Source organism: Emydura macquarii, unplaced genomic scaffold, assembly GCF_026122565.2.
Source record: "Emydura macquarii macquarii isolate MOO-44397 ecotype Brisbane River unplaced genomic scaffold, CSIRO-AGI_Emac_v2 contig_1551, whole genome shotgun sequence".
NCBI classification, from domain to species: Eukaryota; Metazoa; Chordata; order Testudines; family Chelidae; genus Emydura; species Emydura macquarii.
In genome coordinates this window covers 7,724,490-7,826,432 of record NW_027131688.1, presented here as the reverse complement: position 1 = coordinate 7,826,432, position 101,943 = coordinate 7,724,490, and the positions used below count along the sequence as shown (strand labels likewise).

The following is a 101,943-nucleotide window of genomic DNA, read 5'->3' as shown; positions in this document are numbered from 1 at the left end:
TAAGGGGAACAAAGAGACTAAATTAAACTAAACTAAAACAAATAATTCACTACAAGTTAATTACTCTGCTTTAGTGTCAAATGTGATGATAGGTTTTTGTGAGGTGGACACATCCCCTAGGAACGTAACTGAGCTGAGACCAACTAATTTCACATACGTCATGTGTCTGGTTGTTGGTTACAACAATAGTAATACTATTGCAGTGTCCTATATTTGGGCCTATGACCAAGAGGTGAAAGCTTCTGTATCCTGGGCCATTATTGATCTCCTGAGCAAGCATTTCATCTCCAGTTCAATAGAGAGAGACCCAGGGGAATACAGTATCTTTCAAGATAAATGTTGATTTAATTACTCTGGTTAAGGAAAGAGGATATTAGTTATATATTAAGTGCCAGCATGCTCTGCACTGTACAAGACCCAAAGACAGTACCAGGTGCTTACACTGAGCAGCTGTAAGGTCATTGCAACAGGCCTTCCCTCCTGCTGAGTGGCAAAGGCTACTCAAGACCTTTCTTTTGGACTGGGAAAGAGCGCACTTATGGTCTTTCCTGCCTCAGAAAGCCCACATGGGGGAAGCAAGGCAGCCACTTATGCAGTGAAGACCTTGGGAGAAGAGGATGGGAAAACAAAGTTCATCAGTTTCCCCAAGAAGAAAGGTGCATACAGGGTGGATGTATGCTTGCATGAAAGGGGGGCAGTTTATTGGGGAAAAGAATGGAATCCAGACCATTTCCACAGGGGTGAAAGTACATCCTAACTGAGGTTCCCGTGAGCTTAGGCCAGTTTAAATGAACCTATGTGAGTAAAACTAAGCTGATGTTTCACCCAGGGCTCCCAACACAGCATTTGAGAACTTGGAATCACTTCCTGGAAAGGCTGAACTTGTGCACCTACTAGAGAGGGGCTCTGTCTTTTCCTGGAAAATAAAAGCAACTGCCTGAGATGAGGTGGTGAACTCGGGACCCTAAGCTTCCCTGTACCTTTTACTTATGGCACATTGGTAATTTCCTCTTGTTTTGGACTTTCCACTCCAGTTCCATTGAATGTCCCAGGAATTTTGGAATGGGGAAGATAGATTCTAGCCCTCCTCTCAATCCTTGCTCATATATCCAAGAATTCATCCTGTTTCCAAAGCCTTACACAGTGTCAAGTAGCTAATCCAAGTCATCATAGGCCAGTGCTAGAATGAAGAGGACACAATACCTCTTTATGCCAGGATTCAGCAGCTGTTGCTTCTTGTGCTTGACTTGGTTTTTACTTTCAGGAGGGGCTGGGGGAGAAATGATGGGTAATGAGGATGACAACCAGTCTTCCCTTCCACAGACTGACCATTCTACTTCCCCGCAGTGGGATATAGTCACTATTCTTTGTAGGAGGCAGATTCATTTTCACTGGCTAAACATTTACAATCCATGTGCTCTGGGGATTTGCACCAGTATAACTACATCTACGTAGTCACACCTGTACAGACATTCTGCAGTGGCAAAAAGATGGGGTTCACACGAGTGCAGCTTGAGCTGGTAACACACCAACGTAAAGTGTATCAGCATAAACTCTGATGCAGCATGTTCACATCAGGGGGTTGCAGTAGTGTCACTACATCACTGCAAATTTCCTTCAAGCAGACAGGGTCTTAGAGAGGGCCCTGAGAAAGCTGAGGTTCTGAAAGGCCTCTCTTTCCTTTTCACACCTTCACAAAAGCCGCTATGGAAACTAGCAGCCTCGTTGAAAAATTGGGGAGATCGGTGGTTTACTGTATCCGGTTTGGAAAGCTTCCTAAACCAACATCATCTCCTGAATGTGTTTGGTTCTGCCATTAGGCGCAGGAGAGTTAACTTGAGAAAAAGAAGAAAACAATCTGCCAACACTGGCTGCTACTTTAAAAAGCAAACGGACAATATTTGAAATGAATCCAAAATTTTATTTCATACAAGTACATTGATCACATGGGATGAGCATGTACACTACATCACAACTTCAAGTTTCCCTGTTTAAAAAAAACAAAAAAATCCCACTGACATTTACACTGACCCTCTCCCTGAAAACAAATCACTTCTTGTGCAGGAAGATGTGTCCACCTATCTGGCTGATATGACATAATGTACATGTGGCAACTCACCACTGCCATGAACAGTTTGTAGGAAAAAAAGAAATCACATGCTAGTACACAGGATATTTTTATTTAAAAGACCTTTAGTATAATCAAATTTAATGTTGACTATACAGAATTAATATATTTTCAATATTGAAATATTAATTTTACTTTTTACGGGGTGGGATTTTCTTGGCAAGCAAATTTCTACATTGCTAACAAAGGCAGGTCCGTGTAAATATAAATCCTGGTGTGAGATTTTCTGGTTGCGTCCCTCACTAAAAATAATTTTTAAAAATCAGAAGTAGTAACTGTAACAAAAAAAGATCTTGAATGAATGTTTTGGAGTAATTTAAAATATACTTATTCATTTCATGCAGCATTATTTTTTAAGAATTTAAGTTGTAAAATATGTAAATAATTAAAAAGTTATGACATCATGACAAGATTTGAGTACTGTTCACGGATTAGTAAGATTTAGGGCCTTGAGAAATTAGGCTATGCTTCACCGTCAGTTATACTAGATATCATTAAAAAAAGACCAGTTGCAATATATTCACACTGTTTTTATTAACACCAGTGAAAACAGCTGTAGAGTTGGTCAAATGTTTCTAAAGAAATCTAAGCTAGTCAACACACAGTATAAAGATTGAAATATAGGATCTTGTGTTTGAAAGCTAGCAAGGCAAGTCTTCCACCATTTGGCTTTTTGTTGTATTGTATACATGTCCCCAGATGCCAAGAACACAGTTTTAACAGCAGTAGAATCTCCTCAAGGTAGGTTTTGCCTTTCATGTTTTGAGTCACATACTGTCCCTGATACTGTAACCTGTCTTTAAAAGCTCCTTTACGGGTCAATTTCAGATGTCCTCAGCCTCCACCTGAAATATTAGGCTTTTATTGTGTTCAAATGGATATGTTTGTAGCCTGTGGGTTTATGATGACAAGTTTCCTAAACCAGAGGAAGCAAATCTGTCAATTTCAGGCTGCAAGTAATCAAAGCACTGGTAGCTCCTACCAGGACATTATTCTGAAGGTTTGAATTCAGCCAGATTAGCAGAGCTCATCCAATCCATTAAGGAACCACCTCTACATCTTTCTTAACTCCTCACTGTCCACCTTGGAGGTACACCTGTAACAGCAGCTAAAAAACACTACATTTACAAAGTAAGTTGCAAGTTTCCACCTTAAGCTGTGAAAGGTAAGGTGTGTCAATATGCCACCCTGTATTTTGTTGCTCTGTTTAAATGCACCCTATTTTCTTGGCTCTCATTTTGTTTCAGGATGGGATGTTAAAGCAGGAAGAAACACATGGTGAGGGATCAGAAAGGATCGGATGGCTAGTGACTAGATCACAGGAGTCTAACATATTAACAAAAATTTCAGTGGTTCATAAATCACCCATAGGCCTTCAGTATAGAGTCCTCTCACTACTATAATCAGATGCACACTTCCCATCTGCATGTTGCCACTGTTTGAGTACAGAGAGCTGTGGCCCTTCTGTTATTAAAAGCATTTTCTGAATAATCAGTGGGGGAAGGCGGATTGAAAATAGCGTACAGATTAGGTGGCAGAGGGAGTTTTGTAAACATTGTGGTTTAGAGCCAACAGATTTGGGAAAAAGATACCCACGGAGGGCAGCGTCATGGAAGCAGAGGAGAATCATGCGGGGGTGGACAAGCCTGCAGTGCCTTCCATCTAAGGCCCCCTCTGAATCAAGCTGTGCTTGGATCAACCACTTAGCATTGTGCACCAGCTGACCTGCTGTGTGCTCGTTCTGTTATGCTGATTAAGGGAAATGGTTCAGAGAAGACATGCTGCTGTGAAAAATTAACATAGATCAAGTGATATTAAAACTGAGAAAACAGGGTAAAGAGAAAAGAGGCACAGCAGTGTAGGGAGGACCAGAGAAAACTTAGTCAAAATAAATGTATATAATTTTTCTTCTTAGTTTTACCCTGTAACCTCCAGGGATCTGTGTGGCCCTAAATTCCCAGTATAAATTGTTCTGATTTCAGGAATAGGCTTCTCAATAGCTGGCAACCCTACATAACATGAGAGGTATTTCAGGCACATGTAAGGCATTGGAGTAGTTTCTCTTTGCTTTCAGGACATCCTTTGTTTTCTCTCTACAGCTTCTTCCACCAGCATGTGGATTCAAACAATAGACGTTTCTAAATGGATTGAACACAGGGAAATTTTCATGCACCATTACTTAAAAGTAGTCAAAAATATGAAGCACCGATCACAACACATGATTTACTTTTACTTGCAGAATTGAAGCTACCATATACAAATGTTAGAAATCGTGGTAAGAGTTTGCTAGAAACACAGACAGTGTTTATACTGCAGATGTGAAGTATCATTGGCTAAGCCCGTGCTAAACGGTTTAGTTTATTATCTTTTGTGGAATCCTATCCATCTCTGTGCTACTCTAATGCGAAAACAGAAGTACAAAACAGAACAAAAAAAGCACAAGACTGAACATTAAGTAATATAATAGTAATCTAGCCTGTTGTGATATTTGACAATTCAATTTAAATAAGAGTATTATTTGAAAAAAACCCAACGATAATCATTCTAATAAGGCTATACACATCCTTAGTTTTTCCCTTGCTCAGCACAAGTGTCTTTTTTAAATATTCAACAATCAAACAAGGGTTTGTTTTTTGTTGGTTTTTTTTTTTTTTTTTTGTGAGCAGAAAAAAAGTGACACAAATTTAATCTTTACATATTTTTCTATCTCAGCAACTCTGCAGACTTCAGATCTTCAGCCTCACGATGTAGGTCATCTTATTCCCCCAAAAGGTGACAGTTTCTTTAAACATGCACATCTCTGGAGGTTCCAGGCCTTTTTATTTTTTAAATTCTGTGGAGCAGAAAGTCGCCCACGGTGCTAAAAACTCTACATCAGTGTTCAGAGCGGCCCAAGTGCATGTCAAGCTCACGAAGGGCTTACAGAATTGTACAGAAGAACTTCTTCTCTCTAAAGGGGTTTTCTGAAGCTGGAACGGGGGTCAAGAGAGGGTCCTCCTTGGCGTGAGCTTCGCAGTACGCCATCAAGTCTGCTGCTGCTTTCGATACCTGAAAATAAATCCACACGTTGTATAAGCCTTGGGTGAACGACGTTGTCTGGAATGACTGTACCCCTGCTCCTCCACTTTAGAAGACACGTGTGCATGCACAAAGGAGGGAGTACTTGAACAGCAGGGATTTAAAGCATCTTATTTTGCTGAATGGGAGACTGAGAAATTGCCTCACGGTCCCACTTGTTCCTCCACTGCCAAGGGATGGACTATCCAACGAGGCATTATAGCAATCGCAACGCTGTCCCTATTCACTACCTAGCATTCACTGCATTCCTTACGTAACAGTGACCGTAGAATGTAACCGATTAGGAACCAGCAATACTCCTGAATTATAAGATGCATTTTTAAAAGGTAAACAAAACGGGCAAATTCCCCTTTGAACTGCATTCCTCTTCGATTTAGAGAACAACCCCTTTTCAAGCTGCTGTAATCACCACCAAACTTCAGTGCAGCTGGGACAACACTTTGGCACTAGTCACTCAGGGTACGTCTACACTGCAATAAGACACCACTGACTCTCCCACCTCGCCGGGTCCTAACGCCCAGGCTCCAGCCCGAACTGGATGTCTACACTGCAATTAAACAGCGTCACAGCCCCAGCCTCAGTCCGCTGGTATGGGCCAGCTCCAGGTGTCTAATTACAGTGTAGACAAAACCTTAGGGCCAAAGTGGAGATCCTCACGCAGGTTTTACTCATGCAACACTTCAGGCCCATTAACAGGAAATAGAATGTGAACTGAACTGTCACCCTTTCTGGATAGCCAGTGCCGTAATGACTGGAACCTCCAACTGTTTTTCTTCCCAGTATGGCATCTTTACATTTACACTATATTTATGCCGAATGAACAGAAGGGTATGACTCCTTTCCAAGTGTGAAGCATGGCATTACTGGGAGGGCAAGGAAGCAGGATTTGTCCCTTCAAATGCTATCAGACTATTTTCTAAATGCAGACCGCAGCTGGAGTTCCCTGCCCAGCTGGAGGCATGTAATGACTTTGCTAACCTTGTGCTATAAGGCAACAAGTCCATAGACTAACTCTGAATGTGGAAAATCCTGTGGGCTTATAAATGGACTGCTCACCCCTTTTTATCCTCACTCCGGAGGCTTCCTCATTTAGTCTAAACTTAAGAACAATCAGTGTAAATCTTTGCACAAGTTTCCTTGTAGGAGGGTTGCTTCCCAGGGCTATTTTACCCTGCAAGACTTCCAGTCGCCTCTCCTAGCTCTCAGACTCCCCACCGGTTACCTTCCCGAGTTGGAGGCAATGGGACGTCCACTGGATCTGAATAGATCAGCTGAATAGGCCTTCAACTCCTAGAACCTGAAAACCTACTGCAGGGCAACTCTCCATCCAACCCTCTACTGCTAAGAGCAGGCCAGATTTTTGCATGTGTAATCAATTCCAAAGCCCAGTTTATTTTTGTGTTTCAAGAGTCTGATGTCAAGACGAGGTCACCGTGGGCCAGCTGGGGGGCTTGGCATAGTAAAGATGATCACCTGATCAAATGGTAACTTGCAGGTCTGTTTTATTCTTCAGCTTTGTACCAAAAGCACATTTTTGCTGTAGCTTCTTTGATGTGCCATGTGTGCGTATGAGAAACAACGTCTACACAATAAACTGCATTTATATATCAAGTATACAAAATGTGGTATTGATTTCTTTTGATGCCAAGATCATTTTCATTTGCATCTCTTTCAGGCAATGCAGCCTTCTAGTTCTTTTTTCCGACCAAGAAGCCTGTCTTTTCAGGACATTGAACAGCTAACAGAAATCTATTAGCATAGACTTTAAGAGAAAAAACCTATGCGGTCTGCAAATCTATTTTTATCTCCACTTAGTTACAGGGAGATTTTGATGTTCCATCAACACCTTTTACCTGATTTGATCTTACCAAAAATTCACACTCAGTGCAGGTCACACTAGACAGCAAACAGCTTGCAATGATACTTTACAATATTTATTTACGATTAAAAAGAGGATGTGGTACACGTAAAGCTATTCAATCATCTTTATACCATGTTGAACCCTTCCAGCGGAGGGCTGTGGTTGCTATAGTAACAAATATTAGTGGAGTCGCTGACTGTATACAGTTATCTATTACAAACATGAAACTGGCTCAGTGGAAGCTTTTGAGCAGCGAGGAGACGTTACAAATGCTGAAAGTTCAGATATTGATATTTCACACGTAGGAATCAGCTACCTTTGCTTTTAGCAAAATGAAATGCTCCAAGACTCTGCTCTCAAAAGGTTCAGGTTTCGGGAGGCAACTTTCTGAGCCAACTCGAACCCAATATACAGTTCAAGTAGAATTGATCCCTTATGCCTTTCAAAACCCGCACATATTGAGGGGGACAAGATTCTTAATATATACCTATGCTGAGCATAAAAAACAGGTAAAAAACCTATCTGGATTCAAAACTGAGCTTGATAAATTTTTGGAAGGGATGCAATGATGGGACAGCCTAGTTTGGCAATTGACTGATCTTTGACTACTGGTGGTAGATATGTCAATGGCCTGTGATGGGATGTTAGATGGGGGGGTTCTGAGTTACTACAGAGAATTCTTTCTTGGGTGTCTGGCTGGTGAGTCTTGCCCACATGCTCAGTGTTTAACTGATCGCCATATTTGGGGTCGGGAAGGAATTTTCCCCCAGGGCAGATCGGCAAAGGCTCTGGGAGTTTTTTGCCTTCCTCTGTAGCATGGGGCACGGCTCACTTGCTGCTGGATTCTCTGTACCTTAAAGTCTTTAAGCCATGATGTAAGAACTTTAATAACTCAGTTATAGGTGAGGGGTCTATTACAGGAGGGGGTGGATGAGTTTCTTTGGCCTGCGTTGTGCAGGAGGTCAAACTAGATGATCATATTCTGACCTTAGAATCTATGAGTCTATGCAGTTGCATGCACCAGAATGGTGCATAAGCAACAAAAAAGGCCAGAGCTCCATAATTACCCTTTTGTGCAGAGAGCAGTTTAATTTGGCATGCACAGTTACGTGTCTGTGTCCACACATTCAATACAGGCAACCAGTTTTGAATGTTGGCCTTCAAAAATTGAATCCATCTACGATCACAGTTGTAATGATTGTTTACGGTAGCATTCATCATGTGCTAGGGGCTTTCTGGACAATCAAGAAGGGACAGCCCAATCCCTGAGGAGCTCACAGTTTAAGGACAAAACTTAGTAAACTGTGCCCCTTACTACAACTCAGATGAATATTATAGGGACTTATTATTCCAATGTAGTTACCTACGTCTTTTAATGCTGGTATATATAACCAGCCAATGCAGAGGAAGACCGCTCAGAAAGGAGCGTTCTTCTCTTTCCATTGGGGGGAAGAGGGGGAAAGACTTGAAAGGATAACTTTGCTTTTTGTTTTGTTGTGTTTCTCTAAGCAAACGTGGATAGAGCAGAGAGCGCAAGTCCATGCATTAACAACGTTATCCGAAGAACAAAGTGGCTGAAATAGTGAAACGAGATGCTCAACTGCAGTCATCTTCAAACAATACCAATTCATCTGAAAAAGAGTTTCTTCCTATTTCCTAAAAGGCCATATAGTTGGGACTGGTTTAACGGAGTGTTTCCCAAACTCTCCAGTTTCCCAGCGAACGCTCCATCACCAAATAGGAAATCAAGGAAAATGTGATAACTTCCTTCCGTTTTACAATCGGTGAACGATTACGATAATCTAGTCTGACCTCCTATATAACACCGGCCACAGATTTCATCGTTATTCCTGCATCTAGCCAGACATCATTTAGAAAAACATTCAGTCTAGATTTAAAGACTCACTGATGGAGAATTTACCACATCCCTAGCTAATCCATTCCAATGGTTAATTACCTTCACTGTTAAAAATAAAAGTACACCTTATTTCCAGTGTGAACTTGCTTACTTCAGCTTCCAGCCATTGGATCTTGCCTTTGTCTGCTAGATTAAAGAGCCCTCTAATATCAGATCTCTTCTCCCTGTGTAGGTAGTTGTTGGCCATGATCATGTCAACTTAACGTTTTCTTTAAGAAGATAAATAGACTGCGCTATTAGACTTGAGGGACAGCCGAGATCTCGAGTCTATAGCTTGTGTTTTGTAGGAAGTCAAGCGACTTGATCCCTGTTGTCCGATCTGGCCTTAAAATCTATGATTGAGTCTTAGGTGCAGAAGACTCATCATGAAACCACGAAGGACATGCTAGTTACCCAACTGCCTTCCACCATGCTTTACCTTTATTCTGTCAATGTTGGCCTCCATTTTCAGCTGTTCCACCAGCTTCCTGGCTTGTGCTATGCTGGCGGTGTTGTTGCTGGCCATCTGAGTGCCGGTTGCGCTTTTCAGATGTGCTGTGTAAACAAAGTGAATGAAGGGAATACATCAGGGAAATAATAAACTGGATTTGCTACACACACTGTCGTGCCAGGGAATCTAATAAAGGTGTCTGTGATTATTTGAGCTGTAGTTGTGCATGTTAAGTTTAATGTGGTCCCAATCCATTTTTTACATAGGGAAATGGCCTCAAAAGACGTAAATCCTGGTGCCATTGCCAGAATCATGACAATGTTCCTTGTTTGCAGCATCTATAGGGGTAGGAGTCAAAAATTCTAAGGACCCAGAGTCCGACGACCATTCCAGCATCGGGCACTGTTCTCTCATCACACCACTCTGACACCACTGAAGTTAAACCTTGATTTTCCAGTTTGCATTAAGTGAGAGGAGAACCAAGCCCACAGTTTATATCCTTACTTGGACAATGAATGGAAAGGGAATGAGGCAGGCAGGAATAGACTTAGTTTTACAGCTCTCAATATGCTGTGTCTTCAGTGCTGTAACCGTAACAATCACCTTATTGTCCCCCATTCTCCACTCCCCAGTTAAGATTAGCACAACTTTTTGCTAAGTGCAATTTAAAAATCTGCTACCCTGGTCTTTTGGCTGTTGCTATTGTTATGATGCATGTCAGTGAAAACACCACTGGCTTTACCGCAAGCTTTCTAGAGAGCAGATAATTTAATCATTCATTAGGATTCTCACTTCCAGGTGGGTCTGAGAGAAAAGTATCATCACTAATAGAGATAATTTTTCCCCTCACCTTCCCAATCAAAACAACATTATAATGTGAGCATTTCCTCCAGTCTTTGAACGAACAAATAGCACCTACTGTAAAAACCCCTTTCAGTTTCAGCTTCACATGACAGCAAATGGATGTTTTCAACAAGTTCTCTATTTGACAGCCTGAAGTATCTTTCAAGTTGTCTGTAGCAGTACCATCAGTTGTTGTAGGTTCATTATAATGGACTGAAATGCCAATATTTACTACAAAATAATTAGGAAATATACATCCATACATTTACGTCGCTGACTGTAATATACTGATTTCTAGAGACAGACATAAAGCATTGGTCTAGCATTGCATTATCTGCACTACAAGTGAGCATTTAGATGCAAAACAGGATATTGGAACTTCCTGTTTCTTTAGGGTTTCCTACAAAAGGATAACTACAACCGTTCATTATGTTACCAAGTCAACACTGTCTCTAAAAAGCATGCTTTTCTAGGGTAAAAAAGCAAAACCGTTAGGCTCTGCCTACAGAAAAACAGTTTCTGCATCACTCCAGCAACTGCACCATTTAAGCATGAGATTAGTGCTTTTCAAGTTCAAACTTGATCAGGGTAAGAGATGGGAGACAGTTTAAATGCATTGTGCTATACCAGGTGGAACTGTGGGAATAATTGACTTTTCAGATTGCAGGCAGTTCTGGGGGGGGAATCTGTGTGTGTCAAAACAAACTGAAAATGTTGGTGAAGTGAAAAATGTCAGGTATTTTAATAAAAATAAGGCCTAGAGTAACAAAAACTGAGGAGGAGGTAATGTCATTTATAGCCTGGAGAGCACTCACCTGGGATGGGAGAGAGCCAGGTTCAAATCTCTGCTCCAACCACATCTTAGGCAAATGCCCTAACCACTAGGTTATTGGCTATTTTGGGCTCTCTCTCTCAATCTCTCCTGTTGAAGATGTTCCACTTGGTATAAATAAATAGTTGCTGGAGCAGGGACTGGAACCCAGATGTCCCTCCTCACAGATGGTGAGAGAGCCAGTCATTCTCACTCGTTTTTGCCGGCTCAATGACTATTCGGGCATTTTATCCTTTCTCCATAGACTCAAATCATCAAGAGTCTAGAGGGAAGACATTCTCTTTTACTAATTTCTGGGCTCTCGCTCTAGGAAGACCCGCTCTACAGTCAGTTCTATATCCTCTAAGGCCCAGGTTTTTCTTCGGTGGGATAACGAGGAAGGGGGCAGAGAGACATTTCTTCAAAACACCACACCTCGAGGGGGCTCAAACTTGGCACCGAAAACGGTCGGCATGTCTAATTTTGAAATTTTTAGCCCGAGCCTCCTTAAAAGGGACCCAAGGGTGCTCGTGTTAAATCCTGCAACTCAGGGACTCGCGTTGGGGCCTGCTCAGAGAAAACCAGAGCCTGACGTGAAGCCCCTGCAATGCCATTCCCATTCAGGCCTACCAGGCTAGGATATGCGGCGCAGCAACAATAGGCAAGCAACAAAAAAGCTGCCGGTAGGTAGGCCAGATGCATGTTTCAAGGAGACCTTCCACTGCGAGGAAGAGCTCTCTTCCCAAAACACTCCCAGTCACCAGGCCCTCTCCACACCCACTGTGCCCTTTGTACTTCCAATTAAGTAACAAAGCATTTTACCAAAATAGGTCTTTTCAGTACGTTGCTTCTCTAGTGGAAGGTCTGCCGATCTTCAATAGTCAACACCTTTAAGGGGGAAAAGAGGGAGAAACAATTTACTAGCTGGACACTTCACATTATATCAATGCATTTAACGCCTGTAATGGTAAGGTTACAGATGTAACTTGGAAGTGAAGAGGTCTGCCAAAAAGATCTTTCAAGGACTCAGGTTTAAACATCAGTTCTGAAAGGGAGAATGAACTGGGAGGGAGGGCAGGTTATTCCAACCCAAGACGCTTGGTGGGATGGTGATAGTTATTTTTATTCTATTCATTTTTCCATAGTGTAACAGCGGTTTGAATAGGAGGGCTGAGGTTTCAGGGTTACCGACAGAAATTCCTCCCGCTTGTCTCCTTCCTCATATAAATATGCCCTGCCTGGTCATGAGCAGCTGGGGATGGTTGATGGGTGTACTGACCAATCAAATACGGAATTCCAATTCACTAGGCTCAGAAGGAAGTTACAGTAGGTTTAGCTTATTTACAAGGCTTTTGAATTCACTTGGGCGAGGAATGTTGCAAGAGGAAAAACCCATCAAATATACATTAGAAAATGAAGCTCTGTTCTTATACGTATATGCAGTGTGTGTGTCACCGGAACATGTGAGGGTGTACGATGCAACACTTTTCGTGGCCCTCTGTCGGGAAAGCCTGCATAGCTCAGTTATGATAATGCAACCACTCTGAACTCCTGCTACTGAAACTGCAATATCGTGCTACAGCACCGCATCACATATTCTATTTTCTATGCGTTGTGTGACGCGCACAGAGACACATTCGTACATACGTGCACACGTGAAGCTGTATAAGGACGTTATGAGAAGACAGTTTAAGAAGCAAGCTCGAGATCTGAGATTTAAGTTGTATAAAGCATTGTCAAAAGAGGCATATAACTACAACAGGCCTTGGACTCTTCTGCCTGAATTGCAGAGTGCAATACATTCTATTCGATTTCGATCTGAAAGGTTGTTTGTTTCCCTTGGGGAAGTAAGATCTTCAGCCAGCAGTACACCCACAGTTTCACCATTTCACTGCTTCCTGCCAAAGCCACGGAGCAAGCACTGCTTAATAGTTTAACTCCTGTGTTGATTTAGGAGTCAGAAAGGAGTTCTCTGCATTACAGAGCCTGCCTACCGTACAGAGGACGATGTTTACACGAGCTAATCTACGTATAAACTGACAAACAGTTGTGTTTTGTGGCTAGCAGTGAACGGCTGTGACACAAAAACGCAGAGAAGAGACGGAGGAAACAAGATAGCTTTCCTGTGTAGCTCTTTGCGTGGTTCACAGAATACAGTGCAAGTTCATTTAAACTTTAGACTTGCGCCTGCTCGCAAAGCCGGAGTTATTTCAGAGTAGAAACTGTTCGGCCATGGTAAAATGAACTGTGCCAAAGTGCCATGCTACACAGCGCAATGGACTGTACGGTGCGGGCTTTTTTAAGCCAATGAACATTGGCTGTGACCGATTTTGGGTAAATTTGCGCAGCTTCATTGTGAAAAACCTTTCATCAGCTGCTACCATTTAAATGCTGTGTCCGACCTTAGAGGAACCTGCATTACAGTGATGACTGGAGCGATCCCAGTCTATTCCACAGGGCAGATCGAGTAATTTGTATTGCAGCTATGTCTAGACGCCGCAACCACACTCAGATACTCATCATTCTAGGTACTGTCCAAAGATGCCGCAGGAGACGCTTCCTAGCCCAATGAATTTACAGGCTGAAGGCACAAGAGAGAGAAAACGGGAAGGAGGAGAAACAGAGGCACAGAGACAGAAAGTGACTTGCCCAAGGTCATACAGCAGATCAGTGGCAGAGTTGAAGGCAGCTCTGCTGACTCCCAAGCTAATGATCTATCCACTATGCCACCCCAAGCAGATGAAAAGTGCTCCTGTATACACATACAAAGCATTCCTTCATAGTGACACGGCACTCTTAGGGTTGCAAAACAGTTCAGTTAAAACCCAATGGGTTCATAGGATCATAAGCTCTGTTAAAGATTCACCTGATGGGGTGAAGGTCTCCACAGATGCTTGGTGTCTGTTCAAAGGGATACTTTTGGAAAGTCACTTTAACCATTTTTGCATCGGGATATAAAACGTTTACTTTCCACCACATGACAAGCTAGACACGTTCCCTCTTTTCCCCACCACATAATTTAAAGAGGCAGAAAGGAAACTTGGCGTGTAAACAGTCCTCATGGAGAGGCAAGCCCACGAGCAGATGTCACATCAGGTGGGCCACAAAGGAGGGCAGGTTTCGTAAAACAGGCAGCAGGGTGCCCTTGCCTGCACTGTCTACAGGCTGAAGACAGAACTAGAGGGAAAAATACCGACTCTTTGCCATCCCTTAGGGAGACCCGTACCCGCACTCACAGAGTGATCAGTCCAAAGTCTGTGAATTCAGCCCCCTTCAGGGAGGCCCCTTCCCCTTACCAGGACAGCCTCCTCCCTTTATATCCAGGTCCCCTGTGATTATTAACTGCAGGTGGAGGTCTCTCCCTCCAGGTCTGATGCTTCTGGCAGGTGTTACTGATTTAACTGGTCTCCAGGCCAGATCATTAGCCCCTTGCTGCCTTGATCCAGTGCGGTGCTTGTGCACCCCATCACAGTCCAGAGCTGGGGGGAAGAGGGGGGGAGGAGGAAGGAATTAACCCTTTCACGAGTGTTTGAAGCTTGCAGAGTGTGCGTAGCCAGCAGAAAGCATCAGCAAGCCTGAGCTCGCACTTTGTGACACACACACATGGGAAAGTGCAAACTGCTGAGAATGTACAATAGCCACTGACTGGTGCCAGCTTGCGCTACCTCTGAATGTCTTCTCTCCTTTCTCCCCCCCCTTCCCCCCAGCCCCTTTTAACTTCGGGGCTGCTCATAGTGGTGGAGTCGAGCACATGCACACGTGGACAACGGTAAAGGTAAGCACCTTTGTAAACGTTGGCAGGATTGGGGGCTGCCGTTGCAAAAGTTATCAGAAAAAAATGAAGGCAGCATGTTAGTTACATTTTCCACGGCAGTGCTCATTTAGTTATGGTGCCTTTTTTAGTCTTCTGAAACCTGTAGGTGCGCATGTTACTGTTTATGTTGTTAATTAAACCTACAGGAGGTGGGATGGTTCTGTGAGTGAGGGGCCTGACTTCTCAATGTCTTGACTGATTTCCCTAAGCAAACAGCAATGTTATAGGGCCATATATTCCTGTCCAGACTCCCTGAATAGCCTCCCTGGAGTTACACACGAGTAGGATTTGCCTTGGAAGATGTTTTTTAGCTCTCTCTTATCTGAAGAAACTCGTAGTTCAGTGATCAAGGAGGCATCAGAAGTAAAAAAAGAGTGACAGAAAATTGATGCCTTTTGTACCTTAGTCAAGAGCTGTTCACCATGTGGTGAACGCCATGTCCCATTTGATGGCATATAAAAAGGTCTTGCTGCTGATCTGCAGCTCGTCTTCATCTTCATCATTCCACCCTAATCCTACAATTTAACATGCAGACAGACCCCAGCCGGCTCCACGATGCACCGTGGCAACTCAGGATGAGGCTGTGACAAATCCCAGGAGATGATGGCCAACCAGAGAGTGAGGCTGATCGGGAGAAGGGGGGGGGGGAAGGAGATACTCAGAACGACAACTCATACAAGTCACCGCGACATCTCAGGCAGAAACCGGGATTAATGTTGACTTGAAACTAAACAACATGTTTCATTTGCATTTTCCTGGTTGAAAATTGCACATATGCCAAGCATTTCCCATGGGAAAACTTCTATGTCAGTGGAACCCCATTTTCCAATGGGAAAGTGTTTAGTTTGAGATTTTTCTTCCAGCCCCAATTGTAAGTTGCAGGATCAGGGCCTCAGAAGGGGACATTTCCAGATGGAAAATATTCCTAAAGAACAGAATATAAATATAAGCGTGTTTTTCTTTGAGACGTTACTGACGTGCCTTTCAAAGTGCACAAATGGACATGAAATTAAAAATGTAGCCGTGACAGAAATGTACTTCTGAGCACCGGCTATCAATGAGAGAGGGGGGCGGAGTGGGAGAATTGCAAATAAGTTATGTGAAAGAGCTCCCTGCCACAGGAAAAGAAATTGTGATATGAAATAAAAGCAATCAGGAAAAACACTATAGTAGAATCTCAGAGTTACGAACTCACCGGTCAGCCACACACCATATTTGGAACCAAGCAGCAGAGACAAAAAAAAAATAAAAAAAGCAAAAAGCAAACAAACAGTACAGTGCTGTGTTAAACATAAACTACTAAAGAGGAAAGCAGCATTTTTCTTCTGCATAGCAAAGTTTCCAAGCTATATTAAATCAATGTTCAGTTGTAAACGTTCGAAAGAACAACCATAACGTTTTGTTCAGCGTTACAACCAACCTCCATTCCTGAGGTGCTCGTAACGTTGAGGTTCAACTGTATCTCCTCCATTCATGGGATCTCCCAAAGCTAACAATGGCTCTATTCCTCATTTACGAATTCTGCAGCGAGGGATGCTTTCATTCACTTTTCCCTGATCACGTACAAGCGTGGGGAAGCAGAGGGTTAGAATGCAAATCCCAGCACAACGCAGACTGTAGCTTTCGCGCTCATCAAAGCATCAATACTTCCTTAGCGCTTAGATAGAGACAAGAAAGGCTGGTAGGTGCCATACTGTGAACCTCGCGCCCGCTCACAGCTTGGGCTGTCACCCCGGGAAGGGTGGGAGGGCTCCAGCTGCCACCCGGGCTGCCGGCTCAGAGCCCGGCTGCCACGCAGGTTTCTGGCTGCGTCCAGGCTCCCTGCCCTCCGTGGGAAGACTGGCATGGATCTCCCCGGGCCGTGAGCAGGGAGCCCAGAGGAGCAGCCGTGTTTCTGGTGGAGAGTTGCACACAGAGCTGAGAGCCCGGGCTCTCAGCCCCCCACCTGGCCCCTCTTAAATCAGTGGAAGCGCTTGTGATGACGACCTGCACCGTCGGCAGAAGGAGGGTAGTGTGGACACAAACCGCTGCAGAGCTGCAGTGGCTGTAAGTCAACTTCACCTAGGTCGATTTAAGTCTGTAGTGTAGACATGTCCCTAGTGTGGAACTCCACCAAACGCAGCACGTTTCCTGAAGTTGTGCCTGGGGCCTGGGATTTTGCCCTAACTAATTCATCTTCACACCAAATATTTGTATTAGAAGTTTCTAAATGCTAATCACAGACTACCCACCATGTTTAAATACCCAGCCTCCAAGCCACAATTTGAAATGTACACTTTGAATTGGATACGCTTGGGATTTAAACTGCTACTTTGACAACACCAAATGTATGTCTTCAGACCTTCTAATTCTCATCCGTTCAGTTTCACTTTGGAGCTTTTCCGACTGTCAGTTTGGACATGATTTTCAAAACAACCAGCCACAATGACGCACGAGCGCACACCTCCAGGAAGCTGTGGGACTCTCTTTGGTCAATAAGATGTTCAAATACAAGAGTGCTCAATTAAATTAAAAGGCAACCAAGTACAGCTGAAGAAAAGGAACATTTTTTTCATGCATAATTAACCTGAGGAACTCAGCATCACTAGATATCATTAAGAGCAAGGAGCTTTCTTGATTAAACAAGGGGAGACATTTAAATAGAGAACAATGCAGCTACAGTTGCATTAGACAAAGGAACAAATGTAAGGGCTATAAACCACCAGGTCCGAAGGAATATGCCAACCACTAATGGGTGTCTGAAAGAAACTTCTCCTATCATCGGGTTATTTCATAATGATCCCATCAAGATTTTTTGCACCTGCTTCTGAAACATCTGGTGTTTCACCAGAGACTTTCAGAGACAGAATACTGAACTAGCTGGACCTTTGGTTTGATCCAAATATGGGAAATATGATATGGTCCAAATGCAATTGGATAACAGCTACCATTCAGGGGACTTGCAAGTAGATTTGTGCAGAAACTGTAACACAGAGGTTATGATTGCAGAGTGTGTGCGCGCATGTGTGTGTAGTTAGGTAACCCAACTGTGTTACTGGGTTTTGCCCACACAACTTCCCTGCTTGTTGTTAGACAAGACCCCATCTATTATCTTTAATGAGATTCTCATAGCACAAATGGAGTAATTATGCAGGCAGCATTTTCCAGAGGTTAACTAGGGACCAATTTAAATCGGAGCCAAAGGGAAGTCAAGAGAAAATCCAAGACCAAAAGTTCACCTGACTCTTAATAAAACTTATTAAGCAACCACTTAACTTCGCAGCAGTTCCTGAATCACAGTGTGGAATGAACTTTTTTATATCTATATAGTTTTATTATCTGTATTGTATATCAAATTATGTTTTATAGAAAGGAATTTTTCTTGTTTGCAGAGAAAAGAAACCTTTTAGTGAAATTGACAACGGCACCCAGACAGCTCCTTATATCTGCAGCTTAATGATGCACACGGGTTTTGGATAATGGGGTTCTTGCCTTGGAGACCACAGGTTAATGACAGGATACTGATTATTTCCATGATAATGATGTTTATAAAGTATAGTATATAGGTGCCATCTCCCTGTGGCATTACACTTTAATTACAACTGTGTATTTCTCAGGATTGTTTTGTTCCTTGTCTTAAGCACACAGGGATTGTGGATTATTTATTGCTTTGTTTAATGGGCTGGATTAATTTGAAAAGCTCAGATACAAAAAAAAAACAAACCTCAGATTCTTTTGCAGGTCCTAAAACTTTCCAACTGAGTTCACCTAGCCAGTACCTAGGCTCGGAAGAGCTAACCAACTAATTGGAATTTTCCAATTTATTTTTTTTTAAAACTGAATAAGAGCACTTGGTATATTTGAGCAAAATTTTCCTCTTTGATGCTTTTTTTGGCTCCAGAACTGCAATTTGGCCACTCGTGCTCAGAGAAAAAATATTTTCATTTGAACAGAACTTCACTCCTCTAATGGCTAGACCCCTTCGACTGATTTCAAGCCTAAACTTGTTGATGGCCATGTTGTCTATTTGGAAGGGCCTTGGTTTGATTCCTCCTTCCTCATGAGACATTTGTACTCAGTCCATCATTTTAAGACTAAAGCAGAAAAGCTATTTTCCCACAATTATTATAAACGGTTTGTTTCTGCCTTTCTTTCGTATTGTACTGATGCCAGCATCTTCACACAGGTGAATGGTCGTCATATCCCATTGTTCCTCTTCCCAATGGTAATAAACTCTACATTATGCAATATTCCTGCTGCTTCTTTCCACTCTTACAGCCGTCATTTAGCGGGCACTAAATTTGGAAAATGCCTTTTTCTAGAGTGCCCCATGATGGTACCAACTCATGTGCGCATGCAGCAAGCGCAGATCTTAAAGTCTAATTTCATTTTGTTCCCAGATCACTGGAGAATTTTTTACATCAATGGTAAGATTAATTTACCAAGTTGCCTGCTACTCCCTATCCAATACAAGTCTGTAGAGTGTTGAGATGCACTGAGCTACTATTGCTAAGAAGAACTGTACCGTTACCCAGATCTTCCCCTCTAGCAGAAAACAGAGATGGCTAGGGGAAAGGTAAGCGGGTCTTGAAGTCAATGGAGCTCTGCTGATTTATATCAGGTGAAGATCATGCCCATGCTCAGGGCTCCAGCGAGGCAACTTCACGGTGCATTTTATAGAGCAAACCCTGCTGTTCCGAGCGGTCGGCATGACATGCTGCAGTTAGTCCTTTGAGTCCTGCCCTTTTCCCTGGCCCTACAGAGCAGATCTGTCCCCAAGGAGGTGGGGGAGTGGCAGTGACCAGAGGAAATGCGACTGCACAGCTCTTTTCCTCTCTCCTGGCCCTTCTCCACACAGTCTGGGAAAGCTGGCTCCTCTCCGCAGTGTTAACGGGTGGGATAATATGGGTCGATGTGACTTAAAAGTTTCTTGGGACTGCTGGGGCTTGGACCACACCATCCCCTGGGGACTGTCCAGAAAGGACAGGTGGCTTGGTCTCTCCCACCAAGGCAATGACTCCAGATTTCCCTTCCTGCGCACTGCTCTGGGAGCATCTGCAGCTTCCTTCCAGGCAAGGCTTCCTTTCTCACCCATTGTTTGCTGTGGGGTTATTTTTGTGGCTGTGGGCCGTTACAAAGCAACTTATTCATTGCACGTGGGGGTGGGTTGTTGACAAACTTCCTGTCTTTATTCATCAGCGTGGCCACTCAACTACCCTCTATATCTCCACTGCAATCACTCTGGATTGACACCTGTGTAAATGGGATCAACACCTGGCCCATGGTGTACGGAGAGTCCAACAGTAATTATACAACCTTCCCGATGTGGAGGTTTTTTCCCCCAGAATTCAAGGTTCCAGCCCCCATCTTCCATCTAAGGACTGGCTCAGCTAACCCGGATACCTCACCCGTTGTGATCACGTCTAAGGAGGGAGAACAGTCCATGGTTAAGCGCACCAGCAGAGCTCAATTTCCTGCTCCTGGGTGACCCTGGCAAAATTAATTAGGACCAGGCTGATTTCAATGGGAGCAAGGAGCCTGAATGCTTTTAAAATCCCACTAGGTCCCTACCCGCGTCTTTCGGTGCCCAAATATCTTTGCAAATCCAGCCCTTAGATGTTTTCTACACACAGAAGTTTTCTAGATGCACAAGATTCTTATAGCAGCCTAGCTAATTTCTGCAAGGACTGATCTACAGAGGGTTGTGCTGGTAGAATGATTTCAGTAATAATAAAAAAAAATTTTTTAAAAAAATCACGCTTCTCACTGAAACAGTTATAAAACTGTGTCTAGACCAAGCCCTGATCTCTCAGCTCCCTGTCTGTAAACTGGGGATAACACCACCGGGCTGTCTGGAGGCTAAATACATTGTAAATTGGTGAAGTACCTCGGCCCCTGAGACAGATATCCCACCAGAGCCGCATTGCACAGAAATAATGGCGCTTGTCAACCTCAGAAGTGAGCTGTGTGTGTGAGAGAGAGATTTCCCCACATGCCCCGCAGGATCAGGAGTGACCACGATACTCCAGCAACTTCAGAGCCAAAAGCAAATCCCAGTTCCCAAACCTAACCCTCCCACAATACCACCACAACCACCCCTCAAAGTCCAGGCCCGTCCTGGTAAAGACACGATTGAGAGTACCTCACCTACTTGGATGGGAAGCTTGGAAACCATGGTGATGAGGCTAACGCAAGAACAGAGAGAGATCTGATACAACAGCTATAAATACATAACTGAATACATTACTAGTTTTAATCCACCTACAAAATTTCCCACACTATCATCTCCCTCAGCCGTGGGAATCACTCATAGTAACGGTTGGGTTTTTTCAGTAACACCATAGACTCGTAGGAGTGGAAGGGACTCGAGAAGTCATCTAGTCCAGTCCCCTGTACTCATGGCAGGACCAAGCATTATCTAGACCATCCCACACAGATGTTTGTCTAACCTGCTCTTAAAAATCTCCAATGATGGAGATCCCACAACCTCGCTAGGAATTATTCCAGTGATTAACCACCCTGACAAGAAGTTTTTCCTAATGTTCAACCTAAACCGTCTTTGCTACAGTTTAAGCCCATTGCTTCTTGTGCTGTCCTCAGAGGCTAAGAACAATTTTTCTCCCCCCTCCTTGTAACAACTTTTTATGTACTTGAAAACTGTTATCATGTCCCCTCTCAGTCTTCTCTTCTCCAGACTAAACAAACCCAATTTTTTCTTAGCTCATGTTTTCTAGACCTTTAGTTATTTTTGTTGCTCTTCTATGGACTTTCTCCAATTTGTCCACCTCTTTCTTGAAACATGGCACCATGGACACAATACTCCAGCTGAGGCCTAATCGGCATGGGAAAGGTTCCCTCTAAAATCAGGAGCTCATAGTTTGAAGACATTTTTTTATTAACCCTCCTCCAAAAAACAAAAACCAACTCTGACCAAGAAAAAGAAGAAAAAAAAAAGCAAGGGGACAAATCTCTCGCAGGAGTAATTTGGTGCAGTTCTACTGACTTCCGCACAGCTGCAGATCCAGCCCCAGGCACGAAAGATTTTATGATGTCCAAGTTACATGTATTTCATTATTTTCTTAAAGGAAAACAAAATGAAACAAATTAAAAATTGTGCCGAAGGGCTGCCTTAACTGAGACAAAGGTTTTGATTCATAAACCGCGATTAGTGTTCATAAACTCCAGTTCAGGATTGTTTCTTTGTAATGCGTATTTGTGGGTGGTTTAAGAGGCGGTGTTTCAATTTTGAAAAGCAATTCTGAAATTGGAGGGGAGCCAGCAAAAAAAAAAAAAAAAATAGAGTGGTAATGACAGTTTCCATAGAAATGAGTTCATTATCATGCTAGGATCTGATATCTTCTGACAACAGGAAAGGGGGTCTGATAGACTGCAATTCAGCTGCTCCCAGGAAAAAGTTGGTTTGTTTATATTTTATATATATATATAATAAAATGCCTTTAAAAACAATAATGTTGTTTTGTTCCTGAGCCTTGTCCCTGGACACGTCTCCCACTTAGGCTGGGATATTCGGCACGCAGAGTGAGGGTTTAAAAGACAATCCTTATGTTTAGAATCTGTTTGGTGATGGTGCAAACAACTGCTTAACGCAGGCCAAAGGGCACTTGATTAGACATCCGGTGAACAAGGAATCGCAGCTACTTCAGAGCGATCTGGGACAGCTCGGGAAGCAGTCCCAGCTTCTCGCTGAATGTCCTGGAAAAGGCAAGCTGTCAAAGCCGGTCCAGTTGGATTGTTTTTAAAGGGCACTATTAGCATTTGCAGATAAACCCTCGCTCCCCCGTGGGGTGTAATAAAGAATCATTAATAAATCTTGGGCATTCCGATTGCAAGTATAGTGCAGCGTACAAAGAGATGTTCTTGTCAAGTTTGGGAGTGGTATCGGCCAAGTGATAAAATGACGATTTATTGGTTTGGGAGAGATACAAAGTCTAGACATCTGGGTACAGGATGCAGCCCATTGAGCCCTGGGGAAACTCGTCCCTAAGGAAGGCAAACGGTGTTTGTCTCTGCTCTACCTCAGGGATGTGCTGCGGGGATCGGGGTGGTGAAGCAGCTTTTCCTGTACACTCAGGCCACCAAGGAGGACAGCTGGCAGAGGAACTCCTTCACTGGGACAGCAACGGACGTCTCTTGCCACCCTGGAAATGCCCCTTTGTGCACCAGTGACACCTACTGATGCTGCCATCCATAAAGGGAGAGGCAGACGTTTCCCCTGGATGGCCATGGCATTCCTACTTGCAAGACCTCCACGTACACTGGATGAGGCCGCACACCTCCTTCCAGTGGCATTTATGCAGCCGTGAGCTTGGCTCAGCATTTGCCTACCCACAAAAGTTGCACAGCTTTGACTACACATAAAGCAATCCGATCACCATAGCACTGACACAGTTATATCGGTATAAAAGGGCTTATTACCATATGGGAAGTGGAATACGCTCTACCAATACATGCCACCTTCATGCTGGTATAACTGCACCCATACTCGGGATTGTACAGGTATAACTATTCTGATAAAAAATAATCACTCTAACTGATAGTCACACCGGTACAAAAACCGCATGTAGATCAGGCCCAAAGATAGTTTGATACTTTGTTCCAGCACGTATGAGACTAAAGCTGGCGTTTTCAAGAAAATCTAAAAGGAGTCAAGCACCTAAATCCCATTGAACCATTGCTGGCCGAGGTCAGCTGACTTGGGCTTGTGGGATTCAGGCTGCTGGTTTTTTGTTGCAATGCAGTCATCATATCTTTAATGCCCAAGCATTTTTTTTTTTTTTCCACTTTTTCCCAATTTAAATGTTCACAGTTGCATAAAATTGTGGGTTTCAAGCTTTTAGTATTTTTTTACCGATGTAAATTTTCACACTTGTGGGAAATTATGGGGAAGAGGGGGCATCAGACAACAACGATTTAATGACAGCAGATGTGGAGATTCAAAAAGTTAAAGCGTTATAACCATTAAAACAAAATGGTCAACATCACCTGTCAACAGGTACAAAGTAAATAACCTTAAATCAAGCTCTGGTAAGTTCTCGAGTTGCATTTTTCTTACATTGCCTGTCTAAATTTCTATCATCACTGATGAACTATTTATTTTGTTGGTGTGTTTGTGTGTGGTGAAATCAACGTTTACCGACATTTCCTGATAAAAATCTAATCCTTCCAATCCTAGTCATATGTAAGTGCTCAGGACTGGAACAAACTATTGATGAAACAGAGTTATTTTTATTTTAAGGAGTTCACATATTTTCCCTCAAGTGTTGGCAAGCAGTGAAGATTTGAGCACGCACAACAGTAACAATATCCTTCCTGTAGTCACATGATCAAAGGCCCAGAAACAGCCACGATATTAAAGTTAATACTGCGGTTTTATTATTGTTTATATTGAAGTAGCGCCTACTGCCCCAGTCCGGGTCTCACAGGGCAAGAGAACAAAAGACAGTCCCAGAGCTAAATTATCAGTGAGCAGCAACACGCAAGTCGATAGGATACTCCGCTATCCTTCCACCTCAAAGTCTCTGAAAATATCTGATTTTAGGAGGGTCTTAATCTAGCAGGCAAAGACAGAACAAGGTCTAATGGTTAGAAGTTAAGTTAGAAATTGTCTAATGGGAAATAAAGAGAAAAGTTTTAAACGGTGAAGATAAGTAACTTTTGGAGCAAGGTAAAAGGTACATTTGGAGTCTTTAAATCCAGATGGGATGAATATGCTCCAAGCTAAAGATACGCTTCAGTTCAACCACAAGTTACTGAGCTTGATATTGTTCCCTTATGTCGTGGGGAAGAATAAATAATTCCTTCCCCGGCAGCAACTGCTGCGTGAAATTCTGTAACCTGGGTTATGCAGGAGGTCAGACTAGATGAGCATCGTCCCTTCTGGCAGAAAGTATCTATGAATCTATATGGCCTTGAGAGACAGAGTGGGAAAAAATGTTGAGGAAATCAAAGTCTGAGCTATACGTATGGCAGAATATATGGAACACGGCTCCAGGAGGAGACCCATTCCAGCATGAAATATACAAACAGAACAGGTCAGAGGACTCAAGACTATGAAGACCTGCAAAAAAAGAGAGAGAAAGAAAACATACAGATAGCACAAAATACCTTTGACGATTCTAATTTACTTATCTAGTGCAAGGGCGTGCATGGAACTTGGGAGGTGAAACAGAAAGATAAGGACTCTGAGTTGGATTGCTTACAATCTCCAGGGTGCAGATTTCACAATTTTGTTTTCTTAAAGTCCCAGCTCCTGTAGTCGTGTGAATGTGTGAGAACTGCAGTTTTCATGGGAAAAAAAAAAAGTTTCTAGCCCTCTTGGTTCCAGAGAAAAGCTTGTGTGACCTGAATGCCTCCTAAAGACAAACAGAATCCAACGTTTATTTATTTCTAAAATCACATGACTTCTCAGCCAATCTCATTATTCTGGGGCAGGCCTAACACATGATATTTTAAACACCTAAGGTTGCCAACACTGCGATCTAAAGTCAGACCAAAGACAAAAAACAAACTGATGAGACACATAAGGAATTGTAGATTAGGAGAGTAAAAACCTTAGAATCAGAGGATATAGTTCAGCTCTTGGAGAGACACAGACCCACAGCAACAGACATGGAAGCTGGTTACAGCTTGAATTTCAGTTATACTCAAACTGCCTTGGGCCTCAGACAAAATTATCAAAAGTGCCTTAGTGATTTAGGAGCCAGCGTCCCATTTTCAAAACTGATTTAGGCCCCTACGATCCTAAATCTCATTGACCATGAATGGGATTTACACTCCTATATGCCTTTGTCTACACACAGAAGTTTCAGCAGTTTAACTTGGCTTGATTATTTTGCACACTCCTATTTCAGTTTAGCTTAAACTGGTTCCTAATTGACATAAGCTACATAGATACAGATCAGGTGTGTGTACACTGCACGCCTCTTTTGGCAGTGTGTAAAGTACATACACACGTAACCCCCCTAGCATGGGTATAAACAGCAGTGTAGAGCGTGAGGCACGGCTTAGGTGAGCAAAGACACACCTGACGGGCATGGGTGTACACACCTACACTCTACATAGATACCCACACCGTTTAGGTGGGTCTTCACTCATCCAAGCCTGTGCCTCCCTGTCTACACTGTTAATTTTAGCAGCGTTGTGTCCCTCTGCCTCAGCCTTTCCCCTCCTTGGGAAGAGACTACCCCAATGAGGAAAGGCTCTGGTAGGGGGAAGAAGCTTTCCTCACTGCTTCCCCCTGCCAGATCCTTTCACTGACATTTGTAGCTATACCCCACAGGGTGGGTGCAGCAGACTTTTCACTGTGGCGTGTAGCTACACGTACCCCACGGTGGCATGTAAGGTGGATGTAGGCCAAGGATGTCCACACCGCCTTTGGCGCCAGCTTTACTAAATTGAGTTTAAATTGCACCTTTAGTTAGACCAATGCAACTTTACAAGTCTCTATACTCACACCCACCTACTCAGCTCCCCCAGATTTGGTCCAAGGAGTCCCCCCCCCCCACACACACACACAGCAGGAAGTGTAGCAGGAAAAGCCACTAATGAGATGGAGAAAGCAAAGGGGAATACAAAGCAGGGAGTGGAGAGGAAGAATAGTTGAGTGGTTAAGGCACCAGCCTGGGCCTTGTGAGAGCAGAGTTCAATTCCCAGTCCCTTCCCAAACTCCCTGCGTGACCTTGGGTAAGTCACTTGGTCTCTATGCCTCAGTTCCCCCTCTGTAAGTGCTGCTCACAGGGGTTTTGGGAGGCTAAACACATTAAAAACCAGGAAGTACTTGGATATTATGCAAATGGGGACCATATAAGTATGGTAGATAAGAGTGTGGAATTCGACTGGCTATTGAATAACTATGCCACCACCACCACCAGGCTAATGGAAGTGTGGGTGGCTAAAAAATGTAACAGTGCAGGTGATAGAATCTCTGTTTGCCTTCTCCGAATGTCAGGCTATAAAAATACATGTTCCGTAAGACAGGGACCCTGCAGAGATGTCAGCTGCGATTGCTCTCAGCTGGCGTGGGGCTGACACATCTGCCTGCAGCCCGATTCTCAGCGACATGTGAACTCATCGATTGGAGAAGAGCTTTTCGAACTCAGCAGTGCAGCCTCAAGACACAATGGCCACACCGCACCTTCGGGGTTTTGTTTCAAGTTTGGGGTCAGGGGTTCAGTACAGACACGTTACCTGGCAAGCTGCTGGCACCACGCTGAAGGCAGAACGCTCCAGCTGTGTAGGAGAGGCCTAGAAATCACCTTCTTTATTCTGATTTCTAAATTAGCCTTTTACTAAATGTACATGGAAAAGAAAACCCAGCCCCCAGAGGAAAAAAATAGAATATACAGTAAATAACATCAGCCCTTCCCTTCCCACATATCTCCCATTGAGAACAAACAATGGTAGAGGATCACACACGTAGAATAGGCAGGGTCTCGCTTTATCTGCCCTCATCAGTTTTAGGCCTCTGATTCAGCAAAGTACTTAAGCACATGCACAACTTAAGCACGTGTGTCATCCCAGTGACTTCCTTGCTGCCCTCTCAATCATTACCCAAAACATTTAAACGCTGGAATAAATTCTGCTTTGTGGAAAGGCAGGTGTGAGTCAGGCAGGGGTGGAAGCCCATGAACGATATCCCTCATACCCAAGTATTACGTTACTGGGGCGCAGGGCCCCTTTGAATGTTAGGGAAATTCAGATCCACAGCCAGAACCGTCACGGTTTAGCTCCATTTCTGCTCTGTATGCGTCTTGTGTCTGATGTCTACAAGTCTTGGTGCCCCCGACAAGGGAAACGACCAATAATTTGAGTTATATACATCAGACACGCCGCTCTATATTTTCACATGATGCAATAGTTGCAGGCGGCACACTGGTCCCCACAGTGGCGCTGGAGTGGTCTATGGAGTCGACACATTCAGAACATTAACTGATGTAAGCCAAGCCTGATTCTAGTCGCCATTTTTTGTTTTGCTGGGCTGGGCAGAGAATAAAAATAACCAGAATTTCTTCGTCTCATTCTCTCTTAGTACCTTTGTCCTCTGGTCTAAAGCTCTGGGAGCAAACGAAACCTCCCATGTCCCCCCTACTCCCCTTCCCGAAAACACAAGGTCTTTGTGAAAATTTCCCAGAGGAAGCAATAATTAATGAGGTGCCAGCAAGTACTTTAAGCACAAAATCTGATTTACTTTCAGAGCTGTCGGATCTGGATGGAAGTGTGCCCCAAAAGCCTAAATATTTATTCACAGTGCCACAAATAAATACAAAAATAATCCACCGTTCTGTCAGCAAAAAGCCGGCACGTCTAGGTGTGACCAAGAAAAGGAAAGATTCCATTCCGGGGAACTCACGTGGCATCCCATCACACCAGCCCAAAGGTTGCCGCCACCTTCCTTGTGTGCGTGTTCCAGTGACAACAGGTAACGTTAAAGCATGCAAGTGACTTGGATTTTTGTGCTGCAAGGCATCACTTACGCACGTTAATACTTCACTATATGGCAGGGGTGCCCAACCTACGGCCCACCCTAGCATTTCACAAGGCCCGCGGCCTGCTTCAGCACAATATACTAACAGCCAATTCATTAGTGTTTTGTCGTCGCGTTTACATCGTTTCAGTTTACACAAGTGTGTAAACAGACAATACCCGTACATAGGTTGTTTCTATCTAAATACATACCAAATAAGTTGAACTTAAAACATAAATCAATAAAGGTGACTTTAAATCTTATTAAAATATGTAGAATCTCTTTGGTCCACACAAAATTGCGTTTTTGTGTAATAACGCTGGGCACCACTAATCTATGCTCATGTGAGTTATCCCACTGAAGATGCCAATGTTTTAGGGGAGGAAAAGGTCACCACAATACCTTTCTTAAAGGAAAATGAAAACAACTTAAGTGACTAATTTAAACTTAACCATATGCTAAAACTTACCCAGAGGCAAATCAGTAACGGAAGTGCTGAAATACCACTTCACTCTGCATGAAAGGAATAGAAGAATTAAGCTTCCCGCCCCAGAAGCTCCCAGACGGGAATAATGCCTCTTGTATTTAAATAAAAAGCTACGAGTACTTCTGAAAGTTAGCTTGTTGCAAAGAGGAAAAAAAGCAAATGAATGAGACTCATAAATGTTATCTGCTTGCTGTAAGCCTTCCGTTGTTACTGGATCCTCTTTAAGCAGTTACTCTGTGTGCAACACTGGAGCAGATCAGTGATTATCTCAAGAGAACAATTCTTGGGTAAGACTGTATCTAGCTGTCTGGTGACCAAAAACTCACATTAAGGGGTATCTGCAGGGTTTACAGGACTAAGATGAAACCTTTCCTCTGGGTTTGCTGTTAAGTACTTCTGTTCTTGTGTCAGTCTGCTCCATTCTTGTGTGAAATAAACAAGGATTCTGATCTTACTACATACAGCTAAGAAACCCAGCTCTCGGGCCATTATTCCAGAAAATTTTGACCCAAATGAAAATCTCCCCAGGAAATTTCCATTACTGTTGAGGGGATTCCCCCCACCCCCCTATCTTCTTTCCTCTGGGTGGGAACAGCTGATTTCTTTTACTGTCTTTCATTTTCATTTAGGCAAAAAAAGCAAAAATCTTTTCAGGGTAAGCAGTTTTTTTTGTTTCATTTGAAGCATTTGCAGAAAATATCCGTGACCAGGTCTGGTACTGACCTTTTCCTACCGGCTATTTTTGTATGACTTTTGTGCTGCTCAGGTAGTTCAGAAGGCTCACAATTTCAGATGCGGTCGTGCTAGGTTGTGGAGGATATTACAGAGAAAATGCAATACCGAAGGAGCCGGTTTGTACTCCATCTTGATTTTAAAATAAATAAATACAATTTCTATATCCAAACTGTTTTAAAAAGTTAAAGCCCATCATTTTTGTTAGCCACGATCGGAACACTTGTGCAAATAACCTTAAGAAGACTGAACTATCGGAACATAAACGGTGTGTACAGCACCTAGCACAATCAGTCTCCTGATCCGGGACTCTAATTACCGCCCCCCCCCCCCCCCAATATAAACCCACAACAACATGCGAGTGCTCCCCAGATCTTCCAAACGCAAAACGACATGCTGAAAAACACGTCGCTCTGGAATTTTTCTTCATTTTTACAATGCCTGCTGATGTGGAACTATGCTAAATAGAGTGGATGTAATGTGATGAGCTTGCAAGCCTAGGTGTGCGCCTGTTTATGCTGAAGTAGTCGTTTTCCTTGCCCTCTTGGCTCCATTTTCATACCCACGGGTATCCAGGCCAATGTTAATTTCATTCAAGGTTTTGCCTCATTTTGCTACATAGTATGCAGTAGATTGTCAGAGAAACATTCACCCTATTTTATTAACCCATGCAGAACTGAAAGAAAAATAGGATGGGACGGTGCTAAATCGCGCTCAGGGTAAGGGTTGTACAAGGAAACCCAGGACCCAGCGGACAACAGCCCATTTTATTGCTGCTGGAAAAGCCTTCCATACAGATGGGAACATGGTCTGTATTGTGCGCACCTGATATGATCGCACCAGGAAATTCAGCAGGACCCTGACTTCGTAAAACTGGGTTCATAAAAAGAGCGCGTTTTCTCTTGGGCCCATTTTTCACTGGTTGAGCTGCAACGCTGAACTGGGCTCCCCCTTCTCCGCTTCGGAACCAAACACTGGTAGTCAACACCCAAGGCAACTCTGCCAGCAAAATTTGTGACTTACCACTGGGATGTGTTCTCGAACGTCGCTTATCACAGAAAGTGTCCCTGGGACATTTCTCCCCCCTCACTCCGACATTTCCCCTGGCTTATTATCAAACAGCTGCTGTTTTCCTTATTGTCCTGACGACTTTTCCATCTTGCTGTGCCTGGCTGTTAGTTATGAAGGAAAGCAGCTCCCAGACCATTTCCTAAGAGGGGAACCCATCCACCCCAGCTTCACTGCCCTCTGCGTATTGGTGGAGAAGTGACCTTGTTTTCCAGCCCCGGAGAGCAAACAAAGCCTTTTTGACCCATCTTTAATGTTCGCACTGCAGGGGAAATGCTATTTCAGCATATACACCAGTGACCTGCATCCACAGCATGGTTATCGCAAGGAAAACTACCAGCGCCATGTCGGACTGGAAACGCGAGATTCTACAGGCTCCAGCAGGCAAGTTGTACGAGATCCTGCCGGGAGTGACTAGCCCCGGTGTGTTGCCACAGTACTGTTAATGCAAAGGAATTTCAGATGAGTAGAGAATTTACTGATGATTGTTTATTATGTGTAGCACCTAAAGGCCCCTGTCATGGATCAGGGCCCATTGTGCCAGGTGCTGTACAAACCTATGACAAAGAGAGGGTCCCTGCCCCAAGACGACGACAGTCTGTGTCGAAGCTGAGACACAACAGATGGATACAACAAATGTACCTTCACCTTCTCTCTCCTGAAGCTGCTGTGTGATGTTACTATGTGGTGTTAAGCAACTGCCAGGGGAGAGGTGCTGCAGTAACGCCATCATCTATGGTTCCTAAAGCACTTGGGAATTCTTCGGAATAAGAGAGGCTGCAAAAAATGTCAAACCAGCATCAAAACCCCAGTGAGCCAGTCCTCGGCATGGCTGAACGCAGCAGGCGTGTTCCACTCTGGCAATCATTTCGCTCATTTCCTTAACCAGTTGTTCCCTAACATTTCTTCTGGAACCATCTTCCACTGAACTCGTGGAACGCATGAAGGGCGCTTGTGCCTGGCAGCCCTGCAGACCGAAGTCATTTTATCTACAGTAAAGGTAGCACTGCCCCGTCAGTCACAGCCACCTGTTGTCTTTTGTACTGTAAGCTCTTTGGGGCAGGGATTGGCTTTTTGTTAGATGTGTGTGTACAGCACCTAGCACAATGGGGGCTTGATCTCTGATCGGAGACTACCATTATTCAGATAAGCCATAAATAATAATAAAATAATAATAGTAAAAACATGGCTTTGTTAACCTCCCCGTACTACTCAGCCAATGAGCTTCAACCCTGCCCTATGGGGCCAATGCTACAGGTGAAATAACTATTTAGTTCTTATGCTCATTCAGACCTTAGAATCCATGCTGAAACCAACCAGAAATGCCAGCTGTGGCAGGGCAAAGTGCACATTTCCCCCTCTATGCACTGGGATGGGGCCACCAAAACATTTTAAATCGGTTACCAAAGAGATACCAAGTGGTGACATTTCTGAGCCACTTCCAATCTGGGATGGATCTGAATTGGCAGCCGAGCAGCAAGAAATTCTGTATCCCAGCGGCCACTCCCCTGAAAACTCCAGCCTTGATTTTCTTTCCTATTATATTTTATAATCACGGTTCATGTGCGTTGGCACAAGCTCACGAGGGTTTCGTGGTCTTTTCCAGGCTCAACAGGTCTGGAGAGACCCGGTCCATTTGCACTTCCCAGGTGCTAGCAGAATGATCATGCTTTTCTTGATAACTATTAATCCCGCAATCTTGATTTCTGTAAACCTCCTGAACTGCTGCTGCGTGGATAGCGTGAAGTAATGAGTATCAGCCGCAGTTTTGATGCCTGTAAGGAAGTGTCACAATCAATCAATCACACTCACAAATGCTACAAGTTTGAAATAAAAAAAGTGGATTAAAAAGTGCTAGACCTAGACATTGACGTGACAGCCAGAGACGTGACTGATCGAGGCAACTGAGTTATTATTCAGGAACTGATGAAGTGGGTATGAATCAATCATACACGCAGCATCATTTTTTTCTAGCAAGGAATTAATTGCAACCATGCGAGAATGGTACTGCAGAACTGACTCTGTACTGAAACGTATGATAAGCCAGAAGAAGAAAATGAGGGCCCAAAGCACAGCCCACACCCTGAGAGATGTGCAACTGCGCAGCCAATGAGAGATAGAAATGCAGTCCAAGAGGGAATGTAGTGAAATAGATAATGCACTGGGCTGGGACTCAGGAGACCTGGGTTCTATTCTCAGCTCTGACCATCTGAGTGACTTTGGGCCTCTATTGCCTCTATTTTCCTCAGTAGGAAAACAGAAGTGAGCATAAACTCTGGCAAGTCTAGTGTGAAAGTAGAATTGCGCAGGCCAAAAAAGAATTTGAGAAGTACCTAGCAAAGGACACAAAAACTAACAGCAAAAAAATGTCAAGTACATCAGAAGCAGGAAGCCTACCAAACAATTAGTGGGGCCACTGGACGATCAAGGTGCTAAAGGAGCACTCAAGGAAGACAAGATTGTTGCAGAGAAGCTAAATCTCAGTCTTCACGGCTGAGGATGTGAGGGAGATTCCCACACCTGGGACGTTCTTTTTAGGTGATACATTTGAGGAGCTGCCCCAGACTGAGGTGTCAGTAGAAAAGATTTTGGAATAAACTGATCTATTAAATATTAATAAGTCCAGATGGTATTCACCCAAGAGTTCTGAAGGAACTCATAGGAAACTGCAGAACTACTAACTCTGGTATGTAACCTATCACTTAAATCAACCTCTGTACCAGATGGACTGGAGGATGGCTAACGTAATGCCGATGTTTTAGAAATGCTCCAGAGATGATTCTGGCAACTACAGGCCGGTAAGCCTAACTTTAGTACCAGGCAAATTGGTTGAAATTATATGAACAGAATTATCAGACACAGATGAACATGGGATGTTGGGGAAGAGACAACACGGTTTTTGTTAAGGGAAATCATGCCTCGCTAATCTATTAGAATTCTTGGAGGGGGTCGACAAAAGATGTGGACAAGGACAATTCAGTGGATGGCGTGTACTTGGCTTTCAGAAAGCCTTTGATAGGGTGTCTCACCAAAGGCTCTTAAACAAGATAAGCAGTCATGGGATAAGAGGGAAGGCCCTTCCCATGGATCAGTAACTGGTTAAAAGGTAGGAATAACTGGTCGGTTTTCACAATGGAGAGAGATAAACAGCAGGGTCCCACTGGGACGTGAGCTGTTCAACCTATTAATAAATGATCTGGAAAAAGAGGGTGAACAGTGAGGTGACAAAATTTGCAGAACATTCAAAATTGAACTCAAGTTACTTAAGTCCAAAGCAGCCTGCAAAGAGTTACAAAAGGATCTCACACAACTGGGTAACTTGGCGACAAAATGGCAGATGAAATTCAATGCTGATCAGTGCAAAGTAATACATGTTGGAAAATGTAATCACAACTATACGTACAAAATGATGGGGTCTAAATTAGCAGTTACACTCAAGAGAGATCTTGGTGTCATTGTAGATAGTTCTCTGAAAACATCTACTCAAAAAAAAAAAAAAAAACCCCAAACCAAACATTAGAAGTGGAAAAGGTACAGAAAAGGGCAACAAAAATGATTGGAGTAGGGAACAGCTTCCATATCAGGAGAGAGAAAAAGGGGGACTGTTCAGCTTAGAAAAGAGATGACTAGGGGGAGATAAGATAAACATTTATAAAATCATGACAGGTGTGGAGAAAGTGATTAAGGATATGTTATCTACTTCTTCACATAGCACAAGAATCAACACAATGAAAAAGCAACAGGTTTAAAACAAACATAAGAAAGTACGTCTTCACACTACACACAGTCAACCTGTGGAACTCACTGCCCAGGGATGTTGTGAAGGCCATAACTATAACTAGGTTAAAAAAGGAACTAGGTAAGTTCCTGAAGGATAGGTCCATCAATGGCTATTAGGCAAGAGGGTCAGGGATGCAACCCCATGCTCTGGGTGTCTCTAAGCTGTGACTTCCAGAAGCTGGGTCTGGACAACAGGAGATGGATCATTCAATAATTGCCATTCTCTTCATTCCCTCTGTACCATCTGGTAACTGGCCACTGTTGGAAGACAGGATAGTGGGCTAGAGGGACCTTTGATCTGACTCTGTATGTCCATTCTTATGCCACCATGCCTCAGTTTTCCCATCTGTAAAATGGGGATAATGCTACCGACTGCCTTTGTACGTGCTTTAATGAAAAATGCTACATGAGAAATCGCTATTATTAGTCCAATGTCCCAAATTCTCTCTCCCCAGTAAGTCCTTCACACAATTGGGAATCATAAAAGATGTGGCATCAAAAAAGCAATCAAGGAAAACGGTGCCTGACCTTAGGAGCAAGGCGAGAGATGGCACCGTGCTACGTTGAACCTGGCACTGGCTCAGGTGTGGACGCTGCTGACAAAACCACGCAGCAGTTCACACCCCAAACAGTGCACTGCCCTTACTGTGGGTGGATCTTACTTCCCTCCAGCACATACTTGCAGGGTCTGTCTCTCTCTTATTCTTAGGCGACACTAGTCTAGCTTGTCACACCAACAAAAATCGCAGTGCATGAGGGGCAGCTCTGATCTTCTCGAAAAACAGCACCTGAAAGGACTTATGCAAAAGCTGACTGTGCAGGAGCTTAGTTGTGTATGCAAATGCTAGGGTCTGTAAGTATGGTTTGTGCGTGCAGATCTTGACATGTACTATTTTAAAATCTGCCCCTGAGAATCTCCTGGTAAGAGTGGTAAAGGGCAGGGACACTTGGTCTTGATAATAACCAGTTAGGCTAGCGGCACAAACAGCTGTATTTTCATAGGTTTCTCACCAAAGCCTTTCAAGGTTTCAATTTCTCCTTTTGCAACAGCGGTTTCATTAGGGAATGACTGGGCGTCTCATGTTCCAATAACGTCTTGTCTTTGTGGTGGCTAGACACATGGCCAAAGGCAGCCTGATTATCAGACCAAAACGCACAGCCTGGAACATCTCATGATTCTGAGAAATTAATGGCTAAAAAAAAAAAATACACGTGATACAAGCAGCAATGTTTAAGAGACAGTTATAAAAGTTAGGCTGTAAGGTTACACTGGAAAATGGTCACTGTGAAGCAGTTCACATTGAAGATCATGTCTGTCAAAGAACAGAGCACAGATCCTGGAGAAAAGAGGAAGGGCTGTCATGGGAGGGTGTGGAAGATGTTTAAATAGACGTGTTCATCTTTAGCACCGCAAAGCAAGGTTGGGGTGGGGATGGGAGTAGGGGAAGGGAACAGGACATAATCGATTTCATTCCTGAAGAGGCCTTAGCTGTCAAGAGTTTGGAAAATGCTGATTGTCCACATTGGAGTGACTTATTTTTAAAACAGCTTTACCACCAGGGGAGGGTGTCAGGACCCTGTTTGCTCAAACTATTCCTGCCTCTCAGACTCCTTTCTCACAGCTGCCAGGCAGCAAGGAAGATGGGGAGGGGAAGAGAGGGCGGAACGCATTCACTTCTGCATTACAGCTCAAATATAGCCTGATCCTGCCTGCCTCCTCTAAAGCTCCCAGTGAAGTCAGTGGATGCCACATAGAATAAGGACTATTCAGTTAAAGCTCCTCCCTGCCGCCCACACCCACAGTAAAAACATGGGCTCAAAACTCAAGATCAGCTGAGAGCAGGAGAGCGGGAGGAGGGATGGATGGGAGGCAAGTCATACCTCCCTGATTCTCATGGTGCCTTTGCGCCAGCCGGGGCCTAATTTCTGTAAATTAGAGCCGCTTAGGGGCTGCTCTCACTTATGCCAACTGGTTACGGTTCCTGTGGGACCTTATGCCACTCATGAATTGGCACAGTACAGGAGTCTTCCACCCCACCCGTTCCCACCAGGGCATCTGCGGCGAGAGGGGTGGGAGAGAGGAGGGACAGTTGACAGAGCAGCCAAATACGCCACTTTACACCAGCTGAGAACTGCTATGCCAAGGGAATTCTCAGACGACCAGTTAGGCTCAAATTCTGCAAGGCCAGGATAGGAGGGGAAAATCTGGGCCACCTTTGGAAGCCAATTATCTCACACTGAAAGTCAAACACCGGAACCTTTCGACAAACGTAATAACTGTTACCATGCCAACAGAACAGGAACGCACAAGGAAAAGAGCTCGGAAATCCAGAGCTGACGAGAACCCTCAGATCCCTGCAGTTTTGGGCATGGAAATAAAACCTAAACTGCAATGCTCCTCCCTCTTGTCCCATCAGACTGGGACCCGTTAAGTTATATTTATAGCAGCTGAGAAATATGGAGGTAAAAAAAAGAAAAAGCTAGAAGGCAAAATCTGGGGGGGTAAAGGTTGGGTTTTTTAGTTTATAATCTTCTTTCACTAGTAAATGCACAGATCCGCCAGGAGATAAACGCAGGCACACAAGAACAGCATATTCACGTCATGTCACTGTGCAATAGCCTTTCAGATGGAAGTGCACAGTTCCTGGTAGCAGGAGCAATAGCACGGATGCTAAAATGTCTCATCGCACCATATCCCAGTGACAAAAGAGGTTGCCATGGGACACAGTGCAGGAGACCAACGGAAGGGAAATAAATGCAAAAACGACAAAAGAGAATGTTTCACAGCATATAAATAGTGCTGGAGAACTATTAAACCACCCTGCCGACGGAATTTTTCAGTATATACGTTCAGCATACTTGGATTTCCATGTTCTGGGTATCTGAATGATGGAAATAATCCTCCGTCCCCTGTGATGGGCAGGGTTTGTGCCCAGGAGTTTGATCTATCTATTTTAGCTGCGTATCTGGCCCCCGGCCCCACAGTGTCCACGCAGCTCACCATCTTTATCCTCACCCCTCCCTGCGAGACAGGGAAATGCTGAGGCCCAGAAAGGCTCGGTGATTTGCCCAAGGTCAGGCAGGGTGGGCTGGATCTGTGCACCTTATTACTCATAGAATGGACATTTTCAGGTGAGGACAAGTAATTTTTCCTACTCCTCATTGTGCCTAAGGCCACAGATCCATTACAATGGGAGGTTCGTAGCAGCGTGCCTCTGGGCACCAATCCTTTACATATGGATGTCCACACCCGGGCATAAGATACAGCCTTCATCTTGCTTGGGTCAGTAAAACTTCTGCCAAAAAACCAGCATTGGCTAAATAAAACATTGGCTGAACAATATGCAGAATTCGATGAACTTTGTATCAATGGCCATTTGGCCATCGAGGAGATCACACTACAGGAGACACGTCATTTCCGATCTGAGATTGTCCATGCTCCAAGGGACCGAACATTGCTGCTTAACAGATGGAAGTATTTACTTTGGGAATGACTGTATGACACTTGCGAGGACTACCATCATCAGTGAATGCTCCCAACTTCAAAATGTGTCTGACTATAGATAGCAGCTATCCGGGGGTTTACTTTTGTGGATAGGAAGGGTAATGATACCTGAACAGCCCCCTTGAAAAATCAGATTTTAATTACAGCTTTCATCCTACACTTAATTTCCAGATGCCTTCACGGAAAGAACAAATCAGTTTCACTGAACAATACATTCACAAGTGCACGGCTGGATTAGCAATCGCATTTTCCCCTCCCCCAGTATCTCCAGGGTACACACAAGTCCTGGCTTGCTACACTGGAAGCAATGAGTTCCCAGAACAGTGAAATTATTACAGCATTTCTTTGTACAACTTTGAACCTTTGACCCTTAATTAATGGGGGCAGCCAAGAGCGCTTATTTCATGTTAATTAGCTGATCCTTTCTTGGGTTTTGTTTACATCTGTTCCGCTGGCTGGATGGGGGGAGGGCCGGGGGCCATTTATTATATTATTTAACATCAATATGTCAAGATCATAGTAATTCATGTGAGATATGCCATGTCAGGTACTGTTAGAAAGGCTGTAATGTGCTAAGTAAGATGATGATGTTTATGTTCTTGTGTTATATGTGTGATGGAAGCTATGGATATGGTTGATATATCTGTATTTCAAATTGTGCTGTGTCTGGGCGACACCCCAGACAGAATGGCTGCAGCAATAGCCTGCTTAGTGGCCCATTAAGAAATTCACAGGTACAAGGGGCCCAGGGGGAGAAGCCAGGGATACACCTGATGAGTCACCAGGACTAACTCATGTGACTCTGGACTCCATTTTAATTCTTGGAAAATTCCACAAGCAGCATGGCATAGACCAGAGGACATAAAAGGCAGCTGGCCAGGATCCATTTTATCTTGTCTGTCTTTCAGTCATCACCTACCTCTCGATTAACTCATCTACTGAAGCTGTGAAACAAAGGACTGAGACCCAGCCAGGTAATGGATGTACACCAGGGGGACTATACAAGCCTGCAAACTCCACAATTCTACTAGAAACCTGATATATATGGACTTTCAAACCATTTGTATGTATCTGATTGATTTAATCCTTTAACATTTCTCTTATTGTTTGTTCCTTTCTTTTTATAATAAACCTTTAGTTTTAGTTACTAAAGGACTGGCTGGCAGCGTGGTATTTTGGGTAAGATCCAAACTTATACTGATCTGGTACTGTGGCTGACCCTTTGGGGTCAGCAGAAACCTTTTTGGTAAAGAGCATAGAGTTTAAATAACTGGTCTCTTTACTGGACCTAGTGGCTGATTGGGAGATGGAGACTGGAATGCAGTAAAGGGGGCTGTGTGTATTTGTACACTGGCTTCTTGATAACCAGTGTGGGGAATCAGAAGCACTGTGTGTGGCTGGTTGGGAAGTCTGGCTTCAGTGTCACCCACCAGTGCTGGGAGAATTTGCTCTCCTTTTGCAGCCTGCCCTGACCTTGGCATTTTCAGGTGGCTGCCCTAGGCACGGACGGGTCACAACATCATCTTCCTCTCTAATCCTTGCTAGTCTCAAGTACAGAAGTTTGGAAAAGGTGTTAATTAAGAAAAAATCAAATTAATCCAGGTTATTAAAAGAGCCATTTTGTTAGGAGTTGAAACTGGCGAAAGGCAACCGGTGTTCTTGGTCATGTAAAGACCCGTGGCTAGTTCTGCAACATCGACGCGCCTTCCCGGTGTAACTAGCTCAAGGCAGGTCTACACGTGAAGTTGTGCTGATTTTAAGGCGTGACATCACCACCTCAGGCCAGGCCTGTAATATACTTGCAAGGCTTTGCCAGTGTCATTAGACCAACACAACACTCCTAGTGTGGGCGCAGCTCACGCCAGCCAAACTGCACTAGGAGAACACTGCTTTTCCTGTCCTAGCTTATTCCTTTCATTCTCCCCATTCCCCATGAAGCACACGCAGCAATACCAGCAAAGGTGCAGTTCTGCTGGTATAACCAAGTCTATACTGAGGGCTTTTGCTGGCCCAGCTAAAGTCGGTCAGAAACCACAACCCACTACACCCCTGACCAACATAGTTATGCCAGCAGAAGTCTGTAGCATAAACCTGGCCTGAGTTAAAATGGCGCAACTGTCTGTGAACCAAGCCTAAAGCTTGGGTATTATCTGGGGGCACCGGGGCCTGTCTTTCCCTTCTCACGGAGACACAAATCAGAAGTGCCGGCACTGAAGTCAAATTCTCTCTCAAATTCACTTCTATTTTTCTTCCATTATCTGCACTGGTAAGTGATGCTTCAAGCAAAAACAGAAACTCCTTGTACACATATCATGAATTGCGCTAAAAGTACAGCTGCTAAGCAGGCACTCTGAACGCCACTCAAATAGATGTTTCATGTCCTTGCCCTAGCGAGCCAAGGTTATTTTCTACATCTAACTGAGAACTGGCCACTTGATCTTTAGCCCCGCTCATCAACAAGTCGATTCATGGCACGTTCTTTGAAAGGGACACAAACATTTCCCTCCACAATTGCCCACTGATGAACCTATTTCTTCTGCAAGCATCTTTTCTTTTTCCAGATCAATTCAAACCAAAAACATCCCCTTTCTGCTTAGAGGTGAGGCCTCTTGCATTTCCCTTTCACAGCAAGTCATTTACAAATCGTACCACATTTGGAATGGCAACCTGATCTTTTTATTCCTAATGGAGTTGTGTTGTCTCTCAAATGAGATCACCCAACTCACACCTTCACTGGTGTCTTATTTTAAGTAACATTCAAACAAAGCCTAATAAACCTGCCCAGCCTGTGGGAATCAATCCAACAAGTTACATCAGCAAAGAAACAACCCTGTTATCAGTCCCATTAGTTTAAGGCCTCAGAGGAGTTCTCTTAGACTGTTTTAATTAGGTATCCATCATACAAATGAATTAATTAATTAGTGATAAGCACCTGAAGCACATTACTCATAAGAATCTATTTTAAGCTTCAAATACACCAAACAGGTCACATCCCATTACTACATCAAACAGAACAAAGCTTCAGTGTCTCAGGCCTGGTCTACGCCAGAAAATTAAATCATCTTAAATACATCGCTCAGGGTGAGAAAAATCTACAGCCCGAGCGGCGCTGTTAAGCCAACTTAACCCCCAGTGTAGACAGCGCTCGGCTGACACAAGAATTCTTCCATCAACCTAGCTCCCACGCCCTGGGGAGCGGGATTACCTGCACCAACAGGGGAACCCCTCCCCCCAGCATAGGGAGTGTCTACACTGAAGCACTACGGCAGCGCCGCTGTAGCATTTCCAATGCGGACAAGCCCTCAGAGTTAGTGACCAACTATAGCTTTATTTTCCTTCGGCTCGCCATGTCCTATACATCACAGAAAGAAGGCTGAGACCACCATCTTTAACTATTCACTGCCGTGAGAGCAGAAAACATCTCCGAGACAGCTTTCCAGGGGAACCTCAGTCCAAAGGATAGAAGGGCTTCAAATCAAGATTGGACGTCTTTCAAAAAAAGACATGCTCTGCCGTAGCTGAAGTTAGGGCGCATGATGCGGGCATTACGGGGTGAAATTCTAGGGCCTGTGTCACACAGTTATCACATGACCAATTAGCACTATCCAGTATCAATAAAGCACACTTACTGGATTCATTACTGGCTAACTGACAGATCTCAAAAAGTAATAGTCATTGAATGGGAGTATTTCTAGCTGGGCTTAACTGGGGCTGGCGTTAGGCCTGATGCTATTCCAACGTTCCTATCAATGCTGGGGAAGTAAATGTAAAATCACGGCCGATAAAATTGGTGGATGACGACGACTGGCAGAGAGCTAAATGACAGGGCAGTCTACAAAGTGATCTGCTTTACCAAGCATTAAAAAAAAAAAAGGGTTAGAATGCAATCAAGTGCAAGTTCATGGACCTAGGAAAAAAGAATGCAGGTCAGACCTACAAAATGGGGGGCCGAGGAGTGGGGACTGTACGCTGGAAAGCAATGACTCCAGAAAGGATTTAGGGGGTCACAGTGGATAAGCAAGTCAACACGCGCTCCCTGTGCGATATTGTGATAAAAAGGGCTAATGCGGTCCTTGGATATGAAAACAGGGGAGAAGCGAGTAGGAACAGGGAGGTGATTTTACCTTTGTCTACAGCACTGGTGTATAGACGGCACATTAAACAGCTTGAGCAATTTCACATGCGCTCCCTCCATTCCACAGTGAGCATTCGCTGGCGGGACAGAGTGACCAATATTAAGGACCTTGAGAGAGCAAACACAACCAGCGTTGAGAAAATGCTATTGAGAGCACAACTTAGGCGGACCGGGCACATCATCAGAATGGAGTACCACCGTCTCCCAGAACAGATCTTGTACGGGGAGCTGAGGCAGGGCAAAAGAAAGAGGGGTGGTCCATGTAGGCGCTTCAAAGACAACCTGACGAGTGGTCTTCAGTGGGCTGGCATCAATCTCCAAGAACTCGAGCAAGAGGCTCAGAACAGGACGCACTGGCAGTCTCGGACAAGATCAGCATGTAACTGGTTTGAGTGGGATTGATGAAATCACCTCCAGGCTGCATGTTAAAGGCGCCATACAGCTGCATCATCAAACATCATAGATACAGACTCCCCACGCCCTCAGTGCGACTGACTCTGCACATCAGGGCTTGGACTTCAGAGTCGTTGCGTAGCCATAGATAAGAATTGCGACAAGATCGTCATCATCGTCGGTGATGGACTGCCAGCCCCACAGCACTGGTGAGAGCGATACTGCAATACTCTGTACTGTTCTGGTGTCCACATTTCAAAAAGGATACTGAAAAATTAGAGAGGACGCAGAAAAGAGCCAGAAAAACAACATGAGGGCTGGAGAAAATCCCTTATAACCTGATTACAAAATACCTTCCTGGGGAGAAGATATTGGTTACTAAAGGGCTCTTTAATCTAGCAGAGAAAGGCAGAAAAAGAACCGCATCCGGAAACTGAAGCCAAATTCAAATGAGAAATAAGGCACCTATTTTTAGTGGTGAAGCTGATTAACCATTGGAACAAACTCCCCAGGGAAGTGGTGGATGCTCCATCTCTTGATGCCTTCAGATCACAATTGGATGCCTTTCTGGAAGACAGGCTTTAGTCCAACACAAGTCACTGGGTTCAATCCAGGGGTAACTGGGTGAAAGGTAATGGCTTGTGATATACAGGAAAGACCACGACCTACTGTCCCTTCTGGCCTTAGAATCTGTGCAAAGGCAGCCATGCTATTCTATTTTATTCTATACAGGTTCTTTTTCAGCCCTCACCACTGGCGAATCCAAGCACCTTCCAGAAGGGCATTAACCGACGTGACTAACATCTGTCATGTGCGGTTTATTCATTTTATCATCCATTAGCTAATGATCATAATGGTTCTGGGATGGGCCATAAAGTCTAGGGGCACATGAGTTAAAAGAACACGCTTCCTGGAATTAATCAGGACATTGTTTAATCAGTTCCTGGAGGTTAAAATGCGCGGTGCAAGAACCAAGAAAGCATCCCCTGCGTTTTAATCTTAGTACAGTCTCTGTTAGGAGTGTGACTTATCAGAGCACTGCCATGCACCATGCAGTCTCTAGTCGATGGCAAAGCCCCTCCCTCCACAAAACTTTAATATAAACCAAGTGGCACATTCTTGTGACCATTTTCTGGTCTGTGTCTGAAGGCCCTTCCTCAAATGATTTAGTTGCTGTTACAACTTGCCACTCTTAGCAATCTCCATCCACAGCCCTCTAATTCAGGATCCAAGTTCTGAGAACTGCACAAGAGAGAAAGACGGGCACCAGCTTCCTGTTCAGAGGACAGCACGGCTGCGAAGGAAGAATACGGGCAAAGGGAAAGCAATTTTCCCTTGCTTCTCATCTTGGCTTTGGATACAGAAGACAGAGCAATCTTGACGAGAACTGGCAAAAAAAAAGGGCAGCACCAAAGGCAGAAGGGGCAATTCCCTAACTATTTTCCTCTCTTCCCATCAGCAAATTATCTTAAGCTTTGCACAGACTTCCAGTACCTGCATGAAGATCATTAGGGGCCACAGTGGAATTGATGGCCAACCCCACCGCAACCCTCCTGGAAATGGGTAGGTCACCCACATACATATTTTCCTGGTGGTCCATCTATGGATCAGCACCAATAAAAAAGGCAGCCACCTGCTAGCAAAAAATAAACCAAAAATCCTTGGCTGTTGAAAAATAATCCCATTTACGCATTGATCTGGTGGTAAAGAAACAGCGGTAAGTATGAGGGGGTGTCTTTTAATGCCTCTGAGAATTAAGTGGCTTTGATCTGATGTCATTATCACTGGGAGCTCATTATCTACTGCCCTGTAACGTTTCAGAGTGCAGTTCCTCTGTTCACATCTCAACTGCACAACCTACAGTCCGATGTAAACAACAGTAAGACTGCATCTTTCGCAAGATACCAGTAACGTTATAATCAGAACTGCGCAAACAACTGATGCTTTGGTTCACTGATCTGACAATCAATACATAGAATTCATTTCAGGCTGAGCGGAAATTTTCAGCAAGCTGAAAAAAGAAAAATTCGTTTAGATTCAAAACGGTTTTGTTTGCAAACTTTTAAAAATAAAACCGAAGTACATTTCAAAACAAAAAGTAATTTAGAATCAAAAATGTCAAAATGTTTTAATTTTTTCAGATTTTTTTAAAAAGGTTTCCCCCACCGACAGAAAAGCTTGGATGAATTCAACAGAAGTTCGTGAAATGTTCCAGCCGACCCCAGTCTGCATTATTTGGCAAAAAAGGCTCAGCCAAAAAACATCTCCCTACAACAGTCTCAGCTCTGGGGAGAAGTAAAGCCCTTCACTCACATTCCAACCTCCTGCAGTTTGCCATGCAGGCAGCAGACGGGTGCTTCTCTTTCCTCCAATTCTCTAACCAATGATTTTCAAACATGATCCTTCTTGCCCTGTGTTTGACTTGAAGGGCAGGGCTTAAATAACCAAAGCATTTTGTATATTTCAGGGGACTGATTTTACAGCCAATTATTAGCAATTCAAAGTCTCTGCCATTTTTGACACAAAATTAACTATATTATACAAAATAGGAAATGATTATCTAGGAAGTACACAGAGTAGTTGTAGCCGTGTCGGTCCAAGGATATTAAGAGACACAAGGTGGGTGAAGTACTATCTTTTACTGGACCAACTTCCTTTGGTAAGAGAGAGAAACTTTCAAGCCACACAGAAGAGCTCTGGCTCGAAAGTTTGTCTCTCTCACTCCAACAGAAGTTGATCCAGTAAAAGATATTACTTCACCCACCTTGCGTCTCTACTGCAGTCAAGGCGCTAAGAGCTCTAGAGGATCACAAACTAAATACGAGTCAACGATGGAAGAACTGCAGCAAAAAAAGCAATCATTCTGGGAGGTATGCACAGGAGCGTTGTGAGCAAGGCACGAGAAGTAACTCTTCCATTCTACTCAGCACTGATAAGGTCTCAGCTGGAGTGCTGTGTCCAGTTGTGGGCACCACGCTTCGGGCAAGACATGGACAAACTGGAGAAAGTCCAGAGGAGAGCAACAAAAATGATGAACTACATCTAGAAAACGTTCTAGAAAACACGAACTACAAAGACAGACTGAAAAAAATGTGGCTCGTTTAGAATACAAGAGGGAGAGGGGACATAAAGACAGTCTTCAAGTACATAAAAGGTTGTTATAAAGAGGAGGGTGATAAATTATTCTCCTTATCCACTGAAGACAGCATAAGTAGTAATGGAGGCTTACATGCACCAAGGGATGTTTAGGTTAGCCATTAGGAAAATCTTCCTAACAATAAAGGGCAGTTAAGCACTGGAACAAATTGCCTAGGGAGGTCCTGGAATCTCTGTCATTGTGGGATTTTAGGAGCAGTTTGGACAGACACCTGTCAGGGATGGTCTAGACAATGGATGATCCTGCCATATGTGCAGGGGACTGGACTAGGTGACCTATTGAGATCCCTTTTAAGCCTAAATTTCTATACTTCTATGATGGATGGATGGACGGATATTTTTGGGGGGAAAATGCAAATCAGGATAGTTTGTCAATGATATAGACCAGACAGGAGGTCAGGATAATAGGAGATCTATTATTACTATTTATTCAAATTATAGAAGTGCTTAGAACCGAGCCAAAGATCAGAACCTCATTATAGTAGATGCTGTACAGACAAGTAGCAAAGACCGTCCCTATCCCAAAATGCTCACAATCCAGGTGTCGGACAAGATCCTACACAAGTTTCAAAAGGCACTGCACATCCTCCGAGTGTTTTAGCTCTTTGCAAGGACAGTTGTCCAGCCACCCAGCAGGGAGAGGAAGGAAAGTGCTATCTAACCCCATGCAGGGCATGTGAGAAGTTAACTGAAAGCACAATGGAGCCGAGTTAACAGGGGGAACCAAGTTAACTCTTTTCCTGTTGTACTTACCAGGAACTGTACCAGGGAGGGCAGCCAGCAGCAGGAGGTTTGGGGAGCAGAACACAGGGGGGGCTCGGGGAGGGAAGGTAGTAGGGAAAAGGAGTGGATCGGGAGCAGAACACACCCGAGCCTCGGGAAGGGATCCATGTCTGTGGCTGCCCCTAGAAGAGAAAGTAAGAAGAAATGAAAGGAGAAAGAAATACAGCAGGAGAAAGAAGAGAGGCTCAGGATATGTCTACACGGCAATGTAAGCCCAGGACTAGTGAGATTCAAGTCAGCCGACCTGTGTTAGGGACCCCTGGCTTGAGTGCCTATATTGTATTTTAACTGTAGGTGAAGAATTTTCTAACCTGTGCGCAAAGCCAGGCTCTGGCGTCCCAGACCTGAGTCAAAGTAACCATACCCCAGAGTCCCTAGCGCTGCCCCCCGTCTTCTGAAATGCAGCTGCTCTAGCACTAGGAACTTAGTGCACTGGGGGAAACTTTTCTGCCTGCCCTGTACGTTCGCAGGACACAGCTCGCTTTGCAATCAGGTTTGATCAGTTCGGTCTCCGCGGCAAACCCAGGAGGCTCTCCGACAGCGTGCTGGCAGATCAGTGATCAAACGAGAACGGGTTAACGCAGACCTGAGCTGCTGCTGTTTGCCAAGGAGGTTATGGGGTGGCTATTGTTTTCAACAGAATGGATTGCAGATTGTTGGGTAAGAGAGACAAAGGAAGTTGTCCTGCAGAATAAAGGGATACTCCCAGATGATTCCTAGGACCCATGCCAAGCCGGCATGAAGCAATACATGAAGCAATACACTGTGAAGCAATAGGACTCAGACCTGGAGTTCTGGCTTGAGTCAAGCTGGGAGCCTCCGACTCTGCAGGGTCCTGGGACCCTGGGTCTATGCAGTTTCAGTGTAGACACAAAGAGGTTAGCCTGGAGCCTGGGCTGAAATCCAGGCTGACACTGCAGTGTAGACATATCCTGAGATTTCATACTTCTGGGGTCAATGTCCCATTCTGGGAGCTCCCAAGGGACATTGCTAACGTGAAGTAAAGATCACATTAAGGCTTTCATAAAACTTGGCTGCCAGGGGCCCTGACTCGTTGGATTTTTCTAATCCAGCGCGTTACCTGCAGCGTCAGAGCTGCAAGGCCTAGAAGGGGGTGTTTGCCTCGGATTGCTCCCCAGATCTCCCTTTTACATGTTCTGAAAAAGTTACCCCCCCTCTGTAAAATCCTGGCACGGCGGAGCAAGCAGCTCCGGTGTTAGGAAGACAAGGAAAAAAAAGAGAAGTAGGTTGCTCACACATGCCTTGCCACTAATTCTCTGTAGGTCGGGGTGACCCATATTATGTCAATTGAATTTCACTTCTGTGCCCCACGGCTGTGTTTTTTGTGTGCGTGTGTGTGTGTTTTTTAAAGCTAACGCATTTTAATTCAAAGCAGAAACAGGTTAAGGCGGCAGTTGGTGCACCTTGGGTCTTTCCGAATGCAATTAAAAGAACAGGGCACGGACTTCTGCTGCAATTCTCAAAGGTCCGGGCCACTAAACTGGGACAGTAACTTTCAGCCGCGTGAAGTGTCTAGAAGGGCTCGGGCCTGGTCCATATTTAGCATTAGCCCCAATTCAGCCGCCAGTGGCCCGCAATCAGCACAGGTGCACCGGTGCGAAGGCCAAGCACAGACAAGGAAAAGCGTGATTTGCATCGGCTGAACAAATCCTACTTTCAATCAACGGTGCAAAACCACCCCACAAATACAGCGGTTTGTTGGTTAACAACCTGGTGGCCAGTGGTGGTGGAGGGAGTCCTCCGGGCACGGCTGAGCGTGCAACTTCCACTCCTGACGGCGGCCATGCGCTTGTGACAGCGCAGCAGCTGGAGACCATCCAAGTGGAAAACGGTGGAGATTTTCCCCGCGCTGGGCTCAGAGGAGTCGTTTACCAGAGCGTACTTTCCAGTTTGTACACAGAGGCAGATCACGCACGTGTCTTAATCAACACTTCATCCATCTGCTTTCGGCTGCTCCCCTCCCACGTGAGCTCCGTATTCCGTCAAGAACCCACCGTGCGGTATATTGAACAGACCAGTCAATTCCAGTGAAACATCCCAGGGCGGCATCTTCGCAGTCCTTAATAACAGGAGAGGATCACAAAGCACCGTAAAGCTGAGGGAGGAAGTTCCTACCCTCCGCACCGAAGCTCTGCCTCTCACGTAGCAGACGCAATACGGTCTCCTTTCATTTTCACAAATCGTTTTCCCGCTCTGTCGTGATGAACCCCTTTTCCTGGCCACTCTAGTAAGCCAGCATCTGGGTTCCCGTGAGACACCTCCGTTTTCAAGCCTCCCCAGCAGCTCCCTTGGACAAACCTATAGGACTTATTTCATCAGGGGTGGCATGATTTAGGAGGCAGGCAAAACGGAACATGTGGTTGGCCGGCGAGCGTGACCACTGGTCGGGAGACTCTCAGGAACGAAAGTAGTTTCTCGTCCACCACTGCGCCGCATGTCACATTCTAGTTACAATTTGGAGCTCCTGCAGGGCAACGCAAGAGGGGAGCCGTCTTAGGGGCTGCCCCAGTCTTTGATTTAACTGCATTGCACTGCCTGTCGGGCAATACTGAACCTGCCCCGGCCCAGACACCCAGATTCACAGCGGGCTACCACGGAATTCTGCTCTCCGAATGGCTACCCCAGAAGTAGGTGTTGTTCTCTTGGCACCTTGCCTGACAACACCCTATTTCCTTCCCCCGTTACTCACAGCTGGAACTCTGCCAGAGGTACCACCTACCCCCTGGAGAACAACCAGCTCCTCAGGGGTCCTTTATAAACTCCTTTTTGCCCCATCCTATGCCCACTAACTGAGACTGCTCTTTCAGGGCTGCATCCCAACCACTGGCTCTCCATGAAGCATGATCTGTGTGCAGTCTTGTGTTGTGTAGGCACATAATGCACATTGGGTCCTGCCCACCCTCAGATGCATCAGCACGTCACTTAGCTTAGGCTGCACTGACCTGGATTGTTTTATGAAAATTTCATGGGTGTCTCTTACATGGATTGATGTGCATGTCAAGCCGAATTTTATGCCAGCCATGGAACAGCATCCAAAACTCGACTCTTGTATGTGAAACCTATTAACAGACTAGCCATTCATTCACCCCTGTAGGCAACAGAGGTCAGACCATGTACTATCGGGCCATATTCAGGACAAAATCCTTAGATCCTCTGCCACCATTTCAGTTCCATTTGCTGTGGATCAATCAGGAGTGTGAATCTCGTGGGGGCTGGGTGGAGGATTTACAACCCATTTATAAGCCTTGGCTCCAGGCGGATGCTCAACATTTAAGCTTTCAGCTCCGTTATTTTGACTTTTTAGTGAGCAGTGATTCCCTTCCCTCCACAACTCATAAAAAATTGTGTGAATCTCATAGTTCATAAAAAGTGAGTGACAGCAGTGTCAGATCGCCCAGGCCTCCTCCACCAACATATTGAATGGTAATTTGTTACACGCTGGCTATGCCTCTCCAGACAGCTATGCTGACTGGTGCTATAGTTTGGTAATGGAGTTAAATGCCTACTAAGGACTAAGCAAATTCTTCCGCTTATGATACCAACCCAGGTCTCCGGAGAGATTACCACACCACTGAACCATCTAATCAGCGCAGGGCATCTATCCAACGTTATCATTTCCCTACTAGGCTTGGCAAACCAGTCAATGGACGGCCTACTTGACCATAGTCAAATATTTCAGGTCGAATGCCTTGATATAGACGATGGCCTACCTTTTTTGATGGCATCTTGGTGCCATCTGTTAGCAAGTCTCTATCAATCACTTTACTACATGTGAAGTGGGAAAAGTTTGAAACTGAGCAAACTGACTGGCTGGAATCTTTCAGAACAAACATTGTCAGTCTGTCTGTCTATCTTTATTTCTATACCAGACCGTCAACATACATGGTGGTTTACACGGCACATTAAACAAGTTAAAAGTCCCTGCTCTGAAGAGCGTACAACCTAATCTGACTAGACAAACATACAGAAATTAACTTGGAAGCGAGAGGGGAAGAGAAAGAAGGGTTCACAGTCAGTAAACCTCCTTCTGCAACAGAAAGAGAACAGATGCATGGCCATTAAGCTGCTTGCAGAGTTGGCCTGCTACCTACCTAGCATAAGTACTTTTAAAATGGCTTTTTTCTTTTATGGTTGCAATGTGGTTTTTATATCTATTTAATTTCATTTTTCTTTCCTTTTGTAACTGTTCTGTCTTGAATAAAGTTCACATTTAAATGCTAACAACATTTGTGGAAAAAAGGTAGTAATTCTTCTTCTTCTTTCATTTCTTAGAACTTCATTTCATGGTGTTTTGCATTTTGCTGAATTAAGATTACTTAACTGAGTTACTTGTTTTTTTGTAATTAGCCATAACTATTTATCCTAAGGCTAAGCCTATGGGAGACCATAAAATCTTACTCTATTTTATTACTGTTGTTACTGTTTTAGTAAATTAGTGCTTTAAAAATATTTGACCATTTTTGACAATATTTGACCTGTCCATTGACTAATTATTTTGGACTGGTCAAACGTCCAATTCTATTCCATACAAAATTTACATGGGTCTGTGTGCTGTAACAGCCCTCATTACAGACCGATGTGACATTAAAGAAAAATTTTATAGCAAACTAAAACGGATCTATCAAAACAATCTATACATGCTTACGTTAGCCATTTTCTTATATGTCTAAGCAGATCAAAAATGCTTTCTTTATCTAAGGTCAAAGCTAACCAAAAAAACACTTTAGGTTACTTTATGGAAAAATACTTTGACTGCATTTTACTCTTTATAACAATTTCTTCCAAGCACACACAGAGTTATTTAGAATACCACAGTGCAAGTACATTAAAGCCCATGGTAACTCCAGGATGGATTAAAAAACAAAACATCAATGCTTTTTAAAAAGAAAACTGGATATTTTTACATTTAAATTGGATTTTTTTATTCTTATTTAATTGTAATACATTTTTCTTTTTAAAAATAAACTTGTTTAAAATGAAATCTGAATTTAATACAAAATAAGTTAAGGCCGAAACATATTATAATCTTTTAAAACATTTAAATAAAAAAAATATGCTGAATCCATGAGGCTCTATCAAAAACCTTGAGTGAAAAGCTGCTTTTCTACAGAAAGAATCAGGGGGAAAAACATCTAACTTTTGAGGTCAAGGTTTATAAATACGGCACAAAAGATCATGTACTGTATTAATGCCCTCTGGGGCTGTGCGATGGAGTCCAGGGTTGTTTAATTAAACAAACATAAATGTTATATGCTGTTGTGTATTAAATTCCTTCTACCATACTACTGTAGCTTGACAAATCATGACAAAAAGTTAAATATATAGTAAGTAAGCAATATATCATTCACCGTTTTCTAACATTCTAAAAAGATATAATGAATAAGAAACTGAAAATATCCAGCTATTTAACTGCTTAAATACATTTATATAGTTATTAGTGAACCCTCTTTGGTAGCAAAAAGATGTACCAAATCTAGGGTCAAGGTTTTACTTCGTTGTAAATCAATATGTTTTAATGGTTATGTCAACCAACGAGAATGCACCTTTCTTAGAAAATAACTGAAGTACAAATGGAAAAGTTGATAAAAATCCAAGATTTAAATTGAGGCTTTCCACTTGGTGATTTAAATCCATCTACCCTGGGTAGTTTCTCACCATAGTTCTTGCTGAGTTGATGGCAATGAATTTAACGCTAAGTATTTGACAGGGTAACAAGCCTTGTGGATGGGGGGAGGTGGTAGATGTGGTACATCTTGACCTTAGTAAGGCTTTTGATTCTGTCCCACATGACCTTCTCTTAAACAAACGAGGGAAATACAGCCTAGATGGAGCTACTATAAGGTGGGTGCAAAACTGGTTGGAAAACTGTTCCCAGAGAGTAGTTAGTTATCAATGGTTCACAGTCGTGCTGGAAGGGCATAATGAGTGGGGGATCAGTTCTGGGTCCCGTTCTGTTCAATATTTTCATCAGTGATGTAGATAATGGCATAGCGAGTACACTTAAGTTTCCGGATGATACCAAGCTGGGAGGGGTTGCAAGTGCTTTGGAGGACAGGATTATAATTCAGAATGATCTGCACAAACTAGAGAATTGGTCTGAGGTAAATAGGATGAAATTCAATAAGGACAAATGCAAAGTACTCCACTTAGGAAGGAACGATCAGTCGCACACGTACAAAATGGGCAAGGACTGCCTAGGAAGGAGTACTGCACAAAGGGATCTGGGGGTCATAGTGGATCACAAGCTAAATATGAGTCAACAGTGTAATGCTGTTGTAAGAAAAACTAACATGATTCTGGGATGTAGTAGCAGGAGTGTTGTAAGTAAGACACAAGTAGTAATTCTTCTGCTCTACTCCGCGCTGATTAGGTCTCAGCTGGAGTATTGTGTCCAGTTCTGGGCGCCACATTTCAGGAAAGTTGGGGACAAATGGGAGAAAATCCAGAGAAGAGCAACATAAATGATTAAAGGTCTAGAAAACATGAGGCAAGACTGAAAGAACTGGGTTTGTTTAGCCTGGAGAAGAGACGACAGAGGGGACATGATAACAGCTTTCAAGTACATAAAAAGTTGTTACAAGGAGGAGGGAGAAAAATTGTTCTTAACCTCTGAGGATAGCACAAGAAGCAATGGGCTTAAACTGCAGTAAGGGAGGTTTGGGTTGGACATTAGGAAAAGCTTTCTGTCAGGGTGGTTAATCACTGGAATAAATTTCCCAGGGAGGTTGTGGAATCTCTGTCATTGGAAGTTTTTAAGAGCAGGTGAGACAAACACCTGTCAGGGATGGTCTAGATAAGACTTGGTCCTGCCATGAGTGCAGGGGACTGGACTGGATGACCTCTCGAGGTCTCTTCCAGCCCTATGATTCTATTGCTTAGAGTTAATGAATTAATCAAAGAAACAGAAGAAGATATTAAGATGAATAGAAAATGAGCTAATAACATTTGCTACGCAGTGACACGGTGCTGTGGCTGATTCAGAATAAGGCCTGATGAAATTAGTGGAGATTATATAGCAATATGGCAAAGCATATAGTCTAGAGCTGAATGTGGATGAGACAAAAACTATAGTGGTGTGCAAGGATCCCAGAGAAACATGTAAGATCCCAGTAAATGACAGCCATACAGCTACTTAGGAAGCATCATTACAGAATATGGAAGATCAGATACTGAAGTCAGCACCAGAATAGCAAGAGAAAGAGAGACATTCTGGAGGAATAAACATCTGATGAGAAGGGATGTAAATCTAAAGACTAGATTCTGACTTTTAAAAACTTACATTTGGTCTGTGTGAAATTACAGCTGTGAAACATGGGACATTCAAGCAATCAATAAAAGACACAGCCCTTCACACTATGGCGTTACAGAATAACTCTGAAAACACTATTGTAGAGTGCGTAACCAAGGGAAAAGTACTGGAAATGATGGGGACTCAGCAAATGCTTGTCAGAGATCTTATGGAGAGAGAGATTTGATTTGCAGGGTAAGTTTTAGGGGGGTTCAGGTGATGCATGTCTACAGGCACTGGAAAGGAAAGTTGATGGCAGAAGAACATGAGGCAGAAAAAGAAGATCTCGGATGGATGATGATGTATCCTGGCTGGATACAAAGGACTATTCATCCACAAAGAGATTAGCAGAAGATTGCACAGAATGGGCTGCCATGGTTGCAAACATCCAGTAATGGAGAAACCTCATCAGAAGATTGCTTAGAAAAAATAAATAGTGTAAAATGACATGGGCTTTGCAAACCGAGGGGCGGAGGAAACCTACCAGCCTCAGCAGTGTCTTTACAGTTGCAGTACAAACCACAAGAGCAAAGAAATACAAATTTAAGGACAAAATTCCATACTTAATCCTCAATCCAAAATGCCGAATGCCAGCATAGGATGACATTTGCAAATCCAATTGACTTTTCTCTACAGAGCATGATGCAATTAACGTACTGTGTTTAAAGATGTAGTTCATGCTAGGATCACGTCTTTCAAGCAGACTGCAGTTCAATGGTCCATTAATACACAGCGCAGGTGGACTGTGGGCCACCCAGGGGTGCATTCTGCCAGCTAACTTGTATGTGAACAGACCACTGGGGCACCGCCTCCAGGGTTTTTGAATGCCCTAAAACTTGTCAATTTCATTCATTCTCCTTCTCCACTACCTTTAATCTTCTTACACAAAACAGTTTTTAACTCTAATTGTACTTAAACGGAACATTGTAAACGGTTTCTCCTGTTATAGACCCACTTCTTTACCTATACAACTACCCCCACCACCACCAGAAGTGATTAAAACCGAGAGTGATTCTGTTTACTAACTGCATTCCTCTGAGCTGGAACTATGAAAATCACTCAAGTCAGTTGCGCTTTTGGGTGCAGACATAGCGCAACGGGGGGGCATAAAAACCACTATTGGTGTTTTTAGAAAAATGAATGGAAGCTTTTCTATTGGACTTAGATTCCGTGCGACCCCTCCGTCACCCCACAAAAAAAGGACAAAACATATCTAAATTGATCTTTTAGCTATTTTTCTCTGTTCTATGTTTCTGCTTTAAGAGCGTCTCTTTTTCTCTCTCTACCATAATCTTGAGAGATTAGTCTTTTCATTGAGATATGATGCATCCACAGCAACTGTTCAGCATATCAGCAAAGGATAAGGATCCAAGAATGAAGGAAAGCAGGAAGGAGAAATCCTCCTTAAAGACATTTATCTGTAAACATTAGCCGGGAAGGGAGGGAAATACTGGGCATGAATCAAACGGGCTCAACGGAGAATAAAGTGTGAGTGACAGTTATATTACTCTTCTAATAAATGATGCATTTTATTTTTTTTAATGGTACCAGCATCTCAGAACCACTGGTGTGTCTCTGTGACAGTGAACCAGGCAGCGGATGAAACATGACAAGATAAAAATCATTCAAATAACTGAAATGAAAGCCAGGCTGAAAACTAGCAAACAGGAAGATCTTTGCTCTTCTTTTTCAGAACAAGCTGCAGCCCCCGTTCTCCAGATGGATCCCTACAGGCAGACCCCTGCACCAGTAGGATGTCCAGCTGAAGTCAAACAGATCCAAATGCAGGGCCTAAATCTGTGCTACCTCCCAACTCCAGTCAGAAGAGATTGCACAGACCATGGCTGCCGAGTTATACGTGAGCTGTGCCTATTCTTCTGCCCCATGAGTCCTCAGGGCCACCCCTCCCACCTGCCATACAAGGCAGAAGGAACACAGGATATTACAATCTCAACTGGAGACTTGGGATTCAAGATTCTGTGAATTAAAACCAAAACCTAACACTCCATCTGCTTCCCCGAAGGCAGCTGGTGCAGAACCCTCAACACCCGATACCCCCTTGTGCAAATGAGCACACAAGGCAGCGTGCATTGGATCCATACATTTAGTGCAAGAGGGCTGCACCATTTAGGGAAAAACCACCTTCTCCTTTGTTCTGGAAGGTTTTATTTCAAACCCCTGAACATGAGCTGACGGGAATTCGGCTGATCTCACTGGGCATGGTCAATGCAGAAGCATTCGTTACCTCAGCAAGCTTTTTGCATAGAATCCAATACCTTTGTGTGTCTCCCTTTACCCAGCTTCACCTTTTTGACACAGTGGATTTTGAACATAAGAAGGGCCATACTGGGTCAGACCAAGGGTCCATCTAGCCCAGTAGCCTGTCTTCCGACAGTGGCCAATGCCAGGTGCTTCAGAGCGAATGAACAGAACATCATCATCCAATGATCCATCCCGTCGCCCGTTCCCAGCTTCTGGCAAACAGCAATCCCTGCCAATCTGGCTATTAGCCATTGATGGACCTAGCCTTCATTCTGCAATTGCATTTGCCTTTCATAGCCCTCCCCTACCACCCTGGAGCCTGCTTCCTATTCAGGCTCACCTGCCTCTGTGGTCTTCTCTTCCAAGTCCTTCCTTAAAACACACACTTCTTCCCAGAGGCCCAGAAACCCCAGCTCTCCCTTCAAAGACATGGATTCTTTTCACGTCAATTTGCTCCTGTCTAACAGCTCTGCAATCAATGAGGTGCAGAATACATTTCACTGGCCAAGCCCTTTATTTCCTATTGCAACCCATCCATCATTCTTCACCACTAAACCGTCTACCCAGGGCCTCTCACGCAAAGGGGAGAGATCATTTGGCAAGTACTCTGGGCACGCTGCTTTCTGGTTCGACGTCTGTCTCGTCTATTGGGGTAGCCTACACTGCAATCCGAGGTGTGGTGCAGCGTGGGACTACACGCTTATCTCAGCTAAAAGTAGCAGCACAGACAGTGGCACAGGCTTCGGCCTGGGCTAGCAACTCAAGTATATGCTCAGGGTGTGCTTTTACAGCCCCTACCGAAGCCCATGCCGCTGCGACTACACTACTATATTAAACTCATGCCCCAATCACACATCAGACCTCAGTGTAGACGTACCCTTAGAGACGAAGCTCTTTGGGATAGGGACACAGTTATCTGTACAGCACCCAGCACAATGGGCACCAGCCCTGGTGGAGGCTTTTAGGTGTTACTGACATAGAAATAATAGTAATAATGGGGAACATGAGAATCAGTAAAATTACATGTGGAAGGGTTTGCAGGATCCGGCTCTGAGATAGCCAGGTTCTGGGTGAAGAACCTAATCTGCAGACCCGTTCGCAGTGTGCCTGTGGGAATTTATATAAATATTAGAAAACTACATTTATATGATGTTTGGGGAAATAAACGGAGAGCAGACAAGCAAATCAGGAAATTAAAAATAAACCGATGCAGGGGAAGAGGCAGCTTCAATTGGGCTTTTAATGTCTCAGCAGTCAAACTTCTGAAATTAGCATTATGTAGGTCATGACTGACGTACAGCTTCACCATCTGTTTGTGTCTTCTGTCTGAGAGAGCCAGAGGCACGATACCCCAGGTACGCAGGACTAGCAAAGTTGTCAGTAATTCTAATCAGCTGTAATGTGGTAAAGTGACCACCCTGGCTCTCCCTTGGGGGTGATGTTGCAACCGTCTCTCTCTTTTGAGTTCCCCATTTTTAAGTGTTAGAAGGTAGATTGGGCCCGATTCTTAGAGATACAAGGTCTGGCCCCTTTGCACCACTCTGGCTGCTAAATAAAGACCTTAAATGGGGTAGAAACTATCCCAATTCGCTGCCCTATCTTTCTAGTCTCTTTTTTCCAGCTCTACCGTGATGGGCCAAATTCAGACTGGATAAAAGCAGATGTAACTCCCATGGAAGTCTCGGGGACAAATACAACAATCCCATGTCCAAGGGCTTCCAGGTTTTCCTTTTGTTCGGAGTTGTTGAGGTAACCCTGACCTGGAAGACAACAGATTCCAATGATACCACACCACTGTAAGAATCTGGATCAGCGCTTTCGAGGAAATAAGGTGAAGCTCAAAAGCCACCTTCTTCCAGCTCTGTTAGCTACGGGTGGATTTCAGCGTGCGCTGTAGGAGGTTCAGTGCAGAATTTAAGTCTTGTAGTAAGCCTAGTTGGGTGGGGGAATGGCAATAGACTAGCTGAACAGGTGGCTTGGTCCAGTGTGAAATTGATAGTCAGGATTTACAACACCCAGATCATTATAGCAAAAACGAGAGTCCTGTAGCACCTTAAAGACTAACAAACTTCTGCGGGCATAAGCTTTCGTGGGCTGCAACCCGCTTCATCAGATGCATGAACAGACTAACACGGCTACTCCTCTGGAACAGATCATTATAATAATTTAATTGGACCGCCAGCATAACACAGGCCAAAGAACCTCACCTAGTGACTGCTGTATCAGGTTTATAACGTCCATTTGAACTACAGTCCAGGACGCAGAGCCTAGTAGCTCCTGGAAAAGCTTAGCACAGCTATCAGTGTATGATCACATGTCCCCCAATTTGAATTTTGTTTGGTTTCCAATAGGTTTCACCAGCCAAGTTCAGTCTACACCACATGCTAGAAGCCTTTGATATACTGAATGTGTCCTTCAGTTGCACACAGTGTTTGTATTACACACAGGGCAATTTGAATAAACCTGATTTGAAGCGATTACAGTGGAGGCATATCATCAATTATTCTCTTGTGAATGACTTCTGTGGATATAGACTGGCCTGGATTACGGACCAAAAAGTGCACGACCTGTTATTTACCACCAGACACTACGGTCCATTCAATGCACGTCTAGCAAATAGTGATGGTGGTCTATTGAACGACTTGTAAACCTCGGTCTACTTTAGATTAACGCTCCCTTGGGTGGTATTTGACAGGTTACTAAAGGACACGGTCCACACAACCACCATGGATCGTAATTGTGAAGGTGTTTATCTCCCCTCCTATAACCTCAACATCTGCCTGGTCCTTCAAAGACCTGTTAAAAAGGGAATAAACTTCTTTTAATTACAGGGCTGACCCGATACAATGGTTCGTTTCAAGATTAAGTTGTTCATAAGGTGCAATTCCACATAATGGACCACCCTGATAAATCAGTGGGGAATTTTGCTCCCCACCCCAGCCCCCTTCGCTGTCTTGGAGTTACTTGGAGTTCAGCTCCCCTGGAACTAAAGCATCCAAGAAAAGGAACGATGAAGAGATCTAGGTATTGGGTATTTATCAAAAACAATCTGGCCATCTCTGAGGCATTTACTGCCACTCCCCTGTGAGATAAGGAAGTGTCATCTGGCAGCCCAGCAAATAACTGATCTGCCTCCATTCACACAGAGAATCTGTGGCAAAAAAAAACCAGGGACTTGAACCCAGGTCTTCCAAGTCCCATGCTAGTGCCCTGCCCCCTGGACCGTCCTGTCACACTTGTAGTGTAAACTGCAGTTCTGCCCTCCTCCTGCTGCCAGGGCTCAGGGCTCTAGCTGTCACCTTGCTAAGGGAGGGAACTTGCACACCTCTCCCCTCAGAGTAGGAACCTAGCCTGCAGTTTCCTCTTGTGATCACCTGAGTTTAGTTAAGAACCCTCCAGCCTGCTCTCTCCCCCAGCAAGGAGAGGGTTAACCAGGGACCAACCAGCCTTCACGAAGCACCCTTTTAATTCAGAACAAAAGCATCACAGAGAAAACGTCTCTTGAAAAGGAACAGCTTCCCCCCCATCCTCCCAGATGTTCCCCCATCTTCCATCTGGGGACCCTGGTAGATTGCAAAGTCCTTCAAACCCTTCCAGCAGGGGTTTTGCCTTCTCGGCTAAAGACTTACGTTAGTTCATGGACGCGGGAGAACCCGGAGTCAGATCAGTTTGGGGCTCTGTCTCCCAGGGCTCCTGAAACAGGTCACACCAGTCAATGCCACTTCCCCCAAGAGGCAATGCTTCACAGCACTGAGTATGGTTTTTCAGGACGCTGCCTTAATCAAACACGCCCCCCCCCGCCCCCGGAATTCCAGTTTCCACAGGAAACCCACCCAGCAAGCCAGGAACACACAGATACATGCCCCGCTCATTGGTACAATCATCTACGAACACCCCATGCCCCCACAATCTCTGGCACATCTCAATACAACAGTGTTGGAAGTTTCCCGGCTCCCAAGGTCTCCCATCTGTCGCACATCCTTCCTTGTACTCTAGTATCCCTGGTTTTGCATTTTGCCACCTATCGACAGGGCAGCAAAGGGTGTGAGGATCAGAGAGCATCGCAGCTTCTTCGGCCAGTGAGCTGCATTTACAAATGCTAGCCCGCAGCTGACGTACACGTGAAATGCCGTGCACCTGCTAAGAAAACAGGCCGTGGACATGCACGGCTAAGGCAATCTAATCACAAACCATGGTAATTGTCTTATTAAAACTCGCATCACTGGAACATAAAACGAAGACCAGACTTTTCCTCCACCCATTCTCTTCCCTGGCTCGTCTGGCAGTTGCGATTCTGCTATTCCCAAACACACCCCATTGGCAGGAATCAGTCACAATGGAAGGCTTGAGAGGCGTGTGTGTTCTGTTTAACGTGGATTTGTTTCACCGAGGTTTCACTCCGTGACAATCAAGTTCTATATTTAGCACCGAGAAACTTACTAGCATAGGCAGTTGTACTGCTTCTTTTTTAATCATGCCAGATTAAAGGTCAAATGTGAAGCTCTGTAAAAGGGAATGACTTCAAATCAATATAAACCAGTGCCGGGGGAGGGGGGGGGAGTAAGGGGGGGGCTGCTTAGCCATTCTGAAAACTGCTGTCTGGTTAAAAGTGATAAACATCAGTTTCAAATGTTCAGTCAGCTCAGCCTTGGTAGCATTAGGGTTTATTACGGGAATATAGGGAGACCGCTCAGACGGGTAAGAGCAACTACATGGAGGTCTCGTTAACATGGTGACGCCTTGCCAAACCGTTACATTGCCGAGACCACAGAACAACAGGGTAAAGGGGAACGCGAATGAGCTAAAAGGATGCAGCAACGAGCGAAGGTGAAGGTGGTAAATGTCCAGTGTCACTTCATAACGTTCAAGATATACATCGGAGGGGACACAGGAAGGAACATCCTCCTAGGAAAAAGCATGGGGCCGAGTCGCTCCGCTCCTCTGGCAAGGATGTGCCACCCAAAAACCTATAGGCTTATGTGTGCAATGCGATAGCACCCAGAGGCTGCCTCTACCCATCATGGGAGGTGCTGTACAAACGGATCAAAGGAACAGTCCCTACCCCAGTGAGTGACACTGGTCAGTAACTCTTTTAAAGAGCACGGACCCCAAAGTTTTGAGAAGCCAATGGCTTGTTAGGTTTAGTCAGGGGCCGGGATGACGCCCTGCCTGAACACTGACTTGCCTGGGTTTGAGCTGTATTTGAGTTTGTCCTCGTCACTGCAGAGTTAATTTGGCTGTTTCCCAGCTCAAGTCCTGTCCACACACACAAACCCCTAAGTGTGCTGGGGCTTTTAACTCTCGTTGTGGGCCTAAGTGGAGCTATAGGCTAAAACTTGAGTTAGTACAACTTGTCCACTGCGAACATGAGCACTCTGCAGTGTGGAGCAAGCTAGCACCATGTGAGTGCTGCTCGTCCTCCAATGCCTTCCCACAATTCCTTCCGTGTGCCCTGAAAGGACAGACAAGTTCTCCCGCAACTCCTCGGGAAAGAACTCCTAGGAGGACTCATCTTACTACAGTGCTAAGAACCAGGGGCTGTGCTCCCAGAAGATGTAGCACACCACACCACACCACACCACACCACACCACACCACACCACACACACGGCACCAGTGTGGACACAGTAAATCAAGTGCCATAGGTAGAGGTAGGCTCGTAAGGATTAGATTTTTACAGTTAAGTGTTGGTAAACATCCATCTCACTGTACAGACAGTCACACTTCAGAGCAACCACACCTGCATTTCCTCCTCTGTGGTCCAGCGAGGCCACCCACGCTAAGCTCCCAGCTCCTCAGCCGTCACGTCTCTTAGATAGAGATTTGCATCTCTCTCCCCCCAGGGCTTTCCCAGGCTGTACAGTTCCCTGCCAATACGGTGATATTCCCAGACTGTCTAAGCAGGCCTGCCTCTGCACTTTGCTTTCTCTTCAGAGGCTGTGTACAGTTGTGATTGGTCACAGTTTTAAATGATCACACAGCCCTTTGTAAGCAAGCACATTTGTTCCTAAGGTAAAAGCACTGCAGAGAAAACATTAAACACAATAAAAGAACCTGCGCAGATGCTAATGAGCTTACATGAGATCACCCTCCTCCACCCCTCCAAATCTCCCACAAGGGCTCTGGTCCTTCCAACCCTTCCCCCCATGATTGGGGCTTCCCATGACCAGAGGGTCCTGCCCATTTGCTGGATCAGAAAGAAAACCCTGAGGCACTTTAAACACAGGCTATTTATCCACTTTGTCTGTTGGCCCCTGGAGAATCCCATTTGAACCGGTCTATGCGAGTCCCTCCATGTGGTGATATCGCTCTAAAGGTGTTATAAACCTGAGTTCCAGAGGGGTAGCCGTGTTAGGCTGTATACGGCTGTGACCCGTCCGTGCCTAGGGCAGCCACCTGAAAATGCCAAGGTCAGGGCAGGCTGTAAAAGGAGAGCAGATTCTCCCAGCACTGGTGGGTGACACTGAAGTCAGACTTCCCGACCAGCCACAAACAGTGCTTCTGATTCCCACACTGGTTATCAAGAAGCCAAAATACAAATACACACAGCCCCCTTTACTGCATTTCAGTCTCTGGCTCCCAATCAGCCACTAGGTCCAGTAAAGAGACCAGTTGTTTAAAATTCTATGTTCTTTACCGAAAAGGTTTCTCCTGACCCCAAAGGGTCAGCCACAGCATCAGATCAATATAAGTTTGGATCTTATCCAGAATACCGCGCTGCCAGCCAGGCCTTTAGTAACTAAAACTAAAGGTTTATTATAAAAAGAAAGAAAAACAATAAGAGAAATGTTAAAGGATTAAATCAATCAGATACATACAAATGATTTGAAAGTCCATATATATCAGGTTTCTAGTAGAATTGTGGAGTTTTCAGGCTTGTATAGTCCCTCTGGTGTACATCCAGTACCTGGATGGGTCTCAGTCCTTTGTTTCACAGCTTCAGTTCAGTCAGGTTGTAGATGAGTTGATCCAGAAGTAGGCTGGAGACTAAAGACAAAATGGATGTGGTGCAGCTGCCTTTTATGGCCTTTGGCCTTGGCCATGCTGCTTGTGGAAATTTACAGGAATAAAATGGAGTCCAGAGTCACATGAGTAAGTCCTGGTGACTCATCAGGTATATCCCTGGCTTCTCCCCCTGGACCCTGTGAATCTCTTAATGGGCCATTAAGCAGGCCATTGCTGCAGCCATCCTGTCTGGGGTGTCGCCCAGAAACACAGCACAATTTGAAATACAGAGATATCAACCATATCTATAACTTCCATTACACACATAACACATGAACATAAACATCATCATCTCACTTAGCACATTACAGCCTTTCTAACAGTGCCTGACATGGCATATCTCACATGAATTATTATGATTTTGACACACTGATGTTAAATAATATAATAAATGCCCCCCCCACACACACACACACACAATCCGGCCAGCGTGACAACAGCAAAAACAACGAGAGTCCTGTAGCACCTAAAAGACTAACAAATTTCTGCAGACATAAGTTTTCGTGGGCTGCAACCCACTTTGTCAGATGCATGAAGTAGAAACCACAGATAGGCGGTATATATACACCCAAGGGTGAGAAACATAACAATGGGGAGGGGCAAGAGCTAACAGTCAATTCAGTTAGGGTAGATGATAATATTTCTACCAACGATAAACATTTACAAATAGCGAAAGAAAGAAAAATGCTGCTTGAGAACGTATTTGAGTTTGATTCCAGGATATTTACTTTGTGTATTTTGACATGTGTTGCTGACAATTTGTGTTTTACTGGTTATAAAGCGTTAACTTTTTGAATCTCAAGGTCTGCTCTCATTAAATCATTATTGTCACCTCCTCTCCCCAGAATTTCCTGCAACTGTGAAAGTTTAAATAGATAAAAATGAGGGGGGAAGGTGGTTGTTTAAAAATGAACATCGATAATATCCGTGGAAACTATAATCAAATGAAGACTGAATTCTGCCAAACCTAATTACAGCCCCGTGCAGCTGCTATGACTCGAGTTCGGCTAACTCCAGGGTAGATGTTTGCATTAACTCTGCAGTGAGACGCACATTGCCAGTCTGAGCACATTCACCTAGTTAGGGACATTCCTTCGATAAGCACTTCCTTCCTCCCTAAAGGATGTACCTCGCTGAAGGGTCTTGGGGTAAGGTTCAGGCTGCACCTGACTGGGAGAGGCTCGAAAGGGGAGTCTGGGAAATGTCAAACTGAAAGCTAAAACCTGGGACAGAGACAGGAGGGCTCAGAGGCAGTTCTGGGAAACAAAGCTGCTATAAAGAGCCTGGAGGTTTGCAATTTGTCCTTCAGATGCAGCCTGAATGTTTCCGTAGTACTGGTTGGAATCACGGTTACCATACTTCGTTTTGGGTGTATTTCAGCTTCTCAAGCACTGGCCTTTTCATCTGCACGTTCTCTGGGCTTTGGGAGGCAAAGTTGAATTTATACCGACATACCACGTCTAGCCAATTTCCCATGAACCCCTTACGCGAGGGAGTTTCCAAAAACCAGCAGAACACAGCTGAAGGAATCAGCTCCTTAATGCAGGCAATCAGAGGCAACGGTATAAAGCAGGAACACCTTGGACTTTGAAATCCGTATTTGTCCGGCTCTCTACATCTAGATCCGAGTTTCCTCAGAGAGAGGGTTATGACCCAGGAGATGGCTCGATGTAAAAATTCAAGCAGCGTTCTCTCTCTTGCATGCAAAAGCTGCACTGAAAATGGACAATCTATCAGCTACCTCCCTTCCTCTAGCTTTCTCCAGCAGTTTTTTTGCCCCCCTTATCTCCAAGACACGTTATTTCTTTTTCCAAGCAGTTGTAACGCCAGGCTTCGTTTGCAGTGAAGCCATTTCTAGCAATGCCCAGATTTTCAATTGAAAGGCACATATTCACTCCCGTCACTGTGTCAGCAGCCAGCCTGCTGGCGCTCTGGCTGTATCATCCTGCTGCCAAGCGTTCCAGTCGCTTCAAAATGTAAGTGAATTTCTGGCTATTCAGGCTTCAATATTATTCTTAACTAAAGGGCAGGGTAGTGGAAAAATCAGTTTGGGCCCAACCCATCTGGGCCTTAATCAGGGAAAACTCCCACTGATTGCAATGAGATAGGACACCACGATCAAGCTCTTCATTTGGACACAGCTGTCAGAGCCAGACATAATGGGGTTGAGGAAAGAGCAGCTACATCTAAATGCAGAGCCTGAGTTCTTGTCTTAAAGAAGGAATTGGTTCCATTTCCACAGGGTGGGGGGAGGGGAGTAGTGGTATTCTCCCAGGCTCCACCCACAACCAAAGCCCCACCCACAGTGATGCCAACAGATGTCGCCCCTCATAGTAGGCTATGCAAATCTTCATAATATTCATCCCTTTTCTTTTTTGTATGCCTTGGTTGGCAGTGAAACAGTCAATGTTTAGATTTACATTGTAATCGTTAGGCTTCAGAGTCAACATTCCAATGAGAGAAATGGAGCAGTCACACCTTTTAAAGCTAGTCTTTCAGGCTGCTTGAAGACTCAGGCAGACATTACTACCTGTGTTTATAGTAAGTAGGTTATTTCTCCAACTATAAGGGCTAGGCATTTATTTTTAAAAAATTCTGGAGCACTAGAGCACTTTTACCAGGGAAAAGTACAGGATCACCAGTGAGGCCCAGTCTGACCCCTGATGTGACCCAAAACTGGACATCGCAGCTTTGTATTTAAAGAGGCCATTTAGCTTTTTGGCTCACACAGAGTTCACTTCAGCTAAAGACTGCATGGCAGTCTCCTGATATTATGAATCTGAAAACACGTTTCTGATGGCCTCTACCTCATGTACAATCTGTTCTGTTCCGAAAATCTAATACATTTCATTATCTCACTCCTCTTTTCTGGTCTCTGACTAATACAAGCTAAAGTCAAAAAATCTGGGCCACAAAGGAGTTAAATTGATACTGAACATCTTACACTGGGCTGTGACTGACACACTTAACTAGAACAAGGCAAGAAACATCACCCAAAACACTTAGTGCTGGCAAAAATGCATGAGACTGACAGCCTGGGCAAACTAAGTCCTAGATACATAGATTCTAAGGCCAGAAGGGAACATTATGATCATCTAGTTCTAGTCTGATCTCCACATCACTCGGGCCATAAAATTTCACCAAGTGGCTCATACATCTAGCTCATAATTTCTGATTAAGAGAGCCTGTCTTTTAGAAACACACAGTATTAATTTAAAAGACTGACACAGAATCACCACATCCCTCGGTAAGTTTTTCCAGTGGTTAATTACCCTCTGTGCCGGGTTCCCCGTAGTGCAACCTATAACCGAGGTACCACTGTGCCTATTTAACTCTTCAGCCTAGGCTGTCCCGCCCAATGCTTTGCTACTCACAAGCAGCAAACCACTCCAGGTGCAGTTATCAGCCAGCCTAACAGCCTGTGAAGCCCCACATCCAGCTAGATTGCATGGGTGCTTCCAGAGCCACTCACAAATACCACAGCCAGTTCACATCCAACTTCCTGCCTTGCACCCCGAAGTTGCCCTGTCCTGCCCTGGTCAGAAGCCTGACCAATACATTTATTACCTAGGCCGCCCCTCTTCCCCCAGCCTCAATGTGACTAGGATATACACAAGTTTTTGTTAACTGAGCTGAGAGGTTTCCAAACACTTCAGCCAAAACACACTGTTTTAGTTAAAATATTAAAAAATGGATTTATTAACTACAGAAAGAGAGCTTTTAAGTGAGTTATAAGCAGTAGGCATAAGAGATCAGAGACAGGTACCAAAGCAAACAAAGATAAACGTGCAACCTAAATCTTGAACCTTTAACATCAGGCAGTATCTAGATTAAGCAGTTCTCACCCCACTAGATATTATAGTTCTCAACGTACAGGCTTCTCTCTCAAACCTGGGTCCAGTCTTTTAGGGCTAGTCGACACCTAAAACTTACAGTGGCACAGCTGTATCGGTACAGCTGTGCCGCTGTAAGAGCGCTTGCGTAGCCACATTATGTCGACGGGAGAGAGCTCTCCTGCCAACATAATAAAACCGCCTAAACAAGCACTGTCCACACAAGCGCTTATGCTGGCAAAACTTATGTCACTCGGGTGTGTGTTTTTTTCACACCCCTGAGCGACAAAAGTTTTGCCAGTGCAAGTGTTAGTGTAGACAAGATCTTGGTCTTCCAGCGTTCCTGTTGCTTTCAGCATAGGTGGGGGAGGAGAAAGGACAAAATATGGAGCCACTGCCCCCTATTTTATATCCACATCCATGTGCTTGAAAGATAGTAGTGTGGACATGTCCTGGTGGGCTTTGCTGAGTCACCTGAGTTGAGCAACTCCCTATGCAGTGCTTGTGCAACCATCATGTAATTGTAATCAAAGGATCTACAATTCAAACTCCCTGGCAGGATAATAGTCCTTTAACACCCTCCACGGTGGGCCACTGCCCTTGTAGAAGAAACTTTTAAACTTACAGCATGTTTCTTTTAAAAACTATACAATAAAATCTGATAACTCCATACACACTAATGATACACAGACTTTGACAGCACAATAAGTTTTACCAGATTATGACCTTTCATTAGACATCTTATATGGCATGCTTAGTATAAACTATTACGACCCTACAGAAACGAATATGGGGTTTAAAGTGTGCTGCTTTGGGGTACAGTGTGTCACACGCTCACTGTTAAAAACTTAAATCTTGTTTCTAGCCTCCATTTGCCTAGCTGTACTCTGTATGGTGGTCACATGAGTCTCAAAGAAATCAAGGAGGATTGCACAAAAGACAGACAAAGTGTATTTTTACAGGGAGAACAACCCGCAACGTTTAATGTGACACCAAATCACACCTTGGTATCTTGTGTGAACCTCTGTATGATTGTTCCTGAAAATACTGGAGATGGAATGCACCAAACAATGGACATCCCTTCAAACAAGTCATGCCGTACCAGTGTTAAGGGAACAGCGATAGGGTGAACTAGCTTCAAGCCCATTTAATCCTTGCCCTCTCAGAGATTTCCAGCAAGGTTCTGGTTTGCGTGGAGGCCATGACTCCAAGAAGAATCAGAATGAAGCCTTCGGCTCATATCACACCAGCCGCACAGCAATGGTTGCTATTTTATTCAGGCACAACATCACCATGGTATCTGAGTGGCTTCCAGGGTTATGAATAAATAAGTGAAATGACTACGCCTAGTATCTACAGAGCTGGGCCAGAATAAGCCAATAACCTGGCGGTGAAAGGTTCCTGTCTCATTACCAATCCTCCGCCCCACACACACATATCCCCGCCTCACCCAAGCAATCTAACTCCTTAGATTCAACAGACATAAAGAAGAACCCGGATGGGTCAGTCTCTACATTTAGATGAGAAAGTGGCAAATCTGGCTTCACTATTCACCTCTTTTCTCCCAAATCTGTCACCATAAGTACGTGATGATATTGCCCCTCCCCACATCTTGGGCCTGTTTTCCTAAGTGCTGTTCCTTGGCTACTCTTTTCCTAGTACAATCCACTGTTGCCTTGTTTGAGCCACGTACTTAACCCATAATATCAAATGAGAACAATACTGGTCCAAAAACATAACAGCAGCTGTTCTGCAAACGCGAGTAGCTGCTCATTCTTATTCAGTCCTGGCTAGGGAACCAAGAAACAAGTACTACATGACAACCGTTGGATTTAGCATCCAGGATACAAGTCTCACATTGCAGTGAAGAAATTAAACAACTGGAGGAGATGCACCAGCTGAATAAGCAACACGTCTGCAACTTAATGTTGTGCTCCATGCAAGATCCAAACGAAACGGCCAGAAGTTGTGTTCAAGCCCCTTGTTAAAGAGTGAGAGAATCTGCAAAACCTAGCCCCAGTATGACCTCAATTCACGTTCCTGCAAATGGGAGCAGGCTCTGATGCCACTTCCATTTGCTTCAAAGCAGCAATAGCTCAACCTAGTGAAACAGACAATGAACTTCTTTCTCCATGGACTCCTCCTTTCCACAAACGAGAGAGAGAACTGAATGCTTCACTACACGTGCTTTAGGAGCACAAAACTCATCTACCGCCACTGGTTTCACTTGAATAATAAAACATCTCACCTAGGACTCTCGTGCGGAGTCAGTTGCCATTTCTTCCACTATAAACTCTGTTTTTCCGGAGCTTTAGGCATTTTGCCGCGGGCAGGGTTGAAATGTGGTGGAGAATTTTAACTTTTTTTTTTTTTTTTAAATCACTGGGCTTTGCTTTTAAAGAGAGAAGACCCAGCTTTGAGAGATGACATTGGGCCTTTAGAACTTGCTCTTCTGGAATCTTTTTTTGGACCCTTGGAATCTGGCAGCAAAACTGCTCCCAGAGGGGAGACATGAAGAGAGTCTTCAAGTACATAAAAGGTTGCTACAAAGAGGAGGGTTATAAATCGTTCTCTTTATCCACTGAGGACAGCATACTAAGCAATGGGGCTCAAATTGCAGCAAGGGTGGTTTAGGCTAGACAGTAGGAAAAACTTCTTAACTGTCAGGGTAGTTAAACACAGGAAATGTTTTCAAGAACGGGTTAGACAAACCCCTGTCAGGGATGATCTAGATAACACTTAGCCCTGACTTACTGAAGAGGACTGGACTCGATGACTTATAAAATTCCCTTCCAGTCCTATATTCCTACTATATTGCATCTACAGGCTTCAACCAGATCAGGACCCCAACGTGCTAGACATGGTACACTCATACATTAAATGCCCAAGGGACTCTGTATTGCCACCCTCAAGTGTTCAAAAATCATGAGTCCCCAAAAATCACAAGACTGGCTTAAAAATCTGAGATATTTGGGGGTCATTTTATTTGCCTCTGTTTTTGAGCTTTTGGGGAGCTGCAGGGTGACATTTTCAAGCTTTTCTCTCCAACCCTGGGGGCTAAAAACTTACTTCAATAAAAATGGAAGCTTAGAGTCTTACCTAATCATGTGCCTCCAGGAGTTGGGGCTCTAAGAAAGCCACCAAATATCACAAGACACGATAAAAATCGCAAGAGTCGCCATATTAGCTGCGCATATGATTTTGCAGAAGGGTAGAGAATGGGAGTTGCATGCACGCACGCACGCACCTCTGCCATATGGAAAGAGGAAAATATGCATTAGTAATTCCCATTTATAACATTCTGCCATACTGCCCTCCTTTCTTTATCACTGTCCTCCATATAAGAATGCCTTTTAAAAAAAATAAACAAACAACCAAAAAACCAAGACAAAAGCTAGATTCCTAAGAACAGTGAACTGCTACTGCTGGAAGAGTGTGTATTTTCCAAAAAGCGAACGGTTACATGGAAATGTAGGAGAGAACTGGAAGGGCCTTGCTATAATTAGCACAAACATTACTCTTCACCCTGCCACTGTTTTTCTCAAGGAGTCAGTCATAAGAAAAATGCTACCTGTCGCCTCACTCCATCGGGGTCGGGAGGTTAAGAAGAGTAGCTGTTGTCTCTTACTGAACTCTAGAAGCCTTGTAAACACCTGAGGTTCCCTAATTAAAGGTCTGTGTCTATTTGCAGGGGTGCTCTGTGCTAGCAGCTGCTCCTGCCGTGAGCACAAACCGCTCCCTGGCTATGGTGATGATGATCTCCATGGGTAATAAATTGCAATTTACAATGAACCTTTGATTTCTCTCACCTGCACTCTGCCCACTCCAGGTGTGTCACACTGCAATTAGACACCTGTGGCGGGTCTCAGGCTCAGGGGCTATTTGATCACGGTGTAGACATTCCCTTTGGGCTCAGGCTGTAGCCCAAGCCCTGGGACCTCCCACCTCAAAGGGTCCTAGAGTCCGCACTGGAATGTCTACAACTGCAGTTAGACAGCCCCTTAGCCCAAGTCCTGAGGGTCCGAGTCAGCTGGCATGGGCCAGCTGTGGGTGTCTAACTGCAGTGTAGCAGTATCCTAAGACTCCCTCTCCCATACCAAACCTCTGAACCGCTTCAAACAGCCACGATTCAGAAAAACACCAGCTGCCTGCCACAAAAATAGCTCCTTTCCCCACCCAATGTGGAACTTCTCTTCCCCAATATTACACCCTCTTTGAAGACCTGCTCCAGAGATCAGCTGAAGATCCGCTTTTCAGCACTTCAGCAGAGCTAAAAACAGGAACTGAAGCTATTTTAAGGGGAGGTCCCAGCGAACCCCCGAGGAACTGGTTTGGGTTTTTTGAAGCGATGATGTTTTAATGTGCAGAAAAGCTATTTCAGGGGAGAGTGAGAGATCTTTTCAATTCATTCATTTACATTTCTCTCCCCGCACCCCCTGGTTTCACAGGTGGAAGGACTCAAGAAATAGCCTCAGGAATAGTTTTAGGGCTTGGTCTACACTACAGAGCTGAGGCAGCTTACGTCGACCTAATACACGCTACAGCCTTGGTCCCGCCGATGTAAGTGCCCCGCTACAATGACACAACTCCCCCTCCATGAAAGGCGCAGGGCTTGTTGGGGTGAGGCCATGTCCCCTTAGACACTGGGCTGTTGGTTGTCACGCTTGTCAATTTCACAACTCCATGCTGCAGCTGTGAAATTGACAAGAAAGCCAGGGGAAGTGGGGGGCGGGGGGCTCCCGCTAGAACCCAGCTGTCCTCCGGGCTCCCAGCTCCCACTGGAGCCCTACTGCACGGAGGTTGGGAGGAGAGAGACAGCCAGGAGCCAAGAACCCGAAGGAGTGGGGAGCTGAGAGAGGGAAGCTGTAGCTGTCTGCAGAACTGAGAGCTCCCCTGCCCCTCCTGGTGAGGACACACACCACCGACTGAAGGGCAATGGGGACGTGAACCGCCGCAGTAACGACTGCCAGGGCCGTAAGTCGACCTAACATAGGTGGATTTAAGTTTGCCGTGTAGACATGCCTAGAACTCTAACGTTTCAAAAGTGGGTTTTCTGTAATATCCGTGGGTAGCATGGACTACATGACAGTGTGGTATGAAGGTTGTATCAGCACCATGCGTGTGGGATAACCTGCAGAACCTCACTCATGGCTTCGCCACACCCAGAGAACACCAATATCCCGATCTCATGCCGATAAAAGTTTTCTGCCACACCACCTCCTCAGGGATTCAGTATTATACAATACTGCGTTCAAGGAACATTGTCTAAGGGTTGACAGCTTGGCTTTCAATGCAACAATTCAGGAGGCCTGCGCAGCTTAATTTGGCCCCCTTGTGCATATGCATTACAACAGTCTTTAATTACATGATCACACACTTTTTTTTTCCCCAGGACCTCATTCAGTGCACAGGATGAACAGTGCTCAGTAACGAGCAGCTGTCCAGTGTTTTGTTTTATCCTCGTTGGTACAACGCATCTCCAGGCCTCATTCACTGCACGCTGCTCAAACTCTGCTCTGAAATCAGAATTATTAGTTTCCATCTGGACTTCCCTGTGGGCCTCCTCACTCCAGTAGCTGAGCACTTCATAAATATAGAACGGATTTATTTCCACAATACCCCTGTGAGAGGCGAGGGTATTTGCCCCCATTTTACAGATGGGGAATTGAGGCTCAGAGTTATAAGCAACTGAAAACAAGGTCTGATAATGGGAAGTGTTGGGCAAACAACAATAGCAGTGCTACCAGCTCTGTCATTGTTACAGATAGCTGTTACGGGATATGAAATGTTACCCCTTTGGCGCAGGTGACAGAGGTGCACGCTGAGAATCTGAACGTCCATCGTTTAAGCCTTTCTGATAACCCATCATCCTCATGGTGGCACATGACTGAATTCTGGTTTGGAGTAATGTAACGCAGTAGGCTGGGAACCAGGAGACGTGGATTCAAATTCCAGGACCCCTAGTCTGCTGCATGATCTTGACAATCTATTTCTGTCCCCGTTTCCCACCCTCCCCTTTATCTGTTTACACTGCACGATCTTTGGGACAGGGCCTGTCTTTCACTGGGTGTTTGTACAGAACCGAGCATTTTTCACGCTAAGTTCTATGATGAGAGGAGTCAATTTTCTCTAAGGGGACACATTCGAAACGGGAGGCTCACGTGTCAGACTTCTGACAAGATTCTCAACGAATCAGAAGACGGGGGTAACGCAAGATAGCAAAACATGCAATGGCTGTTCACTGGTAAACCTACAGAGAGTTGTGCATCCGAGTAGGGCTTTCGGGAACGTCTCCTCACTGAGGAAGAGTAATTATCCCCTGTGCTGCTGACAATACACAATTAATAGGTAAGTCAAAGGTGTGAGAGATGTTGCCATCTAGAGGTTGGCTCACGAAGATGATGAGGGCCTTACTATTACTGGGAGGGAGCGTTGTCTAGTTGACAGAGCAGCGGACTGGGATTCAGGAGACCATGGCTCTAATCCTAGATCCTCCACTGGCCGGCTGAGTGACACTGGGCAAGCCATGCCACTGCCCAGTGCCTCAGTTTCCCCATGTGTAGAATGGAGATGATACTGACCTCCTTTGTAAAGTGCTTTGAGATCTCCCAAGGAAGAAGGGTTACATAAAAGCTAGGTGGTATTATTACAGCAGGAAGTCTCCCTTAGTTCAACTGGCAGACACCTATATTAATGGGGCTTAAAGATAAGGGCTCGGTTACCTATGAGTGCAGTGGGTGAAATCCTAGACCCATTTAAGTCACTGGGAGTTTTTCCATGAACTTCAATGGGGGACAGGATTTCACCTCATCTATTGCTTGCAACACGTAGATCCTCTACAGGAGGAAGGACAATTCTTCTGGAAGGCCAGATGAGCAGGTTCAAAGAGCAACAAGAATCCCAAACTTTTTAGTGGCCTTATATTTCTCAGTGTCTGCACTCCCCAGAAATGACCAGAGACCATTAAGGTGACAACAAGAAGCAACTCAGCGGCTGCTAAAAGTGGGCCAAGACATGCAGAGAAGCAATGCAGATAGTTTCCTGGTTAGCAATGAGCCGACCCCATTAAACTGGTTCAGTCAGTTTGGTTTTTTTCTCCTGCTTCTAACAGGTCTTAATGTTTGTTCATTTCCTCACAGTGCGCGATCCTCTTGGAGGCTAGAAGCGCAGGTCTGAGGACGGGGTTTGACCGGTGACAGCTCCTGCAGGGTTGGGAACACAGAACGCAGCGGCACACAGACACAGGCTGAAAACCTGTCCCCGGCGAAGTCCAGGGCAAAACTCCACTGGACTTCAAAGGGGACACGATTTCATCCACTCTTCCTTGCTAAGTCACACACAGAGGTCACCACTGGCTGTTACATCTTCTTTAATTCCTCTCTGACACAATGGTAATTTTTAAATCAAGAACAGGATCTAGGACTCAGAGAAAACCCTTTTAAAGCACAGGTTTTGGCCTTGATTCAGGAAAGTGTGCTTAAATCCAGCCCTATGCAGAAGAGCACTTTAAACACATGCTTATGTCTAAATCCCATTGACTTCTATGGGACTGACTTAAGCGTGTGCTGAAGTGTTTGCCTGCACAGGGACATGGTCTTGAACCGGGGTCTTTATGCCCTTCATGATGCTGGATTCAAACTGTTGCCACTCAAGTCAATTGGAGTTTCGTTATTGGCTTCAGAGAGTAGGACAGGGCCAGCTGCTAATTGTGTAGTCTCCCCTAGGACTGGGGTTATGCAGCAGCTCCCCACAGCAGGGATTTTTCCTTTATTCTAAAATTCCCAAACTTTGCTTAGAAAAAGATCCCGAATAAAGAAAAAAAAAAAAACAACACATTTTAAAAAAGCCAAAGAGACGTGCAGCACTAGCCATCTGAAACTTAAGGGACACTGACAAGCTAAGAAATCCTACTTCTCTCCAGGCATTGTTAACACCCAAGATGGCTATCCCCGAAAGAAATGAGGAAACAACATTTCCTCCCCACCCTCTCCAGTTTGTTCATTCTGTTCAGTCAACAGCACTTTCTGTGTAGACAGATCCCCTGCTTTGGCGCTTCCCCACTAGAATCAATTAATTGCCTCTGCGCAGATCTTTCACAAAGCAACAAACTAAACAAAAGCATTTTAAAATAGGAAAATGTGACTGCAAACCACAAAGGCTGGGGGGGGGGGGGGTCGGCGGTTGGAGTAATATCTGAAACCACTATTTACTCTCTCTTTTTTTTTTTTTAAATGGACTCAATTTCCAGTGGACGACTAATGGGGTAGATTGGCTCTTGAGACATGCCTCCCCTCCCCCCTTATGGGCAAGGGTGGGTCTGCCTCAGTTGCCTTCTGGTCAGTTGCCAGGAATAATCCACAACGGCTTTCTGTCCAGCGACACCCCTCCTTGGAGTCTGGTTTGTTAACAAAACAACCCTGAAAGTCAAGTTTCAAAATAAGCTCCGCCCAGCCCTATCTAGCTGGAATCCTCCACGTGCCCCCGCCTGCCTTTTCCAGCCACCTGGCTGCAGGGGATCAGCAAACCAGCCCCCCTGTGGCACCACCCCCTGGCTTTTCAGGGTCCCTGCAGGACCCTTGCTGTGCCCTGCATTTTCATCAGTTGCTCCCAGACTTCCTTTCTGTCCTGCCTGGCTGGAGTGTTAAATCCCCCCAGGCCCTGCCCCTGGGTCTGTCCCTTCCTCCCTTATCACTTCACAGCTGGTCAGAGTTAATCACAGGACCTCATTCATTATCACCCACCTGGGGAAGAGGCCCATTCCCCCTTAAAGGGCAAGCCACCCTGACGCTCCTAAAACTATTTTGATGCCCATCTCTTTGCACCCAACCCCTCCTACACCCCCCACCAGACAGCTCTGCTGCAGCAATTAAGACTCATGTGCCTTCGGGGCTGCTGAATAATCTTGGAATTGGAAGAAGACTGAAGCCCACCTTCCATGCCTGGCTTTGCTCAGACAGCTCAGCCGTTCCCAGAGAGCGCCGAGAGGTACAGCTTCATTTCGAGAGTGTAGCTATAAGCCTCTCTTGGTCGAAACGCTCTTCACACAGTGCAGACCTGGGAGATGGAGATTCACTCCTATTTTTGAGCAAAACCTAACATGACCCTTTTTAAAATCTCAGCCTCCTTGACTTCAGAGTCGCACTGGGGGGAATGGGAGATCGAATTTTCATTCATTTTAACCTTGTGTGGGAGGTCCTTATGGGAACTAGATGTCCAGATCCCACAGATGGCTGTGAAAATCTTACCCACAACGTCCATGGCACATAAGCATATTCCCCCCCCTTTTTATTTATCCACTGGATTTCGTACACTGGGTGTTTGGGCACAATGGTGAACGCACAGCAGTTCTCGGCCATGCCATTCTCTTCTCTGCTTCAAAAGCACAAGAAAAACTTCCCCAAAAATCTTTCTGGTGCCTGGCCTGCATGACCCCACCCTGCACCTTTGGTGAGCAACACTGATTTCGACAGGACGCAGTGTGAGCACACAGGCGCGTCCACAGTCTTCACACCGAAGGACTGGGGCCTGAGCGTGCGGAACTCCCTAGGAAACCGAGTGAGTGTTTTGCTGCTCCAGGACAAAGCAACCGGGGTAAAAGAACACTACCTTACCAGGTGTTCAGACACCTCTTACTTTAATTTGGTGGTTGGCTTATATCCTCCTATGATCTCTAGTACTAAGTTACTCTAAGCAATCAAATAATTGCCTCTGCGCAGATCTTTCACAAAGCCACAGACTAAACAAAAGCATTTTAAAATAGGAAAATGTGACTATAAGCCTTGCTGGGGCCAGCCATGTTTCCAGCAAGAAAAACTGCTTTTAGTAACAATTACAGAATGGGCGACAGTTAATTTCCTTCCCTACGCCGGTGGTGACAGGACTACAGGACTGTCTGATAAACCTATTTGACCCAGGACCCCCAGTTAGCTGGAAGAGCTTATCTAGCAAGTATGGAAAGTTAACACAGTCTCTCTCTCATCTGTCTCTTTCTGGCTTAAAGTTCCCTCCCGCAACACCCATTCATGTTGCTGGCACACGGGCTAAGTGGATCACAATAACACATTTAAAGCTAGACACTTAAATCAATTAGGGTGACCAGTCCAGCTGGTTTGCTATAACTTCAGCCAGGATGGTGAAGGGAAGTGTTTCTTTAACTATGACTTGCCCAGGTTTCACTTTCAATTTCTCTGAGTAATCTAATCGCCCACAGTCAGTTGTTTGTTCCTGGCGCCAGGAAGATATTGACATATGTGTAAGTCAACTCAGACTCAAAACAGTATTGATACCGTTATAGTTTCACAAGCCTGATGCTAGGTATGACTGACAGGACACTTCATTATAAGAGCCCCATTTCCAGGCACTTCTAACTGAAACACACACCTCCCGGGCCTATACTTCTATATTTATTTGTATTGCTGTAGCACTTAAAGGCCCCAATCAGGGACCTGGGTCCCACTGTGCAGGGCGCTGTACACATGTAATAAAAAGACAGACCTTACTTCAAAAAGCTGAACATAGGATCCATGGATTTTAAGGCCAGAAGGGATCAATATGATCATCCCATCGAGTCTGATCTCCTGCATCACACAGGCCAGAGAACCTCATCCAGTAACTTCTGCATCACGCCCATAACTTTGGTTTGAGCTAAAGCATCCCTTTTAGAAAGGCGTCCAGCTTGATTTAAAGACTGCAAGGGGTGAGGAATCCACCTGCCCCCCACAATAAATTGTCCCAGTGGTTAATTACCCACACCATTAAAAATGTACATCTTGTTTCTAATCTGAACTTGTCTAGCTTCCAACCACTGGATTTCATCGCACCTTCGCCTGTTAGATTAAAAAGTCATCTTCTATCAGAAATCTCCTCCCTATGTAGGTACCACACGACCACAGTCAAGTCACCCCTGGATCCTCTCTAGGATCCACTAAATAGACGGAGCTACAATGATGCTGAGAGATAACAATTGAAGAAAATCAATGGGTGAGAGGCAAGGGGAGGATAAGATAAGGGTGAAAACTAATTTGGTTTGGCATAATAAGCAGCAGTCACGGTACATCCATCGCCCGGTCACCATTGAATGTTCTGCAGGCAGCCGGCAGAGGATTCATTTGTTTGGAAAGCTTTGTTCATTTCTTCACCGGGTGGGGGGGGGGAGGGAGGAATGTATTTTTCGTGGCTAAAGTCAATCTTGAGAGATACGTCCCATGAATTCAGATATCTCCAAATATAGATCTCCATTTTAAAACTTGCCATGGGCTAAGTTCTCCACGGCGACACGTGAGCCAGACGTGTCTGAAGCAGCATGGTTAATAAAACAGAAGCGAGGGGGCTGTCCAAGACTTGGACTGTGCTGGACGACTCACTGCTTCGCAGAGCACCACGCTGGAGAGCAACCAACAAAACCAAAGTTGTTTTGGCGTTTTCAGACTTCAGCAGCTGGGCTTTGGCGTCGTACCCCAAACCCAGGAGCGGTTTGCATCTGGAGCATGTTCCCGCCAAACCCCCAAAGCGTTGGCGAGCGCTCCATTTTCAAACAAGCAATCTTCATTGTGTAATCAGGGGCCTGATCCAAAGCCCATCAAAGTCCATGGAAATGCTCCCACGGACTTCAATGGGTCAGACCCGACAGCTGGAGCCAGCCCCTGGCTGCAGTCAGCAAAAGCTGCAGTAGGTGTTTGCTGCACGCATCTGAAGCTCACATCAGCCATCACAGACGGGCCTTTAGAAAAGGTAAGCGCCTGTAAACTGCTAATGCAAAATGATGAATGAGGTTTTCTGCACGCCAGTCAGAAATTCAAAGTCTTGGTTCCCACAGCAACCATCACCTGGCCCCCTTGGGTATATGTAGCATTTGCATTAATATAAGGCTTTTATATAAAGCCAGGCAAGTTAACAGCATGTGAAGCAACACAAGGCCTAAGTTATGGCTGGGGTGGGAACCTTAACACCGTGTTTCTGATGCTCTGTCCATCACAATGTTGCACTAATGTAACTCCCCCTCCCCCCCGATATTTAGTATCACGTGTCTATGTCTTAAATAAAAGCACATTTCTGCTGGCAGACCATGGATTCTGGCTGGAGCGGTCTTGGCCGACTTGAATCCCAATAGCTGTCGCTTCAGTACACTCACAGAGCACTTGCCGGAGAAGCAGCGGTTCCACCGCTGACTTCTGCCAACGAATTAGATTTGTAGGTGCTGCTGCAACAAGACGCCCAGTTTTCAGGGGCACTCCCTGTCCCGTGCATGACACTCAGGAGAAAAGCAGTGGTGCGTTTAAACTGTCGGGCCTGACTCTCCACGGAAGTGACGGGGCAATATTTCAAACTTCCAGATTCTCATGGAACACCCTCAGTCACTGGCTCTACGCCCCTTTTCCTGCCAAAGCGCTACACACTCATTAGTTCTGGCCTCAGCATTCACAAGCAACATCTCACCATCGGGCTAGGACTCCCCCAGTTGCTATTACTGTAGACTGTGACAAGAAGAAACTGGCATGAATAAGGAACCAAAAAAGAAGCAGCAGCAGCTTGAGAAGAGGAAAGGATCTTGAACAACAACATAAGTAACTCCTAGGCACCTATCTGCCACTCCAGATTCGGTGGACGCTCACAGGAGCATAAGCTTTTACCTGACTTCCTGCTATAAGTTAGGCTAAGAGCTGAAAGCTGGCTGGTTCTGTGTAAGTGCTGGAATGTTTGCACAGGGGACCGTCGTGACGTCTGCAAAAGGCTAGCTGAAGGCAGGGTACCAGATGCAACTGAAATGGAACAATTCCCCACCCCACTGTAAAGCGCCTCCACACCCCTATGCCAGTGCATCAGCTGGCACTCAGATTTGTAATAGTGACATTTACATGAGTGATGTCAAATTTATTCGGGGGAGAGGGCCAAATCCCATGTTGAATATGGCCCAAGGGGGTAATCAATTTAGGACTATATCCCACCCTTAATCCCCAGCAGATCTCCTGCCGATATCAATGAGAGCCTTGCACATAAATCACGGCCTCCATGCAGGAACTGAAGTCTTAGTCTTCATTATCTGGAATTAGTCTTTCAAGTTCATGAGATTAATAGGAGTCGGGCGTTCACACCTCTCAAAGCCACTGTTTCAGGGTCCCTTCAAAACCTGGCAGAGAGCATTGTACTGGTGACGTTCACACAGGAAACTTCTTCACAACGCTGACGATCAAACCTAGTTTAAATGAAAGCTCAGATTCTCCAGAATTTGATATAATGCAAGCCCCATGCAGGTATCAAACAGGCTGGATCCAACCCAGGGACCAGGTGTCTGAGATCTCTAGTCTACAGAGATCCACGCTATGAAGGAGTTATTCTTTGCCTACCTTCAGCATTTAAAGCATTAATCACATGTCCCTCCATCGCTACAACGCAAGATCTTCTCCACCTTAGGTGAGCTAGAAGAGGGAGAAGAACTTCAAAACCCTATTGGCCAACAGTTCGGCAAAGCAACCGGCTGAAGCACAGGTGAGCAACGAGGAAACATCCAACGAGGTTTTTAGAAAGGGGAAGGAGGAAAATACGTCAGAGCAACCTTCACCCAAACCGATGGCCCAATCAGCAAAAAGATGAGTCGAGCGGAAGCAAGGAAGCGAAACGGACACCACAAGGATGAAGTTAAAGAAGCAGAAGTAGTATTCACCGCGGCGGGAGAATCGCAATCAGGTCCGACGCATCGTGTCCGCGCATCGTTTTGGCTCTTAAAGTTCGGGGAATAGTTGTGAAAAATGTTCAAACTGAGGGTGGGAGCATGAGGGAGGCGCAAGCGGCAGTATTGAAGGGGAAATCCCCTGCACGAGCTATGTGGGGCTGTGGATGCAGAGAGGGGAGCCACATCCCCTTCCCATCTCCTGGACACGTCCCTCTGGCATGAAGAATGCGCATTGCACTTCCAGATTCCCCAGATTAGCGGCAGGCAGGGAAGAGCTGGAGCGTAGCACACACAGGACCTGCTCCTCTGCACAGATGACCTGAGAGCCCAAAGGATCCTGGGACAACACCTCCCACCTTCCACTGCCAGCCTGTCCCCTTGCTTCAGAGTTTCAGCCCCCCGAGTAACTGACCCCCTCCTGAGAGGCGGGGAATGAATGGGGCCTGTCCTGAAAATCTTGGGCAACCAGCTCCAGAGCCCTGTTGCGCTGGGAGACCTCAGGCAATGGGGGATTTTGCAGCTGTGGAGTCGAGGGCAAAATTTTCCAACCTTTCCGGTCTAGTTGCACACTCTTCACAGAGGCAAAATCCCCACCGCCTTCCATGAGGAGTTTCCCCTGGGTGGGGAGTACAGAATCGGGCCCCAAGATTCACGAGAGTCCACACAACATGCGTCTCCCAGCGAGAGTGCAACGGGGATCGCACAAGCAACCATCTTGCCAGGCCTAATTACCATGGTAACAACATGTACTGGAGGTTGGTTCTCTTTTAAAATGACTCACGGCTTTTTAAAAAGAAGAAGCGGTGCCTCAGAGAGAGAGAGAAAGACACACACACACACACACACACACACACAAACACACTTCCCTCCACCATCATCCTCACACACATCAAACACAGCTGCTGCAGTCTCTGCAGACAGAATCTGGGGCTGCCTCCCTCTTGTCGTGAATAGGGGGGAACAAAACAGGCCCTGGCATGCTTCAGCCATGTAGGACACGGCTATGGGAATCCGAGCTCTATAAACCAATTCATCTGACCGCGTTAATTGTTTAGAAATAACATAGCTGCTTCTGTTGCAAACAGTTTGCGATTTCATGGCCCTGTTTTAAAGATACAACTGAAACAAGCAAGAGAAGCCAGAACATTAAGTTTGTGGGGAGATTAGAGAACACAGTGGAGGCGATTCTAACAAGATGGGGCAGATTCTCCGCCCCACCCCAACTCAGCTAAGGAGAGGGGGAGCGCAGAAGGAACCGCTTACAGTTCTCTAATCCTGACCCAAATGGCGCAGGCACAAGTTAAAGTCGCAGGGCAGCAGCTCTAACTCATGCCAGCGGAGGATCAGGAGTTCCCTTCCGGCTCCCAGAACAATCCCCTCATCCCGCCAGTATGAGGGGTGAAGAGGGTGCAAAAAACCAGCTGAGCTGACTCCACCAACTTCTGGCGAGCAGAGTTTCCCGGTACAGAGCAAATTCTCCATGGCATCTCCGGTTGCTTTAAGGCCACTTTCCACTGCTTATGGCCTCAGCACCCCTAAGAACCCAACCCATGGCATGCACGAAGCATCTTCCAGGCCGCTTGGCTCTGCTTACGCCTACACTGGCTCTCACTAGCCTCTCGGTGGAAGCTCCCAGCTCCCTTCACCCTGCCCTCAGTCCTTTACTTGCTTCTGATTCTGTCTTCCCCAAGGCTGGAGTCGGCTGTCCTCCAACGCACCTGCCAATTATTGTCCCCAGCTAACAATAGCCAGGACCCATCAGCAGCTGCCATCTACAGAAAGAATTATTTTGGCAAATGAGGAAATACAGGAGAGCTCATGAATCATTCACCTAGTCACACACTATGGAAAGCTCTGCTGACCTTAAGTTACTGCATCTCCAAGTATGATGTAGCGCTCACCCGAAAAGAAAAACCACCCCACACCTCTTCTTCTCTCACGGGCTAATGCCACCACCTTCCGAAACGAGACCGGAACATCACCCAGGCCTGAATCGCTACCCACCCCCTGCATTACATCTCTCACATCTTTGAGGTCGGCCTTTTCTCGGCTGTTAACTGGCGGGTTCCTTCTAGGCAGACAATTTGCAAACAAACAAACCAACCAACCCTGTGGATTCTGCACAGAGCATGGCTCTGGGTCACGTCAACGAGGTGGCATGCGTGTGTAAACAAGGACAGAATCTGACTCTTCATCCAGAAGATAAGATTGTTTTGGCTCCTCACCTCGTAACTCACAGAGCTGTAGCTCTGTGCCACCAGAAACAAACACACACACACACACACACTTAGCAGCAGGGAAGAAACCAGGTTTAGAACTTCCCCTGAAATGAAAATCCAATTACGAGCCAATTTCTCAAAGACCCGTAGGAGAAACCTATGGGAAACCAGTCTAAATAGCAAAGGCACCACGATGGATATCTGGGCACAGGATGAACCCTCCCAAGGCTGATCTAACGTAAGTCTCTGCAGACTGCCTGAGACAGGGCCGCACTTAAAGTGCGGCTCTGTCTGGTGTGACCTGTATTTTACAATCACTTTCTAAAATTCACATTTCCCCATAGGCTCCTGGTGACAGAGGGTTTCATTAAACTGGGCTGACCCCTCCCCTGAGCTTCCAGCTGGCTCCCAGACCCACTGAATTTAAACATGCACATGGCCGCGCGAGCCCCTAGGGCAACGCTTGTTCACGCCAAGATCTCAGGTGAGCAGATTTCTGCAGCGTGCTCTGCGTCTGGAGAGCTAGTCTCAATATGTTCCTAACACATTGCCGGCCCCGCTGAGATTTGGGATTAAGAGCTATGCCAGTGGGATTCCCTAGAGGCACCACTCCAGACTCACACTATGTCTGGAAACAACGTCACTGCCACTCCTGCTCTCCCACTTTTCAAGATTACCTCCCAAGCTGTGGGCAGCAAAATCCAAGACCTTTCCCCCCGGCTCCCCCTCCAATTCTGTACGGCTTATGCTCCCAGCCATTTCCAGTCATTGGAGCTCAGAAGAACTATTGTCTGTCCATCGCTGAGACCTACTTATGGAAGATGGTATGGTATTAAAACACACGACTGCCACACACGGCTGGGTGTGCTACAGCAAATTCCCCGACCCCTGGGGGGACAGCGCAAGACGTTTCCTCAAACCGAAAGAGGCACGACCACAAATATTTCTCCCCCTCCTGTGCATTGCCTGAAAACACCCCCCAATCCTGTATTTTGGCTGCCCCTTGTGGTCCCTTCTCACCTACGATTCTATCACACGTGGGGGGCTGAGTTGGCCAATATTGAAAATTAAATACACCAGTGGCTTTTATCTGCCTTTGACCGGCAAACAGAAGCAGAAGGCACACATGCCGACTCCTGCAGGTAAAGCAACACTCAGTCCCAGGCATACCTGGGATGGAAAAGCACAGCGGCTCGACACATGCCTTGGAAAGAAACGGTCAAACAAGAAACTACGGTGCCATCCAAGCCATTCCTGTACGCTTCTCAGAAACCTTCCTCAGGCAGCATTTAGAAGTAATTAGCAGCCCCGGTAAAGACAATGGATCATTCCGCACCAAGTTCAAACTCCTCTCCAAGGCTCTGCCCAGCCTGCCTCTTCCCTAGCGCTCTCTCCAGCCCGGTTTCCCACTATCCTCCCCCATCCAGCAGGACAACTGTCAACTCCCTCCTGCCTTCTGAATGCTTAGTCTCCTCCTTCCATTCCCACATGATGGGGATGCACCATATTCCAGGATGTTCCTTATACCCAGAATGCCGCCCTTAAATCAGGGCACCTGTCTGCCCCTTCTTCCATCCCTGGCTTGCCTAAAACACAATAGAAAATGCATTTGTACAAAGGGAAAAACGTAAATTAAAGAACCAACCGGACATGGGGTCACATGACCTGACTTCCCCCTGCCCTCCGTTCTGGAAATACGCCTGGGTTCCACACTTGTTCCTAGTAGGCTCCTGGTACCGTATCTAAATACTGCAATAAGTGGAAAAAATATTTTTAGTATGTATATAACTCCTTATGTAGTTTGCAGGGCTGCTGTAGCTGTGTTGGTCCCAGGAGTTCGAGGTAATATTTTTTCCTGGACCAATTTCTGTTGGTGAAAGAGAGAGGCTTTCCAGCTTACACAGAGCTCTTCTAAAGTCCATCTTTTAAAATGGGGGAGGGGAAGTTTATTTTCTGGGGGAAACATAATAAAAACCAAAAAAATACCCCAAATCCCACAGCAACCTAATATATTTTTGTCCCTTCTTGGTTCTGGCAGGAGGGGAGGAATTTCATCCAAACAATACCATCACTGAGGTATCTACAGAACTGATCAGCGAGCCAGTGGTAATGCTTTAAGGTTGATATTCATGGTGAACAATGGAGGAGAGAACGGATGGTACTAACCACAATACTGTGCTGAATTGAGTAATGCTATAATCAAAAGTCTGTGGGGTATTAGAAAAGAACTATTATAATCCTCTGAATACGAGCTCCAGCAGCACATAGGGCCTGCATTGACAGCACTGCCTTGAATTAAACTGATCAAGAATCTGCGCGTGGCTCTTTGACAGTATTAGAGACAGGCTTCTGCATCCAAGGCTTCTAGTGCATCACGTCTACTCAGGAGATGCAGGCAATTTAAAAAACACAAGCACTTCACCCTAGGGATAATTAATCGAGTCATATTTCAGTTCATCCACTGCCCATATGGCAGAAAAGAGGATTAAAATTTCAGTCTCAAAATGTCTCAGTCTCAGTGAAATCCAGTTAATTCAGTCAAACGATAAGCAAAAAACCCAACCCAACAAAAAAACATTATTGCACTGGACTCATCAAGCTGCCAGTATACACGTAAACCTTTTTCCTTCTATAGCACAGAAACACAGGTTAATCTTTTGGTCCAAGCTCTCTGTCAATTAAGAGGTTTGTTTGCTGGGCAGAACTACAAACTATGCTTCTGTGTTGTCTTAGGGAGAGCAATGGGAGGATCTGGATTGGGAGTTGGCCAGAAAAAAAATCAGTTGTATGCCAGTCTCTGGCTCCTTAAATAAAATATGGCAACAACAATATACTGAATTTTAAATGAAACTACAGTGAACTAGATACAACAGGTACCACAGCATGAAAAGTACTGCTGTCTGACATGTTAAGCATCATTACCTTTTAGTACCTTGGGGGTGGGGCAAGAGAGATGGGATTTTTGTTTACATACAAATCAATTTTCAATCAAGGGAGCAAGAAAGACTAACGTTTCCAGAGATTCTCCTCCATCAATTACATTATTTGAAAAACAAACCCAAGAAACCAAGTTTCCCAAGATCATTTTTCCACCAGCATCTGTATATCATTTATATAGTTTTGCATATACTTCTAGCAGCAGTGTAGACAAAATACTACTTTGCCATGGTTACGCCTCATTAAACAGTTGCAGATCTCCAGCACTTCCTGTTACATCCCAGTAATAAAAAAACCTGTTTTGAAAAATAAAAATCGGAACTCAGATCATTTGTACAGATGCTCCTTTGTGTTTTGTCTGACTGCTTCTAACTGAGGAGGTGGAGTAAGGGTGTGGATAATACTTTGGTATTCCAGATTTGATATAAAACGGTCATTTTAAGGGGTGGAAAGATTGTAATCCTGAAAGACTGAGAACTAGACCTTCCTGTAGGATTGCCATTCTGGAGTTCGGTTTTATACTGAATATGTCAGGGAGGAAGGTTAATTTCTGTTAAGTGAAAAATCCTACCCTGCCCTGCCCAAAATAAATAAATAAAAAGAACACTAGACCTCATTCATCCACACACACACACAAAAAGCTTTTCCTATGAAGGCAAATGAGTTGATTAACTGAGGATCAAAAATCCTAAACTAAATCTTTGTTCAGGAGACTGAAATCTTTGTCACAGGTGCCATTTTACATTTTGATTGCGGGTCTTGAACCCCGGAGCTCTTTTTCCATGGAGGTTTCACAATCTGAATTCCCAAAGACACCCCCTTCCCTGTATTATGAATGACACCGACCGGGCAGGGGAGTAGAAAAGACTCTAAAGCCGGGCCGCCATGCCCACAGACCAGCCATCTCGCCAGGAACCAGACAAACACTCTGCGCCTGGTTCACCGGCACCTTCCTGCTCCGAGCCCAGCGAGGTGCACTTCCACTTCGGGGGCTGCAGCTCCCCCCCGGCGGGGCGCACGCCGCCCCCTCCCTCCACACGGCCGAGACGAGCACCAGGGAAGGACCCGCGGAGGACGAGCATTTCCAGCGGAAACCAGGGCGCGTTACCGTTTCTGCCTTGGATTCGGAGTAAACAACTCCAGAGCCGCACCGCACCCCTGCCAGTGGAAAGGGGAGCAGGGCGTGCATGCCTCGCGGCCGCTTCCCTACGGCTCCGGGGCCAGCTGCTTTGCAAAGCGCCCGCCCGCCAGGAAGGAGGGAACCCGGGCCAACCTGCCCCCAGCCTCCCCGGCACAGCCCCGAGTTCCGTGCACGCCTCTCCCGCGGGCTGGAGACTCCAGCATCGCCCCGGCGGGTCCGCACGCAGGGCGGCTGAGCAAAGGCGCTCCCGGCGCGGCGCTGGCTCGCTCGGTGGGAGTGATGCACACTCAGCGCCTTGCTCGCGGGGGGCTTCAGGCGCTTGCCCCAGTGGAAGGGGGGGTTAAAATACATACCCCCGCTGTCCGGGGGGGGGGGACCCCGGGTTCCTGCGAGCCGTGGGGCGGGGTGCAAGGAGCAGGGGCCCGGGGCCAGCAATCGGTGGGGCGGAGACCCACACGCTGCTTTCCAAACCTTCCCCCCGCCAGCGCCCCGGTGGGGGACGGACGGACACCCTCCGGCTCGGCTGTTACCTGGACTCGCGGTGCAGCTCGCCCGGCGGGGACCCGCTGGCCGAGTCCGGGCGGGGAGGGACAGAGCGGGCGGGCGGCGGCTGCAGCTGGAGGCAGGGCGGGGGCGTGGGCGGCTCGGCGGGGAGGGGAGGGGAGAGGCGGGGCAGGGCGTCCTCAGCCCGCTCCGCTTTGTCCGCCACCAGCCGCCGCCCTGCCGGGGACAGGAAGCAGCGCGCGCGGCTCCGGGAGCGACTCCGCTTTCCTGCTCCGCCGCCGCGCCGCCCGCCGTCTGTGTGTGTGTGCGTGTGAACAGGCGGCGTCCACCCCCACGCCCGCCTCCCTCCGCGGGCCCGGCCCCGCTGCCCGGCCTGCAGCTGCGGCCCCCTCCGCCTCCCCCTCGCCTGATCCCCCGCCCCACACCCCCCCGCCTCATCTCCCCGCCCCACAGGGCCCCCCTTCCCACACACTGCCCCTCCACCTGATCCCCCCACCCCACAGGGCCCCCCGTCTGCCCCCTCCAGCTTGATTCCCCTACACACACTGCTATCCCCGCTTTTATTGCCCCCCACCGGCCTGACCCCCATACATACCACTTCCCCCATGCTGCCACCCCACGTTGCTCCCCCCCCTTTGCTGGCCTGACCCCCCTACACACAACGGCCACCCTACTCCTCTGGTGGCCCCCCCACACACACTCGACTGGCCCTGACCTCCCGCCCCACACCCCCTGTTCTGCCCAGCCCCACCCCACACGGCTACACACACACACAACCACAGTGCTTTGTTGCCACCAGCCATGCTGCCCGTGGGAGCTAATCAAAGGGTGTTACTTCCCGGCAAACATTTCCCCCCCCCAAGCAGTAAACCCTCTGTGGTGAGGTAGCCACAGGCCAGGCTGGTTTGTCCCCCATCTCCCTCCGACCCTTACTTTGGGTGTGTTGGAGGCATTCCGAGGGAACGAAACCACATGGCATGGCAGTAGGAAGCAGAGCCCTGCCTCCTTTTATTGACCTGAGGGCACTGAGCCCTGCCTCGTTTTGTTGACCTGAGGGCATTGAGCCCTGCCTCGTTTTGTTGACCTGAGGGCAGAGATGGGCAGAGATGGGCTCCACAGCCTGTAATGGGAAGGGAGTTGTCCCACTGATCTGCCACCAGGGGTTTTTGCTACAGGAAGTTAGTTGTTTTCAAGGGGCCTGAGGTTGGAGTACTCATTAAATTTGCACACGCACACATTTGCATTGTCAAAACCTATGTTTGTGGGTGCAAACAGGCATGTACACATTTAAAACTGGTCTTTGCATCCATCCTTCCCTGATTTGCATAGCAAGAATATTACATTGTACATTGAATGTACAAGAATGTACATTGCACTTTGCATTGATAGATCTCCCGTCACTTGCCAAAGGAAGTAAGCTTCATTATTTCCTTTCACACATGGGGAAACTGAGGCCTAGAGAAGCAAAGTGACCTTCACCTAGCAGACCAGTTGCTGAACTGGGAATAAAATCCTGATCTTCTGAGTCCCTGTCCAGTGCACTAGCCGCTTGGCTGCCTTGTGTCGAGACAACTCCATCGAAGGAGCCCACTTGAATATTTGGTCCCTCGTATTTTTTTGACATTATAAAAACAAATATAACTCAGTTTTTAATAATTTAATCTAAAACGTCCTGTAACAAGTCTTTAAAAGAGGACATTTGGGAAGAAAACAGGGCAGCACTGAGGCTGTTTTTGAAATGGCTTCTTTTTTTTTTGCACCCAGTATTTGCACCCAAAAATAACCACAGACACAATTTAGCTCATTTAGCTGTCAGTGCCTGATTACACCTGCAAATCAGGTATTTAAGAGTCTGAATAAACTAAATTGTGCACCAGGATAATCGTTGGCACCTGCAAAATTACATGCCCAAAGAGAGCAAAAGAATTCTACAGTTCTTTTCAGCAAGCTATATACGCTGGAGCTGGAATGAAATGCTACAGATATATAAAACTTCTTGAGTTTGGCTGGATTTTGGCAGGTTTGGCAAATTCAAAATGCATAATCTGAGCTGCTAAATACCGGGTCACCCAGGGGGTCGGTTGGATCCAAGCTCACGTGTTTAGCCTGAGCTTCGGCCGGTGCAGCAATATCCACACTGCTATTTTAAGTGCCTTAGCTGAGCCATGGTAGTGTGAGTTTGACTATCTAGGCTGGGCCGCTCCCAGCTCCCCTGGGGGGCTGTGAATCAAGAATCTCTGTGCAATCCGGTGATGTTTTGCTTATTGCTGCTTTATTAAAATTCGTAACGAAAGCGACAATATTTTATTTGATTTTACTATCTGGCTTGGCTCAAGCAGCTGGCAGAACATTTGTGTGTCCCCTAGGCCTCATGTGCCCCCTCCCCTGCAGGGCAGGAGGGGTCCCCGGCTCCCACCAGATGGCACCGCCCCCCAGCTGCCCCAGAAGGGGGGTCTGTAGCTGCGGGGATGGGGGGGTACTTACCCACCGCACAGCACCCACCTCTCCCGCTCCAGCCTGGCACCAGCTCGGATGGGGCAGCCTTACTCCCTGGCCTGGGGGGGGGGGGCGGCGCTGGGCCAGCCCTTCACAACGCACAGGGGGTGGGGGTGCAGGACGCACACCACCCCCACCTCCCCCCGGTATGCCACTGTTTCTGAGTGGCAGACAAGATTGTAAAGAGAAGGAATTATAGGAGGGATTTGGAGTCTTCAGTCCATTGAAAGATAACGTGACCTAAATCTAAACCAGGGTACTGGCCCCGAAGAATGCAGAAGATCACAGATATTTTACCAAGCACCACAGCCCTTTGAGGTGGAGACTCTTTATACGAACATAAAACGGCCATACTGGTCAGACCAATGGTCCATCTAGTCCAGGATCCTGTCTTCCAACAATGGCCCGTGCCAGATGCTTCAGAGGGAATGAACAGAACAGGGCAATCATTGAGTGATCCGTCCCGTCATCCCGTCCCAACTTCTGCGAGTCAGAGATTTAGAGACACCCAGAGCATGGGGTTGCATCCCTGACCATCTTCACTGATAGCCACAGATGGACCTGTCCTTGCTGAACTTATTTAATTCTTTTTTGAACCCAGTTATATTTTTGGCCTTCACAACATCTCCTAGCAACGAGTCCCACGGGTTGACTGTGCGTTGTGTGAAGTACGTCCTTTCATTTTGTTTTAAACCCACTGCCTATTCATTTCATTGGGTGACCCCTGGTTCTTGTGTTTTGTGAAGGAGTAAATAACACTTCCTTATTCACTTTCTCCAGACCAGTCATGATTTTACAGACTGTTATCCTATCCCTCCTTGGACGTCTCTTTTCCAAGATGAACAGTCCCAGTCTTTTTAATCTCTCCTCCTATGGAAGCTGTTCTATCCCTCGAATTAAGTACATACCATGCCTAGCACAATGGAGTCCTGATCGGGACCTTTAGGTGTTCTCACAATACCAATTGTCAGTGTGCCCCAGAGGGTCACAACTGAGAATGTCAAATTCAGGACAAACTGCTAAAAAATAGGGCAGACTCACCCCCAGACTGGTGGTTATTCTATCATTAAATTATACCGTTTTAGGATGAGTGGTTACTGAAAACCAACTGAATCAATTATAGGGTTCTTCTAATCCCAAGAGGTCAGCCGCTTAGCCAGATCTTACCCAATCATCACGCTGCTGCCAATCCTTTAATAACTCAAATCTAAAGGTGCAAGAAGATAGTTACTAATGGTTAATAGATCATACGCGTACAAATAGTTGCGAAGTCCTTATATCAGGTTTGTAGCAGTGATGGAATAAACTGCTGGCTTGTAAAGTCTCTCTGGTAACTTCCAAAAGTTTGGACGGTCCTCAGTCTACAGTTCCAAACACTCCTTTTAGTTGTAAGTCCACAGTCTAGAGAATCAGGGCGAGAAAGAGTCAAAATGGAGATATCTCGGGAGTCTTTCATAGCCTTTGCCATGTGCCTGGAAATTTACTGTCTCAAACACAGCTCACGGCCTCTGTCTGTGGAAAGTTACTGGCCCACGATGGAATCCAGGGTCACATGAGCATATCACATCTCATTACAGGGCTTGATGAATCACAGGGGCAGCCATTGCTCATAGTCTTACTGAGGCATCCATAGAAAGGCTTATTGGGAGGAGGTGGGGGGGGGGGGGGTTGAGTTTCTTTTATGGCCCACTGTTCAAGTGAAGTGTCCTTAATGGGCCATCAACTCACAGCTGTTTAGCCTTGACGTAAATTTTACCTGGTGGATGGTACCCGGGAATAAAACACACGTGGCTGATGCCAGTACATCGCCAATATTCATAACTGCAGCTACAAAAATGGTACATGCGTATATAAACAGGATAGCCATGCTTAGCAAATCAGAACTGTTTCATCGACACCTTACATGACGTACTTTGTCCAAGGTAGTTGTGATTGTATAACAGTGGCAATATCAATGATAGAAATGGTCGTATTCAATGATACAGCATCATACCAAGCACACAGCATACCAAGAAATAACACCACCGTAGAACCACACAGCTACGAATACCTCGGCAATGGAGGTTGTTCGTAATGCTGACAGGTTCGTAACTTTGAACAAAACATCAGGTTTTACAGCTGAATGCTGACTTAACACAACTTTGAAACTTTACTACGCAGAAGACAAATGCTGCTTTTTAACCATCTTAATTGAAATGAAACAAGCACAAAAACAGTTTCCTTACCTTGGCCAGGCTTTTTTTTTAAAAATTTTCCTTTTTTTTTTTTTAGTGGTTTAGACTCATAGACTTTAAGGTCAGAAGGGACCATTATGATCATCTAGTCTGACCTCCTGCACAATGCAAGCTACAGAACCTCACCCACCCCCTCCTGTAATAGACCCCTAACCTACGACGGAGTTATTGAAGTCCTCAAATAATGGTTTAAAGACATCAAGATACAGAGAATCCACCAGCAAGTGACCCATGCCCCATGCTGCAGAGGAAGGTGAAAAACCCCCAGGGCTTTTGCCAATCTGCCGTGGGGGGAAACGTTCCTTCCCCACCCCAAATATGGTGATCAGCTAAACCCTGAGCATGTGGGCAAGACTCACCAGCCGGACATCTGGAAAGAATTATTGGTAGTAACTCCGAACCCATCCCATCTAACGTCCTATCACAGGTCATTGGCATATTTACCATTAGTAGTCAAAGATCAGTTAATTGCCAGATTAGGTTGTCCCATCACACCATCCCCTCCATAAATTCATCAAGCTCAGTCTAGGTTCTTTTTGCCCCCACTGCGCCCCATGGAAGGCTGTTCCAGAACTTTATGTTTAACACAGCACTCTATTACACTTGGTTTTTCTTTTTCTCTTTTTTTTTTTTTATGTCTTGGCTGTTGCCTGATTGTATACTTCTGGTTCCAAGTGAGGTGTGTGGCTGACTGGTCAGTTTGTAACTCTGAGGTTCTACTGTAAGATGCATTTTACAAAAGACACACTTTATGAACAGGCTAAAGGGACAGCGATGTTCAGAAGTGGTGACTGGTTTTGGAGGGGGGAACATCTCCATATTTTTGGAGGCCCTCATTTGAGGCCCTCTGAGTCCCCCGGGGCCTGTTTAGCTGCGTGAAAATCATTTGAAGGGTTATTTACTAATATGGGGACTTTCTAAGCCTGGGTGTGTAGGGGGACACAGGACCACTATCCTGGATCACCAAGACTTGACCCTTAAGCTGGGTCTCTGAGAATGCCCAGCAACATCTCCCAGGATCAGAGCCTACATCTGCTAACGGCGTTAGTTTATACACACTCAAAACAGTCCAGTGTAATGCACTGGTGTAGTGCATGTGATCGTGTCTCTCACGAGTGCTGCTTACTCACAGTTAACAGCTGCTCCTTTATCACAAGTTGCAGGGGGCTGGGTGTTGGGGGTGCCAATGATACCTGTTGACAGCGGTGACTGTATGTAAGCATGCATGCATGCAGCCACAGCTTGCTACCCACAGGATCCCCTGGTGAAACAGAGCTCAATGAGAGGCCATTCCAGACAGCATCTTTCATCTGAATTTTGATGAGCATGCATCATTCTGTAATTGTTAATGCAACTAACACCCACCAGCAAATCATCCTTCTCAGACCTCTGACCTATGCCACAGAAATACAGGGCTACATCTATACGCCTTATGTACAATCTTAATGAAATAATAGCATTGCTTTTCTGACAGAGCTTTTCAAACTCAAAGCACTTTACCAGCTTAATGGTACAAGGTTCATTAAGCTTCACAGAAGTGGGTGAGCATTACCATCCCCTTCTTACAGATGGGGAAGTGGCAGTGGCAGAGGGCGGTTAAATAGCTTGAACAAAGACAGGAATTGAACCCTGATCTACTCCCACTCCAGTCTTTAACCACAAGACTTTCTTTTTCCTCCATGAGCTGTTGAAAACTCTCACATACCAGCAAACAGCCATCTCCTATTAGCACATATATAAATAAATATGAATACAGAATGTGGCAGGGGACTGATTTTTTAATTGATCTAAATAGAAAAGTTCTGATTTTTTATTTCTTTTAACGCTCACAGGGCCATATCCTCAACTTGTGGTTTAAATCATCTTGGTGCCATTGAAGTCAACGGTGCCATGACAGTTTACAGCAACTGACCATCAGTTTTTTGTTCTGTATCTGCTGCACAGCAGGGGTTACATGCTGTTGCTGTGACGTGTGCCTCTGTTCACCTAAGCAGATCGGTTGCTGAGCTGGGAATAGAATCCTGATCTTTGGAGACCCAGTCCAGGGCACTAACCCTTTGGCCACGCTGCCTGGTGTAGGGCCAACTCCATCTATAAGGCGCCCACTTGAAGATTTGGAAGGGACACATGCAACTTTTCAATCCAGTTAGAAACACTGTAACTGTGGATTGTAAATTAGACTAGCTGGGCCAGGTATTGCATCAGGCGTTGCTGAGAAAAAGCTCTGTGCACCCTTTGATGGCGAGTTCTCCTTTGCAATACTGTTGATTAACTTTTGCATGAGCACATACTACAACCAGCTTGCCTTGCTAGAGCATTTCACAGAAACTTTTGAACCTTTTTTTCTTTTTGCTTCTTGCATTCGTCTAGAATTTCTGTAAATTTCCTGGAAAGGACGCAATGGACTGTGATAACATGGGTTTCCCCTCTAGTTACCGGGGCAACACTGAATGACTGATTTCCTATGTTGCCATGCAAATACAGTGGGTGATGTTGGACTTTGCGCAACACAGAGCAGGCAGTAATTTAAAAGAAAAATCCACACAGAAAAAGACTCACAAAAACTCTCCAGCAACCCATAAGCCGATTTCCTCATGACCAAGACAGGGAAAAACATATTTTCATTGTAAACCTTTCTCTGTCCCAGATGGAGGGGTGAGGGAGGCGGGTAGGAATCCTTTTCAGTGATGAGGAGCCTGGATAGAAGAGGCGAGGGAAAATATCTTTTGCCCGGCATATTGGACAGATGACAGGACAGTTACAGAGATGCCTTTTTTATTGTTCTCCCTTGGTTACTGTGATTCCACCAGACTGGAAGCCCTGAACATCCACTTTATTTATAGTGTCTCTCTTGTGATTTTTTTTCTTTCATCTGATTGTGTGGGGTTTAAGTTTAATTACAGTTGAAAGGATTCACACGTTTTAGTTTTTATTCAGTGTACCCACACGCACACAGAGCTCATCAGTGTCATAGGTCCTCTACTGCCAGCGGCTAATGGAGACTCTCCTTTAGCCCTGGAGGGAGGGGCCTGTGTTTCGGAAGCAGGAGGATCTGTACACTGTCCCCAATGTTGCTGTGAGGCATGGGATCAACTGCAAGGCAGATAATCCTGGATTTGTTACAACACTGAGTGGACAACAGAGCATGACTGCCATTGCCAGCCATCAGGATGTCATAGGAGGGCTATATATAACTGCCACACATACGACTTTCATATCCGCTTTCTCAGAACCCTACTCATCAGGATTAAAGCATGCCAGTCATCTAACCAAAGCCAATGGAGCTACCGCACCTCCGACGTCAGAATCCCACCAGCTTTGCAGAGTTGCTTTGAAACCAAACTAAATTGTAAAATGATCTAAATGTGAGTTTCTTCCCCCCCGTTTTGCTTTCTGTCTCTCCAACCAACTGTATAAAAAACAAACACACAGCAGGAAAGAGGGACATGTGACGGAAGTCCCACGGACATATGTTCCTTCCACAGACCGCTCCCCTTCCTCCCCAACGGCCGCCACTCACAGTGGTTGTCCTTGGTCAGCGAAGAGCCAGAGTTTGGAGGGGCTGCGGTGCTGCACCCCCACCTCTGGTGCTGGCTCACTCCAGCTGCTATCCCTGCTGCCGCTATTTCTTCTGCTTGCCGCTCGCGGCCCCTTCTGTGATGCCACATTCTGAGGTGCCACCAGTTAAGCCCAGCTCTCGGTGAATCCTCGGGGGAGTGCGGGGATGGCTCTGCCGCCGCCTCTTCGTTGCCTTTCACTGCAACGCTGAGCCCCACGACTTGCTCGTGCGTGCAGACCAGCTCGGAACTCCTTAGGCAGAGTCCACACAACGAGTTTAGAACCCCTGTCCGCACAGCTGCTCACTGCCTGTGTGAGCTGGCGTTCTTACCCCCTGCATAGCAACTCAGATTTCCAGTTCCCTCACTCAGGGCAGGCTCAGCACAGTTCTGCTGCCCGTGATTCACAGACTAAGGCTAACAACACTTCATTTCCCCTGCATGCAATGCTAACGTGCATTGTAACCCACACACCAGCCAGAACTGCTCACCCTCTCACCTTGTCTGTTGGGCAGGGTAGGTATGGCCATGCAAATACGGTCGACTCCTGAGGTCTTTTCTCCCAGTTCATCTCTAGGGCCAGGTCTGCACGACACACTGACTTCAGTTGAACTATGTTGCTCTAGGGTGTGAAAAATCCACACCCCTGAGCGACGTTGATATGCCGAACATAACCCCCCATGTAGACAGCACTATGTTGGCAGGACAGCTTCTCCCACTGACACGGCTACTGCCTCTCGCAGAGGTGGAGTCTCTAAGGCAATGAGAGAGGTGTCGTCTATCGGCTCAGAGCATCTTCTGCCAAATGCTACAAGGAGCAGCTGCACGGATGAAGCACTTGTAGTGTAGACCTGCCCTAGATTTCAGGGTAGCACTCATTCAGACCCTGCTTGCACTGAAACCGGTTTTTTGGTCTTTTACCGTAGACGCATCAAAGTTTCTGTTCTGCACTAGGTCATAGGCATTTCTTGGTCAATATCTGGCCTTTGAAAGGGCAATCATAGGACCCTAGAAGATCAGGGTTGGAAGGGCCCTCAGGAGGTGATATAGTCCAACTCCCTGCTCAAAGCAGGACCAGCCCCAACTAAATCATCCCAGCCAGGGCTTTGTCAAGCTGTGCCTTAAAAACCTCTAAGGGTGGAGATTCCACCACGTCCCTAGGTAACCCATTCCAGTGCTTCACCTCCCTCCTTGGGAAAAAGTTTTTCCTAATATTCAACCTAGACCTTCCGCCCTGCAACTTGAGACCGTTGCTCCTCGTTCTGTCATCTGCCACCACTGAGAACAGCCTAGCTCCATCCTCCCTGGAACCCCCTTTCAGGTAGTTAAAGGCTGCTATCAAATCCCCCCTCGCTCTTCTCTTTTGCAGACTAAACAAGCCCAGTTCCCTCAGCCTCTCCTCATAAGTCCTGTGCTCCAGCCCCCTCATCATTTTCATTGCCCTCCACTGGACTCTCTCGATTTATCCACATCCTTTGCTCACATCCGGATGTGACGGAGGAGGCAGTATTTATGCTGGCCCTTTCTCCCAGCTCATTCTTGGCTGGCTGAGAGAGGAGCCCTGCCTCACCCTCTCTGCACGGCTCCAAGGTACAGTAACGGGGATCCATCAAAATGGTACTTCTGCCCAGGGCCTCGTCCCCCGTAGCTCCTCAGGCCTGGTGTCTCAGACCACCCCAGCCTCTGCCATCGGATGGAGAGGACTGACCTTAAGGGGCAGATGACCCTGTCCCAGACCTGAGTGCCCTCGCTCTATTATCATCACATGTCTTTAGGCCCGGCAGGGTGAAGGGAACCATAGGCCGGACCCAGAGCATCCACAGAAAGAGTCCCATTGACTTCAGCCAGCAGTGGACGGAGCTCTTGGGCAATGACCAATGGATCATGTTCCCAGAGAGGGTATTTTAACACTGATGTGCCCAGTGCTTCATTGGCTGTTCTGGAGCTGGTTCCATTTACTGCACGAGGGGCATTTTCAGAAGCATTCAGCAATGGCCTTCCTCGGGGGCCCCTGACGTCAAAGGCAGGTTACCGTTGGTGTCAGTGGGAGCAGAACTGGGCCGTTGCTGAGCTCTTTGAGACATCCCAGCCTACCTTCCTTTTCCCAGGCCTCAGAGGTCAGAAAAGGAGACAGAGCAGGGCTGGAGGTTTGCCCACAGGGAAATATCAGATCATAACTGGAAAAAAATCTTAGTTTTTATCTGACTACAAGAAAATCGGAAGGATATTCTTAGTAACAAATAAACCCCTGGACATCTGTTTCTCTCTCTCTCCTTCTCCTCTGTCTCTCGAGTGATGTAATGAGCTATACTCGGTATTTCCTGTTTCACTGGCAATTGTCAAGAAACCATTGTGAGCCTTTTGCTAACCCCCAGAAGCCCAGCTGTAAGGATTAATGCCTTGACTGATCTTTGGTCACATCTCTTCTCAGGGCCAGGTCTGTCCTTGGAGCACAAAAGGAAAGTGGGGGGGTTGCAATTGTTTTAGGAAAGCATAAATGAGGCTCACACCCTTCTATCAAGCTCACCGGTGGGGAGGGGGGGGGAGAGGAGGGAATCATCCTAGCCCCAGTGGGTTACAAAATTTTCAGGAGGCCAATTGTACAGCCAGAGGGGTGGGGTGGAGAGTCCTAGTCAGCCTCTGTTTTTCAGAGTGGATTCGTTTGTATTCTTAAAATTGCCCAACCCGTGAGTTACGCACAAAGGTAGATGACTCAATGGAAAGATACGATTGTGGAAAGAGGCAGCTTGCGCTCAAGCCCCATAAAGGCCTGGGTAGGAAAGTCAACTGCTGTAGCTTTTGCCCCCCCGGTAACTACAGTTTCTAAAGAGCCCCGGCCCCGCACTGCACTATGTGATGGAATAAGGACCGAGGATCCCAATCCAGCGTCAGGCCCCTGGACGCAGAACAAAGGCAGCAGCCCAGTTCTCAGCGAGCTGGCAGGCTCCGCAGCAGAATGGCCACAACAGACGGACCAGGAGGTGGGGCTGGGTCGGAGGCCAGGGTAAAGCTAAAGCAGAGCTGGGCAGAGAAGCAGAGGTCACAGTCCATGGCAGACAGGGAGGGTTCCCGACTTCATGACAGAAGCAGGTTTTGAGAAGGATTTAAAGGCCGACAGAGTGGCAGCTTTATGGATTTTGACGGGTGTTTCCCCCCAGCTTTGTGGTGGTTTTGTGCATCGACGGCTTCATAAACCAATAGATCTTATGGCGAAGGCGGGGTTGAATGGCAAAGGCTTCAACGGCGAGGAGCTTGCGTTTGCTCTCGCTGAAGGGGGGGAGCCAGCAGCAGGATGCAAAGAAGGGCTGCGGATGGCTGGAGCAACGAGCCAGGGCTTGGATCCTGGCAGCAGCATTCTGACCGGGCTCGGGGTGGGTGGGCGGAGAAGGGAGGAAGAGATTGTAGCAGTCAAGGGGTCCCGATGATGATGATGATGATGAACAAAGGTCACAGTGGGAGATGGGCTCAACGCAAATCGCCCGGCCTCGAGCCCTCCTGAATTCTAAAGACATCTGGAGGATCTGGAATGGGTGACTCTGTTCCACAGCTGGAAGGTGGAAATAACCCAACTGAAATGTTAGCGCCTTGGCTTCCCCGGTAACCTCAGCTAAACTCACCTACAATCAAGTGCTACAAGGAGAATGAACGACCCGTCAGTTACTTACTGTTCCAACCCGCTCAGTGCTCACCCTTGAACCAGGCAGGCAAAGCTCGCTCCCCAGTCACAGCTGTATCCTGCAGTAAATAACATTCACATCCTCCTCCTGTGATCTGCTCCTGGTATACAGCACTCGCCAAATGTTCCCCTGGCTGGCTCGCAGCGGGCTGCAGCCAGCCAACAGGTCTCAGCCTGAATCTCCTCACAGCCAGGGCAGCTGTATGGAAAGTGGGACCAGAACAAAAACAGGAGGGAGAAAAGGCATCCAAATGCTTCAAACCCAGGCCAGGCCATAAGGGAATATTATTTCCGGGCCGCCTGGTGCATGGCAACAGATCCTGATTGTTTAGATGGGGGAGATGCCGGAGCCCCGGGGGTGCCTGTCACGTGTGCGTTTCTGTGTTTGACAGGCATGCATGTCTGATGTATGACTCACTGCATCCCATACGAGAGGCTGGGCCCGTGAAGAATCCAGGGCAAAGAGGACCAGATGTCTAGCGTCTGTATTTTAATCCATTTAGACGCTCCCAGCAGGCGGCGGTTCAGTGGGTCTCAGTCTGCTTGGAGTCCTGGAATCCTGTGTACGTGTAATGTGCGTTTATATCAAAATAACGGGCCCATGTCTGGGCAGCTACCCGTAGGACATAGCCCACGCTTTCCCCGTCCATCACATGTCTCTTTGTCCCTCTCCAGTGGCTAGAAGGCATGTGCGGGTCTGCTAGACCTGGGTCCCTTTGCTGGGGTTAGAGCAGGGTGGGGAATTTTCCAGCCAAGGGATGTTTTTCAATAGAATGTGTCGTTTCCAACACGTTTTTGCTTTTCCATTGGGAAAAACTGACGTGAAATCTCCATCCAACATGAGCTGAAATATTCAGCAGTAACCCACGTTTTCCGACCCAGGACGCTGCAGTGACTTGTGGGAGTTGTAGTGCGGCTCCCTGACGCACCCATTTCTCCTTGATGGGCCGAGCTCACTGGCCAGACTACATCGCCCCGATGCACCATGGGGCTTGTCCCCTCTGAGTGAGCTGCATGGGGCATCATGGGAGTCACATGGGTGCTTGGACCCTGATCGCTCAGCCTTGGGGGAGGGGAGGCTACCTTATCTCTAGAAACTTCTCCCATGCACCCTTCATCCCAGTGCTCTCCCCTTTGGTGATCTCCAGGCCATCCGACCCCAGAGTTCTCCGCAGCCCTCGGCCTTCCCCTTACTGCACCCGTGTTCCTGCCCTCTGCTGAGCCCCTGGTTTTCACCTGCATCTCCAGGCACTTGCAACCTCCCCGCACTTGCTTCCGAATCCCTCCACTGGGGGCAGGGCGAGGTTTTCCCAATTTTTGGTCAGTATTAAAAAACATAAATAAATAAAAAAGGAAAAAAATAAATAAATAAAGCGTTTGCAAATCCAAGCCCCTCCCCCCATTTTTCGGACTCGCTGGCCTTTCGCCGCAAGTTCTACCCTCTTTCCTGCCCACCTTCACAGCCCAGCACATCTCTGCCCCCACTCCCATGTCTCTCCTCCTCCATAGCCCCCTTCAATATCTCCTTTGCCGCTTCCTCCCACCCACGTCTTGAGGCCTCCTGCCACCCCACCCTTGCTCTCAGAACTGCCACCTGTATCCTCCGTGCCCAACCACCACCCTCTCTGTACCCAGCTCACCTCTGCACATGGACGCCCACCCCAGAAGGCAGAGGGGGGCAGCTGAGCATAAGCCTGTGCCCGGGTTGCACTGTCTACATCGGACCGCCGCTGCTCCGTATGGCAGGCACTGAGCCCTCCTTTATGGTGGTACAGACGTGAGAGACAGATTTCCGTGAACTCGTCAAACTGAAACAGGCCTCATGAGAACCACGAGTGCAGGAAGCTGAGCACATGGCTATAATCACTTTCACTGTCATGCCCTCGTGTGCCTTCAAACCTTTCCCATACCTGCAGAAACGAGCTGATCTCACAGCCTCCATCTACCCCTCGGATCGTCCAAGCCTGCCACCAGTCGTTCTCCCTCTTGCCCAACGTCTCCCGTTGTCCTGCAGTACTACTGGAAGCGGAGCTGGTTCATGACTTACCCTTCACTATTCAAACGCTGCTCCTGCTCCGGATGATGATTTGCAAGGTCAAGTGCCGGGCCAGGTTTTTTCAAGCTGGACAATAGGACGAGAACCCAGACTCCCTTTGGGACAGTGGAGATGTTTGGATGGCCGTTCAAGTGCATTTGACTCCAGCCAGATGCGGGAAGAAGAAGGAAAAAAAAACCAAACAAACTAAAACAAGAAAGGAAGAAATAAAAACGGGAAACGTGCCCCAGAGCGGAAGCAAGAGGAAGCCAACACCAAAGAAAAGAGAAGGGGCTTTGGCAGACTGGTCTAACCTGATGAGCAAAATAACTCTGGGTTTCCCACCATGGCCTCATTCCAACGCCTTCCACCTCCTATGCCCTTATAAAGGGATGTTTCTGCAGCGGGCGCCTGCACATGGAGGCTAATCTACAGTCTAGTTGAATCAATGGAAGGCTTTTTATGGGCCCGGGATCAAGCCCTTGGTAACCAGGTACTGATCTGTAACCCGGCAAGCACTGAGCCGTATTTTTGCTCTGGGGGCAGTCTCTCTGCTTGACTTCGCTGGTTGACACTAGGAAGTTGCTATTATGAAATTGTGGTGTCATGGAAAGCCGCTCTGTCTCTGGGCAGCGGACAAGCTGTTAAGTTTGTCTCTCCCAGGCCAGGGACAAGGGTGGGTC

General features: G+C 45.9%; 1 protein-coding gene across 4 annotated transcripts; it reads right to left on the bottom strand.

Moving 5' to 3' along the window:
• Positions 1-1,900: 1,900 nt before the first annotated feature.
• On the bottom strand, positions 1,901-87,403 carry GNG2 (G protein subunit gamma 2). 4 transcript variants are annotated; one of them, XM_067554765.1, is made up of 5 exons: positions 87,289-87,312; positions 84,326-84,429; positions 11,892-11,957; positions 9,404-9,519; positions 1,901-5,176 (listed from the first exon to the last, which is right to left on the bottom strand). In XM_067554765.1, the coding sequence occupies exons 4-5, from the start codon at positions 9,488-9,490 to the stop codon at positions 5,048-5,050; spliced, it is 216 nt and encodes a 71-aa protein (XP_067410866.1). In that variant the 5' UTR covers positions 9,491-9,519; positions 11,892-11,957; positions 84,326-84,429; positions 87,289-87,312; the 3' UTR covers positions 1,901-5,047. The 4 variants fall into 4 exon arrangements, with proteins under 4 accessions (XP_067410866.1, XP_067410865.1, XP_067410867.1 ...); XM_067554764.1 differs by lacking the exon at positions 84,326-84,429 and having other exon boundaries at positions 87,289-87,403; XM_067554766.1 differs by lacking the exons at positions 84,326-84,429; positions 87,289-87,312 and adding an exon at positions 87,112-87,267.
• Positions 87,404-101,943: the final 14,540 nt, after the last annotated feature.

What these genes read in the sequence shown, in the direction of transcription:
- GNG2 (XM_067554764.1), bottom strand. Translation starts at nt 9,490, where the DNA reads ATGGCCAGCAACAACACCGCCAGCATAGCACAAGCCAGGAAGCTGGTG. An exon ending in CCAACATTGACAGAATAAAG is followed by an intron (nt 5,177 to 9,403) that starts GTAAAGCATGGT and finishes ATTTATTTTCAG; the next exon opens with GTATCGAAAGCAGCAGCAGA.